Below are 103113 nucleotides of genomic sequence, written 5' to 3' on the forward strand. Positions count from 1 at the left end.
TGCTAACTGGGGTGACTAAGGAGGGGAAAAAACACATTTAGACTCATACTGAAATTTAAGTGTATCAAATCAGATAAACTTCTAAACATCTCCAAAAGAAATACAAAGGAACAAAAATCAAACTGCATCAGACTTCTCAACAGAAACACTAGATGCAAGAAGACAAAGTAGCAATGTTTTTAAACGTTGAAAGAAATCTTACATATAGCCAAATAGTCATTCAAATGTGAGGGTATTAAACCCTGGTGGTCCAGGGGTTGGGACTGCTCTTCCGCTGCCTGGGGCCGGGTTCAATCCCTGGTGGGGGAAATAGGATCCCACAAGCAGCCTGGCACAGCCAAAAAAAAAAAAAAAAATTCCTCAGGCATAGTAGGCCTCAGGAAAAAGACCAACATTAAAAACACTCTTCGGGGGCTTCCCTGGTGGCACAGTGGTTGATAGTCTGCCTGCCGATGCAGGGAACACGGGTTCATGCCCCGGTCCGGGAAGATCCCACATGCCGCGGAGCAGCTGGGCCCGTGAGCCATGGCCGCTGAGCCTGTGCGTCTGGAGCCTGTGCTCCGCAACGGGAGAGGCCACAACTGTGAGAGGCCTGCATACCGCAAAAAAAAAAAAAAAAAACACTCTTCGGGACTTCCCTGGTGACACAGTGGTTAAGAATCCGCCTGTCAATGCAGGGGACACGGGTTCGAGCCCTGGTCCGGGAAGATCCCACATGCCATGGAGCAACTAATCCCGTGCACCACAACTACTGAGCCTGCACTGTAGAGCCTGCAAGCCACAACTACTGAGACCTCGTGCCACAACTACTGAAGCCTGCGCACCTAGAGCCCATGCTCTGCAACAAGAGAAGCCACCACAATGAGAAGCCTGCGCACTGCAACAAAGAGTAGCCCCTGCTCACCACAACTAGAGAAAGCCCGCGTGCAGCAACAAAGACCCAACACAGCCAAAAATAATAAATAAATTTATTTTTTTAAAGAAAACAACACTCTTAGAGAAAGTACTCAAATAAGAAGAGAGAAATGAGGATGATGCCTGAGACATGGGGAGTAAAACTGGTTAAATAATATAATAAAACTGATTATTTTTAAAAGCCAAAGGGCAAGGGAGAGAGAGAGAGAGAGAATGAAATGGTTGGGTGGAGAGCAGCGTCTCCAGTTGCTGCAGGTTATATTTGCAAAAAAAGGACTTGGCACAAAATTTTATTAGCGGCTTGAGGAAAAGTACTTGAGGGACAAGACAGCTAGCCTTTGGTTGGGGAATTACACAAAACAAGAATCAACCTGAATTTTAAGAACTGTCAAGATGATGAGAGAAGAGAGAGGAAAGGGCAAGACTAAAAGGATATGAGGGTGTGAAAAAGTACTTTTGCTATTAAGGGAAATATAAAATGAATGATACATTTAGAAATTATTCTAAGGAGGAACTGGAGTTAAATTAAAGCAATCACAACATTGTAAAAATATAGAATATATAACTTTTAAAATATAAGAAGAAAGTTGGCTCCATCCGTTGGAAAGCAAGAAAGAAAAAAACGACAAAAAAGGCACAGTATACAGAAAATTAAAATGTCAGAATAAGTCCTAATACTATAAAGGAATCTGTAATAAAGATGAACAAAATAAACATACTTGTTAAAAGACAAAGATTCCCAAGTTGGGTTTAAAATTTTTTTCAGCAATATGTTGCATACAAGAGAAACATTTAAAAGAAAAATGTATTAAATGTTTAAATTTTAAATATTTTAAATAAAAGAACAGGAGAAAATACACCAGGGAAATATAAAGCATAAGAAATATCAGGGAAGTAATTTTGATATTTGATAAAAGAGAATTCAAGATGAAAAACTATGAGATAAGAGGAACATAATACAAGAAAATACAAACATCATGAACATTAAAACACCAATAATATAGCCTCAAAATATATAAAGCAACAGCTAACAAAACTTCTGGAAGAAATAAATAAATTATGGTTAGAAATTGTAATGCACTCTTCTCAGAAACTGATCAAGGAGACAAAAAAAAAGCAGAAATATAAAATAGCTGAATAATGTTATTGGTAAATTCAAACTATTTGGTATATATAGAGAATCCCACACCCAACAAAGAGAACATAAACATTTTTTTCTAGCACATGTGGATCATGTAATATTGAATAAGCTCTAGGACACAAAAGAAGTATCAATAAATTTCAAAGAATCATTATTACACAGATTATGTTTTCTTACTATAATACAATAATAATTTTAATTAATAGATAATAAAATAGTTTTAAAAGAAACAGAAAAAAAGTGAAAACAACCCTACTGTTCATCAACAGTATAGAGAAATAAATTAGAGCTTTTTTTTTTTTTTGCGATACGCGGGCCTCTCACTGTTGTGGCCTCTCCCATTGCGGAGCACAGGCTCCGGATGTGCAGGCTCAGCGGCCATGGCTCATGGGCCCAGCCGCTCTGCGGCATGTGGGATCTTCCCGGACCGGGGGCACAAACCCATGTCCCCTGCATCGGCAGGCAGACTCTCAACCACTGCGCCACCAGGGATGCCCTAGAGCATATTTAAACAATGAAATATGACACAGTAATGTAAATGAGTGAACTTCATCAATATGGATAAAACAAGAGAGGAAGTTGCAGAAGAATCCATGCGTTATGGTACTATTTATGTAAAGTGCAAAAACATGCAATACTAAATAACATATTGCTTAGGAATATGTACACATGTGATCAAAATTATTTTTTTAATCAAGGGAATCATAAACGCATAATTCAGGATAGCGGTAAAAAACTATAAACTCATAATTCAGGAGCAAAATTTGCCACCCCAAAATGTGTCTCTTTGGCTTGAAGATTAATTTAATTTTAAGAAACATAAGACTCAGGAAGTCTTTCTATTAACGTCCCCTTTGCTGCCTAAAGAATTTGGATAAAAGCCAGAATAAAGCTATCACCAGAGCTACCTGCAAAGAATATAGGCTAGGTGTGGTAGGGAGAGATCAGAGTCCACTAGTGTCCGATTGTCTCTGCATGGCCCAGCAAATATTTATTTACAAAATATTTGCTTCTCTCTCTCTTACTGAATTGTCTTCCTCTCCTTTGAAGCTCCAAACAACTACCCCCAAATTCCTTTTGTCTTTAGCTGAAGATGGTATTTAAGGTGAGGGTTTTGACCATTTTGGTGAGTTACTTAGTTTTCCTAGGTCTCGCCCATGTATACATCTCATTAACCTTCTGTTTGATTTTCTCCTGTTAATCTGTCTCATGTCAATTTAATTCTTAGACCAGCCAGAAGAACCTAGAAGGGCAGAGGAAAATTTCCTCCTCCCAACAGTGGCTACAGCTGTGGAGAGGGCCAGTGCAATATAGGATTGCATGTGGAGGCCTTCACCTAGATCTGTAAATTTTGTTTGTTTTAAGGGATCTAAAGCAAATATTTCTTAAATTCAACAAAGCTTATGACTGGATAATGTGCTATTTTCTATACTCTTCTGTATGCTTGAAATATTTCAACATTAAAATAGTAGGAAAAGAAAAAGAAAGAAAAGAAGAGAGAGCATCCATGGAAGGAAAGCCAGCCACAGACAAGGTAGGAAAATCCAGTTAGCCTGAGATTTTCCCATGGAACTCACAATGGCAGCAAACAGAGGAGCCATGTCTACAGGGCACAGAGAGAAAGAATGTATGACCTGAGAATTTTATGCCCTGCCAAGCAGCAACAGTCTCAAGCTGAAAGAACTCAGGGAATACAGAAGCCAAGAGCCCTTTGAAATCCAACCAACCAAATAATGACTCAAATAAAGGATGCCGGAATGAAGAAGCCAGGCTAAAAGGTCTGTTTGTGAGAGCTGAATTCACAGAACTAGAACTAAGACCAAACTTGCATTGGAAATCATGTTTACAAAACAGAATGTGAATACGGTATACGTCGACATTTTAAAATTAACTAATATAACTATCAGAAATTGGTAGATTGGGGCAGGGGAGATGGGAATAAGTGTAAATATACTGTTTTCCTCATCCTTCTGGTAGGTGGTGAGGAGTTGTTTTTTATCTCTGACTCTTTTACAAGCTAATATTTCTCATGATGAAACATAATTTATTTTTCACCACGAGATTTATTTTATTTCATAAAATTTAGTAATTTGTTCATTTTCCATTTTCCCTTTTGTTATCTACAAGTAAAACCTAAAGAGTACTTTTTATTATAAATAACATGTATTGTGGTCCCATTTTTGTCACTGTTTTTTCTGTAAGTCTATCTATCAGTCTCTCTAGCTATCTATACTGATAGAGAGCCAAATGGTATTCAACAAATGTTAATGCTTATTTCTGGGTGGTGGGATAGTGATTAATTTTTTTCTTTCTTCTCTGTATTTTGGTGCTTAATTTGTTGCTGTTGTGGCTGCTGCTAATGGATATGGGTCATGGGCATTCTTTTAGAAGAAACAGAAAAGATGACCTTGGCAGTAATTTCAGGAATGGATCAAGGCAGGACTTGTGGGAAGCAGAGAAGATTGGCCCTTGCAGTGGGGGGAGATGGTGATGGTTTTGAAATGATGGGAAGGGCATTAGAGACGAAAAGAAGTGAAAAGATTTGAGGTTTATTTTTGAGGTAGAACCAATAGAACTTGCTGATCAGTTAGGTATGGTGAGTGAGAGGTAAGGAAGACCCCAAGAAAACTTCTGGATTTGACTTGTACGGCTGTAGCGCCGTTAATATGGGAAGGTGGGGTGGAGGATGTGGATTTGGAGGGAAAACCAGGAGTTTGTTTTTGGACTTGGTCAGTTTCATATACTGTGAGAAATCCATGTGGAAGTTCATTTATTCAACAAATATTGAGTACTTACTGTTAGGTGAGCCAACATGGGTTGTGAAAGAATTCACAGAAGGATTAACAAGGGAAAAAGAGAAAGTTATTCACTTTCTGAGGGAGGAAAGAGGCCAGACGCATAGAGTGGCATTAGCCCCAAAGGCTGGGGGTTTGAGTCTTTCACTGGGCTTCAAAGGGCAAGGTGCAGGAAAGAGGGGGTGGGTTCATATCTATTTTGGTCCAGAGTTGTATCGAAATTGGATGTGCTTCTACGGGGTGTGTTTTCTCTGAGAATCTGTAACTTTTTGTCTTCAGAAGTTTTCCAGTCCTTGGGTGTCTGAAAGAGACTTGATAGTGGCCCTTGACAGGCATGACTCTATTTTGAACAATGTTATATGGATTTACACTTACTATGTGCTAGGCACTGTGGGATGCTACGGTGAACAAGAGAGACAATGAAATCTTCCCTCGTGGTGCTTGCAATAAACAATAAGTAGGGACTTACCTGGTGGTGCAGTGGTTAAGAATCCGCCTGCCAATGCAGGGGACACGGGTTCGAGCCCTGGTCTGGGAAGATCCCACCTGCCGCAGAGTGACTAAGCCTGTGTGCCACAACTACTGAGCCTGTGCTCTAGAGCCCACAAGCCACAACTACTGAGCCTGCATGCCACAACTACTGAAGCCCACACACCTAGAGCCCGTGCTCCGCAACAAAAGAAGCCACCACAGTGAGAAGCCCACGCAACGTAACAAAGAGTAGCCCCCACTCGCCGCAACTAAAGAAAGCCCGCGCACAGCAACAAAGACCAAGCACAGCCAAAAATAAATAAAATAAGATAAAATTTTTTTAATAATAAAAATTTTTTAAAATAAAAATTAAAAAAAAACAATAAGTAAAACACATAGTATTTTAGAGGTCACAAGTGCCATGAGGAAAAATAAAGCAGGAAGTAGGAATAGGGTATAACAGCCTGTGGAGAGATTCAATTTTTTTTTTAATATTTATTTTTTTAATTTATTTATTTGGCTGCACCAGGTCTTAGCTGCGGTACGCGGGATCTGTGTTGCGGCACACAGGCTCTTAGTTGCAGCGTGCGGCATCTAGTTCCCTGACCAGGGATCGAACCCAGGTCCCCTGCATTGGGAGCGTGTGGTTTTAACCACTGGACCACCAGGGAAGTCTCAAGAGGTTCAATTTTAAATAAAGTGGTCAAGGAAGTTTCCACTGAGAGAGAGACATTTGATCAAAGACCTGAAGCAGATGAGGGAGAGGTCATGTGACTATCTGGGGAAGAGAGCTCTTCTCTAGCACCCAAAGAGGAGATAGTGGGAACCTCTGATTTATAGGCAGAAGTTCAATTGGTATCTGAAATGGGGGGGGGGATTCGGGGGGACGTTTTGTAGGACTGAGCCCTTAACCTGTAGATCTGATGCTGTCTCCAGGTAGATAATTTCAGAATTGAGCTGAATTATAAGAGACCCAGCTGGTGTCAGAGAATTGCTTGGTGGCGTGGGGAAAAATCTCACACATTGAATTGGAATTGGTGTCAGAATTGCAGATGCTTTTCAGACACAACCTCTTCTCTTCTCACTCCATGCTCTATCCCTTGGCATGCTCATCCATGCCCAATGCTTAGGTTTCCATCTATGTTTCTGCCTCCCAAACTGCCAATCCAGCCCTCCTCTCTGAACTCTGGATGTGTATATCCAACTACTTCTTTGACATTACCATGTGACTATCACAAGAAGATGTCTAAAACTAAAATTGCAATATCCACACACCTACTGCCCCAAATCTGGGCCTCCTCCAGTTTTCCCTGTGGCAATAAATGGCACCACCATGTATTTGGTTTCACAAGCCAGAAATATGGGAGTCACATGCACACCTGCCGCTCCCTGATCCATCATGTCCAGCCCATCAAGGCCTGACTATTTTACCCCCTAAATCTCTCACGAACGCATCCACGTCTCACATTTCCCCACCACACCACTCCCCAGAACTCACTGTTCTTCATCTCTGCTTTATTTTTCTTTACACATCATATGATTTCTTTGTTTGTTTGCTGCTCACGTATCTCCACCTGACTAGACTCCAAGCTCCATAGAGATAGAATAGTGCCTGGCATGTAGTGAGCACTAAATAAGCACGTGTTGACTGGATGAATGAACCTGCGCTCTCTCCACCCGAGTTCAGGAGATAATCGTAGTTAAGAACAGCAGCTCCCAAATCAGACTGCCTGGGTTCCACCACTTGCCAGTTCTATGATCTCTGGCAAGTTATGTAACTTCTCTGTGCCTCAGTTTCCTCTCCTGTAAAATGGAGATAACAAAAGTACTTACTTCATTGGGTTGTGGGGATTAGGGAGTTAATATCTGTGAAATAGAACAATGCCTGGTATAGAGTAAGTACTCAGTAACGATGAGCAATTATTTGCTATTATTTGTTAAATTACCTCTCCACTGGTCTCCCTGTCCCAACTCTACCCCCTCTCTTAATCTTTTCCATTATTGCAAAATGGAATTTTAAGTGAAATTTTTCAAAGTGCAACTCTGATCATGTCGCACACCCAAGCGCACACAAACACACACACACTCACATTGCTGAAAAAACCATTCAGCGGCTACCAATCCTTAACATGTCCCTCAGGGTCTTGCCCACGCCTCCAGCCTCACCTTGTATCTCTCTCCACCTTGTTCTTGGGTTTTAGCCACACTTAACTTTCCCTCGGTAACTCATCATGCCCCCTTCCTGCCACAGAGCCTTTGCATATAATGGTCCTTCTATCTAGGTAGCACTTCCTCCCCTCAACTTCACTCTCACCCTCCCTCCTCCCTTTGCCTGGATAACTTCTGCTCATCTTTCAGATTTCAACTCAAGAGTCACTTCCATAATGACATTCCCCACTCCCAGACTAAAATTCAAGTTTCTTTGTTTAAAATTACCATAGGGAATTCCCTGGTGGTCCAGTGGTTAGGACTCAGCACTTTCAGTGCCGTGGCCTGGGTTCAATCTGTGGTCAAGGAACTAAGAGTCCTCAAGCCATGTGGTGTGGCCAAAAAGAAAAAAAAGTTACTGTAAATGTGATCCCTTAGCAGTTGACCTCAATTTGTAATTATCCACTTGTTGGTGTTTTCACGTGCTTATTTATTGTCTTCTCTAAACTGAAAGCCCCATAAAATCAGGAAACATATTTTTCCTCCTCTTTTTATTGCAGTATCTACTGTGCCTGGCACATGCAAAGTACTACCTTCTGAATGAGTGAATGAATAAATGAATGAATGGGTCCTCAGCAGAAGCAACCACAACCACCATACAGGGCCTGTAAAGGGCTTAACCCTTCATAGTTCTCGGGACCAAGACACAGACAACAGCCTCTGCCCTTTGGGCAGTTCACAGAGTTAGTAAGAGGGGGTCTGAGTGGCAGGTCTGCTGGTCACCAGCAGTGTGTCTTTGACTAAGTCACGTCCCCTCTCTGAGCCTCCATGTCTTCACCTGTAAAATGTGGATCATGATTCTTATCTCACAGGGTTAAGGAGGACCAAATGAGCCTTGGATGAGAACGTGTTTTTTAAAACTTTTAACATTGAACAAACAGAAAGAATTGTTTTATTTTCCAAAAGGGAACTTTACTAGGAATTGAAATGGAAAGAAAAGCCAAATATACAGGAAGTACAAAAGCTGACCCAGGTGGCTTTAGTTTCCTTACCCTAATGTGGCAAGGTAAGCCAGGTTCTCATCCCATAGAATGACAAGCCTGGCTACACCTCAGTCCCAATAGTTTAGACACTAGGCCAGGCCAGTGTGAGACACAAGACAGAGAGACCCTTCTCAGCTCCACTGTGGGACCCCCACAGGAGCCTGTTCTGGCCCCCTATCCCCTGCTCTGCTCGGGCCCTGCTCAGGCCATCTGGTCCCTGGACTCCTGGGTGAAGGAGGAAGGCCCACCCTTCTCTGGCCCCAACACTCCCCAGAGAGGCCTCCAGATGAGCTGCCTGACCTCAAAGTAGCTGCTTTTGCTCCTTTAGGGCCTCTCTGGCTCCAGGCCCTGGAGCCCAATCCTTGATTTTTGTTAAGTTTCTCTGACCTCCACTGAAGCTCAGCATCCTCCCCAGTGCTCTAGGCTTACACTTAGACCCCTCTAGAAACAGGCCTGTAACTGGGGTCACACACCAGCTCATTTCCTGCCAGCTGCTCTAAAGTCCTGACCAGTGAAGTGTTTATTTCCAGACACAAACCAGGGGCAGTGAAGGGAGCTCTATTCTGAGTTGCCTCCGGGATCTCTCATGCCATCCCCACACCTTAGGCTTCACATCAAGTCCTTGGCAAAAGACTTGTACACTGAAAATGACAAACCATTGCTGAAAGAAATTGAAGAAGGCACAAATAGAGGGAAAGACATCCCATGTTCATGTATTGGAAGACTTAATATCATTAAATAGCCATACTATCCAAAGTGACCTACAGATTAAATACAATCCCTATCAAAATCCCAGTGGCATTTTTTTTAGAAATAGACAAAACTATCCTAAAAGTCATATGGAATCTCAAAGGACCCCAAATAGCCAAAACAATCTTGAGAGAGAAGAGTAAAGCTGGAAGTGTCACACTTCCTGATTTCAAAACATATTATAAAGCTACAGTAATCAAAACAGTATGGAACTGGCAAAAAGACAGACAGACATACAGGGACTTCACTGGTGGTCCAGTGGGTAAGACACTGCGCTATCAACGCAGGGGGCCCAGGTTCGATCCCTGGTCAGGGAACTAGATCCCACATGCATGCCACAACTAAGAGTTTGCATGCTGCAACTAAGAGGCCCGCATGCCACAACTAAAAGATCCCACATGCCACAACTAAATATCCCGCATGCCGCAATGAAAATCCTGCATGCCACAACTAAGACCCAGTGCAACCAAAATCAATTAATTAATTAAAAAGATAGACATACAGACCAATGGACCAGAATGGAGAGCCCAAAAATACACCCTCACATATTTGATTGAATGATTTTCAACAAGGATATCAAGAACACACAATGGGGAAAGGATAGTCTCTTCAACAAATGGTGTTAGGAAAACTGTATATGCATATACAAAAGAATGAATTTGGACCCTTACCTTATACCATATACAAAAATTAACTCAAAATGGAAACCTAAAATTAAGACCTGAAACTATAAAACTCCTAGAAGAAAACATCAAGGAAAATCCTCATGACATTGTAACAAGCAAAGATTCTTTGAATATGACACCAAAAAAAGATAACAAAAGCAAAAATAGACAAATAGGACTACATTAAACTTAAAAACTTCTGGGGAACAAAGGAAATAATCAACAAAGTAAAAAGATAACTTACAGAATGGGGGAAAATATTTGCAAACCATATGTCAGATAACAGGTTAATTAATATCCAGGATATATAAAGAACTACAACTCAACAAAATAAAACAAAAAATAACCCACTTAAAAATGAGCAAAGGATTTGAATAGACATTTCTCCAAAGTAGATTACACAAATGGTCAAGAAGCATATGAAAAGATGCTCAACATCACTAATTATCAGTGAAATGCAAATGAAAAAGAAAAAGACACAAGATTTCACCTCATTTTCATTAGGATGGTCACTATCAAAAAAAATTAAAACAGAAAATAACAAGTATTGGTGAGAATGTGGAGAAATTGGAACCCTTGTGCACTGTTGGTGGGAATGTAAAATGGTGCATACACTATGGAATAGTATGGAGGTTCCTCAAAATTTTTTAAATAGAACTGCCATATAACCCAGCAATCCCGCTTCTGGGTATACATCGAAAATAATTGAGGGGACTTCCCTGGCTGTCCAGTGGTTAAGACTCCGTGCTTCCACTGCAGGGGACATGAATGAGTTCGATCCCTGGCCGGGGAATTAAGATCCCACATGCCATGCTGTGTGGCCAAAAAATTCTTTAAAAAGAGAAAAGAAAAAAAATTAAAAATAGGATCTTGAAGAGATAGTATCACTCCCACGTTCATTACAGCTTTATTCACATTAGCCAAGATCTGGAAGCAACCTAAATGCCCATTGACAGATGAAAGGATAAAGAAAATGTTGTATATACATACAACGGAATATTATTCAGCCTTCCAAAAAAAGGAAATTCTGTCATATGCTACAACATGGATGAACCTTGAGGATATTATGTTAAGTGAAATTAGCCAGTCACAAAAGGGCAAGTACTGCATGATTCCACTTAATATGAGGTAACTAAAGTAATCAAACTCATAGAAACAGAAAGTAGAACGGTGGTTGCCAGGGCCTGAGAGGTGGGGAATGGGGGGTTGCTGTTCAGTGACTATAGAGGTTCAGTCCCGTAAGATGAAAAAGCTCTAGAGATCGGCTGTACAACAATGTGCATGTAGCTAAGAATACTGCAGTGTGCACTTAAAATTTATGAAGAGAGTAAATTGATGTGTGTGTTTTATCACAATTATATATATATAATGTGAATGAGTTCTTCACCATTCAGTCAAGGTAGCATTGTGACTCCCCAGGACAGGCAAAGGGTGTTCTTTACTCTTTTTTTGGCTATATTGGGTCTTCTCTCCGCGGGCTTCTCCTTGCGGTGGCTTCTCTTGCTGCAGAGCACAGGCTCTAGGCACGCGGGCTTCAGTAGTTGTGGCATGTGGGCTCAGTATTTGTAGCTCACAGGCTCTAGAGCGCAGGCTCAGTAGTTGTGGCGCACTGGCTTAGTTGCTTCGCGGCATGTGGGATCTTCCCAGACCAGGTCTCGAACCCGGGTCCCCTGCATTGGCAGGCGGATTCTTAACCACTGTGCCACCAGGGAAGTCCCTGTTCTTTACATTTTTAACTAGAGAAGGGTTGCTGTGAAGGAGAGATGGTAAAGAAGACTAGTGTGCTACCTTGACTGCAAGCCCATTCTGAGGCAGGTCACTTTTAGAAGGTTGAGGATCTGTAATGGATTCCAATAAAACTGTCTATGCCTGTGCATCTTTAGAAAAACCTTAAACCTCAGGGGTAAGCTGCCCTGGGTTGACAACCATTGATCCAGAGCGCACAGGCTGGATTTCCTGCCCCGTTTCTCTTGGGGGCATGTGCTGTCTTTCCATGGCAGGGGAGAAACATAGAAGCTGTCATTGTCCCCTACACCAGGCACAAGTCCCAACTCTGGCCTTCCACACCCCTCTTTCTCTGCAACCCACTTTCTCATCCCATAAACTTCTCTGTGTATTAGAACAATCTGTACATGAGAATTCAGTATCTCTGTGCTATTCATGACTCAAGACTGAGGTTGCAGCGCCTCTCTCATGGAATTTCAGTGAGGACAAAATGGGATACACTGTGTGCCCAGAAGTTGAATGTGAGTTGAGCTTGGTCTATGAGGGCCCAGAGGTGATGACACGTGTGGCCTTTGGCCCTTCATGGAGGAGGGAAGTAGCTGCTGACCCAGGGCTGACAGCACCAGCTGGGATCCCAGAGTTCTACTTCTTTTTTGCTCTGCCCTCTCGGTGAGATTTCCCCTTGCCACCCCCTTGCACCGGGGCCCATGGCAAAGATCACCAAGGCATGAGGAAGTTCCAAGGAGTGGAAAGGTTTTAATGAACATTACAAAGGGACTTGGTGAGGGGGACACAAACTCCAAATCCAGCCTTTGTTGCCCATTTCAGTGGCTCAGGAGGGAGGGGGCTCAACCCTGTTCCCAGACCCAGAGGCAGCTGGAGGGCAATCCCTGGAAGTCTCCTCTACCCAGCAGAGGGGCTGAGGGAAAGGGGAGAGAGGAGTCTCTACTGGTGTTGCCAGGAACAGGGAGACCTGAAGCAGCAAGCTGACCTCTAAGGTCAGGAGAGACCCGGAATCAGGCAGGAACATCAGAGGTCAGAAGGGTAGATAACAGGTGGGGAAACTCTTGGGTCCCCATACAGCACTGTCACAGAGGGGCCCCAGGGTCTGCTGGCTCCAGGGACTGAGACCCTCAGGGAGACACCCCCAGACTGAGACACTCACAAAGGGGCCCTGACGTCCCCCCTTGCCCTGTTCAGCAATTGTCAGGAGAAGGTCTAGAGGAAGAAGAGAGGACAGGGGTCTGGGTGGGCAGAGGAGGGAGCCTAGGAAGAGCATGGGGGAGGGGACGGTGGGAGGGTCCTCTAGCTGCTGCTCTGCTGCTCCTGCTGGCGGATAAGGTTGGCGATGGGACTAGTGATGCCGCCTATCAAGATCCAGTACTCGTCGAAGCTGATGCGCCCGTCGTGGTTGGCGTCCAGGTTCTGGATGAGCTTATCAGCAGCCCTTCGGTTCCCGGTGTCCTGGCGAGGAACTGAGGGTCAGCAATACTGAGGTGGCAGCTCTACAGAGGCCCCAGCAAGGACCCTAGGCAGAGTCCAGGGTCTGGCCTGGGCTGCTGCTGCCCTTGGAAGATGGGAACAGAGCCCTCACTGGCTCAGGCCTGGGCACCCTGAGGGCAGAGGGCTGGGCGGGGTGGAGATCCCTGGTTTTGGGGGGATAACTCTGAAAGGACAGAAGCGGCGGTGGGGAAGGAAACCCAGAGAGGGCAAGAGCTTCAGGAGCTGGGTGGGGTAGGGGCGCGGAGAGGCCAGGCCCTTGGGTGGGGGGACCTCACCGTCAGCATATGGTTGAGCTCCTTCTGAAGCATCTTCCGGAAGCTGCTTTTGCTGATCTTGTCCTTGGCCAGGCTGTGCTTGGACACGTATTTGTAGAAGTTTTCCACCAGGACGACCACCGCCTTCTCCAGCTCCGTGTAGGAGTCCGCCATCTCACCGCCTCACACCTCACAGGGCCTGGGTGCCAGGATGAGGGGAGGTGAGGAGACGCCACAGGCCACACCTGCTCCTTCGCCTCTCTGCCCCTGTCCACCTGCTGGGCCCACCCCCGGGCCTCTGGCCCCCCAGGCTGGCTGGTCCTCAGGAGGAAGTAAGCAGGGAAAGGGGAACCCAGGGTGGGCCTGGAATGAGAACTATGTGTCTCCTCTCATCCAGGTGCTCTCCAGCCCAACAGCCTCAACAGGTTTTCCAGGCGCTTCCCCAGCCCCAGGCACTGAGCTTGTCAGAGCCCCAGAGAGAACAAGAGGCTCCTGGGAAGAGGATGAGAGCCAGTGCCCATCCTTCCGCCTTCTCCATACCTGGTCCACCCAGAGGCCCTGGCCCGGGGACAAGCACAGCTAGAAACTGCTAGGATGGGCCACGTCCCCCACCCCCAGGGCTGGCCGAGACCCCTGCCCCAGGCAACAAAGCAGGAGGCGGGGACCTAGGCTCTCCTCAGTCCTTTCCGCCAGGCTCCAGGACAGTGCGTCGCGGGTCTCAGGCCATGGCTGCCCTTCTCTGATAAAGGACGATGTCCCGATCCATCAAGTGAGGCTTTGTGCAGGCCCCCAGCCAGCCCCGGCTAGCCTAACCTCCCTCATACCCACCCCGAAATATACAGCAGGATACAAGGGCCCCTCCCCACCCCATTACCTAAGGAGGAGCCCGGAGGTTCAGCCCCAGCTGGAGACAGCTGGAGATGGAGCCTCCACAGCCAGCCAGAGGCTACACACAACAGCCCCTCGCTCCAGGACAAAAGGCACTCACACTGCAAGCGGATACAGCCTACTGAATAACAGGATATGAGGGCAACAGGCGGATCTGTGATCTGTGAGTCGCCGCCCATGCCCAGAGCCCCCCCAAGTGAACCCTGGCAAATAAGCCTCCCTTCCCGCCCCCAAGCCCAGGAATGAGTTGCAGCTGCCTTGCCCACTGGGTCTTGGCAAGGGAAGGTGGACACCGCCACCAGGGCATCCCATGGTTCGATAATGGAAGGGAAGTCTGCTTCTCCGAGCCCCACCGCAGCCCCTGCCCCTGCCACCCGCTTTCTAATCCTCCTCTTGGCCATCCATCCCTCCTCCTGTGCCCATTGCCCTGCCCTCTCCACCTAGCTGAAGCCTGCCCAAACCGCACCTCCAGGGAAGACTGCCCTGCCCTCTGGTCCTCCTCCCCTGACTCCCACAGACTCTCAGCCAGCCTTGGCTGGGCCCACTAGCTGCTGTGACTGCAGTCTCTTCCTGGATCATCTCTCCCCAGACACCAGAACTCCTTGAAGCAAGGATAGTGTTTCTTATATGCAGCCATTGTGTTAGGACTGGGAGACTTTGGGACCAAGTGAGTCCCAAAAATCCTGGATATACAACCTCCCTGCTTTTAATCTCTGCATCTCCTCTCGCCCACGTGGCCTGGCCCAATGCTTTGCTCAAGGTAGATGCTCTATAAATATTCCACCTCCTGCCAGCCCTGATACCAGGTATCCAAGGCCCCTGACCACTCTTCGAAGATTTTTCTTTCACTAAACTTCTTCTGGAGGAAGGGTGAGACCCAGAAGGACTAAGCCAGGATGGAGGAAGGAAGGAGAGTTGAGAGGGAGAGGGGTCAGTTTAGGGCAACTCTAACCAGGAATCCTACCCTTCTCTCCCCTGCCTCGTCCACCTGACCGCTCTGGTCTGTGGCCGAAAGAATGAAGTATGGAACCAGGACTGTAGGAAACCATTTTTTTTTCCAGTACTCTTTATTTATTGTGTGTAATTGTGTGGTTCAATGTTTATACCTTTGTAAGACTTTCATACAAATGCTCTAACATTCACAAATGAGGACAAAAATGTTTCAATCCATGAACTGTCTGCCCTGCTGCCCTTGGGTGGGCAGTTGCCCAGGCCTACGACCAGTATTCCTGGGGATTCCGAAAGCTGCACCCATGTCAGCAAGGACTGTGTCATGCCCTACTCCCAACCAGCCTTGGGAGTGGGGCGAAAGATCAGAGAATCCCCCACTTTCACCATCCCAGACCTTGTTCCCCAAGTGAGGAATCCTGTGGGAAATAGTCAGGGAGAGGAAAGGATAAGAAATGGGTTTGGGGGGCAGTGTGTCTCTGTCCCTCTCGCCACTGGCCGAGCACTCCCCTCCCACCACCTGCCATCTTGGAGCCCAGTCCTGCCCTTCCTTGATACCATGCCTCAGCCTCTACCTGGCAAGACACAGGTGAGCTCCCAGGAGACATCTCAGCACCTGCTGTCAGGTACACAGTCACCCCAGAGAGCTGCGCTTCAGCTCCCAGCCCTCCCAATAGTCCCCACCCCACCTTCTTCTGGTCAATTGGACAATGCTGGAGTTAACAATTTGGACAAATGCTTTTCTGAAGCTTCTTCTGAAGGAAAAGAAGAGTCAGGTGTCATTACCCTCTTTCTCCCTCCCTTCCCTGGGGATCAGGAGACAGGCTCTGCCACCACACCCATGCCAAGGTCACCTGCCCCTCCTGCCTGCCCAGTCCTCCCACCAAACCAGGCCAGAGGGTCCCCAGGCATGTGGTTGCGGGGAGGGGAGGTGGTGGGCCATCCCGTCAGCCCCTCCCTGGGAAGGGCGGGGCAGGAGGTAACTCCTGCATTGACTTTGCCACAGGTTGATCCTGGCCTGAGGGGGAGGGGGGAGGTGGACAGTACACTGGAGCCTTCCAAAACAGTGAGAATGGAGGGACTCATCCTCCAAAGGACCCTCTCACCTGGGCCCCCAACCCTCCTGCAATGTCCACTGTCTCCACCTTGGCTGATTCATCACTGAGCAACCAAGGGGCCCCCACCCTGCCCACCTCAGCCCAGCTTGCTGACTTCTCCAAAAGCCCAAATTGCCCTGACACCATGCTTCTGGGTCTCAGCCACTCCAGCCTCACCCTCCCACCCCCAGGTGCTGGGCCCCACCCCTCCAAGTGCCTCCTCTTCACCCTCCATCTCTTCAACTCCCCAGTCCCTTTCCGTGTGGAGCCCTGAACATCCACCACACCCTCTAAAACTCACCTCCTCTTTCCACCTCCACACACACTTCTTGAGTCTTAAATTGTTCCCAAGTGTTGGGATATGTCCCTGGACTCCTATCCCTCCTAGTCACCTCTCCTCTAGAGCCTAGGCCACTCTCAAGCCTCAATTTGGCATTCTCTGCATTCCTTTCATCTACCTTGAATTTGTTCACTCATTTATCCACCATTCACTTGCTTACTCTCTCCTTCATTTCCTACTTAATTCACTCATTTGCCCCAGCTGCCTGCAATACACAGGGAAGGCTGCAATCTACACTGGGCTGGTAATGCTTTACTCAATTTGCAAGGTTGTTTCAAATTAACCTCTCCAGCCTCTCCAGCTCCATTCTCTGTTCCCTCTTCTCCTGCTCTTTTCCCAGTTCCAGAGGCTACTATCTCACACAAGTGTCCCTGCCTACCCCCCAGCCCCACCCTCACAGGACTCACTGCATCTAATCCACACAAATGTACACAATCACAATGAGCAAGGAATTCTGCCATTTCTGATCCCCTCTGCTTGGGTGACCCATCGACCTTCCAAACTCTTCTGCTTTCAGAATACGTAGCTGGAGGAAGAAGAGTGTTCCTCGGAAATTTCTTTCCAAACAAGTGAAGTTGGAGGAGTTTGGTGTGGATACACACACACACACACACACACACACACACACACACACACACACACACACACACACACACACACAGCTGCCCCTGGCCTCACCAACACCCAGAGAGCTCTTTTCTAGTCGACGGGGAAAGTCTGAGCTCCTGCTCCCCGGCACTCCAGGGCTCCGTCGTGGGTCTCCAAGCACACCAGCCCTCATTCCCTCCGACCTGGGCCAGGCAGGGCAAATGCTCTACAGGGCAGGGGACTCCACCAAGCAAAGCAAGTCAAGTCAGAACCTGCCTGGGTCTTGAGGTAGAGGAGAAGCTGCCCAGTTTCTGGGCCCCTCTCCTGGAGTTCAGGCTCCAGGGGGGCCTCACCCAGGTTCCTCCTGGGCCCCATCGCCCCTCCCAAGAAACAGCTCCCAGAGCACTTGGGGCCAGTGTCTGGCACCTGCCTGAGTCGAGAGAAGCAACCCAGGCCCCTGCCTCCCCTCCTCGGGCTGCTCTCAGGCTCCCTGGGCCCTCCCTGGCTTCTCCCAGACCCCATCACCTCTCCCAGACACAGCGCCCAGCGAGGCTTGTGTCCAGGGTCTGGCTACTCCCCAACCTCCACCAAACACATCTGCCCTTTTTCTGTTGGGGAAAATCGGAGCAGCTGAGAGCAAAGCTTCTGAACACTCTGCCCGGTGGCCCAGCCCTGGGAGAGGAACCCGGTCAGCTGCTGGGCTGGGGAGGGGGTCTTTCCACCCCATCCACTCATCTGAAGGCCTCTCCAACCCCCAAGCCCACCGGAACGCCCCATTCCCGTACTGGCCTTTTGGGAAAGTTAACAATTGACGAAACCTTCCTGCTCAGTCTCTGCAGGCCCCCCTCCTCAGGCCCCCTTCACTGCCCCTTGTCCGGGCCTCCCAAGCCTGCAGGGCCCCTCCGGCAGCCCCAGACCTCCCAGGACGGGCCTGGGGTGCTCACCTACCTTCTTGGTCCACCTCCTCTCCTGCGGGGCTCTGGGACCTGGGCTCTGGCACTGCCAAGTAGCTACGAGCTCAGCCAGCCAGGACTCCTCCCCGCTGCACTCCCAGAATCTGTCCCACTCCCTCCCGGCCCTGCCTGGCGCAGCTGGCTCAGTGGGGAGGTAAGGTCTGAGCTCCCTCTTGACTTGGCCCTGGGGTTGGGCCCATGTTAAAGGGATACACACCTTTTTTAACACCCTTCTGCCCCCACCCCAGAGGGAGTGGTGCAAGCTGGCGCTCCCCCAACCCCACCCTTCTAACCCTGCAGGGCCTGAACAGAATTTACAACTTTGAGAAAGGAAGGGAAAGACTGTCACCTGCCCTTCTCACCTGGGTCACTGGGAGCCCCGTTTCAGGGACCCCTAACAGACAAGTTCAGTTAGTATTCCAGGCCAGCCTGGCTGGCCGCTTAAATCTCCTTGCTGTTGGGATTTCCGTGGGCTACAGTTAAAAGGGCCCAGAGCGTGGTTCCTTGCCTTCCACCTCCAGTGCACCCGTCCCTAGGACCTCTGTGTGCAGCAGAGGATTCCTCTGGAAACACCCCTCCACCCCTTCTCCAAGATACCCAAGGAAATTGGCCAGTTTGATGTCCCAGAGGCAACAGCTGACGCCAGAAGTGACCCATCACCCCCACTCCAGTGACTTCTGCTCACTGGCCTCTCACTCTGTGTCAGGCTCTCTGCTAAGTACTTTACATCTTGTGTCCCATCCCCATTTTACAGATGAGGAAACTGATACTCTGAGAATACGCCCCAAGTTCCAAAGATAGTACGTGGCAGAGCTGGGATTCAAACCCAGGTTGGTCAGCCTGTTTCTCGGCCTCACATTTCCCCTGCTACCAGTCAGCCAGGCTCACCTGGGTTCATATTCTTCTCCCCACATGTGCACACACGCCCTCCTCTCCCGTCAGAGGGCCAGGTCACTGGCAAAGTACAGCCTGTCCCTCAGAGAGAACCAGGTCTCCCACCTTTTAGGCCTTTTGCCATCCTCAACCCAAATCCACGGTGGAAAGTGAGGCCCCTATTTGCCTCCACTGCCGACCACTGCAGTCCCACAGGTACCGTGCCACCCAATGACTCTGCCATTCACCCCAACACCTCCTCACCCACGGACACTTGGGGTGGGGATGGAGTTCAGTCAAGACAACGTCTTTCATTTTTTCCATCTTCTTTATTAATCAAATGATACAAAACAACCATCATTCTGTAAATGCCCAAGCACCCAGCTGGTCCTCTCACTCCCAAAACTCACCCTCCTCAGCCTCTCCCCCAACCTGCTCTGTCTCTTCCCCTGCCCTAAGCCAGGGAGACAGGGTCCTGAGAGGAGGCTGGGGCAGAGCTGGGGGCAGGGAGGGACAGCACTGGACAGACGGTTGGGGTTGGGGAAGAGATTAGGAGGGGTAGGTTCGTAGAGGCCCTTTTTAGTACCGAATATCCATTCCTCCTTCCACCCCCTTCAAATCAGTTCCCATAGCTCAGCTCCTCTCTGCCCTTCTACCACTACTAAATGACTGGGCCCTTACAGCATCCTCAACCCTCCAGCAGCCCTCCAATACATCCCTGGCCCCAGCCACCCCCTGAGCCTCCCCCAGGTGGGGACCCCTGGACCCATTAGCCCCACAGAGCTCCCAGGGATGAAGTACACAGAGGTCCCAGGAAGGGCCATAATGAACCTGAACATTGCAGAGGTGAGACAGGTGGGGCTGGGGAATAGTGCGGGGGTGGTGGAGAGAGGAGTTTTATTTCCAGGCCCCCCAGGCTCTGGAGGCCCCCTTTCCCCAATATCCCCCCGCCGCCGAATTCCAGGGGAAGGTTTTCAACTCCCCCGGACAGGGCTCTCCAGCTTCACACTCTTGGCTGCTTCTCCAATCAGCTCCCAGAAAGTCCCGAACTCCAGTTTAGAGTCTTTACAGCTGCCCAAGTTGGCAATTTTCTCTTCCAGCCCACAGTTGTTCTGAAAGGAGGGAAGACACCACAGCTCAGCCAGGCAGCACTTTCCAATCTTCCCACTCCGCCCTACCCAGGGGCAGAAAGCAGGTCCTGAGCCTACCTGGCGCTGACAAGGGGAAGGGCTGGGGTTTGCCAGTGCCAGGGGCCTTGGCAGTGTGGGTGGGGTCTTGGAGTACTTGCTTGGGAAGTCAGGGTACTGTCTGGGGCGGGGTCCACTCCCTCAGTACCGGCATGAGGTGGGGCAGCTGCTGGGTGACCAGGTCCCGTAGCTCGGAGGGGGTCAGCGTCTCCTTCCCACCCGCCACCGAATACTGGTGGAAGTTCTTGATCAGGGTCTCGATGGCCCTCTCCACGTCACTGAATTCCTGGGCACCCTGAAGGCAAGGGACATGGCCCATGTTGCAGAGGTCCCACCCATCCTATGACACCCTGTTTCCCCAGGAGCCCGGCAGAGCCAACAGGGCAGAAGACAGCTGGCAGGAACGTGGGCCCTCGCCCGCTCCAAAGCCCAGCATCCAGCCCCTTTGCCCCCACTGTCCTCTGCCCTGAGCCATGTGTTGGGCAAGGCTTCCTCCCCACCTCCCCCCAGCCTCCAGGCAGGGCAGGTCCCAGCATGAGACCCAGGCATCCTCTTCCAGGGAGGGCTCATCTACATCACCCTATGTAGGCACCAGAGAGGGTTCAGGTCTCACAGGCAGGGTCTGGAGTGCAGAGCAAGGCCAAGGTGAGGGGGCAGAAGTCAGTGAGGGACACAGACGCTCAGGGTGAAGGAGGGGAGAGTGGGAATAGAAAGGCCAGGAATGAATGGGCCCACCTGCACGTTGGCTGACCCACACTGTCCCATGGTGCTTGGTCCTTTGGTGAGAGTGTTGTCGTCCTACAGCCGGCCCCAGAGGAGCTGATGTCTCATGATCTGCTCAGAGGAGGGGGGAGGCTGAGCTAAGGACAGAACTCAGCATTTCTTTCTCAACTATCCCCTTTGGCTGCACCCCAGATATTCTGTGCCTCACCCAGGGGGTCAGAGCCAACTCCACACAAGCCCCATCCCTGCCCAGGCTCCCAGAGCTAAGGTCACAGCCCCCAAGCCAACCTATTTAGAGGGAATCCCTTGAGCCTCACCTTAGCCTCCTTCCTCCCATCCCTTCCAACCCCCCACCCCTGTTCCATACACACACACACACACACACATACACACCAGCCTCCAGGGCCTGGTCCCCCAGACCCTCCCCTGGCAGACTAGGGTAGGATAGGTTAAGCATGCCCTCTGGACCGGGGACAGCCCATTTTGGGTGAAAAGCCCTGGGACTCCTTACCTGCTGGCAGCCGCTGAGACAGGACTGGAAGAGCCAGTGCACCTGAGCTCAGCTCTTATACCTGGGGGAAGGGAGGGGAGGCAGGGGGCTGGGCCTCATCCCGAAGCCAGCCCTGCTCCTGCAGCCGCCTGGGCTGTGAGCCAGCCCAGCAGGGGCCCCACCTCCATTGGCCGCAGCTCCGAGAGCCCGCCCCGCACCCGGGCCACGAGGACGGAACCATGGAGAGCTGGGTCTGGGATGCCCCTGGCCCCAGACCAGCAGGCAGAGTCCAGGGAAGATAGGGAGGGGAAGCTGGGGGTGGGGGGTGGGGCGGGGGTGGGGGAGGACTTGGAAACGCTGTGGCGTGGAGCCTGGGAGGAAAGGCCTGGAGGAAATGTAGGACAGGAAAGGGTTCTGAGGGGGCTCTGAGTCAGTCACCAGGAAAGAAGGAGAAGCAGAGGCTGGTCAAGGCGGGTTCTGTGGCCTTGAAGGAATGAGGGACACGTGGGTTGAAGTACTTTAATGTGTCACACACACACATTCCTCCCCTCAAGACCGATTTAGATAGTGACACTCAAGCCTGCCCAGCCTTGCCGAGTCCTAATGGCAGAAATTGGGGTCTGGAGGAAGGAGCCAGAGAAGGGTAGCCTGGTGAAGGGGGCAGACTGAGTGTTGTCCTGATGTCCTTTCAGCTCCCCGCAGCCAGCATGCACGTATGGGAGGCCCAGATGGGTTATCTGTCAGCTAACAACCTCTCCAAACTGGTTGGGCTACCTGCTCCTCCCTCCCTCAGAATCCCATGCCTTCCCTAACCCAGAGACTCCACAGCAAACCGCCCTCCCCGCCCCGCCCAATCCAGCACCTGGGATAACATCCCAGGGATCCTGGACTGTAGGTCTGGGGGGAACTCAGCCCAACCCTAGTGGCCTTCCCCACCTGAGGGAAGTGAAAGGGAGAAGGCAGGGGAGTCTGTGTGGGTCAGGAAAGAAGGGGGCAGTGCTGAGAGCCAGAGTTCCTGGACTCCTTTCCTAAACTCTGAGATCAAAGCATACCTCCCAGTGCCCCTCCGCGGGTCTCCTTCTAGGCCTCCTATGTACTTTTGGCCTCCACTGGGGTGTCTGTAAGTGTCTCAATCTGGGGACCCCTCTGAGGCTATCTCGATTTCAGGGTTTCTCCAAGACGGAGGTCTCTAATGTCTCAGTCTCTCACTGTGAGGGAGCCCCTCTGGAATGTCTCAAATGGACCCTCAGAGTCCCAGCCTGGCAGTCCCTCTGAGGTCTCTCAGTCCAGGGGCCCTTAGATGGAAGGTCTCAATCTAGGACCCTTTCATGGTGTGTGATGGGGAGATTGTCTCAGCCTAAATGTTCCTCTGGACTCATAGCTGCCTCAAATGATGGACACCTGACAGTAAGGCAGTGACAGTCCTTGGAAGGCAGTGCCTGCTGGGCTGCCCCACCCCTGCTCCCTCTGGTGGCAGACAGTTCAAACCACATGCCCCTCTAGCCAAGAAGGATGGGGAGAGCAGCACTTGGGGGCCCTAAAGTTCTGCTTCCTGCAGCACGACCGCCACCCTCACCCCAGTCCTCGAACCAGAACCCTGTGTTCATCCTTCTGCTTCACCCCTGCCATGGTAGGAGGGAGGAGAGGAGGGTCCAGGGTTCCCAAGCACCCGTCCAGAGAGGATCCTGATTCATTACAGAGGCTCTGGAATTTCAACCCGGTTCTACCTATTCTTGTCTTTGTGACTTAACCTCTCTAAAATCTGTTTCCTCATCTTTAATACAAGACTTAAAAACAGTACCTACCTCAACAGGCTGTGAGCATTAACTAAAATAATACAAGAAAATGTTCAGCCCTGTTCCTGGCACAGAGCAAGCCCTCAACACCTGTTCACTGCTATCATTACCATCCAATGACACAAACCCCAGGAATAAGAAAGTGGGAACCAAGACCAAGCCCCTGAGACCTGGTGGGATATAAGTCACCTCACCTGCCCCAGAGATCTGTCTCTACCTTTCAGATATTCATTCATCAACCATGTATTTATTGAGCACCTGTCCTGTACAAGATCTGATGCTGCAGAGTATCTGAAGATGAATAACATTCCTGGTCCTCAAGGAGCTCGTAATTTTTGGACCCAACCTCAGGTGGGGACAGAGCTTTCCCACCCCCTAGTCTCAAGAGAAGAAATCATCAGGGTGGGTGTGAGTAAGAAACATCTTTGTTTCAAGGAGAAAGCTTTATTTGTGGGGAGTGGGGTACTGCCCAGCCCTGCCATGCCCACCCCCATCCCGGCCAGCCGGCTTTACTTCTTTCGGATCTGCAGGGCCTTCTCCTTCCTGATCTCCTTGGCCAGCTCCCCAATCAGTCTCCAGTACTCGTTGAACTTGAGCTCTGAGTCCTGATTCACATCCAAGCTCTTCATCTTCTCCTCTAAGGAGCCCACATCCTGAGGAGACACCACAGGGAAGAGTGGGGTTAGAAACGAGGGTTCTGACACAGGGAGGGAAGAATTGCCAGTCGCCACTCCCTTCCCTCAGAGAGCACTAGGATCTGCCCCAAACCTTCAGGACGAAGCTGCAGCCCCAACACAGCACCGCCCTGGTGCCCAACTCCAGGGGGAAGCAGAGGAGGGAAGTGGGGAGCCTGGTTATAGGGTTTGCTGTGGTCTAAATATACACACCATGGCGGATCATGTACCATAAGCATGATGTCACTGAACGCAGAGAGGGGAAGAGCTGCACACAACGGGCCTTCAACGGCAGGTATGGGTGGGCTCCAGCATGCCGCTGTGCCAGCCCTGGGATAAGCCCAAAGACACTCGGGGAGCCCTTGTAGGCATTGACTCACTCTGACCACCCACAGAGTCTTCTCAGGCCACACTCCTCCTTTACAGAAAGCTGGAGAAGTTCACAGCACTTGGCTGTCCATTTGCATAATCCTAGTGTCTTCTCATTCTTCCAGTTGGGTCACTAGCCTGGTAGATCAGAGGAATGGCGAGGACACAAGGTATGTGGTTTCCCAGGGGGCCCTTGGCAAAGTCTCTCCCAGCAGACCTGTGAAATCTAAGGATATTCTAAGTTGGACCATCGTGATCAAAGGATTGGTTGCCAGGTAAGTAACCACAACCAGGAAGTTGACTGTAGAACAACGGATCCATGTCAAACCAGACAAGGGTGCCTCAGGAGGAGCTCATGCTAAACATTTGAATCAACATTTGGAGGAAGGCAGAGAAGGCTTGCCAAACCTATAGATGGCACAAAGCTAATTTATAGAAGAGCTAAACAAGACGTTTTTTAAGGCTACAATCATGCTTATTTATAAAATACTATAAGCATTGCCAGTGGAAGGCAACGATGCCCAGTGTAACACACAGATGGCGGGGGAAAACATACAATTAGTCAAGAGAAAGAAATAAAAGGTAAAATTGTTGGGAAAGAAGATGCAAATTCACCTCTTATATTAGCAATTATATAATTGTATACCTAGAAAAAAACGAAAGAGTGATAAAGGTTAACATTTCAACCAGTGTAAGCACTTAATAGTGCTGACCGTTCTGAGCATATGCTGAACACCCTACATGCTTTACATCATTTAATCTTCATAATCTGCTAGGATGAAAGTCTCCTGAGCACAGGGACCTTGTCCGTCTTGTTCACCACCATAATGCCAGTGCCTGGGAGAATGTCTGGCACATAGCGGAGGCTTGTTCACCACTATAACCCAAAGCCTAGGACAGTGTCAGCACAGAACGTAGTAGGCACTCAATAAATACTGACTGAATAAATGCAAGACCAATCCAACAAGAACAGTATTACTATGAGTCCATTTCACAGATGAGAAATGAAGGCTCAGAAAGATTAAATAACTAACCCGGGATGACAAGCTAGACCCTGCATTTGAACCTAGATTGTCTGACTCAGAGCTTATGCTCTTACCCACTAATCTGTATTTCTTCCCCCAAAAAACTATTAGAAATGATAAAGTATCAGGTGACAATATTAATACACAAAAACAAATACCAGTTTGAAAATATAATATGAAAGATCCCACTTAAAATAGTAAAAAATAAAATAAAGCACTCAGGAAAAAATGTAGGACTCTATTAAGCTTTTGTGAAGAAAACTGAACTGAAGGATATGAAAGAAAACAAGAATAAATAGAAAAACATACTTTTTTTTACAGAGAAAGATTCAATAGTGTAAAGATGTCAATTTTCCCTAAAATAACATTTTTATATAATCCCAATTAAAATATTTACAGGATTCTTTTTAATATGATTAAATGTTACTAAAATTCTTCTTGAAAAATCAACATGTGGGATCTACTGGTAAAATTCTGAAAAAAAAACAATAATGAGGGAGAACCAACCCTACAGGTTATCAAAGCATATTTTAAAACCACAGTAATTAAATGAGAATGTTTCTAAATAATAAACAGATCAATGAAACAGAATAAAGAGCCCCAAAATATACATGGGAATTGAATAAATAATAAGTGGGGTATTTAACATCAATAAGAAAATTTTAATAATAAAATAAAGTCTGGGAGTTTTTTTAATAAGTTAAACTGAGGAAGACCTTTCTAAACATGGCATAAAACACAGAAGCCATTCAGGAAAAGTTTGACAGATTTGACTACATAAAATTTTTTATATTCTGTATGGCAAAAAAGACCAAAAACAAACTCAAAGGACGAAAAGGCAAATTAGGGGGAAATGTTTGCAATGCACATAATAGACAAAGGTTATTTTCTTTATTTATAAAGAGCTATAATAAATCAATATGAAAAGAAAAACACTTTGATAAAAGAAACAGGCAGTTCACAGAAAAGGCAATATATATGCCTATCAAAAATATTTTTTAAAGTTCTATTTCACTCAGAATTAAAGAAGTGTAAATCAGAAAAAGACACCATTTCCACATATTAGATTGGCAAAATTTAAAAGCTCAGTAAGGGTTTCCCTGGTGGTGCAGTGGTTAAGAATCCGCCTGCCAATGCAGGGGGCGCGGGTTCGAGCCCCGGTCAGGGAAGATCCCACATGCCACGTGTGCCACAACTACTGAGCCTGCGCTCTAGAGCCCACGAGCCACAACTACCGAGCCCACAGGCCACAACTACTGATGCCCGTGCGCCTAGAGCCCGTGCTCCAAGAGAAGCCACTGCAATGAGAAGCCCGCACACCGCAACAAAGAGTAGCCCCTGCTCGCTGCAACTAGAGAAAGCCTGCGCCCAGCAAGAAGAACCAATGCAGCCAAAAATAAAATAAATAAATAAATTTATAAAAACAAAAAAATTAAATTAAAAAATAAACTCTCAGTTAGACCCATTTGGGGCAAGGATGTGGGAAACAGGCAGTCGCATGCATTGCTGTTGGCCATGAAAACAAGTGCAAACTTGTTGGGAGGCAAACTAATAATATCCATAAAAATTAAGAACAAACCTTTTGACCTAATATTTATACTGCCAGACATTTACTCTATAAACATTTTCCCTTTAGTATGTAAAGATATATCAATATAAACAACGTTTGCAAAAGGGAAAAGTGAACACAAGGGAAATGTTCATCAATAGAGGATTGACTACATAAATTTGTGTTAAGCTACATATTAGAATACAGTACATCATTTTTTAAACTGGGAAAACAGCCTATATGCATTGTTACATTTTTAAAAAGCTATTTGTAGAACCGTAGGTAAGATGCATTTATTCATTCACTCACTCAACAATTTTTACTTCTTTTAAACTTTTTTACTATCTCACTTATTCCCTCAGTATTTTTTTTTTTTTTTTTTTGCGGTACGCGGGCCTCTCACTGTTGTGGCCTCTCCCGTTGTGGAGCACAGGCTCCGGACGCGCAGGCTCAGCGGCCATGGCTCACAGGCCCAGCCACTCCGCGGCATGTGGGATCTTCCCGGACCGGGGCACGAACCCATGTCCCCTGCACTGGCAGGCGGACTCTCAACCACTGCGCGACCAGGGAAGCCCTCTCTCAGTATTTTATTGAGCACCTAACTAGGAGTCAGACACTAAGTGCTGGGGATAAAACAGTGAGCAGATTCCTTTCCTTTATAGAACAAGAATGTTTCCTACATGGAAAGGAAGAAAATTATGTTACTTCTTGGTAACGTAAAATTGTATAATGGAAGTTAAGTTGTGAAGGAAGTGTTCTGAAAGAAAATAGCCCAAGGTAAAGGAACAGAACACAAGGAGGTGATCTCTGTACTCAGTGGTGAAGGAAGGTCATGCTGAGGATTTGCCATCTGAGCAGAAATCTGTCAAACGAGGAATAAGCCTAGCAGATACCTGGGGTATGAGCATTCTGAACCAGGAGAGGAAAAGTAGAGACAGCATAAAGTGGAGAGTATAAATAACTCTCACTGCTTTTGAGGAGTTTTACTACAAAGGGGAACAGAGATGTAAGGCATAGCTGGAGGGAATTATAGGGTCAAGGGAGGTTTTCTTTTAAGACGGGAGATAGTACAGCATATATGTAAACTGATCAGAACAACCTAGTAGAGACAGAAATTTTGATGATGCAAGAGAGAAGAGGAAGAATTGAGGGCTTCCCTGGTGGCTCAGTGGTTAAGAATCCGCCTGACAATGCAGGGGACACGGGTTTGAGCCCTGGGCTGGGAAGACTCCACATGCCGCGGAGCAACTAAGCCCGTGTGCCACAACTACTGAGCCTGCACTCTAGAGCCGCGAGCCACAACTGCTGAGCCTGCATGCCACAACTACTGAAGCCCACGCGCCTAGAGCCCGTGCTCCACAACACGGAGAAGCCACCGCAATGAGATGCCTGCACACTGCCACGAGGAGTAGCCCCTGCTCTGCGCAACTAGAGAAAGCCCGTGCGCAGCTACGAGGACCCAATGCAGCCAAAATAAATTTAATTAATTAATTAATTTTAAGAAAAAAAGGAGGAAGAATTGAAAGAGTAACGTCTTTAAGTAGGTGAGAAGGGATGGGATTTAGTGCAGCAGTGGAGGGGCTGGCCTTAGCAGCAGAGACAGATCATTCGTGTTAACAGGAAGGAAGGCAGGAAATGTGCTGATCGGTTGGTAGTTTTGGGGAGGAAGCACATAGAAGTTTCCCGATGGCTTTTATTTTTCTCAGTGAGAGGGAGACTATGAAAAGAGGTACTGGAGTTTAAGGAGAAAGGAAAAGTTGTGAAATAATCACCTGAAAGAGCTGGTAAATGAATTAATAGGGAAATGTAGAAGAATTTCCAGGTATTGCTAAGGGTCCTATTGGGGGCTGTGGTTATAGATTTAAAGTGAGACAAATCAACAACATGGCAGTGCATTTTTCTCTAGCCAGATTCAGCTGTACAAGCGCAGACACAGAACGGTGGGTTTCACCAACAAGCTAATGAAGCTGAATGTTGGATTTAACCTGGGTTGGGATTTTGCCAAATAACTAGGACAGAGAGAAGGAGAATCAAGGGAGTTGAGCAAGTGATTATAGTGGTGAGCCTTAGAACCCAGCTGAGTAAGAAGGGAAATGAGGTCTCGAGGGATGGTGATGGAAGATGAAAAAGTGATAGGGTCAAGAGACTGAAGTTCCCAGTGGAGTCAGGAAGTCATGGAGTGGAGGAACTAGATAGAGGAATAGAACTGGAATGACAGGAGGCGGCAGACAGAGAAAGAGAGGCCTGAAATTGAGATTTTGGAGATGGCGCATTGGTAATGACAAGACCTAAAGAATGGACAGGGCAGCAGAGTGGAGGGGCAGGGATGCTGAGGTGCAGGAAGACAGAACCTTTGAAAGTAAGGAGTTGAAGACATTGAAAGGCCCAGGGACTTCCATGGTGGTCCAGTGGTTACGATGCCGTGCTCCCAATGCAGTGGGCGTGGGTTCGACCCCTGGTCTGGGAACTAAGATTCCACACGCCGCGCAGCGCGGCCAAAAAAAAAAAGAAACTGAAAGGCCCAGGTGTTGAATAAGTTGCCTGTGTGGATACTGAAGGTAATGACAGTGGCAGTGATGAGAAGAAAAACAGTAAAAGCCAGAAGCTGAAGCGCTATAAGGTGTGCGATTAGAAGGGTGGCACGTGGTACATACGAGCTTCCAAGGAGTCGGGTGTCTTGGGAAGGAGAAGAGGGAATTCCCTGGCAGTCCAGTGGTTGGACTGTGCGCTCTCACTGCTGAGGGCCCGGGTTTTAACCCCTGGTCGGGGAACTAAAATCTCACAAGCTGCACGGGTGCAGCCAAAAAAAAAAGAAGAAGAAGAAACAAAGATCTGGAAGTTGCAATGAAAAGCAAAGGGGTCACTATCTGCATTTCCAGGCCCAGAGGGAGTCGGATTTGGAAGAAAAACCAGTCATTATTTGACAAGGCTACAGGGAATGCTGTACTTTCAGGGCACAGCCTGAAGTTTCCTGTGAGAAGAGGAAGGGAAAAGTCTAAGGATGTAGGAGATATTGCAAATGATAGACTATGAATTTCAGAGACTAGTTTGTGTCGTTTTTTTTTTTAATCCATGTTCACACACTTTTATGGGCCTTTGAATTTTTAGAAAGGATGTAAAAGAAACTGTTAACAGCCTGGGATGATGTGCCAACCCAGAGCGGATGAAATGTAAATCCCTCCTCCATCCTGTGAACAGGAGAGAAAGAATAATCCTGTCAGTTGCATTATTGAGGGGATTCCCAGAGCGGGTGGGGAATAATCACAGACCACTTACAGGAACCTCCTATACTGAGATTCTATGACTCCATTAATTTGGCTGTGTTTTGATTTTTGACAAACCCTTTCCCATAGCTGGGCCTCGGTTTCTGTATACGTGAAGTGAGGAATTTGGACCGTGTTTTCTCTTGGCCTCCTTCTAGCTCTGATGGCCTATGAATCTCCTGGAAGCCAGCTCTGGGTCCAGTCCTGTGCTGGGGAAATGAGACCAGAGAGGCACAGAGAGACACCACGAGAACCCAACAGCATCCTCTGATGGGAGCACAAAGCCCCAATACAACACTCGCATTCACACAGACATAATATTACCTAACTATACACACACCAGGCAAGAACGCCCAGAGCCATTTACATGTGCAGTCATCACACCTTCCTCCACAGTACACCTGTGGTCACCTTATCATGCTCAGTAATATCTCCTTATATACACAGGGTCCCACAGCCACTGGCTCCCAAAACCTCACACCCAGAGACCCCCACCTACCTTGAGCAGGTGAGGCAACTGCTGAGTGACCAGTTCCTTAAACTCATTGATGCTGAGGCTGCCCTTCCGGCCCTCCTGCCCTGCAAAGGTGAAGAAGGTGGTGACCACAGTCTCAATGGCCGCCTCCAGCTCAGTCAGTGGTTCGGCTGCCATTAGGACCCTGGGGCTGGAGCTGATGTCCTCACAGGGCTGACCTGCAGGAGGGGGAAGAAGAGAGCGTCAGGACAGGCCAGAGCGCCCCTGCCCTGGCGCTGCCGCTGCCGCCTCAAGCCTCTGCCTGGAGGAGGCCTCAAGGGGAAGTAGGGAAGGGACAGGGATGCAGGGATGGAGCTTGGGGCAGGGGACCAGGCAATGGTACCTCAGTGTAGGTGGGGGAAGAAATGTTCACTTCCAGAAACCCCTTCCTCTCTAGGTCTCACAGTCTGGGGGTCCTTTTGAAGTGTCCGTGTCTCAGGGACCCGTGTGTGGTGGTCCCTCAGTCTGGAGACCCCTCTGTCTGGGAGCAGGCTTTCAGTCTGGGGTCCTTCTTTGAAGTCCTCTCAGTCTGGTGGCCCCTCTGTGGGGTTCAGTCCCAAGGGTCCTTTCTTGGAGCTTAACCGGCCTCAAAGGGTCATGGGGTTGTTTGTCTCCAAAGCTTGTTTGTGCAAGGACCTGGGTCTCCACCCGCCTGCATTGCACCCGCCCCGCCCCCCCACACACACACACTGGCTGCTCTTCCCAGCAGAGAGGCCGGGGTCTGGCAAATGCCCAGCTGTGGTCAGGGCTGGCTTGGTCTGGGCAGACCCCGCCTCTCTGTCGTCCCGCTCGCCCCTCCCCTCGGGGGCAGCTGGGCAGAGTGCGGAGCCCAGGACCCCATAGCCCTCCCCGCCCCCGTCTCCCAGCAACAGGTCCTGGATGGGGCTCCGCTGACTGCCCGCGCCCAGGAGGGATTTGGTACTGGCACTCACTCACAGCGCCCGGAGTGGAGGGGCTCGGCGGGGGAGGGAGGGGACGGGTACGGCTGGGGCAAGGGGGCATGCCCAATCATCCTCCCTTTTCCCACCCACCCCCTGCCCTCTGCAAGGACTGCTGCTGGATTTCCCAAAGCCACTTCCTGAATCCCAGTCTGAGCCGGCTCCAGCGTAGGAACCTGGGAGGCCAGGGCGGAAAAAGGCTCCCCAGGAACCCTCCAGGGGTAAGGGTTGCGACTCACCGGGGCAAGGAGATGGGATGCAGCGAGGCAGGAGCCCTAGGGCTGAGGTTTATAAGCTTCCCTGGAGGGAGGAAAGAGCCCCTCCCAAGCCCGGAGGTGTCAAGTTTCTGTCGTGCATTCTGAAGAGAGGAGCGCGCCCAGTCACGCCTCCCGCCCGGCCCTCCCCACCCCAAGCAATCAGGCCTGGAACCCTGGCCCCACCCAACGCAGCCCACCGCAGCCTCCACTTGGTGAGGGGGAGGGCCCGCCTGGAGCTGCCTGGCCAGATTCCACTCAGCAGGCATCCTGGGGTCCCATCCCTCCCAACACGGGGAGCCTGCTGCCCCACTACACCTGCCCCGTCTGATCTGGAGTATGTATGTTGGGGCATGTGGAGGCCACTGTAAATTCAAAGAATCAACTGAGGGAGCTCGGCACTGAAAGGTCCCATCTAAGAAACACCACAAGAGGGCCCCTCAGAATGGGATCCCACCAAGGACCCTGCAGCCCTAGACCCCTACAGAGGGCCCAGACTGAGACCCCACAAACAGAGGGGGACACAGGCCGAGCCCCCGGTAGAGGAGACCCTGGATTGAAATCCCACAGTGGGGTCTCAGGCTGAAACCCCTCGGGGAGACTACCAAGACTAAATTATTCACTGAGAAGTTCCCTCGCTGAGCCCCTCAGCCAGGTGCGTGTACCTCTTCCTAGCCTAGCAGCATACCCAGTACTGCGGGAGGCCGGGGGAGCCGAGAAGGCCTCTGAGTATTCCTTCTTCCCAGGACCTTTCCCACCTCCCTTCCTCCTGGGCCCTGCCTTTTGGGACCCAGCGTGGGGGCAGGCAGGGGAGGCTGGAGAAGAGGACACAGGCCAGCCTGTTCCAGCCCAGGAGACAGAGGGCGCCTCTGTCCACTCCTGGCCCCTTGCCCCACTGGGTGTCTGTCTGTGAAGGGGTGGAGCCAGTGGGGGGTGTCGGCGGGGGAAGGACGACTGAAGACAGGTCTCCCCACACAGCTCCGGTAGCCACATTTGCAGCCTCGTCTGTCTGTCCAGAACCTGCTCCCAGGCTGACAGTGAGTATCCTGCCCCATCTGCCCTGGGTCCCTGCCCTGGCCAGCCTTGTGGAAAGGGGACTTCAGCAGGGCTCCAAAAGTCTGGGGAGGAGCTCGGGATTTGGGGGAGACAGTGTTTGGAAGGTGGTGAGGGGAGGCAAGTGAAGGTCAGAGGGAGATCTGGGAGCTCAGTGAATGAGGAAGCCAGTGGGGAACGCAGCCACTGAGTTTCCAGGAGACCAGGCCCTCCTCCCACAGAGCTCTCACGTGCCCCCGCAAGGCTCCCTCCATCTCCCAGGTGCTGGGGAGGAGACCCAGCTCTCGCCTTGCTTCCAGCGGTGTAAGAATAAGAAAGCAGATGGACCAGCTCCTTCTGCCCACCCACCCCCCGCCAGCCGTGGTCTCTCTGCCACCCCACCCAGCCTTGCCAAGAGCTCAGGTCCCAGCGAAGTTGGGGGGCGGGGGTGGCAGAGCATGAATCATGTGATACCAGGAAGGGGGCACTAGGGTACTATACCCACTCCCACTGTCCCTTCATGTGACCTCCCCTTTCTCCTCCTCCTCTTTCTTGGCCCAGTTTCTCCATTCTTCTTTCCTCTCATTCTTTCCCTTTGTTTTTCTGTCTGCCCCCTCCCTGCCAAGAATGGCCCCTACGCAAAATCCCAGGCTGCTTGAGGTCTCCGGGAAACCTCTATGTGCCTCTCCTGGATGGGGCTGATAACTGAGCCACCAGCACCCCTCCCTCTGCCCCCCACCCACCCCCCAGCTTATCCCCTCCATCAGCCCCGGCTTGGGTTCCATCTCCCCCGTGTCTCTGTGACAACCGCTTCTCACGTCCGGAGTTCAGGTGACATTCACAAGGGCCCCATTGAAGAGCTAGGATGTCATCCGATCAGGGCCCATTGTCCAGCCCCTCAGGTCTGGGGAAGGATGGGGACACCTGATCTGAGACACCTGAGCTGCCCCCTGAGGCTGTGGAGGGGCCAACCGTCCCAAGGCCAAGGGAAAGAGACCCCCTGGCTTGGCAGTCCCCTCTCCTCAACAGACCCCTCCATTTTTCCCCTCCTCTCTCCCAGCCCCTTGGATTCAGAGGACCTCATGCACTCAGCCTTTATCTCCCCTAACACATACCAGCCCCATTCTCCCTGCTGCCATGTCCCCACATCACCCAAGTTGGGCCTGGGGGTGGGAGTGGCAGGGACAAGATCCCACAAGTGTCCTCTCCCCCTCCCTGGGAGCCCTGGCTCCAAGGAAAAGGCTCAGACATTCCTCTTTCCTTTCCCACCACCACACAGTAGAAGGGCTGAATCTGCAGAGAAGCAAGACGAACCAAACTAGAGGTAACAGAGGGAAGCCAAAGTGACATGTTCAGGAGAGAACAGTGTAGAAGGACCAAGAGAGGCCCCCAGTCTGCTGACAAGAAACTCAGAGGCAGTGAGACGCCCCCGTCCCCATGAACCTTGGGCCACCCACTCAGACTGCCACCCTATCCACCAGGCCGACTAAGGGCACCAGATTGACTCCTTGCTCAGGGTGGGCAGCAGAGTCAAGGCTATACAGGGGAGCCCAGCCCACCATCCCCAACAGCAGATCTTGGCCGTGCTGGGCAGGCAAGTCCAGGGTAAAAATAGAGCCAGAGGAAGCCAGGCCGGGTCCTGTGACCACCCCTACCTGCCTGCCCCACCCTCCTCGGTGTGCAGGCAGCCAGGAGCAACTGCGGAGTCCACTGCAGGCCTCTAGAGCCAGCCCAGCTCCGGCTGTTCTACCTCCATGCCCAAAGCCCTGCTTCCCTCTGGCTGGGGTGTGGACTGAAGGGCACAGAGAATGAGGCTAGACTTAGGTCTGATCAGTTGTGGGGGGGCTTCGATCTCATGGCTCTTTGAGCTGTGGGCCCCTACCCCAACCCCAGCTACCCCAGGCATGGTCCCCAGCTCACTTCCATGGTGGGACGTGGGTAGGTGAGCTACAAGATGGGCTCTGAGCTGGAGACGGCAATGGAGACTCTCATCAATGTGTTCCACGCCCACTCGGGCAAGGAGGGGGACAAGTACAAGCTGAGCAAGAAGGAGCTGAAAGAGCTGCTGCAGACGGAGCTCTCCGGCTTCCTGGACGTGAGCACAGGGTGGGGGTACAGGGTGGAGTGGGCGAGGGGTGGGGGAACAGAGTGGGCCCCTCCCTGCCACCTCCCCATCCCACCCCAGCTCAGCCCAACCATCTCCTTCCTCTCCCAGGCTCCCCTACTCTTCTGGGTTAGGGTCAAAATGCCCTGATTTACTGATCACCTGCTAAGGGCTAGGCCTTGTGTAGATGCATCAATAACAAAACACACCGTCTAGCAGGGAAGGACTGACACTTGCAAGTAAACCTTGAACACCAGGAAGCACCCGGGGCCTTAACAGAGGTGCCAGAAAGGATTATGGGAGAATATTAACCTGACTGAAGTGGACGGCTTCTCCAAAGAGGTGGCACTCAGGCCCCTGGAAGATCATTAGGGTAAACGTAGACATTTTAGGAGGAGGTATAGTATCTGAACAAGAGCGTGTGAGAAAGCAGATGGAGCGTGCTCGGTAGTTTTGACTGGACTGAAGGATGCAAAAGAGAAGCCAGTAGAAAGTGTACCAGCTTTGAGATTTTATGAGACCTGGGTTCAAATTCTGGTGCTGCCACTTAATAGCTGTGTGACTTTGGGCGTGTTCCTTAACCGTCGACTGTCAATTTGTTTCTTCTCTAGAATGGGACTAATGAAAGCTACTTCATACTATTTGTGCTAGAATTAAATGAGACAGTGCTTGTAAAGCTCCTAGTGTAGTGCTTCTCACATTGTAGGCACTCAACATATGGTAATTGTTTTTATTATTCTGCCTTGTTAAGGAGCTGATTCTGTAGGCAACAGGAAGCCATAAGTATTTTGTTAGTTTTGAGGACAGCAGCGAGAGTCCCATAATTAGAAGTAGTTCTCTCTCTTGCTCATCTCTGCCTCCTTCTCCCCAATCAACCAGCCCCCATGCCCCTGACTCAGTGCTGTTCATTTCCCTATACGCCTACCTCTCCGTCTCCTCCCTCCACAGGCCCAGAAGGATGCGGATGCTGTGGACAAGGTGATGAAGGAGTTAGATGAGAATGGAGATGGAGAGGTGGACTTCCAGGAGTATGTGGTGCTGGTGGCTGCCCTCACAGTGGCCTGTAACAACTTCTTCTGGGAGAACAGTTGAGCAGACGGCCCCAGTGGGCAGCGCCCTTCGCCTCCACCCTGCCATACCTGCCCCTTCACCCTGCTTCCCCCTCACCCCACTTTTCCCTCCCCACCAACAAGGGCGCAAGAGTAGTGGGCCAGGCCTGCAACTCATCTTTCATTAAAGGCTCCTCTCTCACAAGCCGCCAGCTGCTGTCTGTCTCCTTTGGGGTATGGAAGTGGGTGGGGAAGTGAAGGCTGCTCACTCCCAACTTGCCTTATTTGGGGAGGGATCTTATTTTGAGAGAGGTCAAGGGGCCATTACATCTTCCTACTTAAGGAGTGCTCAAGGCCCAGGAACATTGGGGTTCAATGTCCCAGCTGGAAGTGGAGGAGACATCAGCTTCTCAGATATAAAGCCAGAAGAATTTCCCTTCAACCTTCAAAGAATATTTACTGAAGACCTACCATGCGCTAGACATCCTATGGGAACTGGGGACACAGCAGTGAGCAAAACAAACACGACTCTCAACATCACATAGGTAAAGTCCAGTAAGGATGCCAAAACATACACACATACATGCTAGGAAGGAAAATGAAAGGATCTGATGCACGTGATTGGGGTGGGGGGGGGTGTTGAAGACGTGTTCGTACACTCATTCTTCAAACATGCGAGCCTTTTATTGTGTGTCCAGCCATAATGAAAATCCCGCATAGGTCTATATCAAAATCCACATGGATGGCAGATGGCGAGAGAGGACACAGAAGGGGGAGCGGGGACGCAAAGGTCCCCCCCCAAATAACTATTTAACGATGTTCAGGCCAAGTTGGGGAGGGAAGTGAAGAGGAAAATATGGACGGGTGGTGATGAGTGGTGCAGGATCTAGCAGAGGTGTGCTCCCAGCACTGGCCCCCAGGCCTTGGCTGGGGCGTTTGCAGCAATCTGCAACTCTCTGACCGGGGCCAAGGCAAATGATGAGGGGAGAGCCAGTGCAAATTACCTGGGCCCAGTGGTCCACAAGAGAGACTGAGGAGGGACTTCCCTGGTGGCGCAGTGGTTAAGAATCCACCTGCCAATGCAGGGGACACGGGTTCCATCCCTGGAATCCCACATGCTGCGGAGCAACTAAGTCTGTGTGCCACAACTATTGAGCCTGCGTGCCACAACTACTGAAGCCCGCGTGCCTAGAGCCCGTGCTCTGAAATGAGAAGCCACTGCAGTGAGAAGCCCACGCACCGCAAGGAAGAATAGCCTCCATTCGACACAGCTAGAGAAAGCCCACGCACAGCAACAAAGACCCAACGCAGCCAAAAATAAATAATAAAATTAATTAATTTTTTGAAAACAAAAGGGGAGAGAGAGACCGAGGAACATCCGCATAAAGAATTGTAGTCCGTCTGCCTTAGCTTGAGGGGCAGAGGGATGTGCCAGGAAATATGAACATCTTTTTCAGGGGGACCGAATCAGCCCCAGCGACCCAAATTACTAAACTGCAGCCCCCTTAAAACCCGGGAGCAGGGACTTCCCTGGCAGTCCAGTGGCTAAGACTCTGCACTCTCAATGCAAGGGGACCAGGTTCAATCCCTGGTCAGGGAACTAGATCCCACATGCTGCAACTAAGAGTTCACATGCCACAACTAAAGATCCCGCATGCTGCACCTAAGACCCAATGCTGCCAAATAAATACATATTTTTTAAAAGCTTTAAAAAATAATCCATTTTCCAAAAATAAACAGAGCTATGCCACTTGGTCACGCCCCTTCCTAGGCGGGGGGCTGAGTTTAATACAGACCAGGACTTTGCTAAAGCCCCGCCTTCTCCCTAGGGCTCCGCCCTAATCCCGCGCAGGCGTGGCACAAATTTTCCCGCCCCTTAGTGGTGCGGCGGATCTGACGCCTAACGTAACTGCGTCGACGCCATTTTAGCCGGTCCCTCTCCGCACTGGGTGTGGCGGCCATTTTGTTTTCGACACCGAGCGGGAGTTGACGGCAGCCGCTGTGGTGAAAAGCAGGAAAGGGCAGGCCGGTTAGCAAGCGGACGGGCCAACCGGACAGCCAGCCAACAGCAAAGAACTAACCTAGCAATCTACCGCTTAACACATCTAACTAACCGCCCACCAAGTTAACCCGAGCCCCTCCACCGTCAACTCAGGTTCGGCCGGCCCCCGGCCCGCCTGCCGCAGCCGTGGTGGCAGCCCCGGGAGGAGCACTGGCGTCCGTTTCCTTCGGTACGTGTCTGTGGTGAGGAGGGCAAGAGTCCTGGGGAACGGAGGGGTCCGGCGGACGCGGAACGGGAGCTGGCGGCATGTGGAGGCAGACAGGGTGTCCGAGATGGAGGCCCCGGAGGGGGCGGAGCCCCTGAGAGGGAGGCGGGGGAGACCCCGAACTGGAAACTCGCCGCGGGATTGATGGAAAAGTTGGGGATTTGATAGAGTTAAAGAATGTTGTTTGGTGGGTTGAGCAATGTCGGCGGTCCTGACAGGGCTTTGAGAGGGAAGGGCAATCAAAGGAGGACTGCACGACCTTAGGGAACGTTGGAAAGTAATGGCGGCTTCAGGGTTAAATTTGGTGGAGCGCTCCCGGGAGCGAACTCCCAGGTGAATGCCCATTTAGGGAAACCTTGCCTACTCCCTCCCTCCCCCAGCTCCGCAGGCCCTTGCTAAGTCTCCTACTTGATTTTGAAACTGGAATGCTTGTGTCATCTCTCTAGATCAGTGGTTCTCAGTTGTGGCTGCACAAGAGAAGCACCGAGGTAGACTCCCCCCCCCCCTTCGAGGTAGACTTTTTTTTTTTTCCCCCTTCAAATTGCTGATCCCCGGACCTCACCATCAGAGATTGTGCTTTAAGTAGTTTGGGCCCAGGCTTCTGTGTTTTGTTGTTGGTTTTTTTTTTTAACAAAAAAAAAAGCCTTCTTGCAGCCAAGGTTGAGAAGGATCGCTCTAGATGAAAAGCCAAACTCTTAACACTTTTTTGGCTGGGTCTGAGTCTGCCATTTTGGAGGCTTGGGCAGATATTTTCTGTCCTGTGGCCTTGGAGTTTATTAGTTTGAGGTAACTAGCTTCTTAAGTTTAAGCACCTGAAATGAGTTTTGGTGTGATTGTCAATAGTCACTGATACAGGCCTTTTCATTCATTTTTGGTTTGGGCCTTTGGCACTTGTTGCAGTGAGGTGGTCATCATTCTCATTTGCTCATTCTGTCCATTGTCCTTTGTAGATTCTCGGGATTTGAAGATGGCTGCACAGTCAGCGCCGAAAGTTGTGCTAAAAAGCACCACCAAGATGTCTCTAAATGAGCGGTGAGGCAGCCAACAGCAACTTCAGCTCGTTCATAAGAAAACATTACTTAAATTGGCCCTGGGGTCCAATGCACAAAAACCGGTTTTAAACTAAATACCAACAGAAGGCTACAGACCTCTGTTTTTAGTTGCATCGTATGTGGTACACAAAACAAATTGGGGGGTTGTTTCAAAACCCCTTATCAGTAGATTTTTATGTTATGCTGTCTGAAATATTTATCTGGTGGGATGTATTTTAAAAAGACTCCTCACACCCTCCCTTTTCTTCACTTTTTTTTTTTTTTTTTTTTTTTACATTGATACAGGGGTGGTGCAGCTCGGTAGCATGGTACCCTAGCTGCAGTAGGCTTGCTGCCCAGTCCAAGGCCAGCAGTGTTGTGTCTGGCCTGTAAGAGGCGGGTAGCAAGCTATGAATATGTCCAAAGGCCCTTGAATGTCATTCTTGGGCCTTGTAAGAGGCACTCGCTTTGCTCCATTTCACTTTCTTTCCATTCTGCTTTTAGTTTGTTTTTGTTTTCAATTCTTTTACAATTGAATGTTCTTCTCTTTCATTCCATTAAACTTACCTTGACAGGAATAATAGAAGAGTGTCTTCACAAGCTCTTAAATGATTAAACTAATCTTAACTTTTTCAGAAGTAATCACTTAGAGTCAGAAAAAGTAATCATTTGACACTAAGAAAAGTTAAGGCATTTAAAGGCACTTTCTGTCTCTGAGAGCTTTGTTCATTGAGTGCCTTCGACCAGTGACTTTATTAAGTTAATGTTAGACCACTAAAAAATTTACTTATGTTTGTTTGCCTTTTCTGAAGCATATGTACTTCTCTTTATCCCTTAGTGATACACTAATTCTCCATATTCACATTACTACGTGAACAAATACATGAGAGAATGTGATATGCTCCTATAATTTATGTGGGTGTATCATTTCCATGGGCTTTGAAGGTGCCCTAGTCCTTCCTTATATTTGCCCTTAAAATGCACCCTCAGGTCCCCGAAGGTTTTGGCTTGCTTTGTCTGTCTTTGAAACTACATCTTCTGTCTCTTGTCATCACATCTGCTTATTGCATGCTTTTCATACTTTCTACCTCTCTAAAAGCCGTTACCTGAGCCCTTGTTATCACTTTTGATTGAATGTGCTACACTTAGCTGCATTTCTAAGTTTCTGATTCTTGCAAGTTTGTGGAAGCAGAGGAGTCTTTAACCCACATCAGCCTTGATCTAAGTGTACCACTTTACTTAAAGTTCGTGGGATCTGGAGCTCCTGGTCTAGCAAGCCATGAAAATGCCAATAAATGTTTTGTAATAAAGCGTTTATTTAAACATCCATTTTGTTCGACCTTGAAGCTTTACTAATATGCTGAAGAACAAACAGCCGATGCCAGTGAATATTCGGGCTTCGATGCAGCAACAACAGCAGCTAGCCAGTGCCAGAAACAGAAGACTGGCCCAGCAGATGGAGAATAGACCCTCTGTCCAGGCAGCATTAAAACTTAAGCAGGTGAGAGAATGGGTCTTAATGCGCCAGAAGCAGCTGGTGATCCCTGTCAGGTAGTCCACTGAGGCTGTCAGGACGCCATGGATAATTACGAGGTGGCTCAGGGCAAAAGCTGAACTTTTCTGGAGGAAAGAGAAGTTCAGAGAATTCCCATTTTGGCAGGTACCAATAAGTAACTTTTTGTTGTCTTTCTCTTTTAGGGAGTGTGCCATCAAGGTGGCCTGTTTCTTTGTTATCAATGAGTATTAATCTCTTTTGTTCTCTGATCCTTTGCCCTTAAAATAAATTCACTGGCTTTTTCCACAAAGAAATTTTGGTTTCTGTTTTAGATGATCTTCAAAAAATCCTTTATTTCTCACTAAATGGTTTACAAATTAGGGAAATGATTTTATTCTTTCTTCCCTAATACAGGGAGTCTGAAAGGCCTCTTAGTCAAAGGTTTTCAATGCTAAACAGTAGAAAGAGTGGGGTGACCCTCATCTCCACAGCACCTAAAGTTTTGTCAGTGAAGTAGAGCGAGAACACTGAGTAATTTAAGAGTTAGCGGTTCTCTTTCAAATTTCCAGTAAGAGATAATCCTATTCAGATCTGAAATAAAACCTGCTCTTTATTATTCATAGACTTTATATGCAAGTCCGGACAGTGGCTGTGGAAGGATATGTCCAAGCTGTGGCTGGGCGTCTGGAGGGCGGTGCCATGCAACTGTAAGGACTTTAACTGGTAGCACTGCATGGCTGTGCATAAAATCAGCAGTTAAATATAACACCCTTCCACCCCCACCCTGAACCATTGGGCTCACTGACCAAAAATAAACAAGGCCTTCTGCTTCAGCTACCTTAAGCCCTGGAGTGGCTGCATTCATCCTAGACTCAGGAAAGCAGTAAAAGGTGCCACTGTTTTCTAAGAGGAAATACTAAAAATTGTTGAAGACAGGTCTCTGACGTATTATTCCGAAGGACCTTTTAACAAGAAGCTTGGGACAGAGGCTGTGCCGAAGAAAGTAGCCTCTAGAGCACTGCTGTCCAATAGAACTTTCCACGGTGTTGGAAATGTTCTATATCTGTGCTCTCCAACACAGTAGCCATTAGCCACATTGACTGTTGAGTGCTCAAAATGTGGCTAGTGCCATTGAGGAGCTTAAATTTTTATTTTTGTTTATTTATTTTTTAACTTGTAATTTAAATTAGCCACATGTGGCTAGTGGTTACCTTAGCATATAGCACAGCTCTAGAGTGGAAACTGAATGATACAGTTGACATCCTTCAGCTTCTTTTCAATATTAGAGACTAGTATCGGTGGCAAGTAAGGGATGGGAAGGGAGAAGAACTTCTAAGTACTATGCATTCTCCCCTTAAAGCACAGATCTTGGGAGAATGTACTAGGGATGACTAAACACAAGAGACTTGTAGAAAGAAGTCCTGACCTCATGTTGTTCAGAGCCTGCCCCTCTGATTAGAAGCAGTTTATGATCTCATGCTAGAAAGCTAATAATAACAACTCGCAGCATATGGTTGCAGAGAAAGTCGTTTGTAGTCGTTTGTGGGTGAAGCCTGAGGACGCATAATTTACTTTCGTTCATAACGGCATTATAGGAGAACAGGTTTGCTAGGGCTTTGGTGGTGTTCAAGGCTACACAGTCACCCTTTCCTCTGAAGGAATTTAATTGTCTGAGATGTGGTCTTTGTAGTTTCTCTTTGAGGGACAGATTATTGAAAAATTTCTATCTATGGTATGTCCTTGTTCTCAAATGTGGCCCTGAGTTTTATGATTATAGCTGAACTGTCTTAATTCTAATGCAGGTTTGGCTAGCTTTCTGTGGAGATACGTTTGAGTTATGTGTTTATTTTGAATTTAAAGTCATTATACTGAATTAATGGATCTGTTTGCAAAGGTGGACATGGAATTACATCTATTTAAGATATGTAAGGAAAGGAGATTTGACTTTTTTGTGTTTATTTACATCTTAAGGTAAAAAGTGGACCGTCTGGAGATAGATACTCAGAGGAAAAATGGAACACACTGACCTCTTTGACTGAGAAATCAAACTTGTTCTTAAGTCACAAGAACTCAAATGAAATTGTAATTTAAACTTTGCCCAGAGTGTGATGAACTTCCTATGGTGTTTGAGTAAGCCTTTGAAGACAGTGGTAGTCCTTGGGCAGGTATGAATCCAGTCCTGTCATTGTCAACTGGTGGTTCAAAAGCAGCAGAATCCAGGATTTGAAATACAGTGTTCTTATTAAAACTTACGTTCCAAGTAGTGGTATATGACTTCTGTAGCCAAACTAGTGAGGTAATTTGTGGTGATGCCAGTTTCATGGGACCATACTCAAGCTTCTTAGAAGCTCTGGATCAGAATTCTGCTTGTTTTCTACCATGTTCTGAGGCAAAGGTTTGGTTCTGGTTTGGGATCCTTAGGACACCCCATGCAGGTTTATCTCCCGCCACACAGACATCTCACTTGCTTCTTTTTCTCTGCACTTTGAGTTGCTAAATCCCATTGGATTGCTTTTTTGATCTCAATTCCCTAACACCTTTTCTTCCAGAAGAGCTTAAAGCAGCGCCTGGGTAAGAGTAACATCCAGGCACGGTTAGGCCGACCAATAGGGGCCCTGGCCAGGGGAGCAATCGGAGGACGAGGCCTGCCCATTATCCAGAGAGGCTTGTCCAGAGGAGGACTTCGTGGGGGACGTGCCACAAGAACCCTACTTAGGGGCGGGATGTCGCTCCGAGGTCAGTGCTCTGTACCTGATAATTGTCGGGCCCCACCCCCTTCCCTTTTCTCTTGGGCTGCTTATGGACACATTTGTTTAACATCTTTAAGCCTGAATTTGTATTAATATAATTAATAACTTTTGAAATGACGTGTTTTTAATAGTGCTGCATGTCTTTTATCGATACCATTCCTTTTCTGATAATGTGCAATGGTGAGAGGCTAGGACCTGCGTTACAACAGGTAATTCATGTCATCTCCATTCCATTTTAAAACACCCTGCTGCTGCTTGAATCAAACACATTCGAGTTCTAGAAATAAGTCAAATCTAAGAAACTTCTTGGCCTGTTGGCCTATATCTTAATTAATCATCTCTGTTCCTGGTTCTAGTGAAATACTCTATTACATCTGGAAAAAAGAGGACAAGTTGACCAATAGCACTTAGCTATATGTTACATTTTAGGCACTGTTATTCTGTTCTCTGTATAGTTCTTGTCCCCTACAAAAATGTATTGAGAGCAGGAACCATATCATTTATTTTTAAATCTGCCATAATGCTAGGCACCTACCTGTAATTATTCAATAGATATTCATTAAATGTATGTACTTAACTAATTGACTTAACTCCCAGCTTCTTCCAAAAGTGGATTTGTGGTCAGACTTGTTGAATTGATTGAATAAAGAGCAGCTTAATCTTTTCACACTCAGTGTGCAGCTTGCCCCACCCAACCTAAAAATTAACTGAATTAACTCTCATTTAACCCTCACGGCCTTCCTTTGGTTAGAATCTACTTTGTCTCTCTTGGATTTACCTGCATATACATTGTATGCCTCCTCTCCAAGGTCAAAACCTGCTCCGAGGTGGACGAGCCGTAGCTCCCCGAATGGGCTTAAGAAGAGGTGGTGTTCGAGGTCGTGGAGGTCCTGGGAGAGGGGGCCTAGGGCGTGGAGCTATGGGTCGTGGCGGAATCGGTGGTAGAGGTTAGTCAGCTACCAACTTCAGAGACTAGCTTCCCCTTATTTCTCTCCCTTCAAAACTCAGAGCCACCTTTCTGCACAGCTTCAAGTCACAGGCAGGCTTATTTGTTTGTCTTGTTTGTTTTATGAAACTGGCTTATTTTCTAAATTCACATGCTGGTAATGTGGAGGTCTGTCATGGGTTTTCCAAGAACAGTCAGGTATGTGTTACAGAGCCAGATTATATTCAGACTTCTTTCAGGCTCTTGCAAATTTAAATTGTATTGTTAAAAATGACAGAATGGTCAGTTTGGCGTTTTATCTTTTTCTGTCCCTGACCCACCACCACACACCCCACCCCATAGCTCAAAACCCACTTTGAGTCTAAGAAGAGAGAAGAGGGAGATGTACAAAAATGAAGCAGAGTTAAAGAGGATGGTGAGACTTGGAGCTAGGTATTGACTCTGAAACCAAGTAAATTCAAGATAAAGTTTGTGTCTATGCGAAACCAGAGATGACTCTTTTTGATCAAAGTAGAAAAAGCAAGATGGTATTGTGTCAGTTAACTAACTGACTCTTGTTGATAATCTTACCTTGAGACTTAGTGATATTTGTCCTGTGACCTCATGGCCCAGACTGGAAGAGAGTTTTTAATGGTGTTGCTGTTAATGCCAAATCTCATGGGAGTTTTCTGGCTTAGAGTTTAGTGGAAAACTCCCAGCAACACCTGTCCAGGAAAAATAATATATATTCTTTTAGCCCCTGGGTATATTTGCTTTGGTCTTTTTAAAGTGTGTGGTGGGTCTTCCATAATTTATGACCTTGAAGTTGCCAGGGGATAATAACTATTGGGAAAAGAAATTTGATAACAGAGGGCTTGTTTTCTTCTCTCGCATTATATGTTGCTTGGCTTATTGAGTGAAGTACAAGCTAGTTTGGGTTTCAGGATGAAATAGCATGTTTCCAAATTATCTTGACTTGGTTTCTGAGAGAGACATCACAGGGATTGGGCGGGGAGGAGTCTGAAGTAGCTTTTCAGAAAGCTGGGTATGTTCTGTTAAGTGAATTGAAACCACCTCTCAGATAACCATAATTGTTAAAATGTGAATAGAATCGGGAGATAGAAATGGCTGGGACTACTCAAAATGTTTTTCCCCAATTCCCTTCATTGTTCCTATGTCAGAATAACTCCTCAGTCTCCTGACATAGGATCAGTTCATTAGGTTTGATAAATTTGAGGAGACGAGCTAATTTTTCAGAAGGATCTCCAGTAAAGTTTAATTTGAAAACTGTCTAGCTTCACACCCCTGTTTCTCTGTGCCCTTGTTACTTCCTCCCTATCTTGCTAAATGGGGTTATCTTTAATGTACTTGTATTTTAATTGTAAACTTATAGCGAGTCTCAAATTTTAGTTTCTCTGTCTTAGGAGAGATTAAGAAATTTTTAATTATCAGTTAACTATATTCCCTTACTTTGTTGGTAGAATAAAAAAAATTTAAATAGCATTTAGAGATGAGCATGTAATAAGGGATTCATTATGTGTGCTTTCCATGTGTTGCTTTCTACCCAGTGTGTTTCCTGTTTTTCCAGATTTCTCCTCTTGCCCTGCCCTTCAGCCTTTCTCAGCTAGGCCCCACTGCTCTAAGGGGCATTTACCATAGCACCAATTAAACTTACTTGTAACTGTTTTTCTTGTTTTTCCCTTGGGCCAGGTCGGGGTATGATAGGTCGGGGAAGAGGGGGCTTTGGAGGCAGAGGACGAGGCCGTGGACGAGGGAGAGGTGCCCTTGCTCGCCCTGTACTGACCAAGGAGCAGCTGGACAACCAACTGGATGCATACATGTCAAAAACGAAAGGACACCTGGATGCTGAGTTGGATGCCTACATGGCTCAGACAGATCCCGAAACCAATGATTGAAGCCTGCCCACCCTCCTGTGAGACTCTTGTTAAAGTCACACATCTGTAAATAACCTTGAGATAACAGATGAGAAGAAACTTGATTGATGCTGGAAGGACCTACCATAATAGGCTATGGACTGACTCGCCACCAGTTTGTGCATTTAGTGTGTTCCTTTTACTTTTTGATACTGTGTTGTATGAAACCCTTTTTTCCTCTGACTTGGGTTTTGTTTTGTTGTCGTTTGGGGTTTTTTTTCCTTCGCCCAGACTTCTCTTTGAACATGAATGTGTTGGCCTTGTGGCTAGTACACCCTCTTCCCCGCTCTGCCTTCCCTCACTTGTCATATGCTTTGGCATTCTGACATTTCCTCTGTTCATCTCCCGTGAAAAAGTCCCAGAAAGAGCCCATCAATGTCCCTCCTTAATATCTAGGTTTCTGAGATACAGTTCTGTTCTGCATCATCTTTAAAGAGCCTCTTAAAAGTGTTTAGAAAATGTGGAGCTCAAAAATGCATTCTGCCACGCTGATGTTTTAGTAAAGTAAATTAGGAACTTTGACATAGCTACAGGGCCACCTAACAAGTTACACACGGTAGCAGCTCTGATTTGATTAAAGTTATTACCATGTACATTTACACCACATAACCAGTGTACTGGGTCAGGTATGTGCACTTTCTACCCTGGAATGAGATTTATAAACTTTTCCTCTTGGCTTTGCATCGTGCCCAAAGAGGGTATTTTTGGATTGGCTTACACCTGCAAAAGAGTGGGGAAAGCCATTTGGTTTGGCAGATGCTTCAGAAGGGAAAGGGCTGGAAATTGATGGCAGATATCTGGTGGGAGGGGTCAGAAGATATCCATGCTGAAATGCTGTTATGTTTATACCAGGCCGATCTTGGGCTTCATTCATTGACTTTGACCCTTATTCCCCTTGAAGGTTTAATTAAGTTCAACCATTTTCTGTCAACTGTTCCAGTTTCAGTAGAATCTTTTGTTTCTGGTTCATTATAACAAATTGTTCTCTGAAATCTAGTCAGGACTTTCTCTTTATTTGTTGGGCTCTTTGAAATATTATGGCCACTATAACAATATTTTGATATACCCCTTGTAGAGTTGAGAGTCCTTCATAGTTGTATTAAAATTTGGGGTGGGAGGGGGATGTGACTTTGGGGCAGAAAGTGAACAATTTGCCCTCTTGTGAATAATCCCTGAGGTAAGATTAACCACACAAAGTAATGTACCAACACATTTGGTCCATAGGAAGCTCAAACATAATGGTCTCAGGAGGCAGTTGAGGACCCCGGCCCTGGTTTCCCTTTTCCTCTATGCTGTTTAGGGAAAAGAAGAAGCTAACCACCTCTAATCAAACCAGTTGCCATTGAGCAACCTGGTACCCTAAACTGTTGGGAGGTTGTGTGTTATTGTAGACTGGAAAGGAAATTTTGGCCAGGACAACCTGAACTTGAATCCCATTTGTATGACCTGGGCTACTTAACCTCTGGATTGTGAAGCAAGTTTAGTTGTAGAAGGGAGAGCTTGAAAAGACCATGCAGTGTTAGGACAGAGCCATGCTGACATAACCAATCAGACCTAGTTTTGAAGTGTCTGTACTGTAACTACTTACTCTTAATAGAAGTGGACTGTGAGACTGGAGGTCTTTAGCCCAGACAAGTATTTATAAACCTTTCATCGGAAAGAGTGAAAAAGGTATTTTTGTGTGGGCAAGGCCGATTTTAAGGATAATTCCTTAGATGCCAAACTCCAGTCAGCCCCCAAGGCTCTTCTGTGGGAGAGGTGCTGATTGGCAGTGGGCAGGCTACCCCTTGCGAACTTCACATCCACTAGTAGCCTTTTGTCATCTTCCAGGGCCTCCAGAACACCTTTGGGAGAAAAGGAGGGAGCTGCAAGGTGAGAGTTTTTCTATCCCCCAACCACACAACTTGGGATGACCCGTCTCTGGGATTTTTTCCCCAGCCCCGTCCTTCCCAAATACTTTGACCCTCCTTCAAGGTAGCTAACAGGTATGTGCCCTCAGGATATTTTTAATCTGGTGGCTTTTGGTACCACTCTCCATAATCCACTGAGATCCTCTGTGTAAGAATAAGGAGTGAAAAGAGGCACCACTTTTGAAGCCTATGCAAGGGGTGGGGTAACTAGCTGAGGTAGAGATGGGGAGGGGCCAGCAGTATGAGTCTGGGTCTCACAGTGCCCAATTCCAGTTCCATGGAGCCCACACAGGAGATCACCCCGTATACTTTTGGCAAGGTTCCAGGCTAAAAGCAAAGTGTTGGAGTCAGGAAATGAGAGGTGAGGGGTGTACTGGGTGGCAGCAAGTGTCTGAGGCCTCCCACCACCGCCAGTCCATCTGCTGACGTAATTCCCTTGTGAGGGAGAGGTCCATTTCAGAACAGAGCTCCTGGATGCCTCAGCCCCTAGACTAAGGAAGAGAAGCTGGGGCCAGGATACTGGGTTCTTCAACAAAGGGGAACTTGCCGAGGCGCCAGCTGTGCCTTAGCTGTTCACTCTCCTAGGTCAACCTCTTCCAGCTCAGGATTGCCCTGCCCAGGGTGCTTCCAGTCCCACCTCGTCCTGCTGACTCAGTACTCCTAGTGCCCACAGGTGTCTGTCCAAAAGGACCTGCCCCGTGTCCTCTACGCCCATCTCTTGCACTGGCCCAACTTGCAGGGTAGTGAACTAAGACCAGGTTGGGGCTGCTGTTTGTAGCACCTGTGTGATCTTTACTACCTACAAAAATGTCAAGCAGATCTAGTGGTCAGGGAACCCTGAAGCATCCTGGGGCGGGGGGTGGGGGGGGCGCGTTACTTTGTGGGTCCCAGTGAAGATGGGCAGTGAGGCAACCACTGGAGCTTAAGGCCCCTTCCTTTTCTGCCTCTTCTATATCCCTCCAACCAGTTGAAGAATTCCTCCCCAACAGTGGGCAAAGGAACTTCCCTACCAGCCATGGACCCTCCAGCTCCACTCACTGCTCATTGCAGTTCCCAGAGTCTCCTTGAGGCCTGTGCCCACTTCTGCCATCCTCGATCCTTCGTGAGTGTCCCGGGTAGAGCAGAATGGGACAAAGAGTCAGCCTGGCTCCCGGGTCAGCCTTTCACTCATTCAGCGACCGTATGCCAAGGGCTTGCCATACAGACGCGAACAAGGCATTGTTAGGCATTGGGAGTACAGAGAAGAGATTGATGAGCTAGAATATGAAAGTCAAGGGAAAGTTTAACAGAGAAGGGGGGCAGAATATTCGAAGGAGAGGGAACGAATAAAAAGGTGCAGGGAAAGTGTGTTCAGTGGTCCTTCAAAGTAGGGTGGGAGACACAACTGACCAGATTGGGTAGCCTGGAGCCTAACTGTCTGCTAAAGACCTTGGGCTTTATGCTCTGGGTAGTGGGGAGTGATTGAGGACTTTAAGTAGGAGAGTGCCATGGGATGATTATTCAGAAGGGTGGTAGGAAGTGAAAACGGGCTAGAGGGAGGACCATGGAGACTGGGAAACTATTAGGTTAGTCTAAAACAAAACAGAGTTGGCCTGAACCTGGGCAGGCCACACCCTCAGCAGTTTCCTAGCTATCTGAAGTCTGGGATGCCTGTCAGCACAAGAGACAGGAGTCAGGGGTGGCCTGAGCAGTGGAGAAAGCACATGGCATATGCCTCTCCCTGGCCTGCTCTTGTTTGTCTCCCTAGTGTCCCCGTGTGGTGGCCCCATGATGCCTGATCTGCCACCCAACCCAGCCTCCACCACAGCTACCCACTCCCTATGACCTCATACCCTGGAAAGAGCTAAGCTTCCAGACAAGGGGCTGGCAGAGGACAGGCCTTCAGCCCCCATAAGTCCAAATGGCAGCACTTTCCTCCCCTCCTCCAGGCCCCCTGCGGCCTTGTCAGGTAGTTTCAGCTAATACCCACCCACCAGCAGTGAACAGCACCCAGACCAGCACTGTAAATGGGGCAGGCCTAAGGGTTGGCTCCTAGAAGGGAGGCAAAGGGCCCAGAGAGGCTGGGACCTGGGAGGAGACCTGGCCTGGCCTCTGTGTCCCCTCTCCTCTTCCCGTGGGCTGTCCTGTCCATCCCACTGCAACCCCAGCCCTCCCACTACCTCTCGCGCTGATTCTGCAGGCAATGTTGTTAACGAAAGCTCGGCCTCTCTGTACACCGGTGCCAAATTCAATCTCGGAGACAGAGTTTTGGGTGAAATAAAAAAGACAGCTTTACTACTTTGCCAGGCAAAGGGGACACACTGGACTTCTGCCTCAAAAAACTATGTGTCCCAACCCGGGAGGATTTTATTAGTGTCTTATATGGTTCAGAGGTGGGGGGGGGGTCTCTGCCAATATTAGGGTGTGAGCAGGACTGGCACTCCCTTAATCTCCTCTCAGGTGGTCGGTCTCCTAATCTTGATGAGCTTCTCTGGTCCCTTTAATCTTGCCTCAGGTGGTTTCTTGGCAGCTCCCCCCCACCCCTTGATTAGCAACTGTTCAAATCTGGAACTCAGGGAAGGTCATGGAGGCCGAAGTCTTTTTTTTTTTTTTTTTTTTTTTTTTTTGCGGTACGCGGGCCTCTCACTGTTGTAGCCTCTCCGGTTGCGGAGCACAGGCTCCGGACGCGCAGGCTCAGCGGCCATGGCTCACGGGCCCAGCCGCTCCGCGGCATGTGGGATCTTCCCGGACCGGGGCACGAACCCGTGTCCCCTGCATCGGCAGGCGGACTCTCAACCACTGCGCCACCAGGGAAGCCCGAGGGTGAAGTCTTGCCTACAAGAAATGGGGGACGAAAGGGCCTCCGTGGCTGGGAGCCCCCACAGGGCCCCACTCGGTTTCAATGTGAGAAGGGCAAGGGTGCCCAAGCCTCCAGTTCCCTGGGTTCCGGGCACCTTTAAGGACTCACCTCCAGCTCTCTCCCTCCCCACAAATACACATATAGACACAGTTGTCACAGTGGAGGCATGAGAAATGGAATATTTCCTGCCATATCAGTAAACAAATGATGTCACAGTCGTCAGCTTGCAGCCCTCCAACGTGAGCTGGTGAGCCCTGAGGAAACTCAGGGCTGAAAAGAATACCTGCCATCTAGCAGCCATCAGACTGCAGCCACTCCCTATGGTGAGCACGGAGGAAACTCAGGATGTGAAAATACAGGATACTGGCCCCAGATAGCTGAGGTGCATATCGAAGGAATGATTTCAATGAGCCCAGAACTCCTGCATCTTCCCATACATAGAAAAGCACTAAACTCCTTAACTTGGGTTATCTGGTTTTCTTTAACCATAATCTTTTGATGTTCCCAGCTACCTGCCCTTTGTTGCAAAATATCTTTATAACCTGGCTCCCCCCTTCGCCTCCGCTGAGCAGTTCTCTCAGGGTTACTTGAGATGCTGCCTCCCAGGCTTGAAGTCCTAAAAATTCCCACTGAATAAAACATAACTCTCAACTTTTAGGTTGTGAATAATTTTTTAAGTCCATAGGCATATCATCTCGTTTTTGACCCTGAACCTTCCCCAGGCACCACCTCCAGCCTCTTATCAGGAAATCACATCTCCAGACTCCTTATGTTCTGTCTCCAAGTTTTAGCTGGTAGTGTTAGGGTTAGAGTAGGATAATCAAACAGTTAGCTCAGAAACCCCATTAGGGGATTGTAGATAGAGAGAAAACTTCGGGGGGCTTTGGCAGACCACAGTAAGATTAATGATCACTCAAGAAATGAATGGGAAAATCCTGCAACAATGTGGGCTTACTTGACTCATAAACCAGAGCAAATCATTTAGCATCAAAGCCAGATTGGCTCGCTTAACAAAACCAAGCTAACTTGATTAGCAACAAAAGCATACAACAGGAGAATGAGACATGCCTCAAAACAATTAAACAATGGTGACTTGAGACCCACATCCTTCCCAGTGAGCTCAGTAAGTTAATGACCCACAAGACATGCTCTTGGCCCCTAGGACATGCTCTTTGCACACAAAAAAACAATCATAATGGAAAGGGAAAGACCCTCATTGTACTGAGACCTGAAATAATTTTTCCAAAGTGCCATGGCAGTCCTGGCCTGACCATGCAGGGACAAAACTCCCCTGCCCAAACTGGAGGAGGAGCTGATGATGGAAGCGTGACACCTACTCAAGAAAGACAAAGCAGGTCTTCTCCCCCTCCCCTCTCTTCCTTTGATTAGAAAAATGTAACCCACTAAGTACTTGGGGCAGCACAACGCTCGCCTGCCTGCTTGTTAGCCTCACAAGCATCCTATTCTAATAAATCACTTCTTATCACTTTGCCTCTCACTGAATTCTTTCTGCATTGAGACATAAAGGACCGGACCTCTTCAGAGCCCCCTGAAACACCACCTATCTGTTTCAGTAGTGCCAGTGGGAGAGGTGTTGCAGGTGACCTCTGGCTGCCCTATTCTCCTGCCTGGGTGGTCTCTCTGACCTTACCACACCCATTCTAGTGACTTGGCCAGGCAGGATGACGGCGAGGGTGGAGACTGAGGCCCAGGATGGCTCTGGAACCTGTGATGGTGGCAGCAGTCTACCACCACTAATCCCCAGACAAGGGCCTCTTACTGTGTAGGGCAGGCAGCCCAGTAGACCTGGGGCAGCAATGGCTCCATGAGCCCTCTTTAAAGGATTCTCTTAATTCTCCATTTAGGCTTGATTCATTTAATTTCTTTACCCTTTTGTGTAAGGTGATTATCAATTTAAGATTTAAACACATCTTTGGTGTGATATTATGAGGTATAAGAAATATATATTAGGGGCTTCCCTGGTGGCGCAGTGGATAAGAATCTGCCTGCCATTGCAGGGGACACAGGTTGGATCCCTGGTCCGGGAAGACCCCACATGCCGCGGAGCAACTAAGCCTGTGCGCCACAACTACTGAGCCCACGAGCCACAACTACTGAAGCCCACGTGCCTAGAGCCCGTGCTCCGCAACAAGAGAAGCCACCACCCGCACACCACAACAAAGAGTAGCCCCTGCTCGCTGCAACTAGAGAAAGCCCACGCGCGGCAACAAAGACCCAACACAGCCAAAAATAAATAAATAAAAATTTTAAAAAAAAAGGAAATATATATTTGGTCGTCAGCCCCAGTTCCTGGCACAGAACTCCTAAAACCCTTAGAATTTCCTGTGATAAGAGCAATAAAGGTGTCTTTTGTTATGTTAATAAGGTGACTTTTGGAAAGCTCCAGGTAACCTAAGGGGGGAGGGGGGGTAGTTGCCAGGGGAATGGATCAAGTGGTTAGAGGGTTGGAATTCCAGTCCCACCCACAAACCTCTGGGGTGGGCAGAGGGGCTGGAGATAGAGTTATGTTAATACGGTGGTTTGGACCTCACCAAAGGATGGGAGCTGCCAGGAGAGCCAACCTTGTGATTAGACGGATGGAATTTTCAATCCCACCCCCAATCTCCATGGAGGGGAGAGGGGCTGGAGGTTGAGTTCAATCGATGGCCAATGATTCATGCCTATGTAATGAAGACCTCACAAAAACCCAAAAGTGTTGCAGGAAGGGGGACCCCTTTCAGGGCAAGACAAGAGTGGGCTCTTGTCTTACACTGAGAAATGAATTGTCCAAGGAGACACGGGTGCTGACAAAGCAAGAGACTTTATAGGGAAAGGGTGCCCGGGCAGAGAGCAGCAGGGTAAGGGAACCCAGGAGAACTGCTCTGCCACGTGGCTCGCAGTCTCAGGTTTTATGGTGATGCGGTTAGTTTCTGGGTTGTCTCCGGCCAATCATTCCGACTCAGGGTCCTTCCTGGTGAGGCGCGTATCTCTCAGCCAAGATAGATTCCAGCGAGAAGGATTTTGAGAGGTTGGTAGGACATATGAACTGGAGTCTCCTCTCTCCTTTTGACCTTTCCTGAATTCTTCCCGTTGGTGGGTAGCTTGTTAGTTCCGCATTCCTTACCAGGACCTCCTGTTTAAGATAATTTATGCAAGTGATTACTACAGTGCCTGGCCAGGGCAGGCGGTTTCAGTCAGTCATTCCCCTAACAAAAGGACTGAGAGCTTACAGAGCCTCCTTGACCTTCCCTGAGTTCCAAAGTGTAGATTCAAACAGTTGCTTATCAAGGAAGGGAGGGAATGCAGAAATGAAGAAGAAGCAGTCAAAAAACAATAGTGCAGCTATAGGGCAGGATTCTGGTTCCTCCTCAAGGGATATACATAACAAAATACCTTTGAGTTCTTCTGCTGGAACAAGGCCCCCACCCAGGTGGAGGATGATGACTTCAGGCTGAACACAAGACTCCTGGAGCACCACCCTATCACCTCACCACCAACCAATCAGAAGAGAGTCTGCACACAGCAGAAGATAACAAAGACTCTGGACCCCTCCCCAGATGATTCTCCCTTTAAAAACTTCATGGTCAAAGCAGAATCCTCGGAGTTAATCTTTGGACGTGAGTCCACCATTTCCCGAGGTTGCCGGCCTCCTGAATAAAGCAAGCTTTCCATTCCTACCAGCACTTGTCTCTCCAGTGTTGGCTTTGGAGTGGCGAGCAGCCGAACCTGCGTTCAGTAACGCTAGGAGGGTGTCGTGGGAACCTCTGACTTATATCCAGTCTGTCAAAAGTACAGGTAACAACCTGGGCTAGTGATAGAGACTGGTGTCTGAAGTGAAAAGAGTGGGGCGATGGAGGGGCACTGGTGGCAGTCATAGGACGATCTTTAACCTGCTGTGGACAAAGAATGTCCTGCCTTTTCAGTAAACAAAGGATGTTGAGGCCATCAAGCCCTTAGCCACTGCAGCTGTGCGAGGGTGCACCCTGAGGGGATTCTGGATGGAGGAAAACAGGATACTGGCCCTATCCTTTGATAGTTCAGGGGTATATCAAAGGAATAATTTCAATAAGCCCAGACTCTTTCATCTTCCCATACATAGAAGAGCTCTAAATTCATTAACCTGAGATGTCTGTTTCTTTAATTAGCCATAATCTTTTGATGTTCCACTAAGTAGGGGTTTTTTGGGGTTTTTTTGCAGAAACTCCTATATAGCCTGGTTCCTCCCTTACCTCTTCAGAACAGTCCCTCAGAGTTATCTGAGGAAGCTGTACCTCGGGCTTAAGTCCTCAGTAATGCCCCAGATAAAACATAATTCTCAACTTTTAGGTTGTGCTTTTTTTTTCTTTTTTTTTTTTTGCGGTACGCGGGTCTCTCACCGTTGTGGCCTCTCCCGTTACGGAGCACAGGCTCCGGACGCGCAGGCTCCGCGGCATGTGGGATCTTCCCGGACCGGGGCACGAACCCGTGTCCCCTGCATCGGCAGGCGGACTCTCAACCACTGCGCCACCAGGGAAGCCCTAGGTTGTGCTTTTTGTTTCTCAGTCAACACTGGAATCTGACGCAATCTCCAGTAGTGTCAGAATTGAGTTAAATTCTCGGACACCCTGCTGGTGTCAGAATCGCCTGTTGAAAGTGTGGGGAAACCCACACAGACATTGGCATTGGGTCAAAGAGACCAAAAGACATGGGGATAAGAAACACACACAGTGAAAAAACTTATCTGGAAGTCTTGGGTGAAATGAGTTCCCCCAAAATGTTCTGAAGACTTACCCTTTGGATTTTGTGTGTGAAAGCACATCCTCTAAGGGAACTTAATTTCAGGGGGGACACCAGGTCAGCAAATGGAGAAGAGAGAGGAGATGACAGAAAGCTAGACCAGAAAGATTCAAGAGGGGGACAGTCCTCCTCAGCCTCCACCTTCTGACCCCTTTGGGATAAGCAGGAGTCCTGGGGTCTGACCTGATCCTGGTCTGAGAATGAAGGATGTGGAGGCGGTGGATCCCAAGCACCAGTTAATAAAACAGCAGGGGGCTTCCCTGGTGGCGCAGTGGTTAAGACTCCGCGCTCCCAATGCAGGGGACACGGGTACAATCCCTGGTTAGGGAACTAGATCCCACATGCATGCCGCAACTAAAAGTTTGCATGCCACAACTAAGGAGCCCGCGAGCCACAACGAAGGAGCACACCTGCCGAAACTAAGACCCAGTGCAACCAAATAAATTTAATTAATTAATTAATTAAATATTAACCAAAAAATACAGCGGGAATCTCAGGCCTCCTGGCTGCCTGCCCCTTCCCCACTCCCACCCCTACTGCTGCCCTTTCAGCTCTGCCATTGAAGCATTGTAGGGCTCCCCAGACAAAGTTCTCACCTCCCAGAAATCAGGGTAGACCAGGCAATACCCATCCCTTAACCTGGACCTGACAGGTCCGAAGAAATCTGACTCTCAGGTCCCCCTCCATAGTTAAAGCTGTCACCAGACACCATTCTGTGCCCCACTCCAAACAGGAAGGACCTTCTGACAACCCTGAGCACCCTCCTGCCACGCTCGGGCTCCACGTGGGATGTCGGGGTGCTGCTAGCCTGCCAGGCAGAGGGCACAGTGTGGCTGTGTGCCTTCCTGCAACAGACCCCTCCCCCACCTCCTCTGCCTGCCTCCTCTTTTTTTTTTTAAGTTTTTTTTTTTTTAATTTATTTTATTTTTGGCTGGGTTGGGTCTTCATGCTGCATGCCGGCTTCCTCTAGTTGCGGCGAGCGGGGGCTACTCTTCGTTGCGGCGCGCGGGCTTCTCATTGCGGTGGTTTCTCTTGTTGCGGAACATGGGCACTAGCCACGTGGACTTCAGTGGTTGTGGCACGCAGGCTCAGTAGTTGTGGCTTGCGAGCTCTAGAGCACAGGCTCAGTAGTCGTGGTGCACGGGCTCATGTGGGATCTTCCCGGACCAGGGCTTGAACCCGTGTCCCTTGCCTTCACAGGCAGATTCTTAACCACTGCACCACCAGGGAAGACCCTGCCTCTTCTTTATGAAAGTTGTAGTCTCCCAGGCCTCCCCTGGGTCACAAAATCCTAGCTCAAGAATTAATGAGTGAGGGAATTCCCTGGCGGTCCGGTGGTTAGAACTCTGCTTTCACTGCCGAAGACATGGGTTCAGTCCCTGTTGGGGGAACTAAGATCCCACAAGCCGCGTGGCAAGGCCAAGATAAATAAATAAATAAACAGTACAACTTTAAACATTAAAAAAAAAGAAGAAGAATTAATCAGTGAAAGGATGTGAACATGTAGGGACAAAAATAACAGTTGGTCCAGGAGAACTGGTAAGAATTTATACAGTACATCAGCCATATGCTGGTCACAGAATCTTTAGTTCCTCCCTGAAGTACCTAGATAAAAGTATCTGATGCACATTTCCTGAGCTGTTTTACAGATGCTAAAACCCCCACCAAATAGAAGAAGTTAACTACTTGCTGACCATGAGCTTGCAGTCCCCAGACCAGCTGGCGCACGAGGATTGAGAATGTTAACCCCTGTGACACCACCCTATTACCTCACCATCAACCAATCAGAGAGTTATGCGCATTCTGATCACATACCCTGTGACTCCCCTCCCTCACCTTTCCCTTAAAAACTCTTCCCTGAGACCCTTCGGGGAGTTAGGGTCTTTTGAGCATGAGCCACCCTGTTCTCCTTGCATGGCCCTTGCAATAAACCTCTCGCCGCTCCAAACAATGATGTTTCAGTTTGTTTGGCCTCACTGTGCATCAGGCACACAAACTTGGGTTTGACAACAGCGGTACTGCCTGAGCCAGTGCAGCGCTCAGCACAGCACAATGCAGAGGTTTCCCGTGGACATACTCCCAGACCCGCCTTCAGGTAGCCAGCAAGGCGGGGGCAAGTCAACCTAAGCACTTAGAGTCGGTTGAATTGGCAGATGCGGAACACGTGGATACGGAGGGCCTACTGTAAAAACGACTCCTTAATAGTTTGGACAGTAATTGCAGTGGAGCAAGAAAATCTTCTTGTTTGGTTTTTCTCCCAAGATAAAAACCTGCGCAGATTTGGAGGCACTTTTGCCAGTGTTACACAGATGGTTCAAAGTTTTTAAGACTCTCAGAGTCAAGGTTTCTTTTCATTGCAAGTATGTGAATATATCTCTGTAGCTACAGTCTGTATTCAAACTACTGGAATAAAATATCTGCCAGTCAAAAAAAAAAAAGGGGGGGGGACCAAACTTCCCTGGTGGTCCAGTGGTTAAGAATCCGCCTTCCGATGCAGGGAACACGGGTTCGATTCCTGGTCAGGGAACTAAGATCCCATATGCAGCAGGGCAACTAAGGCCGCGCACTGCAACTAGAGAGCAGCCTGCATGCCACAACTACTGAGCCCGTGTGCCACAACTAGAGAAACCCTTGCGCTGAAACTAGAGAGAAGCCCGCGCGTCGCAATGAAGACCCAGGGCAGCCAAAAAAAAACAGGGGTTGGGGAGCTCAGAGACAGAAGAGAGGGGAAGTTTTTATGACTTACATCTCCTTCAGCCTCTGCGGAAAAGCTAAGGACCAGAGGACTACTGCTATGTGATACTGGCACAAGCAGGGGGGGGCGGTTTGCACTGAGTACCTTGTGCCATGATGCCTGGAATTTGATAAGTGTTTAGAGAATGAATAATTGAACCAGCACTGGCCTTCAACCTGTTATCCAACTTCAGGGTTTCTGGAAGAGCCTTGCCCAGTCTCCCTCACCGAGGTGTCCAAGGAATCAAGAAAAGATGCATTCTAGAGTCCCTTTCAGCACTAATTTTCTCTGAGCAGGGTTATTATGTAATCTGGCTGATACGTTAGTGTGCAGGCTGACCTGGAGGGTACAGAGACTAGAGGCAAGAAGATCAGTCAGGAGGCTGGTACAATGCCCTCTTGAGATATAAGAGCTAACTCAAAAAAAAAGCTAAGTCAATGTGATAAGGAGTGAAAAGGAAAGCATAAAAACAAAACACAGAGTGATTTTCTTCAGCGAATCAGCCTTTGAAGTAGGATTACTAGATAATATACTAAAAAATTATTTGTTGTTTATCTGAAATTCAAATTTACCTAGTGTCCCAGAGTTTTTTGTTTGCTCTGTTTTCTAAATTTGGCAACCCTACTTCAAACAGTTACCTGAAAGGGCTGTGGCCTAACTTGGGGGCTTCCTGTCTAGACACAGATCATAAACCTCTTTTCCAGCCAAGGCCAGCCCCTGTTCTCTGTCCCTGGCACAGGCCTCAAGGACTTGGCCCTTTTTCCTTTCCTCTTCAACATTCACACCGCTTTGCCCCGGGCTTCCTCTTCTGAAAGCCTGATTATGAAGCAGGCTGCCGTTGCCCTAGCTACCCCCCTTCCTTGCCACTTACTCCCCAAATAAGCCCCCAGCCTCTCCTGAGAGTTTTACCTCTAATCACTAGAGGGAAAGATAGAGGGAAACAAACACAGTAAACAACAAAAACTGTACAAGGCTTTAAAAGTTGCCACAGTTGGGGTCTCAGGTTTGCAGCTGCTGACCACCACTCTCCCACAGTGATTTAAACACCTTTATTCCTGAGGACGAAACTGTCAATGAAAAAATTAATCAGTAGTCAATCTAAGAAATGGAAATGGAAAAAGAAATAAAATGGAAAATTTTATTCAAACCAACCTGAGGAGATATATATATATATTTTTTTAACATTTATTTATTTATTTGGCTGCACCGGGTCTTCGCTGCAGCACACAGGCTCTTAGTTGCGGTATGTGGGATCTGTTTCCCTGACCAGGGATTGAACCTAGGTCCCCTGCGTTGGGACCGTGGAGTCTTAACCACTGGACCACCAGGGAAGTCTCCAACCTAAGCATTTACAGTCTTTCAGAAACTCTGAGGACTGTTCCAAAGAGATAAGGTGGGCGGCTAGGACTTTGTGCAATCAAGCTCACGTCTTAGTAGACGGTGACTGCTATTCTCCAGAAATAGAGATCTTAGTTCATGGTTTAGTGCTTTTCTAAGAATGGGAAGATGCAAGAAACTGAGATCATAACACTTTCTCCTGAAAACACATAACTGAGGGCCAGTTCTGCCAGTTTTCCCAGAGCACGAAGTGCCTCATCCTGATTCTAAATTCCCTTCAGGGTGTACTGCAGGTCATTGACCACAGTGGCTAATGACTTGATTCTTATAGAACTGGCTAGTGGGCAATATTCTTTATTTTACAATCCTCTACCTTTCAGTCTTTATTTCAACCAGGGTTTGGGAGGCATTTCATGGCCAGCTTGTTTCATGGTGCTAGGAATGCTCATTCCCATGTCAGGAAAGGATTTCATTGATAGGCCAATGTGCTATTACCGGACTAGGCCCTGTCAACAGTAACCAAAAGCCTCTGGACTGTCTGTCTTACTTGTTTGTTACGGTCTGGATAATGATTCGCTCTTGTTGTTTCTTCCTGTATCTACAGTTACGCTATTACAATCATTGATCTTATAGAACTATACATTTGGTCAATTGTTTCAAGTTGCCTAGTCATCATTATTTTTATTGGAGGCTCAGTCACACATTTGGTAATGCAAGAAACAATAATCTTGTAAAATAGGCAGAATACAAGTAACATAGTTAGTAACATTAATGAGGTAATAAGTAAACATTTAAGCTAAGAAATTCCATTAGGTATCTTCCCCAGGTCATTTGACCTAGTCTGTCCTGCAAGCAATCTCTGTCATTAAGGGAAATGATATATTGGTATTGTACATAAAGTTTACCAAAGATATCTGCACGTACAAGGTGAGTGGTGGGTCATCCTGATGCCTTACAGGATTGAGAAAGGAATGTTATCTTCTAAGGAGTTACATGGTTGGCGTCAGAAGAAGAAAAATTTATTTATGGTTGAGCTGGTATTTCTGACATTGGAGAGATCTGGTTAATGCATAATGCAGACGCACACTGCACACTAGAGGGAAGACAAGAGGCCCAAACAGGGAGAACTTTTTTTTTTTTTTTTACTAGACCAGCAGGGAATTCCCAAGCAGAGAACATTTTCACGTTTACATTTTTCTTGTTTGCCTTAAAATAGGAGCTTTATTTCATCAAAGCTCAAGGCTGAACATTCTGGTGCCCATTTATTGTGAATCACTGGAACACATTAGGGCTTAAAGGACAGAGGGCTGTGCCTCTTGTTGAGAATTCAACAAGAGATGTAAACTCTCTGGAAAGCCATGAAAAACAAAAGAAAAGTAGGGAAACTTTTGTTGGGTTTTTTTGCGATACACGGTCCTCACAGTGTTGTGGCCTCTGTCGTTGCGGAGCACAGGCTCTGGACACGCAGACTCAGTAGCCATGGCTCACGGGTCCAGCCGCTCCGCGGCATGTGGGATCTTGCCGGTCCGGGACACGAACCCGTGTGCTCTACATTGGCAAGCGGACTCTCAACCTCTGCACCACCAGGGAAGCCCCAACTTTAACCATTTTTAAGTGTACAGTTCAGTGGCATTAAGTAAACTCACATTATGTAACTATCACCACTAGTAGTCTCTAGAACTTTTAAATCATCCCATACTGAAACTCTGTATTCATTAAGCAACAAGTCCCCATTCCCCCTTCCCCCCAGCCGCCGGCAACACTGTTCTTTTTTTTTTTTTTTCCTGGAAAAGTTTTATTGTGCACAGAGGGGAAGGGCTCAGTCCTTCTTGGCTGCCGTCTTCCTCATGGCGGCCAGGACATTGCTCAGCTCCTCTCTCTTCCTGTTGGCACGGATGTGTGTCCCCACCCTTTTCTTGATGAACTTGAGGGCCCACTTGTCCTTGGAGACCTTGAGCAGCTCCATGGCCCGCCACTCATAAAGGGCAAAGCCGCACACCTCCCGGATCATGTCCCGCACAAACTTGGTGTGCTTGGTGAGGCGTCTGCGGCGGCGGCTGTGCCTCGGCTTGCTCACGTTCTTGGTCACCTTGTGGCCCGTGCTGAGGCCCACCACGGCCATGGGGTAGCGCAGAGCCATGGCTGCCGCTCCTCAATGGCTGCCACGGCGGAAGGGGCAACACTGTTCTGATCAGGAGATAGAACTACATTTTCTCTCCATGAATTTGACTGTTCTACAAACCTCATACAAGCAGAATCATTAAATATTTGTCCTTCGGTGTCTGGCTTATTTCACTTAGCATAATGTTGTCACGTTTAACGCATAGCATGTATCAGAATTTCATTCCTTCTTAAGGCTGAATAGTATTCAGATGCAGTTTTGCACATACTTTAGTGCCATTAAAAAATACACTTAAATTTAGAAATATACTATACTATGACTATCATCTGGCTTTCCCACAAAATTAACATGGGAAAGCTATGGATAACTGGGGACATACGCATTTATTTTTCACCTTTGGAGAAAACAAAACGTACGCATCCCCAAAATGGTTCCTTCCTTCTAGCCCTTGAAGTCTGGAGACTTTCAAAACCCGCCACTTCATGGCCTACAAAGAACTACAACTCCCGGTAGCTCTAGGGCCCGGCCCTTCGCCCCGCCCTGCTGGCTCCAGAAACTGCGTTTCCCAGAAATCCCAGGCCGGGGTCGGAGCTGGCACTCCCCGGGCGGCCCCTAGCGGCGCACTTCGGCGGGGTTTCAGTTCCCGGCGGCCCTCGCGGCAGGTTCCGGCCGTAAGGGCAGTTCGTGATGTCGGGAGCTGGTTCCGCCGCTGTGTCCGGGGCAGGAACCCCCGTGGCGGGGCCCGCAGGCCGCGACCTCTTCGCCGAGGGGCTCCTCGAGTTCCTGCGACCGGCTGTGCAGCAGCTTGACTCTCACGTCCACGCCGTCAGGTGCCCAAGAGGGAAGGTTGGGGCGGGGCCTCTCCTCGATTTGGTTTTGTAGGGGCGGGGCCAAGAAAGGGCGGAGATAAGACGAGTTCGGCGTTCGGATGGGACTAAGAATTTGGGGAAACTGATTGGAGGCGGGGCAGACCGGCGGAGGGCCTGCCGGTGGGGGCAGAGGCTGGCTTTTCTGAGCACTTAGGAAACATAGGGGACTAGGTTTTTGAGTTCCATTAACTGACCGTGTAGGCCTTGTACCTCTTTGCAGAGAGAGCCAAGTAGAGCTCCGGGAACAAATTGACAACCTAGCTACCGGTGAGTAAGCATCCCTGTATACCCGGGATCCTACAACTCACTATAGGACCTTATGTTTTGCCAACCTCTGGGGCTGGGTTTCTGTCACTTGCTTCCAGGGCTGCCGATGGACTCCTCTTAAGTTTCTAGTGACTGTGCCCATGTGGCACAAGAGTGCTTTCCATAGCATTTACTAGCTTACTTGTTCCAAGAACGAGAAGGCCATTAGGTGTTTAGTTGCATCTTCCTTCCATTTCCCAGAACTGTGCCGTATCAATGAGGATCAGAAAGTGGCGCTGGATCTCGACCCCTATGTGAAGAAGCTCCTTAATGCCCGGCGACGAGTCGTCTTGGTTAATAACATCCTACAGAATGCCCAGGTAAAGGAATTTCCTACCAACAGTAGTTCTTTGTTCTTCTAAGTCCTTAAGGTATTCTCCGATTTTCAAGGGGTGTCATGAAGTCCCCAACACAGCGAAAGTCACCGTAATTTTTAGTCTTTTTGGGGAAAGGGAGTTGTCAACTAATGCCAGCCAAAATAGAACTTACTGTTCTTCTTAACCCCCAATTACTCTCATTTATGTTCTTACATACCTTAGAAGACGTAACGTTGAGATGAAGCAAGCCTAAGATATTTTCCAGCCTAGTTGACAGCAAGCTCAAATCCTTTCACAGAGCAGTTAATTTGATTCCCAATCTTGTTTTGTAGGAACGGCTGAGGCGGCTAAACCACAGTGTTGCCAAGGAAACAGCCCGAAGGAGGGCAATGCTGGATTCAGGAGTTTACCCCCCTGGTTCCCCAAGCAAGTAACAGGCCAGAAGATGGGCCCATGGCCACAGAATAGCACAAATACCATTCCCCGGCTGCCTGTTTCCTCCAGGACTCCCTGTAGGTGTTGGGACATCAAAAGGGCAGCCCTGTGGTTTGTTGGAAGCACTTCAGTCTTACCCATTTATGTGGGGCCCAAAGAAACCTGTGTAGAGCAGGACTCAGGATCCCAAAGGATTTATTATGGTTCTTGCTTCCAAGAATGAGCTGAGGCCTCTACATTTTTTTTTTTTTAAGCTCCATACTCAAGGCCCACCTCCTCTACCATCTCCGGGCCTCATTAACAAGGGAGGGGCTTCCTCTATTACGTGCGAGGTTGTTGGACCTGGGCAGAATGTCCTCTACCTGTGACTTCCAATATTCCTTTGTTTACACTAGAAAGGGCAGGCAAAGTCAAGGTGAATGACCACCTACCTTCTTTTGTTGACTGCACTGGCTTGACCACTGTAGCAGTGTTACTAAAACCATTTAATTCAATAAATGCTTAAATGGTATTCCAGTTTACTCTGGTATATGGAAAGGTTCCAAGAGTCTTCTGCATTAATTCAAATATAGATTCAAATTGAGATCTAGTGTTCACAATGAAAAAACTCAAGTATCATTTTCAATGAAGAGTTCATAAAGCAAAAAAAAGGAAGCAAAACAGCTTGCCAGATACCAAGGAAAAACAAGACCAAGAGCCCTACTAGGAAGTACTTTAATCTTTTTTCTTAGTAAAAAAAAAAATTGCAAACACTTACAGTTCACAACATTTCAACAACAAAGTACTGGTTGAGAGAGGTTTCCAGAAGCTCGGGATTCTAGAGTATTAGGGATAAAAGTTGGTACCCTGCTTCACTATAGATGGATGGCATAGGTCATAAATGGGAGACTTCTGGCTACTAAGCCAGTTTCAGAATGCAGTGGAATGACAATTCCTTCTATAGTGTCCTCTGAATCTTCCTTCCTGTCTCCCCTATCCCTCAGAAATGCCACCACATAAAGCCCAGCAGCAGTTAGCTTAGGCTCCAGTCTTCTCCTTGGGTAAGAAAGGGGGTGAAGAGACAGGGAGGTCATTCCTGAGTCTCCATGCTTTCCTCTTCCTCTCCTTGAGGTGGCTCTTCTGTATTCTCCTCCTCTTCCTCTCCTTCCTTCTTCTCTGGTGGCTTCTCATAAGCCTTTTCTGAAGGTGTCACTATCACTCCATCCCAGGTAGATATTTCAGAAGCAAGATCTAGAAGAGAAAAAAGGTGACTTCAGACAAGTAGCCCAACATACAAGTCGTGACCCACACAGTGGAAACAGTAAGACATGAGTAGTGTAGAGTTTCTTTGTAGATCACAGAGTACCGTAAAGAACCCCTGTCCCACAGTGGTCACTCACAGCTGGCATCACCCTCCTGGCCAAGGATCTTCCTAAAGCCACCATGTGAGAGGATTCGGACCAGAGTCTGAGCTGTGTAGCAGACCATATCCTGAGGCAGAGCACAGTAAGGGTAAATTAGCAATGAAAATCAAAATACCTTATTTGACTAACATTCTCATGAAAAGTGAGATAAAAACAACTTCTAATTTCAAGACCAAAGTCTGTGAGAACCCCCAAATCCCTGACCACTAAAAACCACATTCCCTTTGCCTTCTGACCAGATATTCAAGAGTGGGGCACAACAGACCATTTCAGAGCTGTCCCAATACCTGCTGTTCCAGAGTCATGACTGTGTGTACTCTGAAGTTGCCACTCTCACAGGGGTCAGTGATACCCACCGACCCTGGCAGGAAGAGTCCTGCAGCCAGAATCTGCAAGCATCGTCTGAAACATGGAGAGGTATCAGAAGAACACACAAGACAGCTTACATCCAGCCCCAAACCCAAAGCAGCATGCTATACCTGTAGGCCACATTTAGGGCCAAAGGCTGTCTGGTGGGGTTGTTCATCACAGCATAGTGCCCCTAGAAGAAAGTGAATCTGGTAGGTGTGCCATAAAGTGGCAGTTCTATCTTCAAACAAAACTTTAAACCATCAAGAAGAAAACTGGTTAATGTCTAGCTAAAATTTTAACGCTGAGAAGCAGTTCTGAAATGACTGCTCGTTCAGTAATTTCTCTCCATTACCACATTAATGAAATGACAGCAGTAATGAGAAAAACAAAGGTGCAGTAATAACTACTCATTTAACTGAATACTCCAAAAGCCCAAAGAAATAATAAACATTGAATCTTTATTGGATTACTTGTCCACTAATGAGATTTCTTTGTTTTTCTTTCCCCTTTCCGCCCCTCCCCCCATTTCTTTTTAATCTGTACCAAATTTCATATTCTGGTAGGTTTCAGAGGAACTACTGTAACATAGGGAGGATCAGGAATTCCAATTGCCCTTCATTACTTACAAGTAGGTCAAGTATCCAGGGAGTGAGGGGCTCAAAGCCAGGGAAACGAATCCTCAGGTCCTTCAGCAGCCTGATGAGCACTTTAACTCTGAAGGTAAGAGGAACCAGGATTAAAAGTAATAACGGATCATGAAACAAACTAGTGAATATAACAAAAAGGAAACAAACTCACAGATATAGAGAACAAACTAGTGGTTACCAGTGGGGAGAGGGAAGAGGGGAGGGGCAAAATAGGAATAGGGGATTAAGAGGTACAAACTACTATGTATAAAATAAGCTACAAGGATATACTGTACAACATGGGGGATACAGCCAATATTTTATAATAACTATAGATGGAGTATAACCTTTAAAAATTGTGAATTACTATGTCGTATACCTGTAACATAATACTGTACATCAACTATAACTAAAAAAAAATAAAGTAATAAGATTTTTTACTTCCACACCTAAGGTACAGAGATGAAGCTATTTCCAGAACTATACATTCCCTTCCCTCAACCTAAGTTTGCTTACTTGAGGTAAAAATCAAAATCCAGACAGAAGATCACAGCCAAAAATGTTCTGTGAGAGGAAGTATTGGGGTGGGGGGGTGGGGTATCCTGCTGTTCAATGTAGTTAGAAGGATTAGGATATATCTTCACTCAAACAGGGAGGGACTCACGTAGACTGAGAAGCATTTTCCTCAAACCAGCGGGCATGTCGGATGGCTGCTAAGGCACTCTGCAACACCTTGATATCCACTAGAAGACAAGCATGACATCCACCAAGATGAAACATTCCCATTACTGAGCAAGCAATTCAATCCCACTGCCATAGTCCAAGAATGTGAAAGGAGGACAGGATAACAGAGTAATTCCTTAAACCACCCGCCGTGTTCCCCAGATCAGCAAGTCACCTGTCCAAAAATCACTATTCCTCCCCCAAACCAAATCTGGAAGCATGAAAGAGCCCCAATTTTCTCTGAAAGCCTAACCCCTCCATAAATATTTCCTCAGTCCTTTTTCTTAAATCGTCAAACTGCTTTCTTGGCCATGCTGGCTTTGACAATTTCACTAGCAAGCTGGTAAAAACTGTTTCCAAATTACAGAGGAAGACAGCAAAGTTTGGGGGTAAACATAGTTTGTTGCTATTCCATATGTGACCTTTTGGGACCTAAGTAAACTCAACAACACTTTATACCATGTTTTGAATTTCCCCAAATTTAACAGCAACAGAATAAAAAGACTAACAGTGGAGTTCTGGGTCCAGTTTTCGGAGATTGGGTGGCACTGTTGTAATGAGAATCTTCACTGTAGCATCAGAAGAACTGATTTCAAAGCCAGTTTCATTGGTCAGCATGGTCAAAACTGCAAAAAGAAAAATCAAAAGCTGAAACTCATATTTCCATTAGATGACCAAAGGTAAATCCAGGATGAGGGTGGGGGAACAGATAGGGTTTTTAAAGTTTATTTACTTATTTATCTTTCTGGCCGCACTGTGCGGCATGTGGGATCTTAATTCCCCGACCAAGGATGGAACCCATGCCCCCTGCATTGGGAGCTGGGTATCTTAACCACTAGACCACCAGGGAAGTCCCCTAGATCGATTTTTAAAAACACCAACAGTCCAGAATCAGAACTGAGAATACAGAGTTTAAAAGTAACGGACATCAACTGGATTTTGAACGCTGGCGAACTCTGCCCAAAACTTCCCCAACCTAAAACTCTGCATTCGCTCTTCCTTCTAGCCTGACCTGACTTTGTTAAAATGACATTATAATCATAGAACTGGCTCCTGTGACCACTAAATTACATGTTCAGCAACAAACTCAAACCTTCAGAAGGATCCTGTGCCCTTAGGCTCTCCACGACCTTGTTCCCTAGTGCAGCAACAGCTTCCACTAGATTGAAACAACAAGAGATAATGAAGATTACAATTATTTATGTAGATTTTTCTATACATCTCTGCACTCTGATTTCTGCTGGAGCAAGGACAAGCAGCTGAATGAAACTTTTACAAGGGGAAGCTAACACCTGGACAGAGAAACTGGAAGGCTCAGGGAACAGGACACCTCCTCCTATATACACACACCTTTTTCCACAGCAGGGTTTCTTGTCAGTGGGACTAATGCCATATTGGCCTGGATAATTCTTTGTTTGGGGTTGGGAGGTAGCATCTGTCTTGTGTACTGCAGAATGCTTAGCAGCAACCCTGGCCTCTACCCAAAAACATTAGCCCCAAAACATCTCCAGACAATGCCAAATATCCCCTGGGGAGCAAAATCACCCCCAGTTGAGAAACACTGCCTTATAGTAACTGGCCATATTCTTTCAGATACAACACACATTAAAAAACTAAATTTCCCATTTGTCTTCCAAACAGCCTTTCTCACAAGAAATTTGGGCTTTAAAGATCCCTATGCCTCAAATCCAACTGCTGTGTTCTGCTCCTAAGGCCAGAGAGAGGTACACTCACATGTTGGCAAAATCTTTAGGATCACCACCAGGTCAGCCACATTGTGTCCTGTAGTCATCGTTCCCTTTTTATACGATCCGACTTGTCGGACTTCTTCAATTTGCTGTTGGAAAAGGGATTTCAAGAAGAAAACTCAGAAGTGAGAAGACTGCCTAGTTCCCCTCAGAACTCAGTTACAACACAGCTTATTACCCGGATTTGGAAGTAGCAGAGTTCAAATCATATCCCCAAATAAGCACATGAAAAGCCTGGTTCATCATGGTTAGCTGACAGTAACGATCTAAGTCTGGTTCCCAAGATCAGCACTACAAAGGAATTCCACTGTACTTTTCTATTTTAAGAGTGGCTTTGAATAGGCATCTGCAGAAATAAGAGACAGGAGCCAAGGAAACTTCCACAAGGCTCCCCTTTCCTAGGACTAAATCATCAAAAACTCACCACTTCAAATGTCCCTGGAGCCACAATCAAATTGTCAATCACATTGTTAATTTTTGTCACCAGAGAAAGGATAGAGGCCTGAAAGACAGCAGGAAACAAAAATACCCTCAGGTGAAACACTGTAAGCAACTTCTCACCAAGCTTGAATATTTTCCCTTAATCCCTTCAACAGGAGATGAAGCAATACCTGCACGGGCTCTGAGAATATCCTGACCCTTCCAGCCTTGAATACTTTTTGATCCCAAAGATAGATTCCCCAGTAAAAATATGAATGCACATGTAATTTGTTTATATATTCACCTGGCGCTCTCCCTCTACCCACAAAGAGAAATAAGGAGAACGATTAAACTTTCTGTGGAGTTTAGGCTCTGATAACAGTAACCTCACCAGTACTTATTTACTTCTTTAGCTTTCTTTGAGGAACCTCAGGAAGGAAGCCAAAATATACCTGTTCAGCAGAGTTAGGAGCAAGGTCCTGATTCCTCTTCAGCAAGGCCTCACTGAAGGAAGTTTCATCAGGCGCTGGCTTGACCCGGGGAAAGGCCATTTCACACTAAACCAGAAATAAACAACTACATACTACTTACCAAAAATAATATACAATAGAGATTTTCTTTCTGTTGCCACAACACAAAAAAATTGAAAACAGAAAATTCTACAGCACTTATTTTTACTCCTTAAGATGTTCAAACAAGGACAGAAGCTGGAGGGAATATCCATAATTTAAGCTCCTACTACTGTTACACTAACAGATAAGCCAGAGATACCATTAACTGTTCAGAACAAAGATTATAACCATGTTACTGCCCACTGTGGCCGAGGGACTGTCTTCCCCTTCCAGCTTACACTGTTTACGTATGTAAAGCGACACACGGCTGACTCAAACCCACCCCCAACTCCACTCACTAATTCCTTTCTCTGCAACTACCACCTGACTTCATTAATAGGGAGACGCTGGGCTCAACCACAGTTGAACAATGGCCAAGGTACTCACCAAATAGAAATCAAATGGGATATGTGGCACAAAGGGCCTGAACCTAAAATACGAAAAACAATCCAAATTACTCACCACAGAAATCAAACCGATTGCGCATAATGGGGCCAAACTCATTTACCAGGAGAGCATGCAAAGAATGCTTCTAACCCACAGCTGGATCTCACAAAGGCAGGTAAGATTAGTCCACTCCAAACTCCTATTTAGATGACTGAAATGGAAACTAACAGCTGCAGAGATGCTAAAAACTGGCACTCACCCTCCTCCGGGGCCTCCTCTGGAACCAAAGCGCCCGCCGCGACCGCGGCCTCTGTCACCCCTAGAAATGCATGAATAGATTTTAACTTTGTTTTGACCTCGTTGAAGCAGTCTCCACCATACCGGCCACATGATTTCGAGTTAGCCTACCTCCATCGCTCTGCACTTCCCTTTGGAAGCCAAGCGATCCCATTCCCACTTACACTTCTCCCCCCCAATTCCAAGTGCCCAGCCTCATCCCCCATGACCTCCGCCTTCTGGATAAATTAATCACATCAAACCTCACATTGAATGCTGACGGGGCTCAGTGAGCCCTACAAGAAATGCCCCATAATTGCTGGGACACTCCAACCCTAAGACTTCAGAGACTAACGTGACTGCTCATTTATTCGTTCACGTGGTAAAAGCACCAGGCATATCCTATATGTCAAGCACTTGGCACTGAGGATGCATGAGGCACGTTCCAGCCTTCTCAGTCTAGATCGGGGGGGTGGGGAGTGCCCCTCCTGGGACCTGAGGACACCCCCTCATCTGAACACCCCAGAGACCGAAGTGTCGAACCTGCCTACCCACTCCTGGGCCCCACCCCCATCCCCGGCCCGAGTTTCCCCGCCTCCTCGGGCCCCGACCTCCCCCACTCTCCCAGCCCAGGAGCTCTCAGGTTTCCGTGCAGCCCCTAGATACACGGCCCTTTCAAGTCCTCCGACTTCTTTCAGCCCAACTTCCCACAGTTTTCGGTCGAATACCCGAAACCTCTCTAGAGCACCCCACAGCCCTTACCTCATGGCGTCCTAGAGTCCGAACAATGGAGGCCACACCAACCGCCCCTTTCCTCCGAGGAGCAGACAACTGGAGAGGCGGCCTGCCGGCGTGTCCCAACAAACTCCGGCTTGATTGGCTCCCGCCGTACTCCGCCGCTTGTGCCTATTGGTTTACTTTGGCAAACCGGCTTATGAACCAATGAAAAGCGCCTACTGTGTCAGGAACTAGCCAATAAGAACGGATTTGACAGTAACGACTTTTGCAGACACTAGGGGGTGCTGTGTAAATAAATCAGGATGGGTAGCATTCAGAGAACTTTCTGTACAGTTCATGGAAAATTATTTTTCGAAGCAGCAGAGTGGCGCAGCGGAAGCGTGCTGGGCCCATAACCCAGAGGTCGATGGATCGAAACCATCCTCTGCTATCGGTGTGCTTCTTTGTTTTTCCTTCCTAACAGTTTTAATTTTAAATTTCTTCAATAAATGTAACAGCCATACTCCTACGTTTTCCTCTCTCAAAAATGCAGGCTTTAGAAGCTGTTTTTGCCATCAGCAAGCGAAATGGAACAGGAAGGGACTTTATGTGACTGTGAACACTACACGTTTGGATGTGGTTCACAGAGGCTAGAAACTTTAGGCAGGAGAAGCGGTTTTGAGTATGTATATTGATTGAATCGGAGGGGGAAAATACTGATGGTGAGGGACTAGCAGGGAAACTGAGACAGCCTTTGCAAAGAGAGCTCAGAAAAAGAGCGCAAGGGAAGTGACAGGAGAGAAGGACCAGACCCCCTGCCATTTGCCCAGTTTCCCCTCATTTCTCTTTTCCTCACTCTACAACCTCTCTGGCGGATTTCACCCTTATACGAAGTTTCACAGCCACAGATATGGATATACTATGGTTGCATTTACATCAAGCATATTACTATGTGCTTTTCGTCCTTCTATAATCCTGTTTCTCCCCCTTCTTGCCTTGTTTTGCATTGATTACTATTTATTATTCCTTCCCTGCCTCTGTCAATTGGGAGTTACACACTCTTTTTCTACTCTTTTAGTGGTTACCCTAAAAATTACAACGTGCCTCCTTGAACTGGCAAGGTCTAATTTTATGTAATACTTTTACCCTCCTCGTGAAAAATGAAGGAATACTTTAATTCCATTTGCCACCGTCACTCCCTCCAGAACTATATATATTGTTGTGTAACTTTTTAAAGTACTATATTGATACTGATATACTAATTGTAGTATTATTTACTACAGCAAAATGCACAGATCTTAAGTCCACAGATCGATTAATTTTGAGTAATGTATTCTGCCCATCACACAGATTAACATAAAGAACATTTTTATCACCTCAAAAAATTCACTCATACCCCTTTGCCCTTCCCTTAGAGACAATCACTATTCCAATTTCTATTATCATAGATTAGTTTCGTCTATTCTTCCCATAAATGGACTCACACCCTATGTACTCTTTTTTGTCTAGCTTCTTTTGCTTGACACATTTCAAGATTCTTCCATGTTTTTGCATTTATCAGCAATTTGTTCCTTTTTATTTCGGAGTAGCATGCCATTGCATAAATATTTCACAGTTTGTTTACCCACTCTCCTGTTGATGAATTCAGGACCTCCAACTGGCTGAGACACAGGCGAGCACATCTGGGCTCTTTCCACTTTGGAGCCATTATGTATAAAGCAGCTATGACCATTTTTGTACAACGTTCTTGCGGTGAGATGCAATTGTTCCTCTTGGGTAAGTGTAGGTGTATACGTTTACAGAATTTAAATTCTGTGTATATGTTCAATCCCACAAGACATTAATGCTTATTAATTAAAGCAGTGGTCGTTGAGATTTGCCATTTTTAATGCTCTTTATTCCTTCCTGTATCCCCAACACTCATCTGGAGTAATATTCCTTCCGCTTGAGAATTAGTGCCCTTCTGCTGGTGGCTAACTTTCTTGGTTTTGGTTTTTCTGAATACATCTTTATTTCACCTTTGTTTTTGAAGGACATTTTCTCTAGATATGTAATTCTAAATTGGAAGTCATTTTCTTTCAGCACATTTATAATATTATTTTACTATTTTATGGCTTCCATTTTTGCTGTGAAAAAAATGTTGTTAATCAAATGGTTGCTCCTCCGAAGGCAACCAATCCTCTTTTTTCTGCCTATTTTTAAGATTTTATATTTGGTTTAATTTCCTGCAGCTTCACTCTGATGGCTCCAGGTATGGATTTCTTTTTTTTCTAATCTTGAGATCTGCTGAACTTCTTGAATCTGTGGCTTGATGTATTTCATTTATTTTTTTAAGTTTCTCAGCCATTATCTCTTTAAATATTGCTTCTACCCTATTATTTCCCCCCCTCCTAAGCTCCAAATAAAGGTGTGTCAGACTTTCTCATGGTATCCTTTATATCTCCAACCCCCTCTTTTATATTTTTCATTCCTTTGTATCCATGCTTCATTCTGAGTGGTTTCTTCTGTCCTTTCTTCCAATTCGTTACTTACTCCTCAGTTGAGTCCAACTTGCTCTTAAACTCATGAATTGGTTCTTAATTTTGGCTTTTGACTATTTCAGGTCTGGATTTTCTGTTTACTTCTGGTTTATCCTACTCCTAGGTTTCCCCTAGGAGTGCAGCCTTTCAGGATCCTAACCCTAAATAGGAAGGTGGTTTACCTAAGTAATTACCTCTGGGGACATTTGGACTCCAAATTTTGTCTCACTTGCCCCACACAGCCTATTTTCTGCCACCAATTTTGGATCAGCGAATGACTCTAGGGTAAAAGCTCTCCTATTGCTGGTCTGCTTTCCTGTCCTTTCATGCTCTCACTGTCTTTTAGTTCGTTTATTTTAAAAAGCATTTCATCTAACATTTTTAGTTGTCTGCAGCTCAGCTTGAGGATTGGACAAATTATTTAAGTCACCATTGTTGAAAGAGAAGCTCAATTACTAAGTTGGATTTCTAGTCTAGTTCTCCTGAGCTCCAGTTCCACTAATCCAATGGCCTATTGGACACCTCCACTTGGATATCTACAGGCACTTCAAAAGCAATAAACTAAAATGGTTATCTTCGCCCCGAAACCTTTCAGCTTCTTTTAGCTTCTCAACTAATGAGTCAATGTCACCTAGATTTCAGTTATTTGTATGTTCTTCCTGAATTCCAGTTGATTCTACTTAAAAAGCATCTCCCTATAGTGAACAAGACCGTATTATACATTTAAAAATTTGTTAAGAGGGTAGATCTCATGCTAGGTGTTCTTAACACACACTCACGTGCACACACACACACACACACACACACACAAAAGGACACAAGGAAATGTTTGGAGGTGATGGAAATGTTTATTACCTTGGTGTTGTGGTGATGTGTTTCATGGGCATGTGCATATGTCCAAACTCATCAAATTGTATACATTAAATATGTACAGCTTATGGTATAACAATCATACCTCAATAAAACTTAAAAAATTTTTTTCCAACCTCCTATCTACCTCTATAGCCTCTGGAGCCCTCGTTATAGAACACAGACATTATGCCTGTCCCACAAAAGCTTGCATGATCTGCCCTCTGCTGCCTTTTCTTGCCTCTCCTCCTCAGTCATTCTTACACCCATAAACCTTACATCCTAGATAGATCAGGGTTGAAAACATGCACTGCTAATGAAGCCAGTAACGCAAATGAGTGAACAGGGTGAATAGGAACCGTGATGAGCTAGACTCACTTCAAAGAAGGAATGGATACTTGGTTCCAGATTATTGTTCATGGAGAGATGCAGGACCTAGATTACCAGCTCTCCAATATTTCAAGACAAGTCAGAATTCCAAATATTCATGTGCCATCTGCTGATTTTAAAATGTGGGCAATTAAATTATATATATAATATACATATATAATATATAACATATATATATTTGAGAGAGAGAATACATGCCAGACAAAACATGCCTGCCGTCTGAAGTTGGTCCATGGGCTACTGTTTGCTCTAGACCATAAGAATATTCAAAATTCTCCTAAATATGTAGGAAACAGACTTCAGTATTCTGCTGTCTCTGCACAGAATACCTTTCTCATCCTCCTACCCTTGTTGAATTATTTCTCGTTGGAGATTTTCCTGGCCCTAATGCAAGCAAAATAGCCCTTATCTGGGCCTTTTAGCAATTTACCTATCTCTCTGTTGTAGTATTTAACTTTATGGCTATTTGTCCCAAATAGAGCTCCTCAAACGTATGGACCATACATACATGATATATATGAGATACATATATATACACACACACACACATATATATATAGTCTTAATCTTTATACCTTCAGCCGGTGCTTAACACGTACTAGGTCCTCTGGAAATCTGCAGTACGGAAGAAGTTTCCTGATCTTTGGTCTTGCCTAGGTACAGGCTTGCAGAGGTTGGCAGCGCAATACGGTCAACGACTTCTGCTGGCCATTAGAGGGCAGACTGATTCCACAGCTCTCCAGCCCCCAGCCCAGCCGTCAAGGGCCCCAAAATACTCTCCCCAATTTACCCCTCCGCTTGTCATTTCCAACACTGTCTCCCACCGCCCCGACAAATCCCATTTTAATAATCCTCCTCAAGACAAACACACACTCACACGCCGGCAGTGACCCTGAGATCACACCTGTTCGTTCCTCCAGCCACCCGCAAGCTCTCCCTCCCCGTTCCTACAGCCATTGGGGAACTAAAGAGTTAACTCCGCCCTTCTACCTGGTCCTTCTTCTCCGCTAATCCGCTCAATCTGTAAACCGGAGGAGGGGGTGAGATCCTAGATGGACTGGTTACGGGGACCCTGGATTCATCTACTTTAACGCCTTTTCCAGAAACCGTCACCCTCCCGCACCACCCCGACACACATCCAAACACACACTTTTTCCTACCAAGATCCCAAACCAGCACCTCTTTCTCTCTTCCCCAGACGGAACCAGGTAGGAGGAGAGGGAAAGGTGGGGCGCAAGAGGCCCTCTGTTGTTCCCACACACTTCTCTATTCAGTTCTTCCCGACCCCGCAACAGAGCCCCTTCTACCCGTGCCGCTTCTCGGAGGAGGAAGAAGTTTGGCCACCGAGAAGCGCGAAGAGGGTCTAAAGGAAAGTGCGCAGGCTGAGACTCGGAAGAGCCCGCGACTTCGGGGCGGGGACGAAGGAGTTAAAGATCCAGGATTGGTTCTAAGGTCACGGAGTCTGGGAGGGGAAGCGGCCGGGAGGGAGGGTTCGGAGCTTGGCTTGAGTCCTCCCCAGTCCCCCCCGGACTGCCGGAGACTTGGGCCGGCCGGACGCCCCTTCTGGCACACTCCCTGGGCCAGGCGCTCACGCACACATAGAAACACTCACACTCTCCTTTCCCTCCCTGGCGCCCTCTCCCATCCTTCTCCACGGAGCGCTCGCGCTCTCGTTTTCTCTCTCCTAACACACACACACATACACACACACACACACACACACACACACACACACACACGCTCTCGCTCACACTCGCGTCCTCTCGGCCCCCGCGCTCTCCTCGCACCCACCTGCTCTGCAGCGCCCTGGGCGCACCCCTCCGTCGCGCGCCCCTGGCGCTCCTGGCGCAGACTGTCACAGCTAGAAGGAGCAGCGTGCCTCGGGGTGAGCGCCCCCGCCCCGCTCGTCCTCCCTCCCACAGGGGCGCTCCTGGTGCCCAGGACGGGCCGCTGAGCCGGAGGGGACGCCAGAGGCCATGGTGGGAGCGCTTGTCCGCCTCGGTGCCCGCTGAGGCCATGCCGCGCCCCGGCTGCCCCTCCGGCGCCCGCCTGCGTCTGCTTCTGCTCCTGCCGCCGCTGCTGCTGCTCCCGGGCAGCTACGCGGGCAACCTGACGGTGGCCGTGGTGCTACCTCTGGCCAACACCTCGTACCCGTGGTCGTGGGCGCGCGTGGGACCGGCGGTGGAGCTGGCCCTGGCCCGGGTGAAGGCGCGGCCGGACCTGCTGCCGGGCTGGACAGTCCGCACGGTGCTGGGCAGCAGCGAGAGCGCGCTGGGCGTCTGCTCCGACACCGCCGCGCCCCTGGCCGCCGTGGACCTCAAGTGGGAGCACAACCCCGCGGTGTTCCTGGGCCCCGGCTGCGTGTACGCCGCCGCCCCCGTGGGCCGCTTCACTGCGCACTGGCGGGTGCCGCTGCTGACCGCCGGCGCCCCGGCTGTGGGGTTCGGGGCCAAGGACGAGTACGCGCTGACCACCCGCGCCGGGCCCAGCCATGCCAAGCTGGGCGACTTCGTGGCGGCTCTGCACCGACGGCTGGGCTGGGAGCGCCAGGCTCTAGTGCTCTACGCCTACCAGCCCCGCGACGACCAGCCCTGCTTCTTCGTGGTGGAGGGACTGTACATGCAGGTCCGCGACCGCCTCAACATCACGGTGGACCACCTGGAGTTCGCCGAGGGCGACCGCGACCACTACACCATGCTGCTGCGCACCGTGCGACGCAAAGGCCGAGGTGAGACACGGGCACACCCATCCGGCCGCTTTGCCTCCGGGCCTTCCCCGGGACATCCTCTCTCTTCTCCGGGCCAGACTTCTCCTTCCCGCGGCTCCTCATTCCTGTCTCAGCCTCCTCCGCCCTTTCCACCTCTGAGTTTCTATTTCCCTCTCTTTCTCCATGCCCCCCCCCCATCCAGTTCCTAGGCTCTCCTCTCTTCTCACCTCCGCACTCCCCCACCTCCTTCCCACCGGTTCCTGCGGAGTTAACGGGAGGGAGAAAATGCCTCCAGCCACCATGACACTTAGTAGGGCCCCAGCTTAGTTCCTATCCCTCATCTCTCCCCCATTTTCCTTCTCTTCCCAGCAGGCTTCTTCCCTCCTCCAACTCTCCTCCCCGTGCTCCCACACGCCCTCTCCTCTTCCAGTCCCCTCTCCAGCTGGCCCTTCTCTGCTCTCCCCCGCTCCTGACCTCACCTTGCCCACCTTTGGCTCCATTATTCCCTCTCTCCCTATCTGGGCTCCTTCCTCCTCCCTCTCCCACCGCCTCCTCCCTCCCTTCACCTTCCTCAGGCCACAGCCCAGACTGAGCCAGGAGTTCCACTTAACTACCTCAGGGTCTCTGAATTTCCTCCCCTGGGTGCCCCGGCTTCAGTTCCCCCTCCACTCCCTGACACTTAGGCTCTTCTCTCTCTCTCTGACCCCCCTTCCTCCCCAGTTGTCTACATCTGCAGCTCCCCAGACACCTTCAGAACCCTGATGCTTCTGGCCCTGGAAGCTGGCCTGAGTGGGGAGGACTATGTTTTCTTCCACCTGGACCTCTTTGGGCAAAGCCTGCAAGGAGCACACGGCCTTGCTCCCCACAGGCCCTGGGAGAGAGGGGATGGGCAGGATGTCAGTGCCCACCAGGCCTTTCAGGTGAGTGTTCAGATTGGAAGCCCAGGCTGTGGGGCTCTGGGCTGGTGGCACATTATGTCTGGGTCCTGGGTCCCTCAGTGTCTGAAAGGATTCCAGAAAAGAGGTTCTGGATGCTCATAGAGAGTTAGGTGACAAAGGGCAGGGGGCTGGGGCAAGGGGTTATACAGAGGGCCAGGGGACTTCAGAACCAGGAGGCTAAAAAGATGAGAGAATGCCCTTGAGGTGGGATAATGTTCACATCTCACAGACCATCCGGACTTGGAAAAGCCATCCCAGTTCATCCCCTGCTTTGAAGCAGGCAGCACCTCGCGCAGAACATAGGGTCCAATTTGACGTTGAGCAAGTAGAGATGCAGCTCTGGGAGGTGGGCACCCAGGGTACTGGCAGGACTGGAGTCAGCACCCAGCTCTCCCCTCTCCACTGACCCCTTCCTTAGGCTGCCAAAATCATTACCTATAAAGAGCCGGATAATCCTGAGTACTTGGAATTCCTACAGAAGCTAAAACACTTGGCCCATGAGCAGTTCAACTTCACCATGGAGGATGGCCTGGTAGGAGGGGTTCCTGGGACCCTGCAGCGTGGACCTCCAGCCCCCAGTTCACAGCCCTCTGCCAGTCGCCGCCCTGCTCTCTCAGCCATCCCCGTATTCCCAGGTCTCCCCTTCTTTCCCTTCCCACTGTTCCCGTATCTCTCCTGATGATGGAGGGGGGCATTGACAAATTGTTCAACCTCTGAAACTCAAATCCTTATCCGTAAAATGAGGATGCTACGTCCTGCCCTATCTGCCTAGCAGGATTCAGAAGCAGTGATACATGCGGAGCGTCTTAGAAGTAGTAAAATCTCTCTGTGCTGTGAGCGTGTTTTCTCCCATCCTCTTCCAAGCTCCCAGTGCCTCCCATTCCCCACCCCACAGCGCCCCACTCTGTGCCCTTCATACATCCCACCCCAGCCCAGCTCTGCCTGCCCCTGCAGGTGAACACCATCCCAGCGTCCTTCCACGACGGGCTCCTGCTCTATGTCCAGGCAGTGTCGGAGACTCTAGCAAATGGGGGAACGGTCACCGATGGGGAGGGCATCACTCAGCGGATGTGGAACCGAAGCTTCCAAGGTCAGGCACTGGAGGTGGCAGGAATGGGCTACCTTGGGGTGCCCCAGGCAGGAAGCAGTGAGAAGCCCCTAGCCCTGCAGTGCAGGTAGTCACTTGCCCACACCAGTCTCTTCTACCTCTCTTCTTCTTTAGGCTCTTTTCCCCATGTCCCTAGTGCCATCAAGACGTCTTCCTAAGTGCCCAGATCAAAAGATCAACAGACAGAGATGAGGCGTGGGACCCATGAAATTCCACCCTGTCAAAACACAGCCATCTTCCTCCATACCCCCAGGTGTGACGGGATACCTGAAAATGGACAGCAATGGAGATCGGGAGACCGACTTCTCCCTCTGGGATATGGATCCTGACACTGGCGCCTTCAGGGTAAGGCTGTGCCCCCAGAAGACAGTGCCAACTGGGAATGACATTTCACCCTCCCACCGCCCTGGATAAGAGAGATCCAGCCAATCTGGAGGAGCAACCAGAACGATAGGGACACACAGGTGTTATGCTTGGGGAACTCCATGTCTGAGGAGGGAGCACAGTGCTGCTCTCAGGAAACTCCATGTCACCAAAGGCAGGCAGGATCCCCTCCCAGCGGAGACAGACTGACTCAGGGCCAAGATGAATGCACATCATCTTGCTCTATAAGTGCAACAGGAACAGGAAGGGGTTGAGACCACAGGCACCAAGGAGCAGATCATCCAGGGAAGGCTTCCTGGACGAGGGGTGCCTGGATTAGGCCTGGGAATGTGGACCGAGAACACTGCATTTTCCTGTCTCCTGTGTGCTTCAATCCAAGATTATAAACTCCCTGAGTGTAGGGCTGTGATTCTATACAGAGTTTTCTTTATAAAACCTTTAAGTCATTTTCAAGTTTGTCCCCTCTGATAACATGGGGCATGGGTATGAGGCTCTCTGTATCCAGTCACGGCAGGGACTCGTTGAATAGCTGACAGTGCAGACACAGTCCCTGGCAGCAGAGATGGGGTAGGTGGGGGGCAGGATTTCTCCCTTGGACGGGAGGCCTCACCAAGGGCCCTTGCCCACCGACCGCTCCTGCCCTCCCATAGGTTGTTCTGAACTTCAATGGAACCTCCCAAGAGCTGGTGACTGTGTCAGGGCGCAAACTGAACTGGCCTCTGGGGTATCCACCTCCTGATGTGCCCAAATGTGGTTTTGACAATGAGGACCCAGCCTGCAACCAAGGTGACTGCCCCTTGCCTTCCAAGCCTCCATTATGGAGATGCTGCCTCCTTCCTGCTCAGGGAGTCAAATACGTGCTCCTCTCCCACACTGAGGGGGTCCTGGAGAGACTCCTCCTGCCTTTTTCTTCCCTTCATCCATCATCCCAGTTCACTGATTGAATATTTTTTTAACTTTTTATTTTATTTCATTATTATATTACTTTTATTTATTTATTTACTGGCTGTGTTGGGTCTTCGTTGCTGTGCACGGGCTTCGTCTAGTTGTGGCGAGCGGGGGCTACTCTTTGTTGCGGTGTGGGGGCTTCTCATTGCGGTGGCTTCTCTTGTTGCGGAGCACGGGCTCTAGAGCGCAGGCTCAGTAGTTGTGGCCCACGGGCTTAATTGCTCCACGGCACGTGGGATCTTCCTGGATCAGGGATCAAACCCGTGTCCCCCGCATTGGCAGGCGGATTCTTGACCACTGCGCCACCAGGGAAGTCCCTAATTGAATATTAAAAGGTTCTTCAGGGAATTCCCTGGTGGTCCAGTGGTTCGGACTCCACGCTTCCACTTCAGGGGGCCTGGGTTCGATCCCTGGTCAGGAAACTGAAGATCCCACATGCCTGTGCGGTGCAGCCAAAAAAAATTAAAAATAAAAAAAATAAAGGTTCTTCCTCCTGCTGTCCAATGTCGAACCCAAATCTCTCTCGCTGCAACTTGGACTCTCCCCTACAGACCACTTTTCTACCCTGGAGGTGCTGGCTTTGGTGGGCAGCCTCTCCCTGCTCAGCATTCTGCTCATCTCCTTCTTCATATACAGGTAAGCCTTGGAATGAGGGTGGTGATTGAGGCTGGGAGACCTAAAGAGCCAATAGCAGAGGAGGTGGCAGGGACCCAGAGGGAAGAGGGAGGGGTAAAGGGACAGCGCAGCAAGGCCCAGGGAGATGGGGGAGAAAAGAGACTAAAAAGCCTCAGGACACCTGGAAGAGAGAAGGAGGAGGGGACAGAGGTGGAGTGGCCAGGGAGGATCCGGGAGATCCAAGAAGGAGCAGATCTGTTGGGGGCATCGCAGGGTGTGGATTCCGTTTATCCTCCCTTCCTGCTGGTACAGACCAGATGGGAAGCAGTGGACCAACACCTGTGGGGTTGGGCCTATATTCGTTGAGCAGGGATGAAGGCTCTGCTGTGTACCAAGTGCTGAACCCAGAGTGGAGGAGAAAGAGAAGGAAGCCCCACTCCTGCCTTCCAGTGGAAAAGTTAAAGACAGAGGGAAGCAGGGAGGGAGAGAAGGAAATCAATGCTGGTCAAGCATATACTGTGTGCCAGGCACTTCCACACACAGTTTTTCTTTTCATTCTTGTAACAATGCTTTGAAATAAATGTCGAGGTCCCCAATTTCCAAATGAGGACATTTAGACATGAACCTGAGACTCAGAGAAGTGGAGTGACTACCCCAAGGTCCCCAGTGAGGCAGAATTTCACCCAAGCCTCCTGACTGTCAACCAAGCGGATGTTAATTGCCCCACCCATCTCTTAGCAACTGCAGTGGTCCCAGGGCTCTGAGGAGAGGCTGCTGAGCACCCCCCAACCCTGGGTCAGGGGCTCAGACATGGACTTAGGTGCACATTTCATGCCTCAGAAAGATGCAGCTGGAGAAGGAACTGGCCTCAGAGCTGTGGCGGGTGCGTTGGGAGGACCTGCAGCCCAGTAGCCTAGAGAGGCACCTCCGGAGTGCAGGCAGCCGGCTGACCCTGAGCGGGGTAAGAACTCCGGTACTGGGGGGAGGGGGCAGAGTTGGGAATGGGCGTGTGGGTAGTGCCTGATGGGTAGGGTAGAGAGCAGGCTTCTAGTCCCAGCCCTGCCTTCAATCGCTCTATGACCTTGGGCAAGTCACATTCCCTCTCTGAGACTACCGCAGGTAATGATTACATCTACAGAGCTCCCTCACAGGGGTCTTTCAAAAGTTAGAGATAGCATATGTGAAAATACATTTTATTTTATTTGTTTGTTTTTTTGTATAATCATCTGAAAGTTTCTGCATACTTTTTTTTTTTAATTGGGGTATAGTTGTTTTACAACGTTGTGGTAGTTTCTACTGTACAGCGAAGTAGTAGAGTTCCCTGTGCTATACAGCATGTTCTTATTAGTTATCTATTTTATACATATCAGTGTATATATGTCATCTCACCCCCCACGCCCCACCCCCCTGAAAATACTTTTTTTTTTTTTTTTTCCGGTACTTGGGCCTCTCACTGTTGTGGCCTCTCCCGTTGCGGAGCACAGGCTCCGGACGCGCAGGCTCAGAGGCCATGGCTCACGGGCCCAGCCGCTCCGCGGCATGTGGGATCTTCCCGGTCCGGGGCACGAACCCATGTCCCCTGCGTCGGCAGGCGGACTCTCAACGACTGCGCCACCAGGGAAGCCCCTGAAGATACATTTTTAAAAAGTAAATAAATGAGGAAAGGATTTTATGATGTGGAATGAGAGGCAGGGCAACACAAAGATAAGGCAGGGTAGTGAAGACCAGAGCTCAAGCAACCAGGATGGAGAGCCGGGTCCATGGGCTGACCACCCCTCCTGCACTCCGTCCCTTCAGAGAGGCTCCAATTACGGCTCCCTGCTGACCACAGAGGGCCAGTTCCAAATCTTTGCCAAGACAGCATATTATAAGGTGGGTCTGGGGAAAGACCACTGGTCCTCAGGACTGGGGCAGGGCTTTCCTATGATGGAGGACTGGAGACGGTCTTAGCACAGGGGTGGGCTGTCAGGGCTGGGCCATCCCCTTACAGTGACAATCTCCATTCCTCACTCAGGGCAACCTCGTGGCTGTGAAACGTGTGAACCGTAAACGCATTGAGCTGACGCGGGAAGTCCTGTTTGAGCTGAAGCATGTAATGTGGGGAGGGAGGCAATGGCCTAGGGAAGAATCTAGGGACACAGGGGAGGTTGGCCAACAGAATGGGTATGGAGGGACTGCAGGGTATCCTAGGAAGGGATGAGCACTGTAGCCCTGGGATGGGCCCCTGTGTGTTGTGGGTACGAGCAGGGGAATCATAGATGGGAGAAGGGCTGGAGATTTTGTAGGGGCTCCATTGGATAGGCTTAGGAAGCAGAGGGAGTAGGGAGCAGGTTCTGGGGAAGGGTTCTTTAGAACAGGAGTGGGAATCACCGGGGAAGGTCCTAGAATGTCTGCAGAGAATGCATAGGGACTTAAGGAGAGTGAGGGGTCCCCAAGGGTGGGGGCCACTTGGCAAGGAGTGAGGTCTCTGTCAGGCTCTGATGCTGGCTCTCACCTGCAGATGCGGGATGTGCAGAATGAACACCTGACCAGGTTTGTGGGGGCCTGCACTGACCCCCCCAATATCTGTATCCTCACAGAGTACTGTCCCCGTGGGAGCTTGCAGGTGAGGCAACAAGGGAGTGTCAGGACAACTAGGTCTAGCCCCGGGTCTGCCCCTGACTCAACATAAGGCCCTGGGCAAGCCTCTCCTTCTTTCTGACCTTTATTTTCCCCATCTGTAAAATGGGAGTGGGGGGAGAGTGGTGGCACTGGAGTAGACCCAAAGCTTTGTCCCGTTCTGCCAGTTTATGTCAGTGGAACCCCTGCACTCCTCCTCCTGGGGGCATGTGCAGGGTATAGGGCTGACTCTCACTGCCCAGCAGGACATCCTGGAGAATGAGAGCATCACCCTGGACTGGATGTTCCGGTACTCGCTCACCCATGACATCGTCAAGGTAGGCCCAAAAGGGCCCCCTGGGTGTTGGGGGAGGGGCCAGGCAGTCTTCTCCCCTGGCTGTGGTTGGTTGGAGGTCTCACTCATGCCTGAGACCCCTGCCTCCCCAAATTTCCCAGGGTATGCTGTTCCTGCACAATGGGGCCATTTGCTCCCATGGGAACCTCAAGTCATCCAACTGCGTAGTAGACGGGCGCTTCGTGCTCAAGATCACTGACTACGGGCTGGAGAGCTTCAGGGACCCGGAGCCCGAGCAAGGACACACCCTCTATGCCAGTGAGCCCCGACCTGACTCTGACCCCTACCACCCCCCCCAGCACAGCCCAGTGGGGATGCTGATGCCTGGCCTATGGTGGGCTCGGGCCCACCTTTCCTGACTCCCTGCTCAATTCATCATCAGTAGAAAGCGGAGTCAGACGAAATGGTCTCAAGGCCCCTTCTAGCCCTAGCAACCCCTGTGATGTCTCCAGATCAGTCCCAGTCACATCCTCTGGGACCTTGTTTCCCCTCATCCCTTAGCTTTGGGGCCCTTCACCCTGTGACTCCTGACCTCTGACCTGCAGAAAAGTTGTGGACAGCCCCTGAGCTCCTGCGAATGGCCTCACCCCCTGCCCGGGGCTCCCAGGCTGGTGACGTGTACAGCTTTGGGATCATCCTTCAGGAGATTGCCCTGAGGAGTGGTGTCTTCCACGTGGAAGGTTTGGATCTCAGTCCCAAAGGTGAGAGGACCGTGCTTCCCCCAATGCTGCCACAGTCAACTAACCCCAGCTCCAGAGAGAGGGAACCCTGGAAATGCCGCCACCCTTTGCTCCACTGCTGCCAATGACCCTGAACATGACTAGCCCAGTTCCCTGCAGGGCTCCCCTGCCCCGTGCCCTGGTCCTGGACCTCCCCACCCCGTTTCTCAACAGGCCCCCGGCTGAACCTACCCCTCGGCCTCTCTTCCCCCACCACACAGAGATCATCGAGCGTGTGACTCGGGGCGAGCAGCCCCCCTTCCGGCCCTCCCTGGCCCTGCAGAGTCACCTGGAGGAACTGGGGCAGCTGATGCAGCGCTGCTGGGCCGAGGACCCGCAGGAGCGGCCACCCTTCCAACAGATCCGCCTGATGCTGCGCAAATTTAACAGGTCGCTGGCATTAGTCCTGAATCCCCCCAGCCTCCTCTATCCCCCACAGCGACCGCGTGCCTCACACTTTAAGTCTTATCCCTGTGGTGGCAGAGCCCACGCACAGCCCCCGCATACACAGCCTGCTCCAGCCCGGCACAGCCTCGCAGCCCCCTCTGTGAATACTGTAGGACCCGGCTGGTCTCACAGTCCCCTACCTCTCATACCCCGCTCCTCCAGCGGCCCCTACTCCATCAGCCTTCAGTGGCCGCAGAGTAAATGGCCTCCCACCTCCTCCCTACACCTCTCTGCCCTCCGTGGGAGCTCCCACCCGGCCCTTTGATCCCCTTTCCCAGTGTGCCCCTGGGGGCTGGTTCCTCCAGGCACACCCCTCTGCCAGCCTGTGTGCCCTCACTCCGTTCTCAAGTGGTCCCTGTCCCTTTCTGCCTCTTCTACCTCCTTCTAAGCCACTTGTGTTCAACAAAGATGTTCAAAATAGCCAATATGTCTGAAGCTTGAAACTTGACCCTGGGGTCTCAGGGATGAATTGGACTTTCCTCCGACCCTTTTCCCCTGCCGCCCCCATCCTGCTGTGCCCCCCAACCCTGACTCTCGCCAGGGACTCCACTGCAGTGGGCTGACATTAAGCCTGGGTAGGGTGAGAGCCTGGGGGAGGCGCTTCAGGGTAGGGCGTGCCGCTCCTCTCTCACCACCACCCCTTCCGCCGCCCCTGTCCCCAGAGAGAACAGCAGCAACATCCTGGATAACCTGCTGTCGCGCATGGAACAGTACGCCAACAACCTGGAAGAGCTGGTGGAGGAGCGGACCCAGGCCTACTTGGAGGAGAAGCGCAAGGCGGAGGCCCTGCTCTACCAGATTCTGCCTCAGTGAGTGCCCGTGCTTGGTGCTCCCGCCACCCCTGTCCCAGCCCCACCTCACCTTCTGATCCTGCACCTGTCCCTGACCCCTCAGCTCAGTGGCTGAGCAGCTGAAGCGTGGGGAGACGGTCCAGGCCGAAGCCTTTGACAGCGTCACCATCTACTTCAGCGACATTGTGGGTTTCACAGCCTTGTCAGCGGAGAGCACGCCCATGCAGGTAAGTCAGGCACAGCCCCAGGTGTCGGAGCAGCCAGGTGTGCTCGGCTTGGCACCTGCATCCCACAGGCCTGCCTTCTGGTTCCGCTTTTCCCACCCGAGCCCAGGTGGGGCCCCGGGGCCCCTTACTCCCCACCCCTTTTGGCTTCTCTTTTCTTCCAGGTGGTGACCCTGCTCAACGACCTGTACACTTGCTTTGATGCTGTCATAGACAACTTTGATGTCTACAAGGTGAGTAAAGATGGGAGGGGACAGACAGACGGATGTGGAGGGCAGAATGACATAGTCTTAAGCAGGAAGACCAAGAGACGTGGACAAAGACAGTGTCACAGGGAGGTGTCACAGGGAGACCCAGGAACAGGCAGAAAAACCGCGCGGGGGCTGGGGGATGAGCGAACACAGTGGCTGGTAGATGGGGGGTGGGGACAGGAAGGCGGTGCCCACAGTGTGGGGGCCGCACCGGGAGAAAGTTCCAGTCCTCAGGTCCGGCACCCTCTCGCGGCCCTCACAGGTGGAGACCATTGGTGACGCCTACATGGTGGTGTCCGGGCTCCCAGTGCGGAACGGGAGGCTGCACGCCCGCGAGGTGGCCCGCATGGCCCTGGCGCTGCTGGACGCGGTGCGCTCCTTCCGCATCCGCCACCGGCCCCAGGAGCAGCTGCGCTTGCGCATCGGCATCCACACAGGTGAGGCCGCCGGAGGGGCGGGGAGGGGGCTCCCACAGGCTGGAGCTGCAGATGAGAGACGAGCCGGCCGCGTCGCCACCGCTCCCCGTGCGCGCGAACACCTACACCTCTGGGCTCCCACCGACAGCAGGTCCCACCTGCTGCCTCTCCTGGAGCGCTCTAGCCCCGTCCTATGGCCACCCTCCGTTCCTCCCACCCACTTCCCTAAACTGATGGGTTTCCCTCACTGATGGGCTTCCGCTCCCTCCAGGACCCGTGTGTGCAGGTGTGGTAGGGCTGAAGATGCCCCGTTACTGTCTTTTTGGGGACACAGTAAACACGGCCTCAAGAATGGAGTCTAACGGGGAAGGTATGCTGGGCCCCCGAGGCGGGACAGGGAGGGAAGGGTGGCTGTGGCTGAGGAAGGCCCTCCTGGCAGTGGGTGCCTATCCAATCCATGTTCTGTCTCCTCCCAGGCTCCCTTCTCATAAGGGTTCAACCTGGCCACATCACCTTGAATCTAATCAGAGACTCAGGTCCCAGCTGCGCCCTCTTGGCAAATGATTGAAAAGTCTTTCCAGGCCAATGTCCAGCAGTTCCCAGCTGGGAACTACCTTTAGGACCCTCTTGGGTGTGGTAAAAAGGGCTCCAGAGCAGCCCACTTGGGTGTGAATCTCAGCTCTACAACCGACTCAGCTGTGTCAGTTTGCTACACCTCCCTGAGCCTCTGTTTTCCTCACCTGGAAAATGAGAATTAAATATCTACCTCAGAAGAGTTACGTGAGAAAGTCATATAACACGACTAGCAGATAATTGTCATTCAACTTTTCTGAGCCTTAGCTGTTTATCTTTTTTTTTTAATTAATTAATTTATGGCTGCCTTGGGTCTTCGTTGCTGTGCGCAGGCTTTGTCTAGTTGTGGCGAGTGGAGGCTAGTCTTAGTTGCGGTGCGCGGGCTTCTCATTCTGGTGGCTTCTCTTGTTGCAGAGCAGGGACTCTAGGTGTGCGGGCTTCAGCAGTTGTGGCACACGGGCTTCAGTAGTTGTGGTTCGCGGGCTCTAGAGTGCAGGCTCAGTAGTTGTGGTGCACAGGCTTCGTTGCTCCGCGGCATGTGGGATCTCCCCAGACCAGGGCTCGAACCCATGTCCCCTGCATTGGCGGGCAGATTCTTAACCACTGCGCCACCAGGGAAGTCCCTGTTTAGCTTTAAAATGATGCCTGTCTCAGTGTTCTAAAAAATAGCCCAACCCCTGGAACACAGTAGGTACCAAATAAATGCTTGCTCCCACCTCTTCCCTTGGGCTTGCTTCCTGTTGATCTTCTGCCTCTTGCTGTAGTCAACACAATTCAATTCAGTAAATATTTATTGAGCAACTACTGAGTACCAGGCCTTGGAATACTAAGACGACCCAGACCAAAGCTTGCTAGGGAGTCCACGCGGACCCCAGCTAAGCCTCGTGGTGGGCAAAGGGCTTCTTGGGAGCCCAGAGGGGGTCTGGTTCAGCAGATATTCCCTGGACACTGTGTTGAGGGCGTCGAGGTGGAGAAAGCTTCTCACTGAGGTTCAGTCCTCAAGGAGCACATTCTCAGAAATCGTTTAACAGCAGAAAAGGGCCTCTGCGATGCAGACCCCAGGAGTGGTAGGGGCGAGTTCAGAGGGAGGTCAAAGAAGGGCTGTGGGGAACAGCAGTCAGGAGTCAGGAGTCTGGGCAGACCTCAGCAGATTTGGGCAGGTCTCCTCCCCGAGGCCTGGGCTCCCTCAGCCCTGAAATGAGGGTGTTGAGTTAAGGAACGATGATAGCAAACACTCGTATAGTGCCTCCTAAGTGCCAGACTCTTTTAAAATGCGTAATGAATAATGTTAAATTTAATCCTCACTAGAAGGCTTTGAGATGGGTCCTGTTGCTATCAGCATTTTGTAGAGTAGGAAACTGAGGCCCAGATAGTTTATACTACTTCCCCGAGCACGTGTCCAAGCTGGGATTCATCCTAGGCAGAGCAGGCTCCGATGTCTGAGCTCCTGACCACTACACTCTATTGTCTGTCTAGAGCCTGGTGATGCGCTGGAGTGCCGTCTGATAGAACTTTCTGCAGTAATGGAAATGTTCTATGCTGTGCTGTCCAATATGGTAGCCTCTGAGGCATTGCATTTTTCACTATATTTCAATTACAGTTTAAATAGCCACAGGTGACTAATGGCTTTCATGGTGGACAACACAGTTCTAGAGTTCTTAGGGAGAGGCCCGTGTAGTCAGACACTACGTGGAGGGGGTGGGACTTTGAATTAGGAGGCTTTCTGGGCCAAAGGAAGGAGGGAGAGCATCTTTCTAGCCCCACAGTCCCTGATCTCCTGCTCCCATCTCTTGCTTCTCTCATCTCCCTTCTCCTACCCAGCCCTGAAGATCCACTTGTCTTCTGAGACCAAGGCTGTCCTGGAGGAGTTTGGTGGTTTCGAGCTGGAGCTTCGAGGGGATGTAGAAATGAAGGTAGAAAAGGAAGTCCCTACCCTTACCACCCCTTAGGGTCCCCGAAGGGCTTACCCTCCCCCAGGCCCCTTCTCAAGCAGCCAGCCCCACTCCCAACATTTGGGAAAGTGGATGAGTCACTCCCCACCCCAAACTCCTCTTTTTCCCTCCAGGGCAAAGGCAAAGTTCGGACCTACTGGCTACTGGGGGAGCGGGCGAGTAGCACCCGAGGCTGACCTGGCTCCCCTCCTGGCCTTCCACACCTCCCTTCCCTGTGCCAGAGGTGACAGAGAGGTGCCAGGCCTCAGCCTCGCCTGCAGTATCCCCACCATTGCCAAAGAAGTAGTTTGAACAGCTCAGATGTGCAGACCCCAGTGGAGACACCAGACATTACCTCTGAAAGTGGACTGGTATTGGGGGAGAACTTGGAGCTCACAGGACTGGACCAAAACTCACAGCCATGCCCAGGGACACACACACACACACGTAGGCACACGCACCCACTCTCCACCCTGACTCAGGCCAGGCCAGGCTGGGACATGGCTTCCTGGATCCTCCTGCCCCTCCCTGTGCCCTCTCCCCTCAACCGTGCTACACTGTGACTTTTATGGGGAGGAGGAAAAGGCAAAGGGATTATAGGTGAATCAAGGGGCTGGGGGGAGTCCACATCTGGGCCTAGCCCAGATGGGCCACAAACACCACCACCCCCGTCCCCCACCACCCAACCTAGGATGCAATGCACAGGGGAGAAAGGGAAGGACAGAGGGCTGTGGGCTTGTGTGCCTTGCTTCTCCTGTGAGTGGAGACCATTAAAATCTTTATTCCAGTGACAGTGTGTTTCTTGAGGGAGAGCGGGTTGCCAGAAAACACAGTCATATTCTCCATCCTGTGCTTCAAATAAGGTGTTTCTCAAGTTGGAATGCAGTATCTGAAAAAGGCTGCAGTGCCCCTTCCGTTTTGAGGAGCCAGTGTAACAGCCTGCGAATTACCCCAGCAGTGCTGGTGCTGTTGGTCTCAGGACCCATTTACTCCCTTAAAAGCTACTGAGGGCCCCGAAGAGCTTTTGTTTATGTGGGTCATATCTATCAGGATATTCTGTATTAGAAATTAAAACAAGTCTTTATTAACTCATTTAAAATAACTATAATAAACCCATCACATGTTCAGTTTTCACGGCTTTATCAAAGACAGTCTTAAGAGAAACTGGCTTTTTTTGAAGACCACAGTGACTAGTTTGGTGCTACTGCCTTGATTTATGCTAAGACACCAGCAAGTTTTAACCCCACTGTTTTTGCACCATCAGTGCAAATATCAACACAGTCAATAAGGCAAATAACATAATTAGTAGGAGTGTGAAAATCTCGTGTGTGTGTGTGTGTGTGTGTGTGTGTGTGTGTTTGTGTGTGTGTGTGTGGCTTGAGGGATCTTAGTTCCCCGACCAGGGATTGAACCCGGGGCCCCTGGCAGTGAAAGCACCGAGTCCTAACCACTGGACTGCCAGGGAATTCCCATGAACATCATTTTGACCTCATCCATCCCCTGAAAGGATCTTGGGGACCCACAGAATCTGTGGACTGCGCTTTGAGAACTGCTCTGTTACCCAATGCCCAGCATACAGTAGGACTATAAGGAGTGTGGACTGAGTGGGGAGTCCTGGCATCTGCCCCAGGAGGCCTGGGAGCCAAGAAGCAGGGGTGAAGTGGGAACATATGGATCCCTTTTGACCTCAGTTGAAATGTGGGAATTGTCCACCTGCCCATCCACCCCCACACCAGTGTGGACAAATGTGAGTGATAGTTTACAACATGACTCTCAGCTGGGCTAAGGGCCCTCCTTTCCCTGCTCTAGCCACGCACCCCACCCCCTTCCTGAGCAGGCAGGCAGGAATGCGAATGCGGGGGAGAGGTGGCTGCAGCTTCACCTCCCCCATGGGGAAAGAAAGTGCCAGACATTTCTTCAGTACCATCCATCAAGTGCAGACAGGCCCCTCCTGCGACCTCCCCAAGCCTCTTTCTGGAGTCCACGCCCAGCGCCCAGCGGGACTGGAGGTCGGTGCGGGCTATGGAGAGCTTGGACGTCTGCCTTCGGGACAGGGCGCCCTGATACACAAATGGTGGTCTGGAGGTGAAGAAAGGATAATTCGTTCTCCCTTTGTCTAATGACCCTTCCTGATGTCCTGTGCTCTCTTCCCACCCTTTTTGGCCTCAGTCAGATTTGATTTATTGGGAGAAGGAGCTAACACAGTCAAGTCCTCAGCTGGGGATGAATAGCTCTGGGAGGGCCTAACAGAAGGGTGGTTGCCTTGGTAACCACAGCACACCCACCTTCCTGGTGGGCCCTGGTGGCCATGTTGACTCCCAAGCCCCCATTCCTCCTCGCAGGTAGTGGCAGTCCCAGAAGGGAGTAGAAATACTAGAGAACTGTGGGACCTAAGAAGTCAGATCAGGGACTTCCCTAGTGGCGCAGTGGTTAAGAATCCGCCTGCCAATGCAGGGGACAGGGGTTCCAGCCCTAGTCCAGGAAGATCCCACATGCCGCGGAGCAACTAAGCCCGTGCGCCACAACTACTGAGCCTGCGCTCTAGAGCCCACAAGCCACAACTACTGAGCCCGCGTGCCACAACTACTGAGCCTGCGTGCCACAACTAATGAAGCCTGCGCACCTAAAGTCCATGCTCCACAACAAGAGAAGCCCGCGCACCGCAACAAAGAGTAGCCCCCCTCGCCGCAAGTAGAGAAAGCCCGCTCATGGCAACGAAGACCCAATGCAGCCAAATATAAATTAAAAAATAATAATTAAAAAAAAAAGATCAGGCTGGAGGCTGGGATATCTAGAGAGACTGGGGTTTGGGGAGGGGAGACTGTAAGAGATGAGGTGGGGAAGGTGGGGAAGGTGGGGAAGGAGGGGCGGGTAGCTGATTGACTGAGGAGCCCCAGTAAGACAATTGTAGGAAATTGCCGGTCAGATCCTTCCGGGGCAGCCTGGCTCCACTGCGGGCACTTGGAGGGGAGGGGGCTGAGGGAGTGGGCGTGAGGAGAGGCCCAAGGAGTCGATGACTTCAGCAGCTCAAGAACTTTCACTGGAACTGAGGAGATTTCCTTCCGGAGGAAGGCCCCCGAAGCCAGGAAGGACTGGGAAAGCCATTACTGAGGGGAGGTGTGGGGGGCTGGGGTGGGGGGCGGTGTTCTGAGGGTAGCAGTAGCGCCCCTCCTGCTAGCCAGGGAGACGGATTTGCGCCAGAACCTCCGCCCACGTGGGAGGGGCTGTCTAGCCTCGCTGAGTGTCCCAGGCTGTCCTGCGTAGGTCTGGGAGGGTGGGGGGCAACAGGGTTTCCCTGGAGTATGATAAGAATAATAACAACAGTAATCATTGGCATTCGATTGTGCCTTGCAGTTGACAAAGGCTTTCACATACATTATCTCATCAGCCCACATGACACCATTGGAAGGGAAGGGCAGGGAGTGCAGCTGAGGTAGGAGGGCCCAGCTGTGGTCCAGCTGTGGGTAGGAGGGCCCACTGTAGAGAGTGTGCAGAGGGAACCAACCCTGTGCAAGGCTGGAACCCAGAAAAAAAAAAAAAGCTGATAGAAGGAGACAAATATCCTCCCCCTACCCCCTCTTTTCTCTATATCAAAGAGCTTGGGTAATTTATTTATCATAACAGTACATTTAGTGATAATTTTTTTTTAATGATTTATACCTTTCAGGACAGATCCATGGAATCTAATTAGCAGTGGAGGCCGGTTTGGCATCCTGAAAGTCATTTTTTCATTAAATTGCAAGAGCTGTAAAAATACAAAAATAAGTAAATTAACCATAAAGAAAAACCCTAATGCTGTCCAGGGAGATTTAATCTCATTGAGCTGGAACACAAGAAAAATTCCAGGTGAGGTGTTTACCATCAAGATGCTGATGAATTTGGGTACTGGTGAGGATGATGAGGCCATAGGAAGAGAGGAGGTGCGGGGGCAGGAACCCTGATAGTGCTAACTCCAGGTTTAGTGAGTGGGACCAGATAGGGAAAAAACCCATCCACCCAGTTCCCTATCACACATGTTGTACCAGTGAGTGGGTAGGTGGGCTGATTGCCCTTTAAGAACCTTTCCATAGCAAAGATTCCATAACCAAATACATCTGTTAATCACTGTGGTGCCCCTTCTGGACTTGATACAGACAGCCCACTGTTACTCTCTGCCTTTGGCTTTCAAATGTGGACTGCACATGGCATACCTTCACTGCTGATAATGTCCTATGATCAGGTTGGCTTATGTTTTCTCAGCCCACCAAACTCCCAGCAGGCCAGAACCAGGCCAAAATTCCACATCTCAGTATTCAGAACTGGAGTAATTTCAAACGTCTATCAAGTGAGAGGCAGTGTGATGCTGAGTAAGAGACTAACTCTGGATTCAAACCCAGCTCTGCCACCTATAATCCATGTGGCTTTGGGCAAATTTCTCAACTTCTCTAAGCCTCAGTTTTCTGCTCTAACACGGGAATGGTCATAATAAGACCTACCCCACAGGGTTGCCTGGAGGATTATAAGAGGTTTTTCCCACTACATGCTTAGAACACTGAAGGGCAGGCAGTAAGAACTAGTTGTTTACTAGTGTTATTAAGAGTCTACATTATGCAAACCATTATGCTAGATGTAAGGAGTTCCTGATGTCCAGGGAACAGTTGGAAGCAAAATGCAGCACATGATTAGACCCCTCAATGAGAGGTAAGATCTAAAAATCTTAGAAGAAAAACTAGGGGTTATGCACTCCAACCGCTTATCCAGGGCTGAAATCCTTTTAAAAACATCTGTGTAACTTCCATGTTCTATTGGAAAACTTTCAGGGACTTGGAACTAAGACCATTCTATTTTTGAACAGCTGTAATTAGAATGTTCTTCCTGATATAAGAAGATGGAGATATTTCTATCATCAGAATTGCTTTTGAGGAAATCATCTTTGTTTATGGACAGGGAAGCATGCTCATTCTCCTTCAGCTGCCACCTAAGGAAGGCACATCTTGTTGGATGAAGGGTCCTTTGTTTTGTTTTTTTTAATTTATTTTTATTTATTTATCCTTGGCTGCATTGGGTCTTCGTTGCTGTGTGCGGGCTTTCTCTAGTTATGGCGAGCGGGGGCTGCTCAGCAGTTGTGGCACAGGGGCTCAGCTGCTCCACAGCATGTGGGATCTTCCGGGGCCAGGGCTCGAACCCGTGTCCCCCGCATTGGCAGGCAGATTCTTAACCACTGTGCCACCAGGGAAGTCCCGGGTCCTTTGTTTTGCTGAGCCTGGAGCTGAGTTTTTATATAAATTGTGAAGCTCAGGACGAGCTTGTCTGATAAATCACTTGTGTGACAGTTGAAAGAAGCAGCAAGGGTAGAGGTATTCCAGTAGCTGAATTGAGACTTTGCAGACCACCTATAGCTAATAGAGATTTAAAAAAAAAAAAAGACTAGTGTGATGGGAATTCCCTGGCCGTCCAGTGGTTAGGACTTGACTTCCCTGGTCGGTCGGAGAACTAGGATCCCACAAGCGCCACCAAAAAAACCCAAAAAACAAAAACTTGTGACTTTACTGTTTTCTAGAAATGACACACACTTCTATAAAGAGGTACAGAGAAGATTGTGCCTTGTCATAGAAAAAGCCATCATGGTTCAGTGGTTAAGAATCCGCCTGACAATTAAAATTCTGCCATTGAATAGTTATTGTTAACATTTGATGAACATCATTCCAATATGAATTAAAAATTGTTTGGGGGGCGTCCCTGGTGGCTCAGTGGTTGAGAGTCCGCCTGCCGGTGCAGGGGACACGGGTTCGTGCCCTGGTCCGGGAAGATCCCACATGCCACGGAGCGGCTGGGCCCGTGGACCATGGCCGCTGAGCCTGCGCATCCGGAGCCTGTGCTCTGCAACGGGAGAGGCCACAGCAGTGAGAGGCCCGCGTACCGCAAAAAAAAAAAAAAAATTGTTTGATATTGGGTATTTAATACAAATTCCCTTTATGTTTATGGAAAGGCCAATCTGCCTCTTACTACCTCTTCCACTGGCCCTACCACTGCCATTCCTAGCTCTGTAAAGTCTCCTCTCTCTTCCAACAACAGCTAACCCCTCCACCGCCTCCCCGCATTTCCCCGACTCCCCCCCCCCCCGCCCCATATTGGAGTCTTAGCCATATAACATCACTAGTTTCTTTAGAGATTTCTCTAAGATCTGACTGCAAACTCTGTACCATTCTGGGTGAGCTCCTGTGGGTTCACCTGGTTCGTCAACCTCCCTTTGACAGCCTGCCTCCCTGTCAGGAGCAGAATCATCCAGGTGCAGTCTGAGGAGTACAGAGATCAGGCAACTCTCACCTCCTTGCCTCTGTCACACAATGGGCTATTATGGAACTTGTGGTCACACATACCTCTCCCTTCCCCCACCTCCACAGTTTTTCTCACATTGCTGCTGTTAATCCAAGTCTCTCCCACCTTGTACTCTGTTAAATTTTAAAGTGAAAAATACCCATTTTACTAAAGATTTCATATAAGAGATGAAGAAGAGGAGGGTTATGTCACTAAGAGCACAGTGTTTCTACCTAAATACTCATTAGACAGGCTTACTGTCTCCTCAGAGTCCCTCTCCAGCTGGCCCCCAGCCAGGATGGATCCAGGTTTTGTGGGGCTTGAAGTTTATACAATCTGGTAGGTCCTCTTTGAGAAAGAGAGTATAGGGCTTCCCCGGTGGTGCAGTGGTTAAGAATCCGCCTGCCATGCAGGGGACACAGGTTCGAGCCCTGGCCCGGGAAGATCCCACATGCCGTGGAGCAGCTAAGCCCACGCACCACAGCTACTGAGCCTGTGCTCTAGAGCCCTTGAAGCCTGTGCGCCTAGAGCCCATACTCTGCAACAAAAGAAGCCCCTGTGCACCGCAATGAAGAGTAGCCCTGACTCACCTCAACTAGAGAAAGCCCGCGCGCAGCAACAAAGACCCAATGCAGCCAAAAAAAAAATCAATAAAATAAATAAATTAAAAATTAAAAAAAGAGAATACAAAATTAGGTATGAAATATTTAATTAGAATGTGAAGATAAATTACAACAAATTTAAAATTTTGAAAAGCTTCCAAACATACCAAAACCTAGAAAAATAACTATCTTTTTTTTCCATTATGCTTTATTACAAGATATTGAATATAGTTCCCTGTGCTATACAGTAGAACCTTGTTATTTATCTTTTTTTTTTTTTTTTTTTTTTTCCGGTACGCGGAAAAAAAAGGCCACTGTTGTGGCCTCTCCCATTATGGAGTATAGGCTCCGGACGCGCAGGCTCAGCGGCCATGGCTCACTGGCCTAGCCGCTCCGCGGCATGTGGGATCTTCCTGGTCCGGGGCACGAACCCGTGTTCCCTGCATCGGCAGGCGGACTCTCAACCACTGCGCCACCAGGAAAGCCCTTTTTGTTTTTTTGACTGAAGCATAGTTGACTGACAATGTTGTGTTAGTTAAGGTGTGATTTCAGCAAAGTGATTCATGTATATATGAATATATATATAATATCTTTTATTCCTTTCTATATCCTTTCTATTGTTGATGGACTTTTGGATTATTTCTAGTTTTTTTTTAAAAAGACTATTTTTTAGAGTAGTTTTAGGTTCACAATTGTTTCTAGTTTTTTGCTGTAATAAATAATGCTACTGGCCACACCACTTGGCATGTGGAACTTCCCTGATCAGGGATCAAACACGCCCCGCAGTGGAAGCGGAGAGTCTTAACCACTGGACCACCAGGGAAGTCCTATGAACTTTCTTATACATGCCTTTTAGTGGACACATACACTAATTTCTCTTGGCTGTAAACTTAGAGTGGAACAATTATGTCCTGGGACAGGCAACTGTTTAACTTTGGTAGATACTGTTCAATGGTTTACTAAAGTAATTAGACTAATTTCCACACCATCCAGCAGTGTATGATAGTGCCAATCACTGGACATCCTCACCAACACTTGGTATTGTCAGTCTTTTCATTCTCGTAAGTGTTTAGTGGTATCTCATAAGTTTCTCTTTGAAATTTTAAAAAATTGAAGTAATTTTTAATTTACAGAACTGTTGCAAGAAGGGTACAAAGAACTTCTGTACACCCTTCAACTAGATTTACCCATTAACATTTTACCACATTTTCTTTATCATTCTCTTTCTCTCCCTTTCTATCTACCTATCTGTATACATCTATATATCTATAACATAAAGGGATAGGATTTTATATATATAAGTATAAATATACATATTAATATATTATTTTAGATACGTATAAATTATATATGACATTCTCTTACATAACCATTAGTTATTTGTCAAAATCAGGAAATGTACTTCTATCTAGTCTATAGCATGTTTTCAAATTTCCAATTGTTCCAATAATGTACATTATAGAAAACATTTTTTTTTCAGTCCAAGATCCAGTCCAAGATCACACATTACATATAGTTGTCATGTCTCGGTATTTTTTAATCTAGAAGAGTCCTTCAGTGTTAGGTCTAAATGACCTTAACATTTTGGACAGGGCAGTTATGTTTTAGAATGTCTCTCAATTTGGGTTTCTCTGATTCTTGCTTAAATCATTATTACTATAATTTTTGTCAAATGGTGATTTTTTTCATTGTAGTTTTTTAAAATTATTTTTTACTGTGGTAAAATACATGCAACACAAAATTTGCCATTTTAACCATTTTTAAGTGTGTAAGTCAGTGACATTAATTACATTCACAATGTTGTATAACTATCAACATTATTCCCAAAATGTATTCATCACCTCAAAAAGAAAGTCTATAACCACTAAACAATGATTTCCCATTCCCACCTCCCCTAACCCCTGGTAACCTCTAATCTACTTTCTATTTTTATGAACTTGTCTATTGTAGATGTTTCATATAACTGGAATCATGCAATAATTATCCTTTCCTGTCTGGATTACTTCACTTAACATATTGTTTTTAAGGTTCATCCATGTTGTAACATGCATTTGCTTTGTATTTCTCTTATTACTAATGATGTTGACCATCTTTGCATGTGCTTATTGGCCATTTGTATATCTTCTTTGGGCAAACATCTATTCAAGTCCTCTGCCCATTTTCTAATTGGGTGGTTTGTTTTTGAGTTTTAGGAGTTCTTTATATATTCTGGATATTAAACCCTCATATGACATGAAAATATTTTCTCCCTTTCTATGGGTTGTCTTTTAACTTTCTCGATAATATCCTTTGATGTACAAAAGTTTTAAATTTTAATGAAGCCCAGTTTATTTCTTTTTACTTTTTTTGTTCATGCTTTTGGTATTATATCTGAGAATCCATTGCCAAATTCAATGTCATAATGCTTTTTTTTTTCTTTTTTTGGTGGGGGGCGGTACGCGGGCCTCTCACTGTTGTGGCCTCTCCCGTTGCGGAGCACAGGCTCCGGACGAGCAGGCTCAGTGGCCATGGCTCATGGGCCCAGCCGCTCCGCGGCATGTGGGATCTTCCCGGACCGGGGCACGAATCCGTGTCCCCTGCATCGGCAGGAGGACTCTCAACCACTGCGCCACCAGGGAAGCCCTTCACTAATTTTTTAATATTAATTTCAGGAACTCACATTTATCCCTGTTTGTTTTAAATCCTTTCTATTGGGTTGGCCAAAAGGCTCATTCCATTTTTTTCCGTAAGATGGCTCTAGTAGCACTTAGTTGTCTTTAACTTCATTCGAAACGATTTTGTTAGATTGTATGTGACAGCTGTCATATCAGTCTGCATTTAAAAAAAGACTTATCAAAATTGGTGAATTTTTATGTAGCCATTTTAATATTGACGATGGAAGAACAAAAGCAACATTTTCGGCATATTATGCTTTATTATTTCAAGAAAGGTAGAAACGCAACTGAAATGCAAAAAATGTGTGCAGTATATGGAGAAGGTGCTGTGACTGATCGAACGTGTCAAAAGTGGTTTGCAAAGTTTCGTGCTGGAGATTCTCGCTGGACGATGCTCCACAATCGGGTAGACCAGTTGAAGTTGATAGCGATCAGATCGAGACATTAATTGACAACAGTCAACGTTATACCACGCGGGAGATAGCCAACATACTCAAAATATCCAAGTCAAGCCTTGAAAATCATTTGCACCATCTTGGTTATATTCATCACTTTGATGTTTGGGTCAACATAAGTTAAGCAAAAAAAACCTTCTTGACCATATTTCCGCATGCGATTTTCTACTTAAACGTAACGAAAACGTTCCGTTTTTAAAACAAATTGTGACGGGCGATGAAAAGTGGATACTGTACAAGAATGTGAAACAGAAAAGATCGTGGGGCAAGTGAAAGGAACCACCACCAACCACACCAAAGGCTGGTCTTCATCCAAAGAAGGTGATGGTGTGTATATGGTGGGATTGGAAGGGAGTCCTCCATTATGAGCTCCTTCTGGAAGATCAAACGATTAATTCCAACAAGTACTGCTCCCAATTAGACCAACTGAAAGCAGGACTCGACAAAAAGTGTCCGGAATTAGCCAACAGAAAACGCATACTCTTCCATCAGGATAACACAAGACCGCATGTTTCTTTGATGACCAGGCAAAAACTGTTACAGCTTGGCTGGGAAGTTCTGATTCATCCACCATATTCACCAGGCATTGCACCTTCAGATTTTCATTTATTTCAGTCTTTACAAAATTCTCTTAGTGGAAAAAATTTCAATTCCCTGGAAGACTGTAAAAGGCACTTGGAACAGTTCTTTGCTCAAAAAGATAAAAAGTTTTGGGAAGATGGAATTATGAAGCTGCCTGAAAAATGGCAGAAGTTAGTGGAACAAAACGGTGAATACATTGTTCAATAAAGTTCTTGATGAAAAATTAAAAATGTGTCTTTTATTTTTACTTAAAAACCAAAAGCACTTTTTGGCTTTTAACCCAATAGTATAAGGCCTAGGCATGTAAATAAGCACATTTTTCATTATTAAATATCTTCTTGTTCAGTTCATTCCCTAATCTCATTAACAACCTTTTCAGTGCAATCTGGCAATCCAGTCTATTAGCTAGTAGTCTCAGCTTTATGTTTTTCTGTATATTTTATAAGCATGCCTTTTTAGTCTTTACCCAGATCCTTTCTTTAATTCATCATTCTGTCTGAGGTAGGGAGAAATCCTCCATTATCACAACCCAAAAGCCTCTCAGGATTATTAGGCATTGGGTTGTTTTTCTCCCTGATGGAGGAACTTTCTGCAGCACTGTGAGTCTTTTTATTTTTTCTTGATTCTAGGGCCTTATTATTTGATTCTTATTAATGATAACTATAGTTTCCCCTGCCTCCAAAAAAAAACTTTCTATTTGTAATCTCAATTACCTTCAACACAGGGTAGATTTTGACAAATGGAAGGTCTTTTGTTCTAGAAATCAACTAGGTGGGGGCAGGATCAGGGAAGAGCTCAATTTCTTCAGAGGAGAGGAGGAGAATATTTTGAGGTTGTTAAATAGAATAAAGTAGATTTCCATGTTTTGATTTTGGGGAAAAAATTGCCAGGATATAAATGTTAATTGAGCAAGAAGCAAGAAATTGTAAAACATGATTTTATTTTTGCTAAAAACCAAATGAAAACAACCAAAGAAATAAACTGTGGATATGTGTTTATGCATGTTTGAAAAAGTAGGGAAAGATATACAACAAATTAGTGACACTGATGACTCAAGAGAAGTAAGACTGGAGGGGTGAAAAGGAAAAAAGAAGGTTCACTTCAACTTTAATATTTGAATTGTTATGAGTTTTTATTATTGGCATTGTTTTTTTTAAATGATAGGAATTTAAGGTCTTGGGAGACTATATTGATTAGGTAGGGATGAGTCAGATAGGTTTACTAAGGATTTGGGAAATTTAGAAAGTGCCTGAGAGGGTAGTTTAGTAAGATTAGAGAAGTGGCAGAATGTTCAATGGATTAGAATCCATTGTAACCCCTAAAGATATACCATATATATATATATATATATATATATATATATATATATATATACATATATAGGCTAGAGAGGAAGAAATTCCAGAGATTTTTTTTTTTTTTAATTTTTGGCTGTGTTAGGTCTCTGTTGCTGCGTGTGGTCTTTATCTAGTTGCGTGGAGCGGGGGCTACTCTTCATTGAGGTGCGCGGGCTTATTGCGGTGGCTTCTCTTGTTGCAGAGCACGGGCTGTAGGCATGCGGGCTCCAGTACTTGTGGCACGCAGGATCAGTAGTTGTGGCTTGTGGGCTCTAGAGCGCAGGCTGGGTAGTTTTGGTGCACTGAGCTGCTCCGCGGGATGTGGGGTCTTCCCAGACCAGGGCTCCAACCCGTGTTCCCTGCATTGGCAGACAGATTCTTAACCACTGCACCACCAGGGAAGCCACCAGTGACATTTCTAAGAAAAAAAATCAAACAGCCTTTAGTGACTGAATACGGGAGGAAAATAATGAATGTCAAAAACAAGCTTCCACACTGGGCTTCTGGGAGCAAATGCTGACACGATCACAGATAAGGCAGGAGGACAATATAGGGCTTCCAGAAGCCTTTCTAATAATGAATCCATGCACGATTCTAATGAATCAGTGCACGATTCTAGTACACAGGTGGGTCCATGAACTTTTTTTTTTTTTTTTTTTTTGGCAACGTCCGGCTGATAAGTGCATTTGCATGAACGCATACACTGGCTTGTGTGACGTACTCTTAGCTCCGGGAGCTGGCTGCACACCATCCGATGACACTTGCTCTGGGACTGCTTAAGGGTTAGGGCTCCACTTCCTACGAATTGATACTGAATGCACTATCAATTCGTAGCTAGTCTTCGGGTTTCCCAAAGCTACCTAGAAACAGCGCCGGGCTCCCGTACCCACCCGAGCTTCCGAATAAGGGAGGAAAAGAGGGCGGAGGCCAGCGCCGCGCACGCGCTTTAATACACGCAGGCGCAGCCTCTCTCCTTCCTGATAATCTCTCACAGCCGCCCCACCTCCGGGAAGTAGTTCCGTCCCGCCCCCCGAGTGCAAAGGAGGGAT

The 103113-nt window shown here is 48.5% G+C and overlaps 9 protein-coding genes across 13 annotated transcripts; 4 read left to right on the forward strand and 5 right to left on the reverse strand.

The window, feature by feature from the left end:
* Positions 1 to 12391: 12391 nt before the first annotated feature.
* On the reverse strand, positions 12392 to 18345 carry S100A16 (S100 calcium binding protein A16). 2 transcript variants are annotated; one of them, XM_079938004.1, is made up of 3 exons: positions 18220 to 18345; positions 13432 to 13609; positions 12392 to 13117 (listed from the first exon to the last, which is right to left on the reverse strand). In XM_079938004.1, the coding sequence occupies exons 2-3, from the start codon at positions 13582 to 13584 to the stop codon at positions 12959 to 12961; spliced, it is 312 nt and encodes a 103-aa protein (XP_079794130.1). In that variant the 5' UTR covers positions 13585 to 13609; positions 18220 to 18345; the 3' UTR covers positions 12392 to 12958. The 2 variants fall into 2 exon arrangements, with proteins under 2 accessions (XP_079794130.1, XP_079794131.1); XM_079938005.1 differs by lacking the exon at positions 18220 to 18345 and adding an exon at positions 14285 to 14378.
* Positions 18346 to 19406: 1061 nt separating this feature from the next.
* Positions 19407 to 21665, reverse strand: S100A14 (S100 calcium binding protein A14). The gene is made up of 4 exons (XM_079941501.1): positions 21519 to 21665; positions 21020 to 21118; positions 20433 to 20579; positions 19407 to 20209 (listed from the first exon to the last, which is right to left on the reverse strand). The coding sequence occupies exons 2-4, from the start codon at positions 21047 to 21049 to the stop codon at positions 20072 to 20074; spliced, it is 315 nt and encodes a 104-aa protein (XP_079797627.1). The 5' UTR covers positions 21050 to 21118; positions 21519 to 21665; the 3' UTR covers positions 19407 to 20071.
* A 2044-nt stretch (positions 21666 to 23709) lies between these two features.
* S100A13 (S100 calcium binding protein A13) lies at positions 23710 to 31997 on the reverse strand. Of its 2 annotated transcripts, none has more exons than XM_079936707.1 (3): positions 31865 to 31997; positions 30673 to 30866; positions 23710 to 23946 (listed from the first exon to the last, which is right to left on the reverse strand). In XM_079936707.1, exons 2-3 carry the CDS (start codon positions 30823 to 30825, stop codon positions 23803 to 23805), a joined length of 297 nt encoding a protein of 98 aa, XP_079792833.1. In that variant the 5' UTR covers positions 30826 to 30866; positions 31865 to 31997; the 3' UTR covers positions 23710 to 23802. The 2 variants fall into 2 exon arrangements, with proteins under 2 accessions (XP_079792833.1, XP_079792834.1); XM_079936708.1 differs by lacking the exon at positions 31865 to 31997 and adding an exon at positions 31031 to 31310.
* Positions 31776 to 36270, forward strand: S100A1 (S100 calcium binding protein A1). Its single transcript, XM_079936733.1, has 4 exons — positions 31776 to 31846; positions 32858 to 32916; positions 34854 to 35006; positions 35964 to 36270. Exons 3-4 carry the CDS (start codon positions 34866 to 34868, stop codon positions 36105 to 36107), a joined length of 285 nt encoding a protein of 94 aa, XP_079792859.1. The 5' UTR covers positions 31776 to 31846; positions 32858 to 32916; positions 34854 to 34865; the 3' UTR covers positions 36108 to 36270.
* A 1701-nt stretch (positions 36271 to 37971) lies between these two features.
* On the forward strand, positions 37972 to 46745 carry CHTOP (chromatin target of PRMT1). Of its 3 annotated transcripts, XM_079918028.1 has the most exons (7): positions 38206 to 38295; positions 39282 to 39363; positions 40710 to 40863; positions 41481 to 41564; positions 43407 to 43593; positions 44417 to 44554; positions 46243 to 46745. In XM_079918028.1, exons 2-7 carry the CDS (start codon positions 39299 to 39301, stop codon positions 46446 to 46448), a joined length of 834 nt encoding a protein of 277 aa, XP_079774154.1. In that variant the 5' UTR covers positions 38206 to 38295; positions 39282 to 39298; the 3' UTR covers positions 46449 to 46745. The 3 variants fall into 3 exon arrangements, with proteins under 3 accessions (XP_079774153.1, XP_079774152.1, XP_079774154.1); XM_079918027.1 differs by lacking the exon at positions 41481 to 41564 and having other exon boundaries at positions 37972 to 38295; positions 43410 to 43593; XM_079918026.1 differs by lacking the exon at positions 41481 to 41564 and having other exon boundaries at positions 37974 to 38295.
* Positions 46746 to 60914: 14169 nt separating this feature from the next.
* Positions 60915 to 62382, reverse strand: LOC307198087 (large ribosomal subunit protein eL36-like). Its single transcript, XM_079944711.1, has one exon. It carries the CDS (start codon positions 62201 to 62203, stop codon positions 61883 to 61885), a length of 321 nt encoding a protein of 106 aa, XP_079800837.1. The 5' UTR covers positions 62204 to 62382; the 3' UTR covers positions 60915 to 61882.
* A 347-nt stretch (positions 62383 to 62729) lies between these two features.
* SNAPIN (SNAP associated protein) lies at positions 62730 to 64574 on the forward strand. The gene is made up of 4 exons (XM_079944698.1): positions 62730 to 63015; positions 63275 to 63321; positions 63562 to 63680; positions 64010 to 64574. The coding sequence occupies exons 1-4, from the start codon at positions 62873 to 62875 to the stop codon at positions 64109 to 64111; spliced, it is 411 nt and encodes a 136-aa protein (XP_079800824.1). The 5' UTR covers positions 62730 to 62872; the 3' UTR covers positions 64112 to 64574.
* Positions 64575 to 64805: 231 nt separating this feature from the next.
* ILF2 (interleukin enhancer binding factor 2) lies at positions 64806 to 71514 on the reverse strand. The gene is made up of 14 exons (XM_079944680.1): positions 71420 to 71514; positions 70641 to 70700; positions 70382 to 70424; positions 69836 to 69940; positions 69388 to 69465; positions 68950 to 69052; positions 68309 to 68374; positions 67725 to 67841; positions 67157 to 67235; positions 66493 to 66580; positions 65995 to 66056; positions 65803 to 65917; positions 65492 to 65582; positions 64806 to 65342 (listed from the first exon to the last, which is right to left on the reverse strand). The coding sequence occupies exons 1-14, from the start codon at positions 71422 to 71424 to the stop codon at positions 65182 to 65184; spliced, it is 1173 nt and encodes a 390-aa protein (XP_079800806.1). The 5' UTR covers positions 71425 to 71514; the 3' UTR covers positions 64806 to 65181.
* A 5634-nt stretch (positions 71515 to 77148) lies between these two features.
* Positions 77149 to 90925, forward strand: NPR1 (natriuretic peptide receptor 1; the record flags this gene model as incomplete). Its single annotated transcript, XM_079920622.1, has 22 exons — positions 77149 to 77860; positions 78560 to 78759; positions 79196 to 79309; positions 79732 to 79867; positions 80139 to 80230; positions 80920 to 81055; positions 81769 to 81853; positions 82673 to 82793; positions 83630 to 83704; positions 83847 to 83924; positions 84333 to 84437; positions 84697 to 84768; positions 84887 to 85043; positions 85331 to 85486; positions 85726 to 85894; positions 86614 to 86760; positions 86846 to 86969; positions 87131 to 87199; positions 87480 to 87654; positions 87905 to 88003; positions 90028 to 90119; positions 90272 to 90925. 22 exons carry the CDS (start codon positions 77149 to 77151, stop codon positions 90332 to 90334), a joined length of 3177 nt encoding a protein of 1058 aa, XP_079776748.1. The 3' UTR covers positions 90335 to 90925.
* Positions 90926 to 103113: the final 12188 nt, after the last annotated feature.

This window comes from Stenella coeruleoalba (genome assembly GCF_951394435.1).
Source record: "Stenella coeruleoalba genome assembly, chromosome: 1".
Lineage (NCBI taxonomy): Eukaryota > Metazoa > Chordata > Mammalia > Artiodactyla > Delphinidae > Stenella > Stenella coeruleoalba.

Coding starts and splice junctions, on each gene's coding strand:
- S100A16 (XM_079938004.1), bottom strand. CDS start 13,584: ATGGCGGACTCCTACACGGAGCTGGAGAAGGCGGTGGTCGTCCTGGTG. Junction 13,118..13,431: donor AGCTCAACCATATGCTGACG/GTGAGGTCCCCC, acceptor GTTCCTCGCCAG/GACACCGGGAACCGAAGGGC.
- S100A14 (XM_079941501.1), bottom strand. CDS start 21,049: ATGGGACAGTGTGGGTCAGCCAACGTGCAG. Junction 20,580..21,019: donor GTGGGTCAGCCAACGTGCAG/GTGGGCCCATTC, acceptor CCTTGCCTTCAG/GGTGCCCAGGAATTCAGTGA. Junction 20,210..20,432: donor AGCTGCCCCACCTCATGCCG/GTACTGAGGGAG, acceptor CCCTCCTTTCAG/AACAACTGTGGGCTGGAAGA.
- S100A13 (XM_079936707.1), bottom strand. CDS start 30,825: ATGGCAGCCGAACCACTGACTGAGCTGGAGGCGGCCATTGAGACTGTG. Junction 23,947..30,672: donor AGTTGCCTCACCTGCTCAAG/GTAGGTGGGGGT, acceptor GTGTCTCCTCAG/GATGTGGGCTCCTTAGAGGA.
- S100A1 (XM_079936733.1), top strand. CDS start 34,866: ATGGGCTCTGAGCTGGAGACGGCAATGGAGACTCTCATCAATGTGTTC. Junction 35,007..35,963: donor AGCTCTCCGGCTTCCTGGAC/GTGAGCACAGGG, acceptor CTCCCTCCACAG/GCCCAGAAGGATGCGGATGC.
- CHTOP (XM_079918028.1), top strand. CDS start 39,299: ATGGCTGCACAGTCAGCGCCGAAAGTTGTGCTAAAAAGCACCACCAAG. Junction 43,594..44,416: donor GGGCGGGATGTCGCTCCGAG/GTCAGTGCTCTG, acceptor CTCCTCTCCAAG/GTCAAAACCTGCTCCGAGGT. Junction 44,555..46,242: donor TGGCGGAATCGGTGGTAGAG/GTTAGTCAGCTA, acceptor CCCTTGGGCCAG/GTCGGGGTATGATAGGTCGG.
- LOC307198087 (XM_079944711.1), bottom strand. CDS start 62,203: ATGGCTCTGCGCTACCCCATGGCCGTGGTGGGCCTCAGCACGGGCCAC.
- SNAPIN (XM_079944698.1), top strand. CDS start 62,873: ATGTCGGGAGCTGGTTCCGCCGCTGTGTCCGGGGCAGGAACCCCCGTG. Junction 63,322..63,561: donor AATTGACAACCTAGCTACCG/GTGAGTAAGCAT, acceptor TCCATTTCCCAG/AACTGTGCCGTATCAATGAG. Junction 63,681..64,009: donor ACATCCTACAGAATGCCCAG/GTAAAGGAATTT, acceptor CTTGTTTTGTAG/GAACGGCTGAGGCGGCTAAA.
- ILF2 (XM_079944680.1), bottom strand. Junction 69,466..69,835: donor CTCCTAACTCTGCTGAACAG/GTATATTTTGGC, acceptor GCTGTCTTTCAG/GCCTCTATCCTTTCTCTGGT. Junction 67,842..68,308: donor GGCACAGGATCCTTCTGAAG/GTTTGAGTTTGT, acceptor TTCTTTTTGCAG/TTTTGACCATGCTGACCAAT.